This window comes from Musca autumnalis, unplaced genomic scaffold (assembly GCF_047663935.1).
Source record: "Musca autumnalis isolate F117 unplaced genomic scaffold, ASM4766393v1 scaffold_2, whole genome shotgun sequence".
Taxonomy (NCBI): domain Eukaryota; kingdom Metazoa; phylum Arthropoda; class Insecta; order Diptera; family Muscidae; genus Musca; species Musca autumnalis.
Window position 1 is genome coordinate 41,886,723 of NW_027411755.1, and position 103,741 is coordinate 41,990,463.

At 35.9% G+C, this 103,741-nt stretch overlaps 1 protein-coding gene across 1 annotated transcript; it reads left to right on the plus strand.

The window, feature by feature from the left end:
* The first annotated feature begins 32,420 nt into the window (after positions 1-32,420).
* Positions 32,421-95,200, plus strand: DIP-iota (Dpr-interacting protein iota). The gene is made up of 6 exons (XM_073965180.1): positions 32,421-32,499; positions 93,861-93,958; positions 94,021-94,516; positions 94,576-94,857; positions 94,938-95,009; positions 95,071-95,200. The coding sequence occupies exons 1-6, from the start codon at positions 32,421-32,423 to the stop codon at positions 95,166-95,168; spliced, it is 1,125 nt and encodes a 374-aa protein (XP_073821281.1). The 3' UTR covers positions 95,169-95,200.
* Positions 95,201-103,741: the final 8,541 nt, after the last annotated feature.

The following is a 103,741-nucleotide window of genomic DNA, read 5'->3' on the forward strand; positions in this document are numbered from 1 at the left end:
GTATTCTACTTCAGAGACACGATTTCTCTGCAAATTTCCTCTGGGTGACGTTAAGAAAATGATTATATAGATTGCTTTATCGATTAACCTTTCATTGAGTAGTGCGAGTTTTAATATTGAGTATTTTTATAGATTTATAGATAATTTTTACATATTTATTCCAATTTTTTGCATACTAGGGATTTATTATATTATTGTATTATGCCAGTAAGTCACAGTAGAGAAAATTTGTCGAGCATCGACTCTGAGTCAAATGCTCCGCAAGGCGCTACAACTGTCAAGCTGAGCCGACGGCAATAGTTTTGGAATGAACCCAGAGTAGACGGAACTCGTACTATTCACCATGAAATAAAAACTTCCCAATATCCAGCCACCAGTTTTGGATCGAGTTGCATAAGAACTTTTCCGGCACCTCGGCACAATCCCAGACCACCGCATGACCTGCCAAAGGAATACCGCTAAGTGGACGGAAAAAAATTGCTCACCTACACGGTTGAATGTTGAATTTTTGTGAGGGAATTACCCTAATGGACCGCTATGGTCCATTTTTGAATGGTAATTTGGACCAACGCTATATCCGGTTCCACTATAATGGTGGTCGTATGGGGTTTTTAAAGCGATCGTAAAATTTTTTCAGGAAGTATAGTCTTCTCCCTGAAAAAAAATGTGGGAGCTAACCGAAGGATTGGAGTCCATATTCGAACATGATCTATGTCTAGAAGAAATAGTGTGATCTGAAAAGTTTGGACCAAACTGATTACTCCCTCCGAGAATTATCGCGAGCACAATTTTAGCGAAAATTTTTGAAATTTTATGGGGAAGATACTCGAAAAATTGGACCGTTATGATCCATCTTCGAATTTAAACTTAATTTGGACAAATATTACGAGGTCTAAAATTTGGACCTAATCGGTTGATCCGTTCGAGAGTTATCGTGCGCTCCAACCAGCCAGACGGCTAAATCGACTCCAAATTGCTTGAAACGGATTTCGACCAAACATACTTTTATTACGATGAGGCACATTTTAGTCGTATCAATCGTATATACCTTAGTTAACCTAAATACTGAGGGTATAAAAATATTAATGAACCATAAAATCGATAGCTATCCTTAATTGCTCTGTATGATACACGACACATCGGTAAACTTTGCTTGGTTCCAGCCTATAGTAATATAATGAGAGACAAATTAGGACATAAACGAGCTGGGGTGGCTCTAAGTCGATCGATTTACCAATTGATGACTCCCATGTGCTACAAACTTGGAGTTGGGGATGAGAATCACTGTGGGACATTTTAGTAGCGTCGACTACTGTATAATCAATTCAACAACCGATAACCATGGAGTATTCTCATCATCATCTTCAAACCTATCCAGTATGAAAACATGGGCCATAGGTCTTCTGGTGAAACGATCACTATATTATTAGAAGTCTGAGCATTATTGAACCTAACCTAGTCTCTCGGAAGATCTCTTTAATATTCTGAATCTTCGAATAGTTTACAGTAGTCAACGACTAACTAAATTTTAAAGGGAGATAAGGGAATGGATTTGAAATTGTGTTCGTCCGTCTGTTGAAATCAAGATACAGCTCGCAATTTTAAAGATAGAGCTTTGTAATTTGGTATAGAAGTTTCTACTACTCCTAGGATATTTGGTATTGCAAATGGGCTGTATTGGTCCACGTTTTGATATAGGTCCCATAGAACTTTACCGTCCGATTTTCGGTATTTCGAAGGTTTTAGCCTCATTATCACACCGAAATACCTGAAATTTGGTATTTAGTGTTTGTTGGCGGTATACAACTTTCCCCCAGAAATTTCAGGTCCATGCCTTAATATAGCCACCATAGAACGGTACTTCCCGATTTTCGGTATTTTTAAGGCCTTGGACTCAATATTTCACCGAAATGGCTGAATTTTGGTATATAGGCATCGGTTTGGGTATAAAAGTTTCCACCAGAAATTTGTCCGTACAGGTCCACGCCTTAATATAGCCTCAATAGAAAGGTACCTCCCGATTTTCAGTATTTTGAAGGTTGTGGCCACAATACCCCATGGAAATGACTGAAATTTGGTATTTAGTCTTATGTTGGGGTTATTCAACTTTCCCTTCTAAATTTTTCGGTATATGTCCACGCTTTCATATAGTCCCCATAGAACGGCACCTCCAGATTTAATAACTCACCGAAATGACTGAAAGTTGGTATTTAGTCTTCGTTGGTGGTTTTCAACTTTCACCCCTAAATTTGTCGGTATAGGTTAATTCCTTTATTTAGCCTCCATAGAACGTAATTCTGAAGTTTGTGACGTCAATATCCCACCGCAATGACTGAACTTTTTTATTTAGTCTTCCATAGTCTTCTTTGTATATCCCCCATAAAAGCGTATCAGTTAATTCTCGGTATTTTGAAGGTTTTAGGCACATTATCTTACCGAAATATGGGAAATTTGGTATTTAGTCTTCTTTACGCCAGAAATTTGTTGGCATATATGGACGTTCTGATAGAAGAACGGTACCTCCCGAATGGTACCTCCAGAATTTCACTATTTTGACGGTTAGCCACACTGTTTTACCGAAATTGCTAAAATTTGGTATGTAGTCTTCTTCATAGACGAACAGAAACTAATTGTTCCATTTTACTGCAATACAACTCGTGGTGGAGGGTATAATAAGTTCGGTCCGGCCGAAAAACAAAATATCGGCGTAATGTGTCTAAATGTGACGTCTTGGAAAACAATGTTCAAAAAGCGCATGAAAAGTATTAGTTTTGGGGAGGGCCTTCCTTAGCCGCCCTGGGTCCTTCCCTGTTTTAGGTTTTGAATTGTTGCTTAGTTTTGTTTAAATAGCCCTTAAGAAAGAAGCCCAACGGTGTGAGACTGATTGTGACTTCTGGTTGCCGTCAGCATACATATAACGCTGAAATTAATTCCCGATAGGACAATATGTGAAACTAAAACAATTAAGGTTGATAAGAATTCTGTGCCGAATTTAAAAGATATTCCCTAAACCCCTGTATTCAATTCAACAGACATACTGACATGGCAAAGTCGACATAGAAATTAATTATGGCGAGGGTCAAATGATGGTAAATATCCTCTGTTTCATCCTCTAACTGAATATAATATATTTTCTGCCTACATAGCTTGCTTATAATATAAATAAACGGGCCAACACAAATTTTTGTTCATATATTTTTCATATAAGAATAAAATAAATCAATATAGGAAAAAAATACCCGGAGTCGTCGAGTTATTTTTTTCGACTCAGACTCCGATTCCAGCAAAATTGCTCAACTCCGACTCGTAGACTTCGACTCTGAAACCCTGGTAAAAACTATTCGGTTTTTGTGCAAATCTATTGCTATTGGTCCTCAAAACAATATTCCGTCAAAATAGGCACAGTTTATTTGCGATTTATAATAAATATGCTCAAAAATAAGAATTATGGGGGTGGCAATAAATAAACTGCAAACATTATCAAATTCCTGGTTTCTTGGAGAATTACAAAAGTTGTGTTCCTTAATGAGTTGCATATCCACATTTGACATTCATTGGAGCTTTAATGAGCTTAGTTAACCTAAAAGAAAGGCACTCTAAGGGTACTGGTCACCATTTAGTATACCTGGATCTTTCGTTGTAGGGTTTTTTTCGAGTTTTTTTCTTAAAATGGACCCAAAAATTTTATAAGGGCTGGTATCGGGATTTTGGACCGAGGTGTTTATCAGTTTAGTGTTGTTATATAACATCAGTAATTTACACAAATAAGATTAATATGTCATGATCGGCCTTTAGAATGGTGGTAGTTGAACTTGATTAAGCTTTCTAGATCCCATTTTCTGACTTTAAGAATAATAACTTTTAAAAATTGCCTAATAATGTCAGGGGGATGTCTTCCCAATCATTATTATGTCCGTGAACCCAATTTCGCATAATATTTTAATATACTCGTAAATACGGTCAAAAATAAGAATTATGGGGGTGACAATAAATGAATTGCAAATATTACCAAATTCCTGTTTTCTTGGAGAATTACAAAAGTTGTGTTCCTTGATGAGTTGCATATTCACTTTGGACATTCATTGGAGGTTATTACACTCCAAGGGTACTGGTCACCAATTTTTAGCCCCATAAAATACATATATAACACCGTCCGACAGCCAAAATTACACATGAACCGGACTATATAAGTCTGAAACTATAAGAAAAATGGAGTAAAAAGGCTCTTAAGATTTTTCGTTTTTTCATCCTGTTGACCTTTTAAATGACATACAAATTTCAAAGACAACATTTCTCAAAAATAAAAATTGTAAATGCTTGTACTCATCGCACAATGCTGATGTTGGTGTTATATTAAAGAGGAGAATATTGGCTTTATATAATAATTTTCACTTATTGCATTGAAGGATAATAGGGACATGAAAAATGTCCTTGAAAAATAAAATACTAAAAAATTCTTTAAAAACATCCTGCAATTTTTTGTATTTGTTAATATCTTTTATGTATCACAACACTTCCCGAAATTTCAATATTGTAGCTTTGTAAGGGTGACGTAGGGGATGGAAGATACCAAGGAGCGGTGCTGACCAGCTTTAACATGGCAAAGCCCAGGATTTATCTTGGTCCCTCTTTCATCTCAAGTGGACACTGACCTCCCCGTTAAAGGTAGTGAGCTAACATGTGCCGCGCGTTCACCCATAAGAACGTTAAAAACTTAGGTTTGGGCGTCGGGTTTGGTAATCCTTCCCTAGAAAAAACAGCCTACTATGAAAAAACGAAAGAAAAGAAAAACAAACCCCTCTAAAGGTGCAGTTTACGCATTGGCAGATGTACTTGAAAAGTACAAGGCCGACATTAGTGCGGTACAGGAAATACGATGGAACGGGAAATGCGTCAAAACAACACCTAAAGGTGACGCACTGTATTATAGCTGCCATGACATAAAGCATGAGTTTGGTTGCGGATTTGTAGTTGGTCGGAGGTTAAAACATCTGGTCTTCAGCTTCACACCAGTGAATGAAAGACTCGCTGCAATTCGATTAAAAGCAAAATTCTTTAACATCAGCTTTATTTGTGCTCAAGGACGAACAGACCAAAGATATTTTTTACAAGCGCTTAGAAGAAACTTATGACCGTTGCCCTGCCCATGACATTAAAATTATACTAGGCGATTTTAATGCCAAAATTGGAAAGGAGAATATCTTTTTTTTCGGGGTGAGCCAGGCTGGTATTCGAACTTGGGACTCCGACAACCAAGTGACACGGTTGCCGGAGTCTTAGCCTTCTAAGCCACCATCAACTTTGGCCCAACAGTCGGGAAATTCAGTCTCCACAGTGAAACATCTGACTATAGTATGAGGCTGATAGACTTTGCAGCTGAAAGAAACATGGTAGTTAGCAGTACCAGATTTAAGCATATCGATATTCATAAGGGCACCTGGCTCTCGCCAGATCAAAGAACAAGAAATCAAATTGATCACGTTGTGATAGATGGAAGACATGCATCAAGCGTGTTGGATGTACGATGGTTCCGAGGTCCAAACATAGACTCGGACCAATAACTTGTTGCAGCAAAGGTACGTACCAGATTAAACATAGCAAACAAAGTGCGAACAGACACAACACGGAAGTTGGACATCGGTAAGCTGCAATCACAACAGATAGCCACAGCATATTTCACTCAACAGGCCCAACTGCTTAATCAAAGCACTCCTCGTCCCGATAACATATCAGGAAAATGGCAAAACATTGCCCGCTCCATGCAAACAGCCAAATCAGTACTTGGATACCAGAGGCTTCCACCAAGGAATCCATGGTATGACCAGGAGTGTCGTGCTGCTACCGAAGAGAAAAATGCGGCATATAGGGATACTCTACAATCAGTAGCAACGCGTAGCGCACGAGAGATATCGGCAGAAAAGGAGAGAGGAGAAACGTCTTTTCCGCAGGGAAAAGAGAGAGATGGAATAGCGGGAGTGTGAACAAATCGAGATGTTCTTCTACCAAAGAGTGAAACATCAAACTGATGGCATTGGTACAGGCACATCCTCCTGTAGAGACCAGCAAGGTAATCTGGTAACTGATACAGATAGTGTGCTAAGAATATAGAAAGAGTATTTTTCCAAATTGTTGGTATCCAATACTAGCGAAGTCGACGAAGATACCACCGATCCAATCCCAGAAGATGGTATTGAATGTATACCACCCGGCCAAGATAACGTAAAGACAGCAATAAGCCGGCTGAAGAATAACAAGGCAGCAGGAGCTGATGGCCTACCAGCCGAGCTGTTTAAAACCGGAGGCGACACGCTGATAAGGTGTATGCATCAGCTAGTTAGCTCCATCTGGCAGGAAGAACGCGTACCCAACGATTGGAACCTGAGCATCCTGTGTCCCGTCCATAAGAAAGGAGATAAGATTTTATGCTCCAACTATAGGGGCATAAGTCTACAAGATAGTGTCAGGGATATTGTGCGAACGACTAAAGCCCATGGTCAACGAAATAATTGGACCATACCAATGCGGCTTTAGACCTGGCAAGTCCACCATTGACCAGGTATTTACCCTGCGCCAAATCCTGGAGAAGACCCAAGAGATGTAGATCGACACCCTCCGCCTTTTTGTCGATTATAAAGCAGCCTTCGACAGCCCGCTACGTTCAAAGGTATTCCAAGCCATGTCTGAATTTGGTATCCCCGCAAAGCTCATTCGGCTTTGTAAAGTGACTCTAACTGACACAAGATCTTCAGTTAAAATAGGAAAGAACCTCTCCGAAGAGTTTTGTACCAAAAGAGGTTTCAGGCAAGGAGACACTCTTTCGTGTGATCTTTTCAACATCCTGCTGAAAAAGGTTGTACGAGAGGCAAACGTCAAAAGAAGTGGCACAATCTACACCAAGAGTCACATGATACTTGCTTATGCTGATGATATAGACATCATGGTCCGATCAGTAAAATAAGTAACTGATACCTTTATGAAGGTCGAAGGAGAATCTGCTAAAGTGGGTCTGGCGGTAAACGGCGAGAAGACCAAGATCGGACCAACTGTTGAAGTTGGTTCCTATAATTTTGAGGTAGTAAAAGACTTGGTATACCTCGGCACCGCCGCAAACACAACAAACGACATCAGTTGTGAAATAAAAAGAAGAATTGTATTGGCCAACAGATGCTACTTTGGCTTAAGTAAGCACTTTAAAAAGAAAGCCACAACTCGTCAAACAAAAATAACGCTTTACAAAACACTGATACTACCCGTGCTGATGTATGGCTCCGAAGCCTGGGTACTTGCGCAAGCAGACATGGCAGTGCTTGGCGTGTTTGAGAGAAACATTCTTCGAAAGATCTACGTACCGATCTGCGTTGACGGTGAATATTGACGTCGTATGAACCACGAGCTGTATCTTCTATACAACGACATCAATATTGTTAAACGTATCGAGATGCAGCGATTGCGTTGGCTAGGCCATGTTTTAGAATGAGCGATTATGAACCCGCAAAAAAGGCGTATAAACACGTCCCACATGGTGGTGCAAGCAGCACTGGCAGGCCAAGGCTTTGATGGAGCAAACAAGTGGAAGAAGAGATGACAAAACGCGGTATTCCAAAAAGCGAAGCACGAAATAGAGAGAATTGGAGACCCTTTCTTAGTTCGGTCTATGGAACAAATGTTCTGTAATGGGCCAGCTAAGTAAGTACTCTAAGAATATTTTTGGAATATATCTTCCATTTTTTTCTTCCAGTGTAACATATATTCATCTCGAAAATTTGGCAAGGTTTTATATGAACTACAAAATGCTTTAATTTTATTTAATTTTTAGTTGGCATTCTGTCTCATTATTGTTGTGTTGTGTCTTTGGTCTTTTGTTTTCCTTTGTCTATTCGTGTAAACAATAAACTCAAACGATGAAATGACATACAAGTCTCTATCTTTCTGTCTCTAATGAACTCCCTCTTTGCGAATGCGAATGTGTAGTGTGTGTGTTTTGGAAATTAGTTTGCTTTTGTTTGAACAGAAAATTAAGACATAAACTGTTTTAAATCAATAGAATTGTGAATTGTCCATACGAATGAAAATATAAAACGCAGCACTTTTGGAAGATCTATTATTCCAAGAATTAAATAAGGACAATTAAAACAAAATAATTACTGTCAAAAAATGTATCAATTTTATAAGATTTGTGGCATGTTTATATTTGAGCATTTTCTCGAATTAACTCCCTTCATGAACATTTATTTGACGTAAATGCAATGGAGTTGATAATTTAAATCTCCCAGATTTACTATATCCTGTATAATATAAACGTACTATAATACCCAACTATATTACCCATATAGCAACGCTAATTGCAAAATATGGACAAAAATATCTGAAATTATTGAGAGGCTCCTGCCAATTTGTCATTTTATTCATTTCAATATTCTTGGTGTGATTCTAATTGAAAACGAACTTGAAAGAAAAACTTTTCCAAAAGAAAGTCATTAAATTCATTTTCATTGAATAATTATCAAAACTTTATTTCCTCACCTCATCTAAAATGTCCACTTTCTTTCGTCAAAACTTGTGGACAACCATCAACTGTCCTCCATGTCATCATCATCATCACCACTAGCATTATTACCCTTGAGATTCAGTAGTCTGATATTTATTTTAATGTGGCAATGACACCAACCATTCAACGGCGTAACACTCAACACAACGCTTCAAAGTTAAAGTGCGGACTCTTCAAAAAAACAATCATTCCGACATTAACATTCTGGAATATTAATGATACTTGGAAATAGTTTCAATGGGACCACCATTACTGATTGTCTGAAAGAGTGGTAGTTTAAATTAATGAGAACCAAATGGGAAAATGATGACGTGTATCGCGGGCATTTTTTAAAGAAATTAATGGTTTAAGTTTTGTTTTTAGGGAAAAGGGAAATGCATTTTTGTTGTTGGTTGAAAAAATGTTCTTTAAAAAATCCACGTTTATTGGTCTGTTGTTGGTTGAAAAAATATTCTTTAAAAAATCCACGTTTATTGGTCTGTTGTTGGTTGAAAAAATATTCTTTAAAAAATCCACGTTTATTGGTCTGTTGTTGGTTGAAAAAATATTGTTTAAAAAATCCACGTTTATTGGTCTGTTGTTGGTTGAAAAAATATTGTTTAAAAAATCCACGTTTATTGGTCTGTTGTTGGTTGAAAAAATATTGTTTAAAAAATCCACGTTTATTGGTCTGTTGTTGGTTGAAAAAATATTGTTTAAAAAATCCACGTTTATTGGTCTGTTGTTGGTTGAAAAAATATTGTTTAAAAAATCCACGTTTATTGGTCTGTTGTTGGTTGAAAAAATATTGTTTAAAAAATCCACGTTTATTGGTCTGTTGTTGGTTGAAAAAATATTGTTTAAAAAATCCACGTTTATTGGTCTGTTGTTGGTTGAAAAAATATTCTTTAAAAAATCCACGTTTATTGGTCTGTTGTTGGTTGAAAAAATATTCTTTAAAAAATCCACGTTTATTGGTCTGTTGTTGGTTGAAAAAATATTGTTTAAAAAATCCACGTTTATTGGTCTGTTGTTGGTTGAAAAAATATTGTTTAAAAAATCCACGTTTATTGGTCTGTTGTTGGTTGAAAAAATATTGTTTAAAAAATCCACGTTTATTGGTCTGTTGTTGGTTGAAAAAATATTGTTTAAAAAATCCACGTTTATTGGTCTGTTGTTGGTTGAAAAAATATTGTTTAAAAAATCCACGTTTATTGGTCTGTTGTTGGTTGAAAAAATATTGTTTAAAAAATCCACGTTTATTGGTCTGTTGTTGGTTGAAAAAATATTGTTTAAAAAATCCACGTTTATTGGTCTGTTGTTGGTTGAAAAAATATTCTTTAAAAAATCCACGTTTATTGGTCTGTTGTTGGTTGAAAAAATATTGTTTAAAAAATCCACGTTTATTGGTCTGTTGTTGGTTGAAAAAATATTGTTTAAAAAATCCACGTTTATTGGTCTGTTGTTGGTTGAAAAAATATTGTTTAAAAAATCCACGTTTATTGGTCTGTTGTTGGTTGAAAAAATATTGTTTAAAAAATCCACGTTTATTGGTCTGTTGTTGGTTGAAAAAATATTGTTTAAAAAATCCACGTTTATTGGTCTGTTGTTGGTTGAAAAAATATTGTTTAAAAAATCCACGTTTATTGGTCTGTTGTTGGTTGAAAAAATATTGTTTAAAAAATCCACGTTTATTGGTCTGTTGTTGGTTGAAAAAATATTGTTTAAAAAATCCACGTTTATTGGTCTGTTGTTGGTTGAAAAAATATTGTTTAAAAAATCCACGTTTATTGGTATGTTGTTGGTTGAAAAAATATTGTTTAAAAAATCCACGTTTATTGGTCTGTTGTTGGTTGAAAAAATATTGTTTAAAAAATCCACGTTTATTGGTCTGTTGTTGGTTGAAAAAATATTGTTTAAAAAATCCACGTTTATTGGTCTGTTGTTGGTTGAAAAAATATTGTTTAAAAAATCCACGTTTATTGGTCTGTTGTTGGTTGAAAAAATATTGTTTAAAAAATCCACGTTTATTGGTCTGTTGTTGGTTGAAAAAATATTGTTTAAAAAATCCACGTTTATTGGTCTGTTGTTGGTTGAAAAAATATTGTTTAAAAAATCCACGTTTATTGGTCTGTTGTTGGTTGAAAAAATATTGTTTAAAAAATCCACGTTTATTGGTCTGTTGTTGGTTGAAAAAATATTGTTTAAAAAATCCACGTTTATTGGTCTGTTGTTGGTTGAAAAAATATTGTTTAAAAAATCCACGTTTATTGGTCTGTTGTTGGTTGAAAAAATATTGTTTAAAAAATCCACGTTTATTGGTCTGTTGTTGGTTGAAAAAATATTGTTTAAAAAATCCACGTTTATTGGTCTGTTGTTGGTTGAAAAAATATTGTTTAAAAAATCCACGTTTATTGGTCTGTTGTTGGTTGAAAAAATATTGTTTAAAAAATCCACGTTTATTGGTCTGTTGTTGGTTGAAAAAATATTGTTTAAAAAATCCACGTTTATTGGTCTGTTGTTGGTTGAAAAAATATTGTTTAAAAAATCCACGTTTATTGGTCTGTTGTTGGTTGAAAAAATATTGTTTAAAAAATCCACGTTTATTGGTCTGTTGTTGGTTGAAAAAATATTGTTTAAAAAATCCACGTTTATTGGTCTGTTGTTGGTTGAAAAAATATTGTTTAAAAAATCCACGTTTATTGGTCTGTTGTTGGTTGAAAAAATATTGTTTAAAAAATCCACGTTTATTGGTCTGTTGTTGGTTGAAAAAATATTGTTTAAAAAATCCACGTTTATTGGTCTGTTGTTGGTTGAAAAAATATTGTTTAAAAAATCCACGTTTATTGGTCTGTTGTTGGTTGAAAAAATATTGTTTAAAAAATCCACGTTTATTGGTCTGTTGTTGGTTGAAAAAATATTGTTTAAAAAATCCACGTTTATTGGTCTGTTGTTGGTTGAAAAAATATTGTTTAAAAAATCCACGTTTATTGGTCTGTTGTTGGTTGAAAAAATATTGTTTAAAAAATCCACGTTTATTGGTCTGTTGTTGGTTGAAAAAATATTGTTTAAAAAATCCACGTTTATTGGTCTGTTGTTGGTTGAAAAAATATTGTTTAAAAAATCCACGTTTATTGGTCTGTTGTTGGTTGAAAAAATATTGTTTAAAAAATCCACGTTTATTGGTCTGTTGTTGGTTGAAAAAATATTGTTTAAAAAATCCACGTTTATTGGTCTGTTGTTGGTTGAAAAAATATTGTTTAAAAAATCCACGTTTATTGGTCTGTTGTTGGTTGAAAAAATATTGTTTAAAAAATCCACGTTTATTGGTCTGTTGTTGGTTGAAAAAATATTGTTTAAAAAATCCACGTTTATTGGTCTGTTGTTGGTTGAAAAAATATTGTTTAAAAAATCCACGTTTATTGGTCTGTTGTTGGTTGAAAAAATATTGTTTAAAAAATCCACGTTTATTGGTCTGTTGTTGGTTGAAAAAATATTGTTTAAAAAATCCACGTTTATTGGTCTGTTGTTGGTTGAAAAAATATTGTTTAAAAAATCCACGTTTATTGGTCTGTTGTTGGTTGAAAAAATATTGTTTAAAAAATCCACGTTTATTGGTCTGTTGTTGGTTGAAAAAATATTCTTTAAAAAATCCACGTTTATTGGTCTGCTGTTGGCTGAAAAAATATTCTTTAAAAAATCCACGTTTATTGGTCTGCTGTTGGCTGAAAAAATATTCTTTAAAAAATCCACGTTTATTGGTCTGCTGTTGGCTGAAAAAATATTCTTTAAAAAATCCACGTTTATTGGTCTACTGTTGGCTGAAAAAATATTCTTTAAAAAATCCACGTTTATTGGTCTGCTGTTGGCTGAAAAAATATTCTTTAAAAAATCCACGTTTATTGGTCTGCTGTTGGCTGAAAAAATATTCTTTAAAAAATCCACGTTTATTGGTCTGCTGTTGGCTGAAAAAATATTCTTTAAAAAATCCACGTTTATTGGTCTGCTGTTGGCTGAAAAAATATTCTTTAAAAAATCCACGTTTATTGGTCTGCTGTTGGCTGAAAAAATATTCTTTAAAAAATCCACGTTTATTGGTCTACTGTTGGCTGAAAAAATATTCTTTAAAAAATCCACGTTTATTGGTCTGCTGTTGGCTGAAAAAATATTCTTTAAAAAATCCACGTTTATTGGTCTGCTGTTGGCTGAAAAAATATTCTTTAAAAAATCCACGTTTATTGGTCTGCTGTTGGCTGAAAAAATATTCTTTAAAAAATCCACGTTTATTGGTCTGCTGTTGGCTGAAAAAATATTCTTTAAAAAATCCACGTTTATTGGTCTGCTGTTGGCTGAAAAAATATTCTTTAAAAAATCCACGTTTATTGGTCTGCTGTTGGCTGAAAAAATATTCTTTAAAAAATCCACGTTTATTGGTCTGCTGTTGGCTGAAAAAATATTCTTTAAAAAATCCACGTTTATTGGTCTGCTGTTGGCTGAAAAAATATTCTTTAAAAAATCCACGTTTATTGGTCTGCTGTTGGCTGAAAAAATATTCTTTAAAAAATCCACGTTTATTGGTCTGCTGTTGGCTGAAAAAATATTCTTTAAAAAATCCACGTTTATTGGTCTGCTGTTGGCTGAAAAAATATTCTTTAAAAAATCCACGTTTATTGGTCTGCTGTTGGCTGAAAAAATATTCTTTAAAAAATCCACGTTTATTGGTCTGTTGTTGGTTGAAAAAATATTGTTTAAAAAATCCACGTTTATTGGTCTGTTGTTGGTTGAAAAAATATTGTTTAAAAAATCCACGTTTATTGGTCTGCTGTTGGTTGAAAAAATATTCTTTAAAAAATCCACGTTTATTGGTCTGCTGTTGGCTGAAAAAATATTCTTTAAAAAATCCACGTTTATTGGTCTGCTGTTGGCTGAAAAAATATTCTTTAAAAAATCCACGTTTATTGGTCTGCTGTTGGCTGAAAAAATATTCTTTAAAAAATCCACGTTTATTGGTCTACTGTTGGCTGAAAAAATATTCTTTAAAAAATCCACGTTTATTGGTCTGCTGTTGGCTGAAAAAATATTCTTTAAAAAATCCACGTTTATTGGTCTGCTGTTGGCTGAAAAAATATTCTTTAAAAAATCCACGTTTATTGGTCTGCTGTTGGCTGAAAAAATATTCTTTAAAAAATCCACGTTTATTGGTCTACTGTTGGCTGAAAAAATATTCTTTAAAAAATCCACGTTTATTGGTCTGCTGTTGGCTGAAAAAATATTCTTTAAAAAATCCACGTTTATTGGTCTGCTGTTGGCTGAAAAAATATTCTTTAAAAAATCCACGTTTATTGGTCTGCTGTTGGCTGAAAAAATATTCTTTAAAAAATCCACGTTTATTGGTCTGCTGTTGGCTGAAAAAATATTCTTTAAAAAATCCACGTTTATTGGTCTGCTGTTGGCTGAAAAAATATTCTTTAAAAAATCCACGTTTATTGGTCTGCTGTTGGCTGAAAAAATATTCTTTAAAAAATCCACGTTTATTGGTCTACTGTTGGCTGAAAAAATATTCTTTAAAAAATCCACGTTTATTGGTCTGCTGTTGGCTGAAAAAATATTCTTTAAAAAATCCACGTTTATTGGTCTGCTGTTGGCTGAAAAAATATTCTTTAAAAAATCCACGTTTATTGGTCTGCTGTTGGCTGAAAAAATATTCTTTAAAAAATCCACGTTTATTGGTCTGCTGTTGGCTGAAAAAATATTCTTTAAAAAATCCACGTTTATTGGTCTGTTGTTGGTTGAAAAAATATTGTTTAAAAAATCCACGTTTATTGGTCTGTTGTTGGTTGAAAAAATATTGTTTAAAAAATCCACGTTTATTGGTCTGTTGTTGGTTGAAAAAATATTGTTTAAAAAATCCACGTTTATTGGTATGTTGTTGGTTGAAAAAATATTGTTTAAAAAATCCACGTTTATTGGTCTGTTGTTGGTTGAAAAAATATTGTTTAAAAAATCCACGTTTATTGGTCTGTTGTTGGTTGAAAAAATATTGTTTAAAAAATCCACGTTTATTGGTCTGTTGTTGGTTGAAAAAATATTGTTTAAAAAATCCACGTTTATTGGTCTGTTGTTGGTTGAAAAAATATTGTTTAAAAAATACACGTTTATTGGTCTGTTGTTGGTTGAAAAAATATTGTTTAAAAAATCCACGTTTATTGGTCTGTTGTTGGTTGAAAAAATATTGTTTAAAAAATCCACGTTTATTGGTCTGTTGTTGGTTGAAAAAATATTGTTTAAAAAATCCACGTTTATTGGTCTGTTGTTGGTTGAAAAAATATTGTTTAAAAAATCCACGTTTATTGGTCTGTTGTTGGTTGAAAAAATATTGTTTAAAAAATCCACGTTTATTGGTCTGTTGTTGGTTGAAAAAATATTGTTTAAAAAATCCACGTTTATTGGTCTGTTGTTGGTTGAAAAAATATTGTTTAAAAAATCCACGTTTATTGGTCTGTTGTTGGTTGAAAAAATATTCTTTAAAAAATCCACGTTTATTGGTCTGTTGTTGGTTGAAAAAATATTCTTTAAAAAATCCACGTTTATTGGTCTGCTGTTGGCTGAAAAAATATTCTTTAAAAAATCCACGTTTATTGGTCTGCTGTTGGCTGAAAAAATATTCTTTAAAAAATCCACGTTTATTGGTCTGCTGTTGGCTGAAAAAATATTCTTTAAAAAATCCACGTTTATTGGTCTGCTGTTGGCTGAAAAAATATTCTTTAAAAAATCCACGTTTATTGGTCTGCTGTTGGCTGAAAAAATATTCTTTAAAAAATCCACGTTTATTGGTCTGCTGTTGGCTGAAAAAATATTCTTTAAAAAATCCACGTTTATTGGTCTGCTGTTGGCTGAAAAAAATATTCTTTAAAAAATCCACGTTTATTGGTCTGCTGTTGGCTGAAAAAATATTCTTTAAAAAATCCACGTTTATTGGTCTGCTGTTGGCTGAAAAAATATTCTTTAAAAAATCCACGTTTATTGGTCTGCTGTTGGCTGAAAAAATATTCTTTAAAAAATCCACGTTTATTGGTCTGTTGTTGGTTGAAAAAATATTCTTTAAAAAATCCAAGTTTATTGTTCTGTTGTTGGTTGAAAACATATTCTTTAAGAAGTCCACGTTTATTGGCCTGTTTTTGTTTGAAAAATTTTTCTTTAAAAAATCCACACCTGTTAATATTTAAATTAAAAAAATATTTAACTCTTTTCAAAGTGTGAACTTTAATTGAAAACTTCTTCACTTATTTTAACCTTTAATTGTTGTTGTGTGTTTATCTTTATTAAACCACATCAGACATAGCTTAACCCTTGACCTTTCAATGATATCGTTGTGATGTGAAGTGTACACAGATAAAATATCTATATTATATAACATACATACCTATACTAATCCGCACACCTACACATATATATGTATTTATAGAAATTATCTACATTCCACAGTTTATTATTGTTTCCATATAAAATGATGTTTTTAAATTAATAACTACGTATGCACATGGACACAAATATATATACACACATTCCTATATTTATTTATTATTAAATGCATTTTTATAGTTCACCGCCAATATTTGCTTTACAATGACAGCGTGAATTAAAACCACTTAAAAAATTATTGGCATTTAACACAAATACCAAACAACAAATCATCACAGCAAAAGTTCAAAGGTTAAATCTTGTGTAAACAGCAATTCTGTTGGGATAATAACCGATAAATTGTTAATTTTTTGGTTAATTATCTACGTACATATATTATTACATTACAGACCCCCTACTAAACCATTATTTTAACAAGGGTATGTCACATAAAATAGGTAGGTATTTTTTGCCACTGAAATAATTAGTTAAATAAATAGTCGCGATTTTCAGTAATTACCTTTTAAAGTACTTATTTAAGTGGCCAAAAAATAACTACTTATTTCGTGCGACATTCCCTTGTAAAAATAATGGGTTAGTTGAGGGTTTTGTAATAAGTATTTTTGCTGGGTTAATTATATGTAAGAAATTTGGGATAATCAAAGGAAATCTAATCTGAAAGGTCATAATATATTTATTGTGTTCAACAAGAAACGAAAATAAATTTATTATAAAATTTGCCAATTTTTTTAGGAAATTGCTTATTCTACAGAGCCACCCAAAACTAAACAAACATTTTTACAAAATTAAGCAAAATTTCAAAATAATATCTGAAAGTTTTATTATGATTTTAAATCAAATTAATAATGGTCAAACTTGCAGACAATGTGGCTGGAACCTCACCAATAGCTGTGTCAGTTTGGGTTTATGTTTTGAAAAAAAAAAAAAAAATTTAAAAATTTAATAAAACCCTGTAATAAAAACATACCAGGTAAACAGACCCAGTTTATGAGAACTCACGTACTTTATTTTGGTTAATCTAATAAATCAAAATTAAATGTCGTTCGATGGTAATGTCATCAGTTGAGAACGGCTTGACCGATTTGGATAATTGTTTTATTGAAGTCTTCGTCATAACCCAACATAGGTTTTTGTGCAAAGAAGACCACGCCCACTTTTACCCCACAAAATTGAAAAATTTCAATTTTAATATTTTTACAAAAACTAATGAACTGATTGATTTTTCTTACATCTACTTCTTCGTTACATCTACAAAACTACTGAACCGATTTTCCTGAAATTTTCAGGGAATGTACAGGGATGGCGTCCGGTGGAATAAGAATTCATATTTTCTTGAATTTCGAAGGATGCCGTCCTAACCCAACTTAGGTTTTTATGCAAAGAAAATTTTACCGCCACTTTTTATACCCTACACCACTATGTGGTAAGGGGTATTATGTGTTAGTGCATTTGTATGTAACATACAAAAGGAAGCGAGATAGACCCATAGTTCCTTCTAGGGATATACATAGAATCACTTTCTGAGTCGATTTATGCATGTCCGTCCGTCCGTCCGTTCGCAACATACAGGTCGCATTTGTTGACCGATTTCGCTGAAAATTGGGGAATACCATTTTTTTAGCCGTCGGAAGATCAAGTTCGAAGATGGGCTATATCGGTCCAAGTTTTGGTATAGCCCCCATATAACATTACCTCCCGATTTAAGGTATTTTAAGGATCTTAGCCGCATTTGTTGCCCAAACCAGCTGAAATTTGACATTTGAGGTTCCCAGTGGCCGCGAAATTGCTCCACTAAAAATTGTCAAGATAGGTCCACGGTTCGGTATAGTCCCCATATAACGATACCTCCCGATTTAAGGTATTTTATGGATCTTAGCCACATTTTTTGCCCAAACTAGCTGAATTTTTACATTTGAGGTTCTCAATGGCCGCGAAATTGCTCCACTAAAAATTGTCAAGATAGATCCACGGTTCGGTATAGTCCCCATATAACGATACCTCCCGATTTAAGGTATTTTAGGGATCTTAACCACATTTTTTGCTTGAACTAGCTGAAATTGTACATATGTGGTTCCCAGTGGCCACGAAATTTCGCCACTTAAAATTTTTAAGATAGGTCCATGTTTTTTGTAGCCCCCATATAACGATACCTCCCGATTTTAGGTATTTTAACGATTTTCCCCAAATATGGCTCCAATTTGCGTATTGGGATGTGTACTAATTATTCCATTTTTACATATTTCGACTGGGGTAGGGTATTACATATTTTTTTCAGGGGCAAGTCCATACTTCCTGAGAAAATGGCGTGAAAGCTGTAAAAATCCGCTTTGGCACCATGTGTTGTGTATCGAGCACGCAATAACTTCCGTACGGATAAACTGATTCGATCCAAAATTTGGCTTTCTTAATATTTTGCCCATAGATGATTCAAGTTCTACGATGGGCCTTATCGGTCCACTCATTTGGGTACCTCCCCCACATAAGTTCGAAAATTTTCGGAAAATTTGTGCGACGATAACTTTTAGAGATAGTAACCGATTTGCTCCATACTTTGCACATCGTAATATTTCTACCAGACAATGATCATATTCCAATATAAACTCTATTGGTCCACTCCTTCGGGTACCTCCCACACAAAATTTCGGAAAAGTACTTGCAACATGTTGCACGCAAGGCCCCTATTACGATGGTACAAGTTTTTTAAGTGGCAAGTCCATACTTCTTGAGAAAATGAGCAGAAAACTGTAAAAAACCCATACGGCCAGCATGTGTGTGGCTAGTGCGCACGACAACTCCCGAACCGAATACTTCGTTTGTCCACACTTGGCATATCGTACTATTTCTTCGAACATGGTGCTTATAGGTCCACTCCTTCTGGTACCTCCATTTTTGTTTAAGTGCGGATAAGGGTCTGGGCGAGAATCCTATGGAAATTCTAGTAGCCCTGTTTACAGCGATATCATGTTTTTTGTGGGCAAGCCCTGATATAATGGTACTATCGGGAGGAATGTCACCCAAAATAAGACACACTTCAAAATAGACTATGTCGGTCCATTCCTTTAGGTACCTCTCCCGCAAAACTTTTGAGATCTGACCCAAATCCATATATTTGTCGGCTTCATACGCCCAAAATTTTAAAGACCCCCCCAAATACATACTATGTTTTTTGGGAAAAAGGTGATTTAAGGGCATACCTCTGTCGGCAAAGCCGACTGATTCTTTTTTACTTGTTTTATATGTTATATCTCCAATACTACTGAACCGATTTCCATCAAATTTGCAGCAAAAGCTAAATGTTTGCCGTTGTTATGTATATTTTATGAATTTCGGAGGAGGTGGGCTACCTTCCACACGACTTTCTTTTAAACGCTATATGTATAAGCCAAACTTATGATTATGTCGGTTTCAGCATAAATTTTGGTAGGCAATGGAGTTGTGTGTACCCTAGGTACATATTTGGAGCCAAAATACCGGACCACGCCCTCTTTTTTAACATGTTATATCTTGAAAGCTGACGACAACGCCCAATCTTTTCAATACATTATTTTACCAAACCTACTGAACCTAATTTCAGAAAATGTTCAGGAATATCCTTTGGTCCAAAATGAGATATAACTGTAGACGAATTTCGGGAGCCTATTGTTTTATAAACGCTATATTTGCTAAACTTATGAGTACATCGGTACAAATGCAAATTTCCTTAAATGGTGAGGTTCAACGGTCCATCAGCCATGAAAAACTAAAACATATAAGTCTTAATAAGCGGAAGAATCCAACTTAACCATTTTTTAAATTTTATAATTAGATCGCTTTAGGAAAAAGACAGGATACATAGACGATAATAAATCCTAAACAGCATCAATGGGCGAAAAAATCCGACAGTCCGTAAGAGAAAAGAAAGGTTACAGACAAAATCTGTTTTTCAATTTACAATCCTCCTCGGTTTGACAATGGACCGAAGAAGTGAGGTAGAAAATACGTGTTCTTGTATTGTCAAGCATAAAGTCCATAAAAAGTTGTCATTGAAACTCATTACGACGGGTCAGCAACGCGGGCCTGGGTCTGCTAGTTATAATAATTATTATGTCCTGTAGTAAACCTGTGGTTACTATTGCTTTGTTGAACAGTTTTTTTAGATAGATAGTTTTACTACTACAGCGAACTCTATTAAAAATTGAAGGAAAAAAATTAATTCAATTAATTTTGATTTTTAATTTAGCGGTTGTTTTCTATAAATGATGTATTTACGTATTTCGATTCAAAAAGTTTAGTTGCTACCACCACCAACATTGTTTGCGGCTAAATTGTCATTAAAGGCTTTTTTCTGCTGTCTTTGTAAGCGAAAGTTTAAACCACCACCACAAATTTGGCCACACTCTTATGTCACAACAAACGACAGCTTTTAAAAGCTTCTTCATGTCCTTGATTTATATTTCTTAAGCGTTTTGTCAGAAACAGTGAAAAGCTCTGCAGTTGCATAGTGTTTGGTGCTTAGCTAAACAATTCACCATAAACACAAACCGACATTGGTTGGCAATACCAAATAAGGACATGTATGAAATTAACCCAGATAAAGCCACTGGTCGTTTAAACGCCACAAAAAATGGTTGCAAAAATTGACGTAAAACTCTGGTTTTTTCGAATAGTTTTGTGAAGTTTTTTGCATTTTGTTCTAGTATTGTATGTTATCTGTCATTTCACGCTTATAACGCTTCATTTTACCTACGCATTTCCACGCAATTGACCCAATACCCAAACTATTCAAAAAAATCTACTTTTTTGTAATTATCGACTTTTTTAATCATAAATGTTAGAATCATATAGGGTCAGGGATTTGTTAGAAATATAGTAAGAGTATTTTCTCAATCAAAAACCAAGGGATTGGCATGTAAGGATACACCAATATTACCCTCCAAAGTTTTTGGCACTTTTAAACAATGAACGGAAACAAACAAAACGATTCCCGTACCAATCACACAAAGCCACAAACTTTTCAGCTTCTCTGAATCGTTTCATTCTCACAACCAAAACAAAAACACAAACTTTTCAATGTAAAAAGATGGAAACCGTACGATTGCGGAAATGTAACTTCGGCTATGCTTTGCCGAGTTGTTTCATTCACCACCGAAACAAGAAGTATTTTTGGGAAACGTTTGCCGTGCGTATTGTCAATGACACACTCAGACACATACACATGTGATTGCTTAACAACCCTATAATATAGCATCAGCATACCACAGTGAATTTTATCAACCACCAAACGTTTTTGATTTATTCACATGTGTTTAGTACTATTCCGTTTTCTATCTGCTCTTGTGGAGTTGAGTACTTTTCGCTTTTCGTTTTGTTCGCACTCACGAATATAAACAAAACAAAACTAAACAGCGAGCTCGGCCAACGAGGGTTATGTTTCGTTTTGTATTGTTCCTATGGAAAATACGAAACGAAACGATTGGAAATGTCATATAAAGTATTTTTACGTACTCTGCTTTTAAAAGAAGGCCCGATTGCAGTAAAACTATACGTTTTAGAGAAAAAAGTTATTTTTTTAAAAATACTTAAAAAGTCTCAAAAATAAAATTTTCATAAAAAATTTTAAGTTTTCTCGCAAAAAAAAAATTTCGGCGCTAAGTGGGTTAAATTGCCAATGCATTTCGTACTCCTTTGGAAATAAACCACCACGAAAATTATGTTGATTAATTATAAAATTGGGCACAATAAATTTAATGCTCATTTAAATAAAAAAAAAACGTTGCTGTAGGTTGTTTTTTGCTATTATAAATGAAGGAGTTTTCTTCTTATCCCGCTGACAAATCTGATACCATAAAATGATATAAGACCAAAAAAGAGAAGACAGACAGATTTTGCTGTTAGGATCCCCCAAAAGTTTGGGGCCTTGATGTCAAAAGGAATCATTTTGTGAGGCTCATATCTTGCAGACATTTTGAATTTTTATTTTGAATTTTGATTTTAAGGACTTCTCCACAAAAATGGTTTACATAGGCCCATATTTTAGAACAACCCCCATACAACGACGCTACTGCCCGATTTCAGTTATTTTGATGTTTTAATCTGATCTACAAATTGTAGACATTGCACAATGGTCCCACTTGTATGGAAAGGGGTGCCAGAAATAGTTCTAATCGAGCTACCGCCTCGCACAGGCTTATAACGAAGCAAAAAGGTAGAAAACAATATTTAGTGGATGTAGGTCCACATTTACGTATAGCCCCCATATAAAGGTACCACCCAATTTTCCAACCGATTTGGTTGACATGTTGCATTTTGAGTTTTGAGTGAACAAAATACATGCTCGCAAAAAATTTTCAATATAGTTCCTTGTTTAGGTATAGCCCCCATATAAAGGTACCGCCCGATTTTCGGTATTTTGACAATTTTAGTGAAATTTTCCAACAGATTTAGTTGTAATTTTGCATTTTGAGTTCGGAGCAAAATACCTCATTGCAAAAAACGTTCAATATAGGTCCATGTTGTGAACTGGAGACTTTCCCCTGTGTTTTAAAAAATATGGATTCTCCCAAATACTCCCAACATTAGTAAAACTCTCGAATGGATCAACCGATTCGGTCCAAAATTTGGCTTTCGTATTATTTTGCCCAAACTTAGTTTAAGTTCGAAGATGGGCTATATCGGTTCACTACTTCCGGGACCTCCCCCACAAAAGTTCGAAAATTTGTACGCACGATAACTCTTGAACGGAGTGACTGATTTAATCCATACTTTGCACATTCTAATATACGAGGGCGGTTCGGAAACCTCTTAGCCTATCAATGAAAGAGAATAGTTAGTTTTTCAAAAATATGCTTATTTTTCAATATAATCTCCTGAAACTTCAAAAAAAAACCGTTGCCATTACCTTACCAGCCGATTGAATTGTTTTTGCCTTCTTTGGGGCACTTCCTCCAGCTTCAGTCCATTGTTTGGATTGTTCTTTTGTCTCTGGAGTATAGTGGTGGATCCATGTCTCATAAACAGTTATGAAACGACGCTTAAAATCCATTTTATTTCGCATAAAACGATCCAAACAAGCTTGAGAAATGTTCGTTCTTATGCGTTTTTGATCGACTGTTAACAAATGCGGCACCCATCTTGCAGAAAGCTTTTTCATTTGTAGTTCTTCATGCAAAATGAAATGGACTCGATCGTTTGAGATGCCCATGATATTAGCAATTTCACGCACTTTTATTCGTCGATCATTTAATACCATATCATGCACTTTGAGTACAATTTCTGTTGTTGTTGCTGTTTTTGGACGTCCACTACGTGGTTCATCTTCAATGCTTGTACGACCACGTTTAAATTCAGCAACCCAATTTTTTACTGTTGCATATGAAGGAGCACATTCACCTAACACATTCACCATATCATTATGAATTTCTTGTCCCGATAAACCTTTTTTATGTAAATACTAGCGGACCCGGCGAACTTCGTCTCGCTATTAAGGAATAAAATTTCATACAAAAACTCAATTTTCGATTTTTCCAATTTTCCGACTTTTCCAGAGAGATTTTCCAAAATTTTCTTCCGTAAAGACCTTCTCCTCGAAAATACAAATAACTGACAAAAAATTTTACAGAAATCGGCCTAGCCGTTCTCATTTTATGAGTTACTATACATTTTTTACACCATTTTTATATATATAGATTTAATGACAGCACGCATTTCTAATTTTTCCATTGTAAAAAAATTGGAGTATAATGGAGTATATTTGTCTACTCCTTCTTTTACCTCTCACACAATATTTCGGATAAGTTCACTTTACGAACTGCTTTCGAATAACTTTGATTTTTGTTGAAGCGATTTGCATTCGCATCCTCCATTACGACGATTAAAGTTTTTTCAGGGGCAAGTCCATATTTCTTGGGAAAACAGCCCGAAAGGTGTAAAAACCTTATGTCACCATATGTGGCGGTCGGAGAGCACGATAACTCTCGAACTGTTCAACCGATTTGGTCCAACATTTCTCTTCTCTCATTTGTTAATTTATTAATTTATTTCGATAAATTCTCTCATCGTCGTTCTGAGAGTAATTTAAATTGAACAAAGTACACAAATCGTTGTTCGTTCTAAAAATTTTGTATGGGAAATGAAGTAATTATATCGTAATTTGAAGTCGAACAACGAATAGAGAACGAATTACCGTCAGTCTGAACAAGGCATTAGTGCAGGTAATTCCTAATCCACATTTTGTCGGCAATTTCAAATGTCCAAAAGGGACACAAAATTCTGAGGATACCTTAAATATATTCGATCTGTCCGTAGGTGAAAGTTTCACTTCACATTGGCTGAGGGTATATATCTGTCGGTAAAGCCGACTGACACTTGTTTACTTGTTTTTTTTTTTTTTTTTTTTTTTTTGTAAAAACATTGTCATTGCCATTGACTATAAGCTTCAATCTGGAAATTGTACATTTTCATAATATTTATTTCAATTACAATCAAATTTGTTGCCATATTTTTTCGATTTTTGCCCACGGGCGGAACTACAGTGCATTGGTCCTTTCATAACAGAAAGAAAAATAATTATTTAATTTTATTTCCAAATATATAAAACATTTCACATTTTGAAAAAATTAGATTAATTTTTATCAATGTTGTCATTTTTAAATCCTGGAGACCGTATAACAGACCATAGTTTATTGTTAAGCTTAGTACGAGGGTCACTCGAAAACCTTTTGACCTAAGTAACACGCAGTGTCGCCAGGTGTCATTTGACATTTTTTTGGAAAGTTTGACAGTTTCAGCCTAAGCGTACTCAAGACAGTTTGACATACGACCATCTGTTGGGTTGTTTTCAGTGCAAAAATGTGTCAGTATTAAACTATAAATGGGTAATTTAGAGTTGGTTATGGTAACACAAAACAAACTATTGGATCCCTGTATATATGTATACTAGGCTGTGGCTCAGTTATCTGACCACGTACATCAACATAATTGGCATCAATTAAGAAAGGTCGAGAGCTCGCCTACCAGGAATAAAGATATAAGATAAATATTAACAAGTAAGAAAGGCGTTAAGTTCGGCCAGGCCGAACATTTTATACCCTACACCACCACTGTATTGAACTAAATATGAATTATCCTATTAAGCTATTTCTGTACTTTAGGTATATTTCCTTGGAGAAGAAAAATATTATATTACTATAATCTTCAAAAAAATAAATACCTAATTTCAGTCACGTCGGTGGGTTATTGAGGCCACAAACATCAAAATAACGAAAATCGGGATGTACTGTATACGTCTTCAGGTGGAATTTTTTATATCTCCAAACAAGACGAATTATCAAATTTCAGCAATTTCGGTGGAATATTGAGGCCAGAACATTCAAAATACCGAAAATAGAGAACTACCGTTATATTGGGTCTATATGATGATCCAATAGATAGGAATAGGTAGGTACCGCTCTGTGGAGGCTATATGAAGACGTGGACCAATACCAATAAATTGCAAGTGGAAAGTTGTATACCCCCAACAAAGATTAAATATCAAATTTCAGCCATTTCGGTGAGATATTGATTTTAAAAACCTTCAAAATAACGAAAATCGGGAGGTACAGTTCTATGGGGGCTATATAAAGGCATGGTCCTATACCAACAAATTTCAGGTGAAAAATCATGTACCCCCAACGAAGATTAAATACCAAATTTCAGCCATTTCGGTTTGATATTGAGGGTACAAACTTCAAAATACCGAAAACCGGGAGCTACCGTTCTATGGGGTCTATATGAAGACAAATTTCAGGTGGAAAGTTGTACACCCCCAACGAAGACTAAATATCAAATTTTAGCTATTTCGGTGAGATATTGATTTTAAAACCTTCAAAATAACGAAAATCGGGGGGTACAGTTCTATGGGGGCTATATAAAGGCATGGACTTATAGCAACAAATTTCAGGTGAACATTTTTGTACCCACAACGAAGATTAAATACCAAATGTCAGCCATTTCGGTTTGATATTGAGGGCAGAAATTTCAAAATATCGAAAACCGGGAGGTACCGTTCTATGGGGGCTATATGAAAACGTGGACCGATATAGCCCATTTTCAATACCAAACATCGTAGGAGTAATATAATCTTCTATACTAAATTACACAACTCTATCTTTAATATTGTATCTTGATTTCAACAGACGGATGGACGGACATGGTTATATTGACTTAGAATTTTATGCTGATCAAGAATATATATACTTTATAGGGTCTCCGACGAATATTTGGTTATAAACGGAATGACAAATTGAATTATACCCTCCATACTATGATGGAGGGTATAAAAAACAGGAAGATCCATGAACGTGGATTTTTACAGAGTATCTTTTCAAAGAGTAGTAGACCCTGATTCTGATACCCAAAAAATTCAGTTAATAACTTTTTTTCTGGATTTCGCTGTTTTTTGTTTGTTCTGTTTTAGTTGAAGATTCAATCATATGATTGTTGAACAAACAAAAAACAGACGTGCCTTCGCAAAAAGGAATTTTGTAAATAAAATTCCAACAACATACTCACAGGTAACTGTGCTGATGTTATTTCAAATTAACAGAAATCGATGCTATCAGCTTGCAAATATTTTGTTCTGGTGTTTTTTTTTTTTTTTTTTTTTGGGAAAGCCGAAAAGTGAGCATCATTCTCATTAACATGAGAATACTCGATGCTTAAAGAGTTCCGGTTTTCACTAAAAAATTATCATTTCAAAAACTGAAAAGCCAATTAATAATTCCCTTCGCCGGGATGAAATCATGATATTGGTAGCGATCAGTAAATTTTGCAAACTGTCAGTGCGTTTTGTAAACATTTTTCTCTGCAAAGAGGAAAGTGATGAAGTTAAGCCAATGGGGGAATACTCCAGACTTAAACAATCGGATTTCGAAAATTTAAAAGTTCTATTTTTAACCATTATACAGTTTGAAATGTCCCCTCTTCATCATTTAAAATCTTGTCTAATTTGCACTTAATATAAAAATTGAATTTATTTTGTTCTTAACTAACTTCCCTCAAAATTCGTATGCAAATATTAACATCTTCCTTTCCATAACCTCATTTTACTTCAAATACAAACACTTAAAAAGTTTACACGTTTGAACTTTTTATTATATATTTGCTTGAAAATACACCACGTAAAGATCTGACCTTTCAAAACGTCGCTTTAGTATTTCCTACATCATAATAATTTACACCCCATCAACGCCCTTTCATACCTGCTGCTAGGGTATATACTACAATTACAAGCAAACCAAATAATACATTTGTTATTTACTTAAACATATTTCGCTTACCAACGTTTGAGTGTTCATTTCATTTGATGTTGTTGGCACAATAGCTTCTTCAATTTCTACTTCTTGGCAGTTTTTTCTTTGCCAACTAATTCGTATAATTACCCGTGAAATGTTTTTCATACACAATCGAAATCATCATCAGAAATATTTTCTTGATTTGAGTTTTATTAGAAGTTCACCGTTTTGCTTTGCTTGAGTTGTTTTTCGAAGCATTCACATGGGACTTTTCTGCTGTTGAACGAACTCGTTGACTTTTTATGCTAGATATGCAATTTTTATGCACACGGATTTGGTAATATATTACCACCCCTCATATGATTTTATGCGTACCACTCACTTTATTTTGTAATTATGTATTTTATTCAAAGTAAATTAATTAGGGTTTAAGGTCGAGGAGAGTGTTGGGGGTGATACATTAGTGAAGTAAATAAAGTAAATAATAAAATAAAATTTTTTGTGTAATTTAAGGACAGAGGCTAAGGAAGAAATTATTATGAAACGTGGATTTTTTATGGAATATATTTTTTCAAGGACCAATAGACCACGTGGAGTTTTTAAGAATATTTTTTCAAGGACCCAAAGACCATGTGGATTATTTAAAGAATATTTTTCAAGGACCCAAAAACCACGTGGATTTTTTAAAGAATATTTTTTCAAGGACCAACAGACAACGTGGATTTTTTAAAGAATATTTTTTCAAGGACCAACAGACAACGTGGATTTTTTAAAGAATATTTTTTCAAGGACCAACAGACAACGTGGATTTTTTAAAGAATATTTTTTCAAGGACCCAGACAACGTGGATTTTTTAAAGAATATTTTTTCAAAGACCAACAGACAACGTGGATTTTTTAAAGAATATTTTTCAAGGACCAACAGACAACGTGGATTTTTTAAAGAATATTTTTTCAAGAACCAACAGACAACGTGGATTTTTTAAAAAATATTTTTTCAAGGACCAACAGACAACGTGGATTTTTTAAAGAATATTTTTTCAAGGACCGACAGACAACGTGGATTTTTTAAAGAATATTTTTTCAAGGACCAACAAACAACGTGGATTTTTTAAAGAATATTTTTTCAAGGACCAACAGACAACGTGGATTTCTTAAAGAATATTTTTCAAGGACCAACAGACAACGTGGATTTTTTAAAGAATATTTTTTCAAGGACCAATAGACCACGTGGGTTTTTTAAGGAATATTTTTTCAAGGACCAATAGACCACGTGGATTTTTTAAAGAATATTTTTTCAAGGACCAATAGACCACGTGGATTTTTTAAAGAATATTTTTTCAAGGACCAATAGACCACGTGGATTTTTTAAAGAATATTTTTTCAAGGACCAATAGACCACGTGCATTTTTTAAAGAATATTTTTTCAAGGACCAATAGACCACGTGGATTTTTTAAAGAATATTTTTTCAAGGACCAATAGACCACGTGCATTTTTTAAAGAATATTTTTTCAAGGACCAATAGACCACGTGGATTTTTTAAAGAATATTTTTTCAAGGACCAATAGACCACGTGGATTTTTTAAAGAATATTTTTCAAGGACCAATAGACCACGTGGTTTTTTTAAAGAATATGTTTCAAGGACCAATAGACCACGTGGATTTTTTAAAGAATATTTTTTCAAGGACCAATAGACCACGTGGATTTTTTAAAGAATATTTTTTCAAGGACCAATAGACCACGTGGATTTTTTAAAGAATATTCCTTCATGGTCCAATAGACCACGTGGATTTTTTAAAGAATATTTTTTCAAGGACCAATAGACCACGTGGATTTTTTAAAGAATATTTTTTCAAAGACCAATAGACCACGTGGATTTTTTAAAGAATATTTTTTCAAAGACCAATAGACCACGTGGATTTTTTAAAGAATATTTTTTCAAAGACCAATAGACCACGTGGATTGTTTAAAGAATATTTTTTCAAGGACCAATAGACCACGTGGATTTTTTAAAGAATATTTTTTCAAAGACCAATAGACCACGTGGATTGTTTAAAGAATATTTTTTCAAGGACCAATAGACCACGTGGATTTTTTAAAGAATATTTTTTCAAGGACCAATAGACCACGTGGATTTTTTAAAGAATATTTTTCAAGGACCAATAGACCACGTGGATTTTTTAAAGAATATTTTTTCAAGGACCAATAGACCACGTGGATTTTTTAAAGAATATTTTTTCAAGGACCAACAGACCACGTGGATTTTTTAAAGAATATTTTTTCAAGGACCAATAGACCACGTGGATTTTTTAAAGAATATTTTTTCAAGGACCAATAGACCACGTGGATTTTTTAAAGAATATTTTTTCTAGGACCAATAGACCACGTGGATTTTTTAAAGAATATTTTTTCAAGGACCAATAGACCACGTGGGTTTTTTAAAGAATATTTTTTCAAGGACCAATAGACCACGTGGGTTTTTTAAAGAATATTTTTTCAAGGACCAATAGACCACGTGGGTTTTTTAAGGAATATTTTTTCAAGGACCAATAGACCACGTGGATTTTTTAAAGAATATTTTTTCAAGGACCAATAGACCACGTGGATTTTTTAAAGAATATTTTTTCAAGGACCAATAGACCACGTGGATTTTTTAAAGAATATTTTTTCAAGGACCAATAGACCACGTGCATTTTTTAAAGAATATTTTTTCAAGGACCAATAGACCACGTGGATTTTTTAAAGAATATTTTTTCAAGGACCAATAGACCACGTGCATTTTTTAAAGAATATTTTTTCAAGGACCAATAGACCACGTGCATTTTTTAAAGAATATTTTTTCAAGGACCCATAGACCACGTGGATTTTTTAAAGAATATTTTTTCAAGGACCAATAGACCACGTGGATTTTTTAAAGAATATTTTTTCAAGGACCAATAGACCACGTGGATTTTTTAAAGAATATTTTTTCAAGGACCAATAGACCACGTGCATTTTTTAAAGAATATTTTTTCAAGGACCAATAGACCACGTGGATTTTTTAAAGAATATTTTTTCAAGGACCAATAGACCACGTGCATTTTTTAAAGAATATTTTTTTCAAGGACCAATAGACCACGTGCATTTTTTAAAGAATATTTTTTTCAAGGACCAATAGACCACGTGGATTTTTTAAAGAATATTTTTTCAAGGACCAATAGACCACGTGGATTTTTTAAAGAATATTTTTTCAAGGACCAATAGACCACGTGGATTTTTTAAAGAATATTTTTTCAAGGACCAATAGACCACGTGGATTTTTTAAAGAATATTTTTTCAAGGACCAATAGACCACGTGGATTTTTTAAAGAATATTTTTTCAAGGTCCAATAGACCACGTGGTTTTTTAAAGAATATTTTTTCAAGGACCAATAGACCACGTGGATTTTTTAAAGAATATTTTTTCAAGGACCCATAGACCACGTGGATTTTTTAAAGAATATTTTTTCAAGGACCCATAGATCACGTGGATTTTTTAAAGAATATTTTTTCAAGGACCCATAGACCACGTGGATTTTTTAAAGAATATTTTTTCAAGGACCAATAGACCACGTGGATTTTTTAAAGAATATTTTTTCAAGGACCCATAGACCACGTGGATTTTTTAAAGAATATTTTTTCAAGGACCCATAGACCACGTGGATTTTTTAAAGAATATTTTTTCAAGGACCCATAGACCACGTGGATTTTTTAAAGAATATTTTTTCAAGGACCCATAGACCACGTGGATTTTTTAAAGAATATTTTTTCAAGGACCAATAGACCACGTGGATTTTTTAAAGAATATTTTTTCAAGGACCCATAGACCACGTGGATTTTTTAAAGAATATTTTTTCAAGGACCCATAGACCACGTGGATTTTTTAAAGAATATTTTTTCAAGGACCCATAGACCACGTGGATTTTTTAAAGAATATTTTTTCAAGGACCATAGACCACGTGGATTTTTTAAAGAATATTTTTTCAAGGACCCATAGACCACGTGGATTTTTTAAAGAATATTTTTTCAAGGACCCATAGACCACGTGGATTTTTTAAAGAATATTTTTTCAAGGACCCATAGACCACGTGGATTTTTTAAAGAATATTTTTTCAAGGACCCGAAGACCACGTGGATTATTTAAAGAATATTTTTTCAAGGACCCGAAGACCACGTGGATTTTCTAAAGAATATTTTTTCAAGGACCCGAAGACCACGTGGATTTTCTAAAGAATATTTTTTCAAGGACCAATGGACCACGTGGATTTTTTAAAGAATAGTTTTTAAAGAACCAATAGATCACGTGGATTTTTTAAAGAATTTTTTTTCAAGGACCAATAGACCACGTGGATTTTTTAAAGAATATTTTTCAAGGACCAATAGACCACGTGGATTTTTTAAAAATATTTTTTCAAGGACCAATAGACCATGTGGATTTTTTAAAAATATTTTTTCAAGGACCCATAGACCACGTTAATTTTTTAAAGAATATTTTTTCAAGGACCCATAGACCATGTGGATTTTTCAAAGAATATTTTTTCTACCAACAACAGACCAATAGCCTTAACACGCAAATATACGAATACTAACTGGACTATTGTAATCAAACCATGCTATGCAATTATGAATGAAGTAGTCAGCTGCTTACCCATACATTAAAGCGGCAATAGCTGTAGTACTGCATTTTTACACAACTTACTATACACGCTCCCGCATCATGTGCCAAATATTACAATAAACATGCGCCGTTTTTGGGAAAGCCTGCAATTTGGCGCGCTTTTTAAAAAACACCCACCCAACAAACGCCACCCACCAACAGATGTAATTTCTTGTGGGTGGCATACCGAATTTTCTGTGAGGTCGTTGGTGAATATCTGCTACATAGTAGCATAACACCATGCCATAGAGAAGAATCATTATTTGAATTTTCATTGCAAGTGTTTCATGTTTGTTGATACCTCTATTTGGCAAATTCAAATAATATTGGTGGTTATGTTTTGGCCACAAGACAAAACCACTTAACAGTCATCGTTGTCTGCTTGACAGGTTTGGTTGTGGCGTTTTAAAAAATCGAAAACAATAATATTCTTTTTGGTATAATTTTTAACGGAAATTTGTGCGTTTGAATAAAGAGATTTATTAATGTTTCAGTGAATTAAAAATAAATAACTTAAAAAATTGTTTATTTTTTGTTAAAAAAATAATGAATCCTCTGCTGGCCGTTTTAATAATTTTACAATTCTTCAATTTGATATTGGCAACATTATCGGAATTAAATAATTGTAAGTTTATACTAACAGAAAAAAATATTTAAAATATATGTATAAGAAGTGAAGTTTCAACGAAATAAATCTTATATACATAATATTTCTCTATTGAGAAAATAAATCAACATGAAACAATTGTGTCATAATAAATTTAAATAAGAAATCCATATACTTAAATTAGTATTCTAAGATAATGAACTGATGATGAGTAAAAACCTGGCCCCCAAAATAAATTAAAAAAAAACCAACTTGAATTTGAAAGAGGAAAAGTTAGATGACAGCGAAGCCGCTCCACAGCCGATATATCTGATGAGCCTCTACCAAAGGCGAAACATGTCACATAGTGGAGGTTGTGTGTGGGTTCGAATATTCGCCTTTCCTTTTACACTTGCGATTGATACGATACCTATGTTTGACCTGTGTGAGGTTTCTAAATTAATTTTAGCTTGGAATAAGTATAATTTAGTGCAAGTGCAATTACCAATGTCCTTCGGTTAGAATATGAGATTTTATCTATAGGCTTATCAAGTACCGTAGTATTCAAGTATTTTTCGGGCTTTTAGGTAAGTTTGAGACCTTTATCTTGACAATTGTAGACGCTCCGAATAAATGTGGACCTTTGCAAATAAATATTAATGAAAATAAGAATATTTTCATAATTTATTAGGGGCTACACCAAAATAGTGTCTCTGTATGTCTGCACAGAATTTCGGGATGTACCGTTTTATGGAGGCTATATTACTGCGTGGACCTGTACCGACAAATTTCTGAGGGAAAGTTTCATGCCCCCAACGAAGACCAAATACCAAATGTCAGCCCTTTCGGAAGAATTTTGAGGACAGCCTTCAAAATACCGAAAATTGGGAGGTACAGTTCTATAAGGGCTATATGAAGACGTGGACATATACCGACAAATTTAATACAGAAATTTGTATACCCTAAATGAAGACTAAATACCAAATTTGAAAAAATGACAAAAACACCCTGAAATGTACCCTTAGTATTTTGGGAACCAGTTCCAAACATGCGGAAAGTTGCAGCTGAAAGTTTGAAAAATATAACCCTTAGACTACTACTGATCTTTAAAAAAAAAATTTGGTTAGGGGGAACGAGGGGGGACATAATTAAAACTTTACATGAAATTGAATTATATTGAAGAAATGACATTACAAAAGTCCTTTAGTCAACACACGTATTCAATAATGAATCCCAAAAATTAACAAACACAAAACTGCATAAAAATTAAGTTAATACATTGTTTTTCAATATTCGAATTAAGTTTGGTCAATATAGAGTTCATTTAGTTTGATATTGATATTTTACTTTCACCTAACTTTTGCAATGAATTCACCTAGAAATCCAACCTCTTAAATGTTCTCTTTTTTGGTGCCATTCTCAAAGAGTACAGTAAGAAGTAATCCATAACAAATTTATTTTAGAGAAATTTAACATGTTAGTAGTAGATATGAACACATTTAGTACCAAATATTAGACTTTCATTTTATAATTTTGGCCAATGGCAGCGACCACTGTGCGTTCTATGGGGGCTATATGACGGCGTGGACCTATACCGACAATTTTAATATAGAAATTTTCAGCCATTTCGGAGGAATATTGAGGCCACAACCTTCAAAATACCGAAAATCGGGAGGTACCGTTTTATAAGGGCTATATGAAGGCGTGGACCTAACCCGACAAATTTAATATATAAAGTGTTATACCCCAAGTGAAGACTAAATACCAAATTTTAGCCATTTCGGTGGATTATTGTGGCCACAACCTTCAAAATACCGGAAATGCGGAGGTACCGTTCTATGAGGGCTATATGAAGGCGTGGACCTATACCGACAAATTTCATATAGAAAGTTTTGTACATCATGTTAAGACTAAATACCAAAGTTCAGCCATTTTGGTGGCATATTGAGGCCACAACCTTCAAAATACCGAAAATCCGGAGGTACCGTTCTATGGGGGCTATATAAAGGCGTGGAGCTATCCCGACAAATTTAATATGGAAAGTTTAATACCTCAAATGAAGACTAAATACCAAATTGCAGCCATTTCGGTGGATTATTGTGGCGACAACCTTCAAAACACCGAAAATCGGGAGGTACCGTTTTATGGGGGCTATATGAAGGCGTGGACTTATCCCGACAAATTTATTTTTGGAAAGTTCTATACCATAAAAGAAGACTAAATACCAAATTTCAGCCATTTCGGTGGTTTATTGTGACCACAACCTTCAAAATACCGAAAATCGGTAGGTACCGTTCTATGGGGGCTATATGAAGGCGCAGACCTATACCGACAAATTATATACGGAAAGTTTTATACCCCAAATGAAGACTAAATACCAAATTTCAGCAATGTCGGTGGATTACTGTGGCCATAACCTTCAACATTCCGGAAATCGGGAGGTACCGTTCTATGGGAGCTGTATGAAGGCGTGGATCTATACCGACAAAATTATGGGGAAAAATTGTATACCCCCAACGAAGATTAAATATCAATTTTCGGTCATTTCGGTGTGATAATGAGGCTAAAACCCTCAAAATATCGAAAATCGGGTGGTACTGTTCTATGGGGGCTATATCAACACGTTGACCGATATAGCCCATTTACAATACCAAACATCCTAGGAGTAATAGAAACTTCTATACCAAATTACAAAGCTCTATCTTAAAAATTGAGTGCTGTATCTTGATTTTAGACAACGGTCTGACGGACGGGCATGGTTACATCGACTTAGAATTTTACCCTAATCAAGAATATATATACTTTATGGGGTCTCCGATGAATATTTTGATGCGTTACAAACTGAATTACAAATTTAATTATACCCTCCATATTATGGTGGAGGGTATAAAAAGCAGGAGGTTAGACCCCAAAAAAATTGTGATAGTCGTAACGGTAGAACTATTACAGTGTACAAATCGGTTGAACCGTTCTCGTGACGCACCAGACAAACAAACAGACGGACGGACAGTTCTAAATCAGCATCCGGAAAAAAGAGGCACACGTGCCCTTGATGAGAGTAACAACAAAACAACCACCTTTTAGTCTTCACTCAGAAGTCAATGAAGAAGGTTGTGACGTCGACTTTTTTAGTGATTTTTAATTTTAACCCACATTAACATTAACCCTCATGATGTTTGTGGAGAGAGCGAAATTTACGCTCTCGATGGCGTATGCATGTGACCGCACACACTTCATTTGTATTGGTGCCGATACCTGTTTTAAATCAGGGGTGCTCAGAATAGTTCGTGTATTAATAGTGGTAAGACACTCTCCCCATAACTAAGCAATGGTAAATGAGAAATAAAGAGAGAATACGTGTGATTTGTTTTTACGCTACCGTAAGGAAGTGATCACCAATGTTCTAAATCACTGCCGACCAAGAAGAGAGCACACAAAATTCTGAATATTTGCAACTTTTGACAGTGTGTTAGTAAGGTTGTACGCCCGCATGCTGCAAAACAAAAACAAATCAAAACATTTGCTCTCTTTTGTGTGCTATTTCGTTGCGTTCGGGTCGTGTGTGTGTGAATTGCCGAAAAACTTCGTAACTTCAACAATACCAAAGAACTGCATTGTTCTAAATCGGCTCCAAATTGTTTGAAACCGATTTCGTCCAAACCCATTATTTCGATGAGGCACATTTTCTGGTTCCTCTCTATTCAGACATGTGTTAATGTACCGGTAAAATCTTCGTCTCCTCATGAAAATGGTCCTGGCAGTCCTGGTTGACATTGCTGCAAGTTTAAACAATCTTCCACTGCGTAGCGCTAACATTTGCATAGCACACTGGCTCCGCATAGCTAACCACAGACCTTCCTTTTGCTTGATTAGATTTTAACAAGGTTTCTTTATCAGCGTCCCAAGTGCGGTCCGCTAGGGACTTGAGAACCTTGTTACTACTCTTGATCTTGTCGGAAATAGCTATGTCTTGCACGACTTAAACATGCTGTCAAACGTTTAACCCAATACTTTGGGGACGATAGCGGTCGGAATCCGGGCACCGTTGACCAATATGCTCAGCGGTGGGCTCATTTCAGCAGTCCAGGTGGTATGCACACCATATGATTTTTTGAGATTTTTGATCGTCATATCGGGAAGTATGAACTATATGACGGAGTGACCTTAATATTGCTAAATTTCGCGACCCGTATTTAAGGAAATATTAGTTTCCCTTAGAAAAAAAATTATACTATTCTAGTCATGATGGCAGGTACTACCCGTTACAAAAAATGCAACACGATCCCAGAAATGAACTTAAACTCATTTTAAGTGCAAACATATTTTGTGTGTTTAGGTGCCCAAAGAGTGGACCGATGTAGTCCATATTCCAACCTGATCTGTGTCTCGAAGAAATATTACGACGTGCAAAGTTAGGACAAATCGGTTACTCCGTTTGTGCTGTAGGTACTCGAAAGAGTGAGCCGATAAAGCCCATCTCCGAACTTGATATAAGTTAGAAAGAAATGATGTACCAAGTTTGGACCAAATCGGCTACTCGATAACTTTTATGTCGAAAGGAATCGGCTAGATCGCCAACAAATTGTCTGATACAAATACAAACCTATATACACTCACAAACCTATCAAGCTTTAGCCAGCCTGGGTCAAATGTCCCGTACATGAAATGTTGGGGGTAGCAGTCAGGTGTGTAACTACCGAGGTAGAGTAGCTTAACGTATACATCCCGCCGATAAATAGCTGTGGCCGAACATTAGCGCACTTTTGGAATGTCATAACCGGCTTGTCTTACAAAAAACATTGTTTCACAACATCCCATACGGGATAAGGGAGACTTCTCTCATATCAATGAGTGCACCCAGATTCATGTTTAGCTCAATGATATGGGACCTAGTGTTTGTCGTCGAGTCCGAACGGCGTGTCTTAAGACAGCACTTGTGGAGAAGTTTTTCAAGGCTGAATACTCAGGAAATGTCGACTTGTCTTAGGGGCCTTTAATACTAATCATAAGTTGTGGACTCAGCAATGACCAGAGGGGTATAGTGTTGGCTGAACCTTTTTGCACGGTCAGAGAGGACGCCTCTGCCAGGATTAGCGGAGAGTGTCACAGTTCACCAGATATAACCACCTGGTCTGACGACACCTTGCAACCCGTCGTACTCTTGCGTCAGACCATCTCCCCATAATTGTCTTCATCAACATATCGCCCGATTTCATCAACTCTGAACGCCGCACTTCAATCATGGAAAAGCTAATTTGCCTAGTTTCAGAGAGTTCACCAATCATCGCTTCAGAGATCTGTCCAACCCTTCTAATGTTCGAGTTGCAAAGAGGACCTTACGAGACATCATAACTGTTGCAGCCGATCAGTATATTCCTGGTGATCGAATACCCGAAGTGAGACCGAATTTTCCAACAGAGCCGACAAGATTAGCAAATGAACGTGATAAGCTACGTCGAGCCAACCCCATTGACACCAGAGTCAGGTAGTTGTTACTAGAAGTTAACAGATTCGTCGGTGAGCATAAGCGCAACAAATGGCTAAATCATCTGAAGAGTTGCAACATTGGAGCCGGAATAAGTGAATTTTGGGCAACGGTTATGTCACTCGAAAGCTGGAAATAAGGAAGATAAGACGTCAGTCACTTTTGGCAATGTTACGCTGACTGATCCGAAGAGGTTCGGTAGTTATTTTAATCCACAATTTGTCAAGCACCCCGAGATTGACAGAGCGAAGAGAGGAGTACTACGTAGGATTATATCTCTTTTCGTCGTGAGGGGAACCACCACAATTTACAATGGATGATATTGCATCAGAAACGCTAAATCATTCAAAGCGTTGGGTCATGATGGAACCTCCATGGTAATGCCTAAACAGCAGGACGAGCCCAGTATCTCACTTAAGTTATCAACCTGTCGCTAGTCACCCACATCAGGACAGGGCAGTAGGCAGGGTGGTCTCGCTACCGAAGCTAGGCAAGAATACCACCAAAAGTGAATCATACAGACTGATTTAGCTTTTTTTGCCTGTAGCAAAGACACTATCCAGCTGTCGATAATCAGCATGGGTTCCGCAAGCAGCACAGCACGACAACAGCGCTGCACCAGAGCAAGCCGTGCGATAGGACAGTGATGATGACGCTCGATTTATCAAAAACCTCTGGTACTGTCAAACACTCCATGCTGTTTGAGCAGATTGACGCGAATCGTATGTTGAACTCTGGAACGAGAATTCTAAGCCCCGTAGACTGAAACAGGGAGTTTCCAAAGGTGGGTTTATATCTCCGGAACTGTTTAACTTCTATCCCTCCTGTATTCTCTCTGGTTGAGTCCTCAACTAATAAGTGTGGAGATGGCGTGCAGCGCTGTTGTCGTGCTGTGCTTACGGAACTGATGCTGATGATTGGCAACTGGATAGCTATTTCTGCCTCTGGGGAGGACTTAAGCCTCAAAAGTCTTTTCTGCAGGCGACAAAAGCGAAACCTTCAGTAGTGCGATCCAGACTTCGGGAACGATATAGGTGGTAAGCGACATTCTCTACCTGTCTTTAGTGAGATACTCGATTCCCGGCTCGTTCAGCTGTTTCAGCATTAACATGGAGATTGCATTTGGACAAAACGCTTTGGATGATTTAGCTTTCCTGATGACATTCGCATAATCATCCATTGTAAATTATGATGGTTCCTCTTCGACAGGAAGGTATCAAATGCTATTCTCTTTTCCCTGTTATCCTCGGGGTGCTCGACAAATTTTCGATTAAAATAACTGGCGCACCTCTTCGGAGCAGTCAGCGTAACGCCGACAAACGAGACTGCGGTTCTATCTACCTGATTTCCAGGGTCCGAAACTGACTAAACCGTTGCCTACAATTCATTTATTTCGACTCCAATGTTGCAACTTTTCTGATAATTTAACAACGTCTTCCGGTTATGCTCACCGATCAACCTCTTAACTTAGAGTGCCACCTCACCGACTCTGTGTCAATGGGGTTGGCACGACGAAGCTGAACACACTCATTTGCTTATCCCGTCGCCTTTGCTGGGAAGTTTGATCCCACTTCGGGTATTCGATCAGCAGGTATATGGCGAGCGGTTGCAGCCGTGATGATGCCTCGGCGTTCAAAGGTGATGAAATCGGGCGGTCTGCTGACGGAGAAAATTATGGGGAGATTGTATGATCCACGATAAGCTACGGTTAGCCAGGTGACGTCGTTTGTTCGACCAGGTGACACGATGGTTATGCCTGTGACACCATCCGCTAATTCTGGTAGGGGCATGAGTAGATCATTGAGGAGACCGTGCAAAACAAAGAGCAATAAATCTGCTCCGCCAGCACTATAACACTCTAGACCGAATGCCACAATTCATGATGAGTATTAATGTCCCCAAAAACCAGACGGTAGGTCACCCAAAGGTAAGGTAATGTTGGGCCTATAATTTGGAGTACAGCTATTTATCGGCAGGATGTATACATTCAGCAACTCTACCTCGGCAGTACGGGTCATTAAAGCCAGGCTTAAGCGAGATAGGTCTGTATTAAACAGACTGGTGCAATAGGAAAGTTAATCATCCACATCCACTTCTGATGCGATCCTCCCTCAGTACGTTGTAACCATCACAACGCTGTAAGCTGCAGTTTTTGTTGAGCTTGGTTTGTGTACACATGTTGTATCTTTCTCACCAGCTGCTGAAGTACCCACGAACTCTGGAGAAAAGAGAAAGCATAGGTTTTTGTGACATATGTATAATACAGGTTCTCGGCCGAGTTCCCGTAGTACCGTATAACGGTTGATAATTGATGTGATTTAAATCAGAGGCCTAATTTTTTACCTTTGTTAATTTTCTTCATCAGGACTTAAGTCGGCGTTTGACTCCGATGGAGGTTCATTTGGACAACCTCTATCATGGGTCCTCCAACAAGCGGACTTCTTGGGAGTCGCTGATTGACTCGGCTCCCTCTTGTGCCTTGCTCGAAGGTTTGGCATACTGGCTGTTCTTTTTGGCATCCTCTTCCTCAGTGATCATTGTTCTTCAATTTTGAAGTAGACTGCATTAGAGACGCAGTACGCTATGCCCTTTGCCTTTCTCAGACTAGCCAACGAGTGATCGTCAAGTCAACCACAAGGAGAGTGTCATTCTCTTTCTCCTTCCCTTCTCTTCACTTTCAAAGGCCCATTTTGTATTTTCCAAAGACCTTAAGCATTCGTTCCGACTCGAGTTTGCAGCCCTACATCTTGACGTAAACATACGCTTTGGTCAAGTAAGGGATTTCGTCCTTCCTCACCGGGTTCAATTTTCCACCTTTCCATGGAGTTGCTATGCTGTTGAATCCCTTTGAGCTCCTTGCTGATTATTTTTATTGGGCCACGTCCTTGAACAATGTGTCCCAACTATGTGTCGTTTACCATATTCTCGATGACTTCCTGGTGATGTTTGTGTAGCCTACTAAACCCTCTTAGTGTCGATGGCCGCATAACACAGCTCGCCCTTGCAATGCTTTTTGACTTTATTGGGCCACGCCCTTGAAGAATGTGTTCCAACTATGTGTCGTTTACCATATTCTCGATGCCTTCCTGGTGATCTTTGTGTAGCCTACTAAACCCTCTATTAGTGTCGATGGCTGCATAACACAGCTCGCCCTTGCAATGCTGATGATTGGCAACTGGATAGCTACTTCTACCGCTGGAAAGAATTAAAGACAACGAGAGATCGTCAAGTCCCACCACAAGGAGAGTGCATCCTCTTTCTCCCTCCCTTCTCTTCACTTTCAAAGGCCGATGTTATATTTTCCAACGACTTTGAGCATGCGTTTCGACTCGAGTTTGCAGCCCTACACCTTGACGTAAACCGACGCTTTGTTCAGGTGAGGGATTTCGTCCTTCCTCACGGGGTTCAATGTTCCACCTTTCCATGGAGTTGCTATGCTGCTGAATCCCTTTGAGCTCACTGCTGATTATTTTATTGGGCCACGCCCTTGAAGAATGTGTTCCAACTATGTGTCGTTTACCATATTCTCGATGACTTCCTGGTGATCTTTGTGAAGCCTACTAAACCCTCTATTAGTGTCGATGGCCGCATAACACAGCCCTTGCAATGCTTTTTGACTTTACCTTGACGTAAGTAGATGACAGCTGCGGTACTGTCCCCACGGAACACTTTTTTCTAGAACACCCGGGATTTATTTTCGGAATTTCCAACCGTTCCAGAAGATTTTGCGGTCTTCATGTCTAAGCTCACTTTGTAGCCCTATACCAAAACATAATCTGGGCAGTTTCTTCTGCTTGGGTCTTGACGAGGTTTGCTCAGGACATTTGAAATTGGGAAGCTCTTTTTCTACATGAAAGATTTAGCGTTGTTCTGTTCTTTAGAAGATATTATCCTCTTCGCGGCTTCTAAAGAAGTGATGGCAGTATTACAAATCTCCTTTGGAGCATCCGGCTTCGTTCTTCTTAAACTTCCATCGTTGAGCACCTGACCATTACACCTACTCTCGCTTAATTCGTCTACCATTTTATGGACTTCCTCTATATGAGGGTTTTCCACAACGGTGGTGCTATTGCGTTAGGGTCGCTTCCAGTCTCTAATGGTTGAGTCAAGTTAAATCTATCCCTAAGCTTCACTGTCTCATCCTCCATTTTTCCTTTAGGTTGTGTACGTCACAAGTGATTTCGCCCATTCACCCATCTACCTCCCGCTATTCACTAGTGGGAACGCGCCCATTAGGAGAACTGACAAACACCCTCGGGACAAACACTCAGCTACATTTTAAGGTCAATTCCAGAATCGTTCTGATTACAATGGAAGTATTTTCCCAAAATCCCAATTAAAACAAGTAAAAAAGTGTCAGTCGGCATTGCCGACAGATATATACCCTCAGCCAATGTGAAGCGAAACTTTCACCTCCGGACAGATCGAATGTATTTAAGGTCTCTTCAGAATTTTGTGGCCCTTTTTGGACATTTGAACTTGCCGACAAAAATATGGATTAGGAATTAACTTCACTAAGACACAAATGTTGAACTTTTGTAGGGCACGTACCCTTGGGGAGGACCGATATGGGCCATTTTAGAAGTTAAACTAAATGTTGATAAAATATTAGGAGATCCAAAGTTTGGACCAAATTGGTGATTGTGATGTCGTCCTAGCATTTTAGTGATATTTTTTAAATATTGGGGAGAAGTACCGAAAGTTGTGGACCGGTATTGCCCATGATATAATATGACGAAGACAAAATGTAGGACCAAATCGGTTGAACAGTTCGAGAGTTATCGGGCTGTTTTCCCAAGAAATATGGACTTGCCCCTAAAACTTTTACCGTCGTAATGGAGGTAGCGAATGCAAATAGCTTCAACAAAAACCAAAGTGATTCGAGAGCAGGTCCTAAAGTGAACTTATTCAAAATTTTGTGTGAGAGGTACCAGAAGGAGTAGACAAATATAGTTCATATTCGAACTTGATCTATATCTGGTAGATATATTAGGATGTGCAAAGTATAGATTACATCGGTCACTCCCTTCAAGAGTTATCATGCGCAAAATTTTTCCGAACATTTTGGAAGTTTTGTGGGGGAGGTACCTGAAGGAGTGGACCAATATAGCCCATCTTCGAATTTAAACTATGTTTTGATAAAATATTTCGAAGGCCAAATTTTGGACCGAATCGCCAGATCCTTTCGAGAGTTATCTTGCGCTCCAACCACAACACAAGGTGTCATAGGGGCTTTTGGCACCTTTCCGGCCATTTTCTCAGGATGTATGGACTTGCCCCTGATGAAACTTGTACCGTCGTATGGGGGGAAGTGAATACAAGTTTCTGCAACAAAAAACAAAACGATTCGAGAGCAGGTCCAAAACTGAACTTATCCGAAATTTTGTGTGGGAGGTACCCGAAAGAGTGGACCGATTGAGTCCATATTGGAACCTCATCTAAGTCTGGTAGAAATTTCACGATGTGCAAAGTATGAACCAAATCGGTTACTTCCTTCAAAAGTTATCATGCCCACAAATTTTCCGAACATTTTGGAACTTTTGTGGGGGAGGTACCGGACGGAGTGGACCGATTTCGCTCATCTTCGAACTTAAACTAAGTTTGGACAAAATATTACGAAAGCCAAATTTTGGACCGAATCGACAGATCCGTTCGAGAGTTATCTTACGCTCCAACCACTACACACGGTGTCATAGGGCTTTTTGTAACTTTCAGGCTATTTTCTCAGGAAGTATGGACTTGCCCCTAATTAAACTTACAGCGTCGTATAGAGGACAGCGAATACAACTTGCGTAAACAAAAATCAAAGCGATTCTAGACCAGGTCCTAAACTGAACTTTTCCGAAATTTTGTGTGGAAGGTACCCGAAGGAGTGGACCGATTGAGTCCATATTAGAATCTCATCTATGTTTGGTAGAAATTACACGATGTGCAAAGTATTGACCAAATCGGTTATTCCCTTCAAGAGTTATCGTGCGCACAAGTTTTGCAACAATTTTTGAACATTTGTGGGGGAGGTACCTGAAGGAGTGGACCTATATGGGCCATCTTCGAACTTAAATCAAACCTGGACAAAATATTTCGATACCCAAAATTTGAACCGAATCGATTGATCCGTTCGAGAGTTATCGTGCGCACCAGCCAGCCAGACAGACAGACGGACGGACATTGCTAAATCTACTCAAAATTGTCTGAAACGGATATCGTACAAACATACTTGGGGTCTAAAACCATTATTTCGATGAGGCACATTTTTGGTCGTATCAAAGTGTAAATACCCTCTTTAGCCTAAAGGCTGAGGGTATAATGACAGTAAACACGATAACCCTCGAGGGTAGTACAAAGTTTTGTCCAAACTTTGCGCATTGTAATATACAATGTTCAAACATATACAATGTTCAAATATGACTATATCGGTCTACTTATTCTGGCACTTTACCACAATTGTGAGAGAAATACGTACTTCCTGAGATATTAGCCCAAAAGCTCCAAAGATTCGTTCCGACATAAAATAAAATTACTGATGTTCACGATAACTTACGAATTGTGTGTCCGATTTAGCCGAAACTACGCAAATATTTTTTCCATACGCACATCAAGTTCTAAGAAGGTCTCTATCGATCAATTCCATCTAGTACCCCCTCAGAAAAATTCAAAGTTCACTTATGAGCAGTTTAAAGCCTGTTCGAGAATCGTTTTGAAATTTTTACCGAAGATAGTCCTTGTGGACCTATTTAAAACGATAATTTTTTCGAGGCCAAGTCCTAACTTCCTGGCATTGTGACCCGAAAGATTTAAAATATCATACGGTGACCAAATAATATAGAAAGAGTTGACTGAGATTGGCCCACCCTTTACACATCACATTACATTATACTGGACAACTTACTAGAGTATATTTCCTACATAAGTTCAAAATTTTCGTTTAGCTGCAATTCCGTATATATTGCAAATTTCTATTTCAAATTTCTTCACATAAATCATAAACGCATCTCCATACTTAACTTCTTTGTGAGACCACCAAATCACGTGCAATACAACACAAAGAAAACGTCAAACATTTGCAGCGAAACTGCAAAAACAACAATTTATTATTGTAAGAAAAATTGGTTTATAAACGGAAGTTGTTAAACGGTCTGCGGGAATGAAGCAAACAAAAAACCGAGCAGTCTCTTAGTCTGCCACCAATAAACCAAAAAAAGAACAACACAAACAAGTGTTTTGAACTTCCGTTTTAGTTACTTATTTTGAAACCATTTTATGGTGGGATTTTTTTCTTTCCTTGGTGCTAAGAAATCAAATTGACGAAACAGTAGAGACAGAATTAAAGTTTTCTAAGTTTGATGGCTCGTAGACATGAATCTTTTACATTGTACATTAGGGCTTTAGATTTTTTGCAAGTTTTACCCAATTTTCAAAAATAATGTTTGTTATGGTTTTATTTCTTTGAAATCGTCGATATCAATCAAATCATTATTTATGCATAAGTTAAATTTACATTTTTCACAGATTATGTGACCACCATATTTAAAAATATAATTTCGCAAAATAAAATAAACGAAGAATATGAAAATTTCTTCGAATATATTCGAATAGATTCCCAGCAAAAATTCGGATCCGTTAGTCATTATGTAACCCATTACAAAGTAATGTAAACAAAAATAACTACTTAAATTACTCCTTATTAAGTGATGAGTACGGTGGCACATAGCCAGTGTGTCCGACTACAAATCAGAGTGTTGTGTGTTCAACTCCACTAAGGGGCGAAATAAAAAAAAAAAATAAGAAGTGTGTTGAAATTGAAAACAAATTCCACCTAAACTGTTCTAAAAATAAAAAATATTTTTTTTATCATATAGCTTATTTTTCAACTTCCAGTGGCCGTAGAATAACTAGTTATTCTAGTGGTCATGGAATAACTAATTCAGTGCGACATGCCCTTGTTAAAATAATGGGTTAGTAGGGGGATTTGAAAGTAGTTACGGCTGCCAGAAGGAAGGACTTTTTTTGTTGGGTTGGGATTCCCAGGCCAGGCAATATCAAATTTCCAACGGTGCCAAAAATACCTCTCCAGGGTAATGTAGGCGACATTTCCTGAGTTTTTAGCCATATAAAACATCTCTTGGTATCGTAAGACACGCCCTTCGGACTCGGCGGTTAAATCTAGGTCCCACATTATTTAGCTAATATAAATCGGGGTGCATTCATTGATACAAGAGAAATCTCCCGTGTCCATACGCATTTATATTCGAATCGCATTCATTATGGAAAGTTTTACCTAAAAACGGTTATTTATTAACAGAAAAATATTCCCAAATAATACTGGATATGTTTCTTGTTATAGCCCTATTGTGCATACAGGTGAAGGAACACATAGAGAGTATATTTAGCCTGTTGGCTGTTTATGTGTGCCACAAAAGATATTACAAGGAAGTCTTTGAAAAAGGAGAAGAAATAAAATAATATTGTTTTAAAATGAATTTCATGGTTGCCTCTTTGCAGCTCTTATTCAAATGTGAAATATTTTTTGATACCCTACAGGTAAACCTTACCAAAACATTATTGAAGCATTCAGGGAGTTCTATGTATGTATGCTACATTGTCTAAAGTTAATTAAGCTACATTTGTATGTATGTATGTATATAAGTCTTTGTGCAGTAACCTTCTTAACTTTTAAGAAATAGTTTATTAACGATACTGCATGAACTTTATTGACTAGTTAGATATCAGAAGTTCGAATGTTCAATCCCAGCAGCTGAAAAAATTAAAAATGTCAAGTGTGGTAAAATTGAACACTTCAATAGTTCTAAAAATATATCATACATTTTTCAGTTTATTTGGGACTTTCAGTGGCCATAGATTACTATTTATTTGATGCCACACGCCCTTGTTAAAATAATGGGTTATTAGGCTGATTTGTAAGTGGTTACGGTTTGTTAGTGGTTTGTCGAGAGAGGTTTTTAGTCAGATACGCACCCTGTACTACTGTTACCTATTACATAGTAATGAGTAAAATAAGTGGTTTTGCCTTGTAAAATGTTAAAGAAATAACCCATAATTTTTCAGCCTACTAATAATGCAGAAGGTAGCTTCTTTATATTACTTTTAATGGGTTGTTCGGCTCATGTTTCTCCCCATTAGCACTAGAGCTGGTAAACTATCGATAGTCCGACTATCGTTTTGATTGCTGTCGTAAAACAAAGGTTACGGCGGCCACTAAAACAAGTTATTTGGGTTATCTATCGCGAATTATTTAAAAAATAGTTGCATCCGTGTCCGTTATAAACAATGCTTTACGACAGTGATCAAAATGATAGTCTGACTATCGATAGTTTGCCAGCTGACGTACCAAATACGGCATAAACAGATATAGCACATTAATAGGACATCGGTAAACTGCAATAACAAAAGACAGCGGTATCATATTCCAATTACCCAATGAAAATATATCCGTAAAGTGACAAAGTCGCAAAATCCCTAGTTGCCTACCAGAGGCTTTCAACATGGAATACATGGTATTACAAGGTATGCAGTGATGCTACGAAAACGAGAAAATAATATATTGGCAACGAAAGTTGGAAAAAAATTACCTTTACTCATAAAAAATTTAATAGAGTTACATAACCTTCCATTGTTTTGCCAAGGCATTTGAAGTTAGGCATATTTTGTAAAAGAACTTGAGGATTAGTTTGCTAAATACGGTAACATGGGGCGGCTACGCCAGCGCCGATTTTCACGCAAAATACAAGTGCTAGAAAAATATCTGTTAACTTTAATTCTAATATTATGGCTGATCCTTTCCTAAAAGACAGTATGCTTGCAATGGGTCTATACCCAACTAACACAACCAACCCAACTCACTTTTCACCATCCGTCAACACACTGCTTGACATATTTTTTGTTACCAATTCGAATAACGTCCTTCTGTACGATGAACTTTCTGCCCCATGCTTTTCAAAGCATGACCTTATTTTTCTGGCCTATAATATTAACATGTACAAACAGGAAGAAACATAGGGACTTTAAGAACCTGAACTGCAGTGATTTATTACATAAATGTTCCCAAATCAACTGGAGTGAAATGTATACTATTAATAGCGTTGATCACCAACTTGACTTTCTACTAAGCAACATACTTCACTTGTATAATGCAACGGTTCCTATTAAGGAAAAGCGTCCCACCTCCAATGTTAAGCCATGGTTTAATTCGTATATAAAGTCTTGTATTCAAGAAAGGAAACGCTTTAAAACCGTTGAATTTAGAAGAGCGAGAAAAAGGGTAAATGTTAATATAAATGCTGCCAAGACTGAATACTACTTAAATAGATTTAGCTCAGCAGTTAATTCCAAAAGTAAAGGGAGAATAATAAATTATATTGGAATTGGGAAATGCAATGGCTTTGGCAACTGTCATGATGATCCCGATGAGCTTAATAAAACGTTTACTAATATTCCGACATCGCAGGCTGACCTCACATACTATGGCTCACCAGTTAACGTACCTAATGATGGAAATTTTGAATTTCGGTGTGTTACCATTGCTGAGGTAATAGATTGCAGCGCTGAAGTCAAATCTAACGCCATTGGACCAGACGGCATTGATCCCAAGTTCCTTCGCATACTTCTTACCCTGCATCGCTGTATACATTACATTTAATCAAATACTAACTACTAGCATCTTTCCATCTATATGAAAGCATGCTAAGATTGTGCCAATTCCCAAAGCCAATAACGAATTTCGTCATATTGCTATTTTATGTTATCTTTTAAAGCTACTTGAGCAAATTATATACAAGGTGGCGCAAAAGTAATCTTCCGAAGTTTTTTGGCTGTAATTAAAAAAAAACTGAAAAACTTTAATTTTTCTTGTGGATTATTTTTATTTGGTCTTTTAATTTTTTTACATCAAGTCGAGAATATGATATCAGATAAATGGCCGCCGCCACAGTTTATTGTCTTTTGAGCCCTTTTTATGCCATTTTCCATCACTTTGGCCAAAACTTCCGGCGATAGGTCCTCACATTCTTGTCGGATATTGTCTTTAAGAGCTGAAAGAGTCTGAGGCTTGTTGACATAAACCGGCGACTTCAAAAAGCCCCACAAAAAGAAGTCTGGAGCGTCTCATCCCTCAGACGCGATTGGCGGTCAGCATCTGACAGCTGATGCACCGTCTGGACTTTGTACGGAAACATCTTCAAATCTTGTACCAAAATTCGCTGTAAAGACCGTCAACTGATACCCATTTGCGCGGCACGTCGTCTGGCCTATGTCGACGGCGCTTCCATGACATCCTCGGCTACAGCACAATATTCTCTGCAGAACGGAAACTCCGGGGTCTGCCATGCATGCAGCATCACGTGTTGTGCCAGTTTCTTCGAGGCGAGCGGCTAAACGTCTGCGACGAAATTCACGTTGTGCTAAAGTCACCGACCGATTATTGGCCAAATAAATAGTCACCAATATTCCGCGTTCTGGAGCAGTGTAGCGTAACATTGTTTATTAACGTGTATTTTACATGTGTTTACTACACAAATGTCAAAACAGAACTGACATTAGGGGCCAATCGCAAAAATTATAGCATTTTCTGATAGGAAGATAACTTTTGCGCCACCTTGTATAAACAAATAACCGAGTATCTACAACGCGAGTCGTTATTAACTAATGTGCAATCAGGTTTTCGTGCTGGTCGCGGTTGCATCACAGCATTAGCAGAAGTTACGGTGTCGATCAGAAGTGATATTGATGACAACATGGTATCATTCCTGATTCTTCTGGACCATTCAAAAGCTTTCGATACCGTCGATCACCAAATTCTGCTCCTGAAACTTCGTACATTTTTTAATTTTTCTCCGACTTCGACAAATCTTATAAAATTTTATTTAATGAATCGCTCACAATCGGTGTACGTACTCGTAGGAAATAAAAAATATGAGCCACTGTCAGTATTTAAAGGAGTTCCACAAAGGTCTATGTATTCTAATGATCTTCCTCTAAACATAACGAACTGTCGTACACATATGTATGCTGACGACGTATAACTTTTCTTGAGCTGCCACATAACTAACATCGATCAGTGCATTTTAAAAATTAATCATGACCTACGTAAGGTAGACGACTGGGCCAAGGCTAATGGTCTATTCTTGAATCCTAAAAAATCAAAATGTTTAACGATACATAAGAATAGGAAGATGTCTTTCCAAAACATAGATATCTTCGTAAATAGTGATAAGATTGAAGTCGTTACAAGTGCAAAAAACTTGGGAGTAATATTCAACAGGTTGGCCAAACATTTGCGAAACTTCGTACCTACGTTGGCATCCGTTGTCTCTTGGCCAAAACTTATTTAGTAGCAGGGCTGTTGTATGGATGCGAACTATTTGCCTACTGTGACTCGTTAAGTCGACACAAATTAAATGTGGCTTTTAATGGTATCATACGATAAGTCTATGGCTTGTGTATGACACAACATACTTCGCATCTTACAAACTCCCTTTATGGATTCAGCCTCAATACCGTAATGAAAATTAGGACCTTGCAGTTCTTACATAAAATAACTACAAGGCATATTCCAAACTATCTCTTCCAAAGAATTTGTTTCACTAGATCCAACAGAGGAAGAAAGATCGTACCTAAAAGGAGAAAAAGTCTCTTCTCCGAATGGAATTTCTTTATTGGCACTACACGTCTTTGGAATACTCTTCCACATAATTTACAGGGCATCAACAACGTATCCACCTTTAAAAATAAACTCGAACATTATTTTCAAAACATGCAATAACTGGAACACTTTTTCAATACAAACAGTTTTCAAAACAAGCAATAACAGTTATTATAAAAAAATCTTTTTTACACTTTTTAAACTATTTTTTTAATTTAATATACTTTTAAATTACATTTTTTACTCATCGCTTCGATTGTATTCGATTTAGATTAAGATGGATGTGATTCTTATATTAAAAACCTGAACTGTAACTTATAAGACCTTGTCTTGTTGTTCCGGTAAAAATAAACAAATAAATAAATCATGAAAAAGCTAAAGGCAAAATTGTGAGTTTAATGAAGATCTATCATCTCCCAAAAGTTGGCAGTTGTGTCATATGTATGATAGCGGACGCACGCGGATTTGTGTTTTCAGGGTATTGGGAAAAATAATTATGGCAATTCTTGCTATTTAAGGAAGAAGTATGGTAAATTATAGTTTTAGAGTCCGTTGGAGAATGTTCAATATCGATGGCGAAGCTGCCCCATTAGACATTTTATAAATTCTCAAAAATAATATTTTAAAATCATTTGATGCGCATCCGATTTTGGATACAGCGAATCAATCTCTTTCAATATCTATGCATATTTCGATGTTTCACTCAGCGGCCAAAGTGTGCCGTCAGTTGCATCATAACATGCAAGTAACCTTAAAGTGGTTAAAAGTCGCGCAATATACATACGATTTTGATGCGCATCCGGTTTCATTAGCGCCCATCAAAAATACGTCAATATACACCTATTTCAAATATTCTTCATAAACAGCAGATGTGCCTCCACATTCTATTTTGCATAAAAGACCCATATTATTCGCGCATCTTTGCAATTTATGACACGCGTTTTCGCAAATATTATAATCGCGTATAAAGGATTCAATTACTTATATCCGCGGTGTTAGTGGATGGATTCGATCGGGGAAGGGCTCATTAGATCCGCTGCGTAAAAAAACTAAATTCAAGCGGGGTTCAAAGGAAATTGAATGACACTTGTAAATTTTAAACACAAAAAAATAGGTTTTTTTTAAATTCACGCATCAAATTTTGGCCTTTAGACTCCAACTACTAGGTAGAGTTGTACAATCTAGTTCATTTGAAAGATCTAGTTCAACAGCTCGGTTCTTTTAACTGAACTAGTTCAGTAATCTATTTCATAGTTCACTATCCAGTTCAATCATTCGGATCAGAATCGTTCACGGGCTCTTAAGGCCAGAACAGAAACACATACATATATACACCAAGTAGGAAAAAAACAATGGAATAGTATAATTAAACTACAAAAATATTATATTTAGATAAAGAAATATTAAGTTTGCATTAGGATTACAAAAAACTTCCTCCAGAAAAAAATTGTAATTAGAATTTAATTAAGTGGCTGGCAAAAAACTCGTAAAACTGCGTATGTTGTGTGTGTGCCGAAATTATCACTGCGAAAAAAAGCTTTGTTTATTTTTCCCTTTTTCTGTCCAAAACAAGGTATATTGAATCAGTAATAGATTCGAAATATTGGGATATGTTATGTAAAAATGTTCTTTATGTAGAAATTACTTTTATTACAATTGGGATTGACACTTCACATTGATTCAAGAAATAAACAAAACTCATTACATTACGAAGGCATCACTTAGCACAGAAGACGGCGCACAATGGTTCAAGAAACGATTTTCCTGGCCAAAAATCAAAATTTTGTTTTGTAACAGATATTTAATTTCTACGTGGAATTCGATAGTAAACATATTGAAACTAAGGTAACCAAAAAATTAGGTCAAAATATTGGAAGGTGCGGGCGTGGGGTGCCCCTAAAGTCGAACATTTTTCCCATGTTTGAGAAATACGTAATTTTTGAAAACTTCTGTAGAAAGAAATAGCTATTTCTCGAAAACTATAACATATATTGCTTTCGCTGTTTTTTTGTTAGGTAGGCAGGATTGTGGCCTTTAAAAATAAATTAAACAAATTACCGTGGCGTTTACACAACATGAGCTATTTTATTTTTCCTCAGGTACTAAATTTTTTGAAATTCCAAATTTAGTGGACTAGAACTTTTATGGAACAACATGGAACAATGTTCTGTTTCCACAGAAATATGCCCGAGAGTCTCCTCTTTCAGCCCATACAGTTTGTCAAGTAATTGTTTTCGAACAAAGAAAACTAACATTTTTCTGTATTAATTAATGAAAAAATTACTGATAATTGTCATAAAAATGTCGGGTTTTTTGCAAAAATTAGTTGGACGACTTATTTAAGAAAAGATAGGATGTATAAATAAAAAATTAACCCACGTAGTCCAACAAAAAATAATGAAAAGCAATAACTACATGTAATGCAAGTTGTCAAATAAATGTTTTCGAAATGTAATGGAGGTTCCAATATACCCCATATTTTCGGTAAATACTTGAAAATCAGGAAAATTTATGAATTTTGTTTTTAACAGGGAGTAACTACTAACAAGTATCAACAATATTAGTCATCGAATATCCGTACTAGGAGGGTTACCATATGGACCAAGGGAGTACCAGGTCATATTACATGTAAACAGGGTCCTGTAGGTTTTAAACCGGGAATATTTGAAAACTAAGACGTTTTATGAGTTTCTTTAGTTCACTAGGACGAATTGTCATAAACTAAAATAAATATTACCTTCAGAATAATAAAATCAGGAGGGTTGCCAGATGTACGAAAAAGGTACCAGGTTATATAAACAGTAAACGAGACCACCTGTGTCTCAAAACAGGGCACCGAAGTTCGTTGTTTCACTTAATATTAATTAAGAGGTAATAACATTTCACGAAACTATCGGAAATATCACAGTAAGAGACTAATATTGCTTAGAAATGTATGGGGTACAGATTTCGATAATTTTCAGAAATGCCTACTACGACCTATTGGACTCATTTCGTGTACTCTGCAATACTACTCAGCATATTTTTTAAGGGAAAAATAATGCAGGCGGCAAAATAATGCTTCAATTTTACCATGGAAGCCAAAAAACTTAGAGAATTCCTCTGAACTGGCTCTAAACAGTGGACATCGGATGTCCATTATAAAATCAGTATAGACTGACAATATCTTGCATATGTATTTCTAAGCGATATTTGTACTTTTATGTCATATTTTGATTTGTTTTAGAGAATTGTTTCTTCCATTAATTCAATTTGAGTTAAATAAACAAATCTTAAGCCCTGGTTATGGATTCAGGTGGTCTCATTTACTGTTTATATAACCTGGTACCTTTTTCGTACATCTGGCAACCCTCCTGATTTTATTATTCTGAAGGTAATATTTATTTTAGTTTATGACAATCCGTCCTAGTGAACTAAAGAAACTCATAAAACGTCTTAGTTTTCAAATATTCCCGGTTTAAAACCTACAGGACCCTGTTTACATGTAATATGACCTGGTACTCCCTTGGTCCATATGGTAACCCTCCTAGTACGGATATTCGATGACTAATATTGTTGATACTTGTTAGTAGTTACTCCCTGTTAAAAACAAAATTCATAAATTTTCCTGATTTTCAAGTATTTACCGAAAATATGGGGTATATTGGAACCTCCATTACATTTCGAAAACATTTATTTGACAACTTGCACTACATGTAGTTATTGCTTTTCGTTATTTTTTGTTGGACTACGTGGGTTAATTTTTTATTTATACATCCTATCTTGTCTTAAATAAGTCGTCCAACTAATTTTTGCAAAAAACCCTACATTTTTATCACAATTATCAGTAATTTTTTCATTAATTAATACAGAAAAATTTTAGTTTTCTTGGTTCGAAAACAATTACTTGACAAACTGTATATACTTTTGTTCCCGTCCCGTTCCGTCCGTTTAACACTTTTTTAAATTTATTGAAATTACATGGGTAAAAATGTGTGTTTTTTAAACGGTTTTATTTAACTCAGCCTGTTTGTTTTATTCTTGGGTCAAATTTAGTACATCAAATTTCACCCTCTTCCTGTCAACCGATTAACCTGAAATTTTGTATACACTTTGGACTTTGGGGGCAATACAATTATGTTTATTCATTATCACTATAAATTCAAGATGGCGGCCGCTACAAAATGGCGGATAACGTAGGTTTTATCAATTCCATCAATATGGGTATCAAATGAAAGTGCTCAACCAGTAGAATACAATGTACTATATAAAATTAAAATCCAAGATGGCGGCCCCTACAAAATGGCGAATAACTTACAGCGAATCACATTAAAAGTATCCACATCAATTTCTTTTATTAAAACTGCTATTGCGAAAGATAATTAATAATGCCGACTTCATTCTTTTTTCTTTGCATTATTTTTATATGTCTTGACCTAAATATTATAAAATAAAATTAACGAAATTCTGATGAATTTAGATAATAAATTAAAAATTGTTAATATCATCGATATTTATCTCACAGTGAAAATATCCACTCCAAAAGTAAAAATTGTAAACATCACCGATTTTTATCTCACAGTGAAAAGTATCCACTCTAAAAGAATGCGAAATAAAAACTAAAAACTAGAAAATAAAAATAGGTAAAAAAACTTTTTATGTTAAACGGTTTTATGTTAAACATACATACATTGCAATGTTTAAGATAAATTTACTAAAAACCAAAAAATAATAAAATAGATACAGTCGTGGGAATTATAAACATATGCATAGACTAGACTAAAATAAAACCGTGGGGCACGTCAATTGTCTACAATCGTTGATTAAAATGTTTGTTTTGTAATGATACACTATAATTAGGCAGTTGTTCAACCGACAACGATGGACGTGTGATAAGTAGGGCTAGAATGTGCCCCACGGTTTTATTTTAGTCTAGTCTATGCATATGTTTATAATTCCCACGACTGTATCTATTTTATTATTTTTTGGTTTTTAGTAAATTTATCTTAAACATTGCAATGTATGTATGTTTAACATAAAACCGTTTAACATAAAAAGTTTTTTTACCTATTTTTTTCATACCAATTCCCACATGAATTACAGCTTTTTTACACAAATTAAAATTTTTTGGAGTAAATGAGTTTTCATATGAGTTATATAAGTTTTATGAACACCCAAGGAGCATTTTATTTTAATTTTTGAAAAAATTTAATTTTTTTGTATTTTTTATGTGAAAATTTTGTGAAAAAATTTGTTTAATTTTTTTTTTTTTAAATTTTTTTTAATTTTTTTGGCATTTTTATAGTTTATTTATTGGCATTTGACCATCTTTAATATATAAGAACAAATTTAAAACCCAAAAGCACTGATATTTTGGTGAAAAATAGTAAAAAATTCAAAAGTTTAACTTTGACATTGAATTCCTCTGCAACTACCAGATATATAATTCACCGGAAAGCTGATTGTGTTATCTATCTAACAGAAAAAGAATTGTGAAAATATCTCTACCCGTTCAAAAGTTACAGAATTTTGACCAGGAAAAAACGATTCTGAACCACTGTGCGGCGTCACTTTATTCATATGCGAATGACATGTGAACTAGATTGTGAATCGTTCGTTGATCGTTCTTCGTTGATCTTTCGGTCGGCGCTCAGTGAGCTATTGAACTATAATGAACTATATCGACTGATCTAGTTCATATGCTCTTTTCAATGAATTCGTTCAATTGAACTAGTTCGTTCATGAACTATACAACTCTACTACTAGGATACTGTAAGGAGCACACTTATGGGATATTCATTAAATAACATAAAATCACGAGTTCTATAATCCTATTTGAAATATTATCTTGTTGGGCGTCCGGATTATTAAAAATTCAAAAAATCCCGAAATTCCGGCTTCAAATTGTCAGCATCAATTTTAGGTGGTTGCAGTGGATATATCGAAAAATCATACACTAGTATCATGTTGTCCATGAAGTATTCTGTCATTCTTTCTTTGAACATAGGTCTATAAAATGTATGGTTAAGCCAGAAATCGGAAGGGAACATAAAAAAAACTTGATGGCTTCCACACATTTTTACCCATTTTTCTGCATTGCTGCCAACACAGCTTCCATGAAAATTAATTTTAATGTTCGGCATTATGCGATCCCTCCTAAAACAATTCATTATACCCTCAGCCTTTAGGCTAAAGAGGGTATTTACACTTTGATACGGCCAAAAATGTGCCTCATCGAAATAATGGTTTTAGACCCCAAGTATGTTTGTACGATATCCGTTTCAGACAATTTTGAGTCGATCTAGCAATGTCCGTCCGTCTGTCTGTCTGTCCGTCTGTCTGGCTGGCTGGTGCGCACGATAACTCTCGAACGGATCAATCGATTCAGTTCAAATTTTGGGTCTCGAGATATTTTGTCCAGATTTGATTTAAGTTCGAAGATGCGCCATATCGGTCCACTCCACCCCCCACAAAAGTTCAAAAATGTTCGGAAAAATTGTCCGCACGACAACTCTTGAAGGGAGTAAGCGAATTAGTCCATACTTTGCACATCGTGACATTTCTACCAGACATAGATGAGGTTCCAATATGGGCCGTATTGGTTCACTCTTTCGGGTACCTCCCACACAAAATTTTGATTAAGTGCAGTTTAAGGCCTGCTCTCGAATCGCTTTGATTTTTGTTGCAGCCACTTGTATTCACTACCCTTATTACGACGATATAATTTTTTTCAGGAGCAAGTCCATATATCCTCAGAAATCAGCACGAAAACTGCCAACAACCCATATAATACCATGTGTTGGCGTGATACCAGTGTGAGAAACCCAAAAAGAAAAGAAATAAAAACAATTTGTGTATGTAATTTTGTTTATGTAAATATTTTCAATTCTTTATTGTAAAGTAGGTGGGTTTCAAAGAAACAAGACTTTACCTTTGGTGTGTTATTGACAAGAGCGAAAGAACAAGTGAAGTTGCCGGCGGGCAGAATAACGTTAACAAGGCCGTGACAATCAACTACGACCGCAGCATTGGAAAGCGCCCCTCTGCATCCGAACTAAGCGAATACGGCTTCCAGGAGAGTGAGTAGAACAGAGCGAGGCTCTCTCCTACAATCCGAACTAGGCGAATACGGCTCCTGGAAGAAGTGCAGAGAAGATATCCCCATAGGGCTCGGGAGAGCGGCCAATTAACGTGGGTAATTGGAATGCTCGGAAGGGGAAACAATGTATCGAACATATACATTGGCGTAACCAATGTATCGAACTTATACATTTGCCGCCCACCTTGACGCGCTATCTGCAAGGCAACAGGGTTAGACTAATTCGCGAGCAAACTTAAACTAGAGTTAGTAGTGGAGTATGTTGCAAGTGAGAGGTGTCGTAGTTCAGTTTCTATTGAGCATTTTAGGTGTAATTAAATTTTTACTTAATTCGACTAGCATGATTTTTTCCATTTAGGGGTGTACTGTGACTGAAATAACCCAGGAAAACGAAGTATATTGTGAGGTGGGCAAACAAGGTTGAGCCATGACGCGCGATTTTGCATTTTACACGGCATCGGAAGGATATTGATTGTTCGTTGTGCGAAGATAGTCGTAAATCTGAAATGAATTTTCAATAACACGAGAAGTTTCGACGAAATGGTCCCTTTATTAGAAAACAATGTCCTAGGGCAACCACGATGAAACAAAAACCGAAAGATGCCAGAAATGAAGCAGCAGACAGGTCAGAAGTGGCTTCTAAGTGAACTGCTTTAGTTAAAAAGCAGGTGAAGACAAGTACGTAACCTTTGGTAATTCGACACGCTTTACCCGTAAATGTCTTCATATCAAAGGTAGAGGAACCCAATATGCGATACGAAGTATACGAAACATCAACTGATTTCCACCATGAGTGGAAATAGCGTGAACGAATTCTGCAAGAAGACGAACAAATCGACAACAATACGGCAATATAATCGGGTGGCGCTCGGTGTAGGACAGTGTTAGAAACTTAGCAAAACTGTCATGAAGACGTAAACGACGGTTTTTGTACAAACGAATGATTAATGAAAGGAGTGAGATTTTAGAAGACAATGTAGACTGTTCTAATAACACTTATGTTCCTCTGTGAGATAAATCCTTGAGTAAGAATTGCTAAATTAAGCTTAACTGCTTTTATTTCGCATGTATCGAAAGAAAGGATCCAAATGAGCATTCCATGGAAGTCCTAATAGTTCAACGAAGAAACGAGCCTAAGCATTAACTAGTTTATGCTGAGAAAAACGAGACAAGTTTGTCCTATAATTTGATGTGAAATTCCTCAGTTCAAACATTCGGGTAGTTGAGACTTCAATAAGTGGATCGCGAGATGCTAACGCATGAGCGCCAGCGAGAACGTTACCTATATACATACATCGACAACGAATATGAACCATAACTGAGTGTTATCTGCTAATTGACAAGGTGTATGAACGGCGAGGAAAGGCGCTCAGTGTGTCCCACATGTGACCGTTTGCAACTTAAATTTTGAATAGGGTCAGAAGGAGAAGTTCTACACAAAATGATTTGGAAAGGAAAATGCTTGGGAAGAAGATGATTCAAATTAACACAATTGGAAGTTCAAAAAAATAAAATACTACGCGTTTTGTGGTCGGTTTGTCAAGGCTAATGAATGTGGAATGTAGCAAACGAGTGAACTGAAATTAGATTTGGGGGGGTGAGCATAAACGATTTTCTACCGAAGTTCTTCGAAGAAGAGTATTTTTCGACCGACAAAACTGTTTCAAAACGTTTCTACGAGAATCCCCCAGTTGCAATGTTTGCGGAAATCCGGATTTAAAGGGAAGCGTTACTGCGTAACGACCCTCCGAATCTCGCACGGTCGTGGCACGATAATTCCTCTCACGAAACATGTCCGATGGTGACCGGAGTAGTGTTTCGTTGAGAGATTCCTCCTCAGCTATATCCAACACAGTCGTGAAGACCTGGACTGAGGAAGAAGGCATGGGACCAGTCAGAATCCAGCCAAATATCGTGTTTTGGGCTAACAGGGAGTCCAGAATATTTCGCCGCGTCCCTTCCCGCAAAATTTGTGGATACAAATCCGCCCCCAATAACAAATCAACAGGTCTAGAATCAAAGAGGTGGGAATCAGCGAAACGAAGATTAGGCAAGCGAGAACTGATGTTCGAACTGAGGGAAAATGATGGAAGACTTCCAGAAATTTTTGGAAGAACAAATGCAAATGTCTCTACTACTAACGAAGAATCGATTGGTGAACCAATGCGAAGAGGGCAATTTTTCTTTGAAGTGGCATAGGTAGAACCATTGACACCAGAAACAGTTGCATTAATGGACCGAGTTGGCAATTTAAGAACCTTTTGCAAATTTTCTGTAATAAACGAAGCCTCTGAACCGGGATCGATAAGAGCCCTAGCAGGATACGAAACTCCTAAATGAACAATGTCAACCATCGCAGTACCTAACAAAACGTTCCGATTTTGGGATGTATGGAACACTTGACTATTCATGGTTCTAGGATTAGCACCAGTGGATGTTGATGCGACATTATCAAGTCCTTGAGGAGGATTGGTATTGGTAAACGAGGGGAGTGAGGTAGGTGATCTAGAAGGAGCTGAAGTAGGCCTATGCAACATTGTATGATGGCGACCTTTGCAAATATTACAATTGTGGGTACTAGAGCAGTCTTTGACTGAATGTCCCACTGAAAGACAATTAAGACAACAACCCTGCTTTTTAGCGGCTTCAAATCTTTTTTCAAATGAAAGCGCCCTAAATTTAGGGCAAGATCGCAATGAATGAGATTCTTTGCGACAAAGTACACATACCGATTTCGACTTATCTTTGACCGAAGAAGTAGCAAGATTAGTTTTGACTCTACTTTTCGGAATTGAAATTGAAGAAGAACCTCTCATGTCCCTAAGGCAAGCTAATGTTTGGATTCGTTCTGTTAGGAACTTATCTAATTCATCCCACGAGGATAAAGAAGATTTATCTCTAATACTCTGTTCCCACAAAGTTGCAGTTAATTTAGGCAAACGCTGTTGACAAATAAATACCAAAATTGGATCCCAATGATCCGTGGCTACATCATAGACTGACATAGCAGAAATACAACTATTGATTCCACGCTGCAAAGTTTTCAAGTTAGAACTAGTCTCAGCTTCAAACACCGGAAGGTCGAATAGGAGCTTAAGATGGTTATGGACCAGAATGCGTTTATTATCATACGTATCTTTTAACGATTTCCAAGCTAAAGCGAAACTTCTATGGGTGAGCGGAAACTTTGCCACGATTTCCCTAGCCTCCCCCTTTGTTTTTTGTACCAAGTGACAAAGCCTCTCAATGTCACTTAGTCCAGCGTTATTAATGAACATGGCTGAGAAAAGATCCCGGAAAGTGGGCCACGACAAAAAGTCACCATGGAAATCCTCAATGTCACATGGTGGTAAATGAAGATGATGCATGTTATTCGAAACGTATGGTGGTAAGCTCCAATTAGCAATAGAAATGTCCGAAGGGTTTTGGACATCTGGAAAAGCAGTATTCGATAAATGTGGAGAAATAGAACTATGAATAGAGATATTGCCACCATTAGATGCTGGTGGTTGACCAATATTTAGTCTATTAGACCCACGAACCGCAGAATCGAATTGTTGAATATTTTGGGATGGACGGTTTTGCGGAGTACTAATAAGCAATGATGATGGGGAAGCAGGGGGAGACTTTACTGATTTAAGCTCCTCCAGTTTTTCATTTATAGTCGACAAACAAAGGACATAGCTTTCGCAAGTGGCTTGATACTTTGCGTCGGCTGAGGAAATGTCTTCAGAATTCGTACCTTCAACAGACATAAGATGATCCAAATACCTATCATAAGTATCCTTCACTTTCTTCCACAAATCTTGGAGTTCCGTGTTACGAATCTCAAGATTGAAAACGGTGTGATTTTCCGGCCTAATCAGATTAAAGCCAGCAATGAATTTGACAACATTGTCAGAAGCCCGAATGAATTGGGTGACAGGAGTGACCGACATGATTAAAAGGATGAAAAACCCAAAAAATATCAACAAAAATTCGAAAAATCCTCAAAAAATCACTTTTTTACTATTTTAGAAAGTCAATTAGAACCGAATGTAGGGTGCACACGGTCTAATTTTCAGAAAAAGATCGAAAGAATTAAGCACGATGGCTAATAGCAACGAAAAACTAAAAAAAGTACGAAAAAAATCGAAAAATCACAAATTTTTGACAAATTAATGAGAAAATCGTCTATTACCAACAGTAGGGTGCACGTCACACTATGTGGTAAAAACGAATTTATCCAAAAATGTTTCGAAAAAAAATTAAAATTGAATTTATAAATAAATATTTATAAATAATTGAAAAAAAAATCAATAAAATGTGAATTTAATATATAAATATTATCAATAATGCCGATTGTAGGGTGCTTTATTCGAATAATATCACGAACAATCAATATTTAATCGCGACACGAAATTATATTCGAAAAAAATAACAAACAAAATTTTATTAAAAATTTATCAAAAAAATATTATTTTTTACACTGGTGCCCAAGGTGCGACAGCCAGCAACGAAAACGAATAAAAGAAAGGAAAACACAAGCAGCGTCGCGTCGGCAGAGCGATCAACGTATGTTAGTCAAACCACACACAAACCAACCAACGACAAGAGAGTTGGAAAAAAAAGAAATAAATTGTTGCTAGCTTGTATGGATGCTGGAATTTTTGGGTATTTTTGTTGTTGCGATTAAACGACAAAAACCCAAACGACAAATGAGATTGGAAAATTGTTGGTAGTTTTTAGAATTGCAAATAAAAGGGCACGATGGAGAATAGTAGTGTTGTTATTGTTTTTTCTCACTAGTGGCTGACAATTTCAACGATTAAGGGAATGTGTGTATGTAAGCCCTTAGGTAGAAATAATAAACAAGCACTACAGAATCGATCACCGGCAAACAAATTAAAGCAATAGAATGCGAACAAATGCAAATTAGGCAGAAATTAAATTAGAATAATTTAGATTTTTTTGTAAATAATCAGCGAATGTATTAAAATAAAGCACAATATTGGGATTATTGGTTATTTTAATACGATTATTTAGCAAATTGTACGACGATAAGTGGACTGTATGATGATTTTTGTTTATAACACACGCGTTAAGGCAATTGTAGGGCGACCAGTACGCGACGTAGCGAACAAATTATCAAAAATCAATATTTTTTAAACCGAAACAAATGCAAAAACAAAAACACTCGCGGTATGCTCAATATAAAAGAAACTGAACTACGTACCTTTGAATGTATGATGTTGTTTGTGGATGATGTTTAGTTTATTTGGTGATTTTTGATGTGGATGATGAAAAGACGATGCGCACTGATGAGGGGGGATGATGGTGTTGATGATTTTTCTCCTTTTAAAAATAGGGAAAGAAACCAAGATTAGCAACAACTTCAATATGCAGGTTATTGATCCGGCTCGATTGGATCAAAATGTTGGCGTGATACCAGTGTGAGAAACCCAAAAAGAAAAGAAATAAAAACAATTTGTGTATGTAATTTTGTTTATGTAAATATTTTCAATTCTTTATTGTAAAGTAGGTGGGTTTCAAAGAAACAAGACTTTACCTTTGGTGTGTTATTGACAAGAGCGAAAGAACAAGTGAAGTTGCCGGCGGGCAGAATAACGTTAACAAGGCCGTGACAATCAACTACGACCGCAGCGCCCCTCTGCATCCGAACTAAGCGAATACGGCTTCCAGGAGAGTGAGTAGAACAGAGCGAGGCTCTCTCCTACAATCCGAACTAGGCGAATACGGCTCCTGGAAGAAGTGCAGAGAAGATATCCCCATAGGGCTCGGGAGAGCGGCCAATTAACGTGGGTAATTGGAATGCTCGGAAGGGGAAACAATGTATCGAACATATACATTGGCGTAACCAATGTATCGAACTTATACACCATGTGTCGTAGTTGGAGTGCACGATAACTCTCGAACGGATCAACATATTTGGTTAAAATTTTGGGTCTTTCAATATTTTGTCCAAACTTAGTTTAAGTTCGAAGATAGACCATATCGGTCCACTCCTTCCGGTACCTCCCCCACAAAGGTTCAAAATTTTTCGCCAAGATTGTGGGCATGATAACTCTAGGAGGGAATAACCTAATTGAGCCAAATTTTGCTATTGGTAATATTACTTTCAGGCATAGATCGAGTTCTAATATGGACTATATCGGTGCACTCATTTGAGTACCTCCCACACAAAATTTGGAAAAAGTATAGTTTAACAACTCCTCTCTGATCTTATTAATTTGTGACGCAGCAGGTTGCACTTGCGGCCCCTGTTACGACGTTGTAATTTTTTTTCGTGGGAAAGTCCATAAAGATACTGACCCAAAAAAGTCCAGAAAATCCTACCGGCACCACCTAAACTGGCTAATGTGTAAAATAACCCTTTAAGAGAGAAATCGATTTAGCTCAAACTTTGTAAATTGAAAAGTAAAATTGTAATATATTTAAATTCAGAAAATTAAGTACAACATATTTAATTATATAGTCTGTAAGGAAAATATCCATAGACTAATAAAGAAAAAAAATATTTCCTACAGATTTGTATTAGGTCCGAATATGTACTACATCGGATCACTCCTATGGGTACACCCTACCCAAAGTTTGGAAAAAATTCACTCGTCTTGGATCATTCTTTTGTTGCAACATGTAGTTTTTGCGGCCCTTTCCATCCTGGAAAATTTTCCCAACAGCTAAAAAACCTACAGAAGTATTGTGTTAACTTTTTTCTTCGGGTACGTGGCTGAGGGTATATTTCTGCCGGCTCAGCTGACTAATGCTTTCTTACTTGTTTTAAAGAATTTCAGTCATACTATATAGCATATGTTAACAGTTCACGAATTCTGAATTGGTGAAACTGTGATTCATCGATTGTAAAACATTTTTGGTTTTTACCATATGCACTTAGTCAAAAATTACTATATTCAGTTTCAGTTTATATTCAGTTTTCGATATAATTTGGCACACTTATTTCGAGACTGAATTTAGTGACACATTCCAAATTTCACCAAAATCGGGGTATATAGCTTGTTTGGTGCAGCAAATACATGAAATCGGCCGAAAATATATATGGGGGCTATATCCAAACCTGAACCAATTTCGATCAAATTGTTAGATTTATTTCTGTACCGAATTTATTCAAACATTCAAAATTTCATCGAAATATGACACATATAGTGTATATTGCAGCAAATACGTGAAATCGGCCGAAAATATATGTATATGGTAGCTATATGTAAATTTGAACCGATTTTCACTAAAAGCAATAGCGTCTTAGACTAAAAAATTATATTCCCCAATTTTTAGCTGAACGGACATGCATAACTCGACTCAGAAAGTGATTATATGTACATACATATGTATATTCTTAGAAGGAACTATGGGTATATCTCGTTTCCTTGTGCATGTTACATACAAATGGGTATATCGACTCAGAATTTTATCCTGATCAAGAATATATATTTTATAGGGTCGCAAATTATTACTTCAATGCATTACAAACGTGTTTTCCGCAGGAGCCAAAATGATCATCCTGCTTGAATCGAACTGTGTGAACGACTAAAAGAAATGGCCAATGAAATAATTGGGCTTTAGACCTAGAGAACGCATCACTGACCAGATGTTCACTTTATGAAAAATCCTAGAGAAGACGAAAGATGCAGATCCACACTATTTTTTCGCATATATGGCTGCCTTCGACAGTTCTGTACGTCTAAAAGTTTTATTGACCTATCACCAGTTCTGGAAATGTAGATGCTTCGATGGTGTGTAAAGCTACAGGAGTTAGTTGAGAAGGTTTGACAGGGCAGTTGAAAAGGTGCAGTGCGTCGTGCCGATCTATGCCAAATGCTGAGCAGATGTTTTGCACGGTGTTATCGATCCTTGCCCCATACGATTTTAGACGGCTGCACCATCTCGAGCGTAGTTGAGACAAAACTAATCTGGTTTGTCGTGGCAGCTGACGGTCCTCAGCTGCATTAGAGGGGGGATGTTCTTCGAAGACTCCTCTCTCTTTCCTAGATCTTAAAGATCCCTCCTGATATTCCTGGATGGGGGAGTCCTATCCACCATATGGTGATTAGGATGGTCCTCACGGTAACACCCAAGCAGGTACTGCAACTAAGGCATGCTATTATGTGACCGACATATTGTGTTACATGTGATCAACAAGGTTCCTTTATCTGCACCCAAAGTGTTGCCGGGTAGGGACCTGACGGCCTTGTTCCTACATCTCAGCGTGTCACAGATAGTTTTGGCATGCGCGGACGACATAAACATGCTGTCGAATATGACCCCTAAAATCTTTGGGTAGTTGGTGGTCGGAATCCTGTTGTCATCGACCATGACATTCAACTATATTCTCACCTCTGCCACCCATGTTAATTTAGTGGCGGATATTTGCATATTCCTCGCGTGGCAAAAGGTGGTAAGACCAATCAAATAAAAGTTCAGTCTTTCGCAAATGACATCAGGAAAGGTACACGATGCCAAGATCGCACAATCATCCACATACGTTACGATCTCAATGCAGTCTGGAGTGGGTGGAATACAGAAGTGATAGAGGTTAAACAGTTCCTAAGATATTAACCCACCTTGGGGGGAACTCCCTGTTACACTCTACGGGGCTTGGGCTACATGTTCCTGAATTTCGCATACGACTGGCGTCCATACATATAATTGATTATCCAACGTTTAAAACTTGGCCCGTGGGTAGTCTTCTCGATGTCCTCAAACAGCGTGGAATGCTTATTAGTATTAAATGTCTTTTAAAAGTTGAGCGGCATCATCACTGTTTTATCATACGGCTTGCTCTGGCTGAGTCCTCGATATGTGTGGAGATGGCGTGCAGTGCGATTGTCGTGTTGTGCTGCTTACGGAACCCATGCTGATGATGGGCACTGGATATCTATTTCTAAGGCTGAGGGTTTGTGGAACAAGCCAGTCCATAGCCTTTGCTTACTTGCTCTTTTAGACTTCATCCACAAACGCGTAAAATGTAACTTCTCTAAAAAGAGTCCGAACATTTCAAATGCAGATTCGTAGATCATGGTTCGTAAATCGGAAATTTAGATTCGCTGAACAGTGGCCGTGTGCAGTAGCACCCAGTTTTACATGTGCAGTCTTTATACCCTCAGCACGATAACTCTCGAAGGGAGTAACCGAATTGGTCATAACTTTGGACATCGTAATATTTCTACGAGGCATAGATCAAGTTCGAATATGGACTATTTCGGCCCACAATTCCATGTTTCCAGATATAATGGTCCTATCGAGAGAAATGGCTCCCAAAATAAGACACACTTCCAAAATGGGCTATTTCGGTACATTCCTTTAGGTAAATGCCAGGCAAAACTTGCGTGATTTTATCCTAATACATTTCTTTGTCGGCAAGTTCATACGTCAGTCTGGAAAAAAGGTGTTGCAATTCACACAGGCTGAATGTGTATCTCTGTCGGCAAAGCCGACTCATACTTTTTTACTTGTTAAAATATTATTTAATGATATTTTTCCGGGGATACGCAGGGTATTAATTTATAGACACAGCCGACTACTTTTTCGTACGTTATAAATATTTGAACATTTTCGTTTTTGATTGGCTTTGTTGTCTTTCTGGGTGCATTCAAATGTCTTTTTGTGGTAGTTTTCTTGTCACAATTTAGTGTTCATGTCACTTTCAAGCATTGACGCCCTCCATGGAAAAAACAAATTGCACTTGGACAAGCTACGCCCATGTTGCAAAGGTAGCCAGACAATATAGACTTCCGGTATGACTTTTTTCATTTTTTTTTTCTTTTTATAAATAAGGAAGCAATTGCAGACAGTTACAGACACTGTCATTGCAGACTAAAGAAACACCAACAAAAAACTGAATTTATTTTATTAGTTGCAGCGTGGAATATTATTGGGGAAATACTTTCAGTTTCGTGAGGGAGGATTTGTATTAAAGGAAACTGCTATGCGCCTTTATTAAAGGATAAAGGGGCTATTTGAAACTTTATTGAATAACTAGCAACAGTGTGACAGCTTATTATATAAATAGGACTGTAGACACTCAAAAGTCTAGTAAAAAAACAAATAAAACAAGCCTTCCAATTGAAAAAGGAACTCATTTGCATTCTATAAAACATCTTGGCAACGAAATCTCTTGAAAAAAATAATTGTTTAAAAATGAATTTCAATGTTAATAAAAACATTATTTGGAAAACAAATATAAATTTACTCCCCTTACCACCACCTTGTTTAAATATTCCCAAACAAGGAAATGTCCTTTCGCTGTGGCCATTTTCCTTCCAACGGGGGGATGATTGCAGTGCATTATTGTTGTTGTAATTATCATTTCCAAATATTAAAATTAAAAAATTCAATTAACACAATAACACTGGCAATGACCGAATTTCTTTCTACAATTTACGAGTTCTTTCGAAAACCAGATGCCCAATTCCCCAAACTAAAAAAAAATAAACAGTAGCATCCCCTTCTTACCCGCACACAATAATTTTTCGTCAACACCAAAAAGGCCAGCATATTAAAACGAATTAAATCATAAATTAATTGGGACGATTATCTCTTTCACAGCCCAAAATATTAAACAATTTCAACTACATTGGCCAACAAATTATCCAACACAAGACAAAATTAATAAATTAACAGATTAAATTAGGCAAAGTTAAGCGAAAGTGACTGAGAGAGTGAGAGAGAGAGAAGAAAAAAGGAGAGTATATTTTAAAATGGTCCATGGATAATAAATGTGTACTTTATTAAATAATAATCATAAATTTATTGAGGAGAGTCTTCATAATTATGGTTATAAATTCAAAATGTGATGAGTTTTCACATTTAAATTAAATTCTAAAATTCTGGAACAAATGTCAAAATCAACGTATCAAACATGATAGCAAATATGAGAAGAGAACAACGTCATGCATAGCCATATTTTTATTTTTCTCCAAATGGACATTCAAATTTTGCCAGTTTTACGAGAGACCGGGAACGATTTTAGCAAAAAAATGAAAAAACCAGCACAAAATAGAAGCTTCTAGCAAGTTCTGGAACACAACTAAGATTTGTATTAAAATCCATACCCAGCTAAAATATGGGAGAGACAAACCCTGAATAACCCATTACAAAGTAATGTAAAGCAGCTATCTTAGTTTAGGATGGCAAAACTACGAAGAGTTGTTGAAACCCAGCAAAAACATGGGCATGTCGCTTGAAATAAGTAGTTACCCAGCAACATTTTAAGGAAGGGGTTCCATGCGATGACGCGATTTCATGGCATCTTTTGCATTGGTTCAAACGAATCGTGAAAGATCCGAACTTTTCATTAGCATTTAAACCATTGCAAAGGAAGTCGTGAAAGATCCGATCTTTTCATTAGGATTTGAACCCATGCAAAGGAAGTAGTGAACGATCCAATCTTTTCATCAACTTTTGAACCCATTCCGTCGATCCAATAGAGATGAATTTTGTGTTTTTATTTATACACATTTTTCTTTAAGATTAAATATTTGCAATAGGCTTAATGTTGTCGGAGACTCGAAATCACAACCAACGTTGTTAAAACTCTCGTCGTAATGATAATGTCATTGCAAAGGGTTGGTGAAAATGACATGCCAAAGCATTGGTGGAAATGACATGCCAAAGCATTGGTGAAAATGACATGTCAAAGCATTGGTGTAAATGGCATGCTTTGGATCCAAAAATACCAAATAGCATCTTTTGGGGTTCACGCTCATATAAAATTCATCGATGAAGATACTAAAACGATGACTTGCCACAGATCACTTGCACCCATGATTGAATGGCATCTTTGGCATCGAACATTTTGAACTGATAGTGCAAAATCGTAATGTGACATACCTTGAGGAAAGGGCATCCTTGGGCATTTCTTCCACCAGCATACATTCAACATTGCACTAACACCTGTCCATAAAAAGGTATGTTCCCGTTGGATCCAGCAAAAGTTGACAATCGCTCCAAAAAAGGCTCGTGTCGATTGGTGCAAAAGAAATTTTGAAAAAAAAAAAACAAGTAAGAAAAGTCTATAGTCGGACGGAGCCGACCATGGGATACCCTATACCACTATCCCTGGACAATCGCTCTCCACGGAACTTCTTTTCAATGATTGTGAAAATAATATATAATTGCGACTTCTAGCGAGTTTATTATTACACTACAAACAAATAACGGAATATATTAGGCTCTAACTCTGTTATCTGATCACGCACACCAACATAATTGGCATCAATTGAAAGGTCAAGCGTTCCACTTTCAAGTATATCTCACTTGTCCGGAATGTCACTTCCAGGAATTAAGATATATGCTGTATATTAAAAATTTTCACAATTTTCACACAAATGTTTTGGTCCATTTAACCCTCTAAATATTATCCGATCGCCATCTCAAATTGCAAGCTTCTCTTTTGTGATATACTCTTACCTTATTTAAAATTACGCGTGGATCGGACTATTATTGAGACCCACAGAGCCGCTAGAAAATTGGATAAATATTATGTTTTTGGTCCATTTCACCCGCTAAATATTTCACGATCATCACCAATAAGAATAGGGATCTATTCTGATCTGAACCCGACCTCCATACAAAATTTCGTGACGATCGGTCCATAATTACGGCCTGGAGCGTGTTTACAATTTATAATGGACAGACGGACGGACACACATCTCAAAATCCCTTTATCTCGTCGAGATATGAAGATTGGTATACCACATTGGGGGTCTCCGACGAATATTTCGCGGTGTTACATGAATTTTTACCAAAACAAACTTATAATACCCTTTTCCACATTGTGGTATAGGGTATAAAAAGAACAAAGATAAATTAAAAAACAAATATAACAGGAACTCATACCAACAATACTCACCAAAATTGTTTTTTTTTCACCACGGCATCGAATACCGAGAGAAGAGAATAACATATTCTACGAAAAGGGAATAATATTGTCCAGGAGATAAAAACTATTGATGGATATGACAACAACTATTGTTGGGTATGACAAAACAATTGTTGTAATTAACAAAAACGATTGTTGGACTCACAATACTACATGCGGAATCTAACAATATCTTTACAATACATATTTTGATCTTCGAATATTGTTGGATCAATCATATTTTTTCTTCTTCTTATTAATATGTCGCCACAGGTCTTAAACAGTTCGGCAGGCAGTCCATCAGCCCTTACTCAGTTATTTTTCTTCAGTCGATTAATTGGTGTCATGACCTCACTTTGGCTGGGTGGTAAACACTCAATGCCATCGTTTGGAATTAGTGCTGGAGTATCTTCATTCCCATCCATATTCGATACCAAATGCTTGAAAATAGGCTTCTTCCAGATTATCAGTACACTATCTGTATCATTTACCAGGTTCTCTTCATCATCTTTGCAGGACAATGTCACTGCGCCATACCCTTCAATCTGGTGTTTTCTTTTTTTAACTCTGGTAAAATTTTCGAACTTCATTCCGACTTCTGAACATCTCGATTTTCTCACGTTCACGTTTTTTTGCTGCTCTTTCTACTGACAGCAGGGTTGACTTGTATGCCGCGTTATTTTCTTAAGTAGCCTTACAGCACTCCTGATCGTACCATGGATTTTTATATGGCAATTTTTATGCCCTCCACCATAATATGGAGAGTATAATTAAATTTGTCATTCCGTTTGCAACACATCAAAATAATCATCGGAGGCGCTATAAAGTATATATATTCTTGATCAGGGTAAAATTCTAAGTCGATATAACCATGTCCGTCTGTTGAAATCAAGATACAGCTCGCAATTTTTAAGATAGAACTATGAAACTTGGTGTAGAAGTTTCTATTACTCCTAGGATTTTTGGTATTGCAAAGGGGCTATATCTGTCTACGTTTTGATATAGCGCCCATAGAACGGTACCACCCGATTTCGGTGTGATAATGAAGCTAAAACTTCAAAATACCGAAAATCGGGTGGTACCGTTCTATAGAAGCTGAGAAATTTCTGGGGGAAAGTTTTATACGCCCAACGAAGACTAAATACCAAATTTCAGCCACTTCGGATGAATATTGAGGCCACAACTTTCAAAATACCTAAAATCGGGAGGTTCCGTTCTATGGGGGCTATATGAAGGCATGGACCTATACCGACAATTTTAGAGGGAAAAGTTGAATACACCCAACGAAGACTGAATACCAAGTTTCAGCCATTTCAATGGATTATTGTGGCCATAACCTTCAAAATACCGAAAATCGGGTGGTACCGTTCTATGGAAGCTGTATTAAGGCGTGGACCTGTACTAAGAAATTTCTGGGGGAAAGTTTCGTACCCCCAACGAAGGCTAAATACCGAATTTCAGCCATTTGGAAGGAATATTGAGGCCACAACCTTTAAAATACCGAAAATCGGTAGGTACCGTTCTATGGGGGCTATATGAAGGCGTGTACCTATAGCCTTCGTTGGGGATATAAAATTCCCCATGGGTGGACGCCTTCATATAGCCCCCCGATTTCCGATATTTTGAAGGTTCTGGCCTCAATATTCCTCCGAAATTGCTGAAATTTGGCATTTAGTCCTCATATAGCCCCCATAGAACAGTACCTCCCGATTTTCGATATGTTGAAGGTTGCTCCGACATAGCCCCCATAGAGCGGTACCTCCCGATTTTCGTAATTGTGAAAGATGTAACGTCAATATCCCACCGAAATGACTTGAAATTTCTTATTTAGTCTTTCATGGGGTTATGAAATGTTCCAGAAAACAATTGTCAATAAAGGCCCACGTCTTCCTATATCCCCCATAGAAGCGTAGCTCTTGATTTACAGTATTTTTTAGGTTTTAACAACATTATCTTAGTGAAATATCAGAAATTTGGTATTTAGTCTTCTTTGAGTCTAAATCTTTAGGCTGTAAATTTGTCGATATAGATCGGCAAACTATATCAAAATAACCCCCATAAAATTTTACCTCCCGAATTTCGGTATTTTGAAGGTTAGTGACATTGTTTGTAACGATCCACCCTTATGGTTCCATCTCCTCCAGAGTTTGCTACCTTCTGGCCCCGGCCGTGCTCAGTCTGGGGCAGTTCTTTTCCTTCGGAGACGGATTCGGAGTCGTTCACATAAAAGTAAAGTTTAAGGTAGCTGTTTGTTTATGTGTTTGTATGACCATATGATGGTGTGTGTGTATTTGTATGCGAGTCTGTTGGTATGTGTGTGGGAAATGGTGTTAATCGAATGTGAGCAACATAAGATGTATGTGTGTTGCTCGTCGTTCGTTACCCACCCTTCCTGCTGACAAGTCGTTTTATGTCAGCCCTAATATACCTTTTAACAGATCACCCTCCCCCTTCGTGACATAACCAAACCGTTTAGTGATTCATATTTGTAATTGCAATGCATATATTTAACATCTTGGATAGATTATGAATAACAATAGTTTAATTAGAATAATTCGTGACTACCAAAAAGTATCTTAATTGTATGTATTGTAAAGAGTAAATATCATAGACAGTTTTAATATCGTTATAAGATTAAACAACACTAAATTGATATATTTAATGAGATAGGTGATTAGAAATTTTAAAGATAAGAATCTTAAAAAAAATGATTATGAATTTATTGGATCGCAAACTTCTATGAAATGAATTATATGAATTATATTACTATTGGACTTACCCAATTACTCCAACGCAGTCTCCAGGCATGTTGACGGTGGAATATGATGCCTCTTCTTCTAAAATCTTAATTTCATTTCATAAGAATGTTGCGATTACTTAAGATGTTTGAGTAATGTGTGTGCTTCTAGCAAATGAAAATAGTAACAAATGTTGATGATGCTGGAGATCCTTTTAAATATATATATATTGTGATGGAAACGTTGTAAATAGAATATTGAGGAAATTGCAGCTTATTCCAACTATTCAGACATTGCAAAAGATAACTTAAATTTCTTGTAATTTTCACCAGAAAAAGAAACAATTTGGATTTTGTGACGTCTTGAAACCATTCACTAATATTTAAAATTTGGTCATCCTTCGAGGATATTTCGGACTATGAATTAGTTTCCTTTTCTAATTTTCAGCTTTCCGTTTTGAAGATAAAATCGGTTTAATAATGTGTCTTCAGTTTGGCCATAAATAATTTGATTCACAGACCACTAGGGTCTAAATTCCAAAATAGTTTTTTTTTTCCTCCAGTTTCTCCTTCCTTAAAAGGATATTGTTCCACAGGATATATATATATTTCCTCAGACTTTTCAAATAATGAATTTTCTTTTTAAAATATCAAGTTCTTTCCTCTTCGAAGTTTATTTATTAATTGAAAATTTTCTTAGTTTATTTATTTTCAAGTTGACAAGTTTTTCGTTTTGCCTACTGCTCCATCAAAACTTGCTATGCCCCCAATAAATATATTTTCTAGGGTACAAATAAATAACTAATTATATGCTGGACTTTGTGAGTTGACCAAAGTCACAAACCATACCCTGCTTAAAAAAAAAAACAAAAAAAAAAAATAATAATAATAATTATTATTATTATTTTCAAAATATGTTATGTCCATATATCTTTAGCATGGTAAACCCCCACCTTTCCGCTTTGCATATCTTTCAGCTCATAATTTACCTTTCCTACCTTCCGAACAACCTTCGCTTTTATTCCCGTAGGGGCTAGCTTTGCATTATAGTACATCAGGTTCGAACTTTGTGTAAAGTTCCTTCTAATAACTTCTTGACCTATCTCGAATTGTCTCACTTTTGATCTAAGATTGTATATCCTTTCATTCTTCTCGTATGCGGACTTCACTTTAGATTGTATCGAATCCCTTAATAGAGTAAATTTGTCCTGTCTTTGAATTTCTGAATCACAATCTTCTAGTAACTGCAACTTTCTCAAAATTTCGAAATCTTTCCCATGAGTGATCATATGTTGACCGAAAATTATTTGGTAGGGCGTTTGATTTGTCGAAGCATGAATTGTGTTCCTTAAAGCGCAGTTGACACTTGGTAAATATGCATCCCACTGTCGATGGTCATCTTTTACATATGCCCTTAGAGCTGCATTTATTGACCTGTTCACGCGCTCACTAGCGTTCGACTGTGGACTATAAACTGCAGTGAATTGATGCTTGATGCCATAAGTTTTCATTAAATTCTCAAAGTCCCTACTCTTAAACTGCGAGCCATTATCCGAAATTATAACTTCTGGAACACCGAAGCACATAAATACGTCATCTCTTAAATAGGAAATAATCGGCTGTGAGACCAATTTTTTTAAGGGCTTAACAAAAGTAAATTTTGAAAAGTGGTCTAAAACAATTAGTATTCCTACGTAACCGTTTCTAGTCCTAGGAAATGGTCCAATGAGGTCCACGTACAACCTCTGAAACGGCCTATCGGTTATAACCATTTGACCCATTGGCGGACGTAATATAGATGTTGGCACCTTTGTAGTTTTACAAACATCGCAATTTCCGAGATATTCCTTGACGTCCGTTACCAGTCTTGGCCAATAAAAATATCGTCGAATAATCTCAGTGGTCTTCGCAATACCACAATGTGACGCAGATGGTTGATTATGTGCAGCATAGATAACATTTGCCCTTAACTCTTTTGGAAGAACTAACTTCCAGGAATATTCATCAGTTATACTTCCGTTAGCGAACGAAATTCTCTTGTAAATATGTTTACCATCTATTTTAAAGTCTGGATATTCCGACATAATAAGGGTGTCCCGCCATCTACTATATTCTTCTCCGAAAAAGGCTTCCGAATTCATATCTACACTCGGCAACACTTCTAATTCTATTTCCGAAACAGTATCGTCCGTTACAAACGCCCGTGATAGCGCATCCGGAACAACATTCTCCCTGCCCTTTCGGTGCTCAATCGCGAAGTCGAAACCCTGTAATTTTAGTGCCCATCTGGCCAGTCGTCCTGATAAGTCGCTCTGACGCATCAACCACTTTAAGCTGGCATGATCTGTCACGACCTTAAACTCGTGTCCCTCTATATAAGCACGAAATTTCTTTATTGCCAAAACGACGGCTAAACATTCCAATTCGGTTATTGTATAATTCCTTTGTGCTTTTGTAAGTTTCTGAGACATATACGCTATGGGTCGTTCCATTCCATTACTGTCCTCCTGAGCCAATACTGCTCCTACCCCGACTGTACTAGCATCACATTGTAAAACGAATGGCTTCGTAAAATCAGCATGCACCAAAACAGGTGCACTACAAAGTTTCTCCTTTAACAAATTAAACGCTTTTTGAGCTTCTTCTGTCCATTTAAATTTCTTTTTCTTAGACAATAATTCCGTCAATGGGAAGGTGTATTTCGAGAATTCCCCAATGAAACGTCGGTACCAACCGATCATTCCCAAAAATTGACGGAGGGCACGCACTGAAGTTGGCGTAGGAAATTCTGATATAGCCTTCACCTTATCTGGGTCAACTTTAAGTGATCCTTCACCTACCACATATCCTAAATACTTCACTCTTTTTATTGCAAATGAGCTTTTATTAACATTTATAGTCAGATTTGCATTTCTGAACCGCATAGCCACTTCCTGGAGATGTTGCAGATGCTCCTCAAATCCCTCAGATACAATCAACAAATCATCCAAATATACGAAGACGCGAGACTTCAAATTGTATGGGATGACAATATCCATTAATCTGCACATTGTTTGGGGTGCATTGCAGAGCCCGAATGGCATTCTAGTAAATTGATAAAGGGGTCTGTTTGGAATTGTGAAGGCGGTTTTTGGTTTTGAGGAGTCATCTAACTTAATTTGCCAAAAGGCATCTTTTAAGTCCACTTTTGAAATAAACTGAACAGGTGGTAGCCTAGACAGTATTCCTTCGATATTAGGTATTGGGTATGAATCTTTAACTGTCACTGCATTTAGCTTTCTGCTATCAACGCAGAACCTAACCTTCTCTGGCTTCACTATTAATACTCCAGGGGAGGACCATGGAGATTGTGGGCATTCCTCAATTACACCTAATGAGAGCATCCTGTCAATTTCGGTACAAAGTAATTTCTCCTTAGCTGGCGATATTGGATAATATCTCTGTTTAATGGGTTTCGCACCCCCCGTATCGATATTATGCTCAACTAAACTTGTGCAACCTAAACCTTCTTTTTCAGAATTTGGGAACAAATCGACAATAGCATTTAACTTCCGGCGTTGTTCGTCCGTCAGTTCAATAAAATCAGAGTCATCACTGTGACTACTGATTTCGGCAATTTCCTTCATTATATTTATAGATATTTTAAATGTATTCCAAAAATCCATTCCACAAATTATGTCTTGTTTTATAGATTTGATTACCAAAAATTCAAATTTATACTCTTGATTTTGAAAGGAAAACTCCAAATTTACTATGCCTGAAATGTTCTGTCTCTGTCCATCCGCAGTTCTCACATTCCCGTGACACTTCTTGAAATTACGTAAGCTTTCTACCTTCTCGGCTAAATTACCCCCTATAACGCTTCTATTTGCTCCACTATCTAACAGTGCAAAATATAATTTGCCTCCGATCGATAATGGCAAAAAGGGTCTAGAATCATTATCTTTCATCACTATTGATGCAACCACACATTTCTTTAATGATTTTAAATTCCTCCAGAAATTCCTTATTCGAATAGCGCTACGTGTTAATTTAGGTCTTTTCTCTAAACTATAATTTTTACCTCCTTTTTGGTTTTCTAATAAGTCCTGTGGTATCAGTTCAAACTGATGGTCTAATATTATTTTACTCCCTACACTATCTTCCAAATTCCTTGTATTGTCTATTTTCGTATTGGCGCATGAGGATGTCCTTTCTTCAGTCGAAGGACATCCCTCCTGGCGTTTCCCGACTTGTTACAGTTTACACAGCTGGGCTTATATGCATTCTTCTGTCCGCAGCCGTAACAAAATATAGTTCTGTCCTTAACACACTCCTTGTAAGTGTGGCCATTTTCCCCGCAATTCCAGCATAGTATTGGTCTGTGGATCTCCAGCAAATTGCTATCGACTATTATGTCCTCCATTTCTTCGACATCGTCCCCAATTTGATATACTCTTCCTTTTTCACGAAATTGTTTATACCGATTATAAGCCTGAGTGTCCCCTACGAACTTCTCATGTTTTCTAACAGCCTTCCTCAAATCTGCTACAGTACTAATTTCGACGTGCAATAATTCGTGACGAATTTCCGATCGCAAATTCCTTAGTAGTGTTTCACACAACTCTTCATCACTCATCGGCGATCGAAGTTTATCGCATAATCCCATTATAGAGTCACAATAGTCGTCAAATGTCTCATTTGGTTTTTGTTTTCTACGACGTATGTCATCTCTAATGTCGTAATCATTATAGAATTCTTTATATTGTCTTTTTAAGGCAGTCGATAGATCAGACCACACTATATTATCGTTTTGGCGATGATATCTCCAAAACCATCCTAAAGCCTTACCGTCTAACAGTAAGTGAGCATACTTACATAATAATTGAAAGTCTCCACCAAGAGTATTTGAGGTCATAATATTGACCCTATATATAAACTCGTCTATCGGTATATCATTAAATTTTCCCGTATACGTTAATCTCCAGTTCCTTATTACTGCCATAGTCTTCTCTGAAGAATCGGGAGGTGCACTAGGCCTACTAGTAACTTCTCTTGGGTGAGTATCTACGGTTAAATTCCCTATACTATCCCTCATATTCCGACCTAAATCCAATCCTGATAGCAAAGTACCAATTTCGTTTGTTATTGATGTTGTGATTTCTCTTCTCATATCAGAAAGAGATTCAGAAATCATACTACGTACCCTATTCTCATCTACTGCATTTGACGTGCAAGTTGGAACATCCGTTGCTCCACTACGAAATCTTCCGGAATGATCTCTAATATTCCTTGATCTAGATCTAGTCAAAGGACCAGTTTCGCTTTCGTCGTTGACAACTAATGACACATTATTATTCCTCTCCAAATCTGCTGCTGTTAAATCCTCAAGACTTCGGGCAACAGGCATTTTTAAATATTTAAAATTTTATCTTCACTCAATATATGTATGTAAAAAAAAAAAAAAAATCCAACAATAATCTCTTATTAACCGCAAATATCGATAAATGTCACTACTCGGGAAAAGGCTATTCCATTAAGAGGCACATATTACATTACGATTAACACCATTAGTGTGGAATGTCATCCCTGAGGTATGTTTCCAAATGAACATCTAGATACAAAAATCTTCCCAGGAATGATCATTTTAAGAAATTGTATTTATGTATGAGGGTAATAGACCGACAAATTATCAACCTCCAAATCCGACTCTTTCTTCAAATACAATTTCCATGAATGAAGGGTGCATATCTTAGACGCAATGTCACTGGTTTGGTTCAATCAATACGTTCAAATCAAAATTCCAGTGAAATTCCCATCTAAGATGTTTGTATGTATATGCATGTGTGGAAATGTCGACACATCTCACAGGGTATCAAAATCCGAAAACCGAAATATGAAAATTCCGCTATGAGATATATCTACAATTAATATGTGTTTCTATGTAGGACCTCAACAGAAGAAGCAGATGTCATTTAATCTTCGATAATTGTGTAGCTGTTGAGGGCCCCACGTTGGGCGCCATTTAATTTATGTAACGATCCACCCTTATGGTTCCATCTCCTCCAGAGTTTGCTACCTTCTGGCCCCGGCCGTGCTCAGTCTGGGGCAGTTCTTTTCCTTCGGAGACGGATTCGGAGTCGTTCACATAAAAGTAAAGTTTAAGGTAGCTGTTTGTTTATGTGTTTGTATGACCATATGATGGTGTGTGTGTATTTGTATGCGAGTCTGTTGGTATGTGTGTGGGAAATGGTGTTAATCGAATGTGAGCAACATAAGATGTATGTGTGTTGCTCGTCGTTCGTTACCCACCCTTCCTGCTGACAAGTCGTTTTATGTCAGCCCTAATATACCTTTTAACAGATCACCCTCCCCCTTCGTGACATAACCAAACCGTTTAGTGATTCATATTTGTAATTGCAATGCATATATTTAACATCTTGGATAGATTATGAATAACAATAGTTTAATTAGAATAATTCGTGACTACCAAAAAGTATCTTAATTGTATGTATTGTAAAGAGTAAATATCATAGACAGTTTTAATATCGTTATAAGATTAAACAACACTAAATTGATATATTTAATGAGATAGGTGATTAGAAATTTTAAAGATAAGAATCTTAAAAAAAAATGATTATGAATTTATTGGATCGCAAACTTCTATGAAATGAATTATATGAATTATATTACTATTGGACTTACCCAATTACTCCAACGCAGTCTCCAGGCCTGTTGACGGTGGAATATGATGCCTCTTCTTCTAAAATCTTAATTTCATTTCATAAGAATGTTGCGATTACTTAAGATGTTTGAGTAATGTGTGTGCTTCTAGCAAATGAAAATAGTAACAAATGTTGATGATGCTGGAGATCCTTTTAAATATATATATTGTGATGGAAACGTTGTAAATAGAATATTGAGGAAATTGCAGCTTATTCCAACTATTCAGACATTGCAAAAGATAACTTAAATTTCTTGTAATTTTCACCAGAAAAAGAAACAATTTGGATTTTGTGACGTCTTGAAACCATTCACTAATATTTAAAATTTGGTCATCCTTCGAGGATATTTCGGACTATGAATTAGTTTCCTTTTCTAATTTTCAGCTTTCCGTTTTGAAGATAAAATCGGTTTAATAATGTGTCTTCAGTTTGGCCATAAATAATTTGATTCACAGACCACTAGGGTCTAAATTCCAAAATAGTTTTTTTTTTCCTCCAGTTTCTCCTTCCTTAAAAGGATATTGTTCCACAGGATATATATATATTTCCTCAGACTTTTCAAATAATGAATTTTCTTTTTAAAATATCAAGTTCTTTCCTCTTCGAAGTTTATTTATTAATTGAAAATTTTCTTAGTTTATTTATTTTCAAGTTGACAAGTTTTTCGTTTTGCCTACTGCTCCATCAAAACTTGCTATGCCCCCAATAAATATATTTTCTAGGGTACAAATAAATAACTAATTATATGCTGGACTTTGTGAGTTGACCAAAGTCACATGTTTTACAGAAGTTGCTGAAATTTGGTATTAAGTCTTCTTCATAAACGAATTGTTTAATTTTGCTTAAATACGTACCACTCGTGGTGGAGGGTATAACAAGTTCGTCCCGACGGAACTTAAAGCCGTTCTTACTTGTTGTACCCTAGTATAGCTTTTACGACAGTTTGAAGTTTGCCCTACGTTTCCACATTATCTGGACAGATAGAATCAGACAGTCAGAATGTGGATACGTTGAGAAGTATAGGGTTGTGCTATCTGTTGTGTTTGCAGCTGTTCGACATCCAGCTTCCGTCTTGTCTTAGCTCGCACTTTTTAACGCAACATTAAGACTAGTGTATTCCTTGGCTGCTACAAGGGAATGGTTATATTCAATGTTTGATTCTCAAATCGATCTGACATCTAAAACACTGGAACAGTATCTGTCCATTATTCTCTTTGATCGGGGCATTGGCGCAGAAGAGACTGATGTTAAAGGACTCTTTAGAGAGTAGGTGCAGTTAGCGCACTGGCTGATGTACTTGATAAGTAGAAAGATGTTTTTTATCACCTTACGCATTATAATATAGCTGTCATAAGCGAAACGTAAGCTACTTTTTGTATTTATGGTAAATCGGAGGCTGAAAACCTGGTCTCCAGATTCCTTCCGGTTGATGAAAGAATTGCCAAAATCAGTATAAAAGATTTTGTTAAAAGAATAATAACCAATTCCTTCTTTTTTGCTTAATCTGGTTCTCGGCATACCTCCAGATCTGGGAATATGCCAGTTTCGAGTAGGTTTGGCAGCGCAATTGAGAAGGTGAAGTGTGTCGTGTGGGTGTGTACCACATGCTGGACTTATGTTTTGCACTGTGTCATCGGTCCTTGCCCTAAAGGAATTTAGACGGTTGCACCATTTCGAACATAGTTGAGCCAAAACTACTCTGCTTTGTAGTGACAGCTGACGCTCATCAGCTGCGATAGATGGAGGATGTTCTCCGAGGACCGCATCCATTCAACATCCATGCATCCATGTGAATGCTATTTAAACCTGCTTGATAGGCTAGTTGATCAAGGGTTTATCTTCTAGCGTTTGACATCTCTTTCTGAAGATCCCTCCTGGCATGCCTAAGTGTGGGGGTCCTATCCACCATATGGTGATTAGAATGGCTCTCACGGTAAAACCCGAACAAGTACTGCAATAAAAGCATGCCATTCTATTGATGTACTGGAAGAATCGTTGTCTTCTCATGCGTTTGACTTATATTCGCGGACCAAACTGGCGACGCATAGCTCACCACAGACCGACCTATCGCGTTTTTTGTGGTCAACAAAGTTTCTTTATCCGCTAACCAAGTGCTGCATGCTAGGTTTCTACATCTTAGTTTGTCGCAGATAGCTGTGGTATGTGCGGACGACGTGAACATGCTGTCGAATGTGACCCCTAGAATTTTAGGGTAGTTTGTGGTCGGAACTCTGCTACCATCGACCATGACATTCAACTCTGTTCTCACCTCTGCCGTCGATGTAGTGAATAGAGCGGTCGTAGATTTAGTGGCGGATATTTCTATATTACTCATGTGGAAAGATAAGTTAAATAGGAGTTCACCGTTTCACAATTGACATCAGGGACCTGACGCCAAAATCGTACAATCATCTGCATACTTTACGATCTCAATGCAGTCTGGAGGGGGTGGTACAGGAGTGGTTAAGGTTAAACAGTTTCAGAGATATCACACCACATTGAGGAACTCCCTGTTTCACTCTACTGGGCTTGGTCTACACATATAATTGATTATCTAACGTTTCGAACTTTCCCGGAGGGTAGTCTGCTCAACGTCCTCAAACAGTGGATATTGCTTGACAGTATCAACGGCTTTTGATAAGTCCAGCACCAGCATCATTGTTCTATAGTTATAATTGAGTCCTCGACTGTTATGTGTGGAGATGACGTAAAGCGCTCGTGCTGTGCTGCTTACGGAACCCATGCTGAATAGCTACTGGATAGCTATTCTTGACTCTCGGTCTATACGATTCACCTTCGCTGGCATCCTTGCCTAGCTTTAATAGCGGAACAACCGCGACATGTTAGAACTTTAGTGAGATACTCAACTCCCGGCTCATCCAGCTGCTTCAGCATTACGCTGGAGATTCCATCAGAGCCCAACACTTTGGGTGATTTAGCGTTCCTGATGGCCTTTGCAACATCATCCATTTTAAATTGTGTTGGTTTATCTTCATCTCTTCGCCCTGTCACTCCCGGATGCTCAACAAACTGTAGATTAAAATAACTTTCGTCGCTCTGCGGATCAGTCAGCCAGGGTGAAGGTGACTTAACTGTTGCCCACAATTCACTTATTTCGGCTTCAATGTAGCAACTCTTCAGATGATTTAAGCTGAAAACACATCCAACGTTTGGATGAAGTTTTGTGTCGTTTTGGCCGTTTTTACACTGTTCGGGATGATGCCGAAAAATTCAAATTTATTTGAAATATATGCCGGCAAACATATCAACGCTGGACTTTGGTGTCGGCGTCGCCCTGTTGTTGTTGTTGTTTTCTCAACACCCACCACAAAACTTTACTCAAACGTTGGATGTGTTTTCAGCTTTAGCCACTTGTTCCGCTTATGCTCACTGACAAACTTGTCAACTTCCAGTGTCAGCTCCCTGGCCCGGAGTCACTGGGGTTGGCACGACTATGCTCAGCAGGTATATGGCTAGCGACTACAACAGTGATGATGTTTCGGCACGTTCTTTCTGATAACCGAACCTTAGAAGATTTGAGCTGATCTCTGATGCGGTGATTTGTAAGTAGTTATGGCTACCGAAAAGGTAAACCCCTTATTTGGTTAACTAAGTATCCCAGAAAACAAGTAAAAAAGAATCAGTCGGTTTAATACCCTCAGCCTATAACTGAGCTATGAACAGATCCCTAAATTTTAAAAGTAAAAACATTTCTGTAGCTAACGAAATGAGTTGTGAATTTTTCCAGAGTATTTTTAGGCGTTTATGGTAGGTATCATAAACAGTGAGCCTAACTATTCTACTATCAGACCCAAAAATTATAACCCGGTCTTATAAATGGCATATCCTGGCAACCCTTGGCTCAGACAATATATTCCCATCGTCGTCTCCGTTAACACACCAACGGACTTTATAACCTCTGAACCATAGAAAGGCTGATTGGCAAGAATTCAGAGATTTTACCAAAAACCGCTTCAGAGAGCTGCTCGCTCCCTCACATCCTCGGATAGATTAGAGAATTTTCTTCAAGATTTGAACCAGAACTGGCCGTGCGACCGAACAGTTATGGTGGCTCTTGACTTATTGAAAGCCTTCAATACCGTCAACGATGGCAAGGTGTTCGAGGACACAGAAAAGATTTCCATTCAACCGTGTTCGAAACGTTGGAAAATCATCCACATGTGCGAACACTAATCATTTGTGAAATTCAGAAATAAGTAGTCGAAGACCCGTTAAGTAAAACAGGGAGTTTCCCAAGGTGGGATTATATCTTCGGATCTGCTGATTGTACTATCTTGTCGCCGGGTCCTATTATCGATGTCATATGTGATAGATTAAATGTCTACATAGCTGACCTAGTGCAGATCTTCCATATGAGGAATATGAAAATATCCCTCGCAAAATCCACTGTCACACTGTTCACCAGCTGGACAGCTGAAATGTGTCTCCCCCTGAACATATCCTGATTCCGACGATGATATCCTGATTCCGACCACTAACTGCCCCACGATCGACAGCTATTTGCGATAACATCAAAAGTAGTAACACGGTTCTTAAGTCGCCGGGCGACAGGCCTTGGGGTGCTGACAAAGAAACCTTGTTGACCTCTTATAAAGCAATAGGCCAGTCTGTGGTAAGCTATGCGGCGTTAGTGTGGTATGTTAGCGATACGCAGTGGAAGAATATCTAAACTTGCCAGAATGCCGCCCTGAAGACTGCGAGTTTCACTCTTTCCTCGAATTCGAGCGACCATGTCGGAGCTCTGGTTCGTGTCATTGTCATTTATCTTCTGCATCTCCTCATATACTACAGTAGTCGACACCTCTGCACCTCAAATTAAAGTTCGAAATCTGTCCATGCAATGACCCGTAATGAGTCCTACAGTGATTTTCATCTCTAGAATATCGAGCGAGAAAGGGAATTGGTTCTACGTAGGGAAATCGCAGGCCAAATAGCCTTTGATATTCTGCATCCAGCTATCATATTCACTGATGTAATAACACATCAGTGACCAGACAGACGGCAACACTGATGAGCGTTGAATCATAAAATAAAAACCATTGTTAGTCAATCTCTAACATGACATTCTATAGAAAATTTTTTACAGAAATTCCAAAAACTCCAGACACTCAACAAAAAGTAAACTCCACAAACGTGTCTTCGCCCCATTCCATATATGGTCTCAGAGTCCATATATCATGCAATAAACAAATTATAAAATATTTTGTTGCTAATACACCGTAAAAGAGCAACATGTTCCAGCAAATTACCTCCTAACTATTCATTGTTTGAAATTCTAAGGACTCCCTTCTCATAGGCAGGAAACAAACATCGAATGTGGTGGCATTTAGGTTATGCCATATATTTTGATGCAGTTTCGTTTTGTTTATATTATTCCTTAATATGTGTAGAATTATGCAGTGGTAGGTGGGACATTATGTTCCTGTGTGCAATTCCTTAAACGGGAAAAATGCTTTTGTTTCCCAAAATGCCTTGGCCAACAAATATGCCATGAATTATTTTGCAACAAATTCTTTTTCCATATTTTTGTGTATATCCGTGGTATACAGGGGAGTCGATTACGGTCTAGACACTTGGGAATTAGTTGGGTTTGTTGCTATGGGGAAGTAAGGAAGTTGTTGTTTTATGGCGCCAAAACATCAATTATCTCAACATAGACACGACCATCTGAGGAGGGACATGCGTGGATTTTTTATAGAATATTTTCTCGGCGGCCACCTGAGGAGCTAAAGGCGTGGATCTTTTAAAGAAAACTTTTTCAAAGAAATATTTTTTTAAAGAATATTTTTTTCAAAGACCACCTGAGGTACTGCTGGCGTCGATTTTTTAAAGAATATTTTTGCAAAGACCACCTGAGGTACTACAGGCGTGGATTTTTTAAAGAATATTTTTGCAAAGACCACCTGAGGTACTTCAGGCGTGGATTTTTTAAAGAATATTTTTTCAAAGACCACTTGAGGTACTGCAGGCGTGGATTTTTTAAAGAATATTTTTGCAAAGACCACCTGAGGTACTACAGGCGTAGATTTTTTAAAGAATATTTTTGCAAAGACCACCTGAGGTACTACAGGCGTAGATTTTTGAAAGAATATTATTTCAAAGACCGCCTGAGGTATTACCGGCGTGGATTTTTGAATGAATATTATTTCAAAGACCACCTGAGGTATTACAGGCGTGGATTTTTTAAAGAATATTTTTTTCAACCAACACCTGAGCTGCTACAGGCTTGGATTTTTTAAAGAATATTTTTTTCAACCAACACCTGAGCTGCTACAGGCGTGGATTTTTAAAGAATATTTTTTTCAACCAACACCTGAGCTGCTACATGCTGGATTTTTTAAAGAATATTTTTTTCAACCACCACCTGAGCTGCTACAGGCGTGGATTTTTTAAAGAATATTTTTTTCAACCACCACCTGAGGTACTGCTGGCGTCGATTTTTTAAAGAATATTTTTGCAAAGACCACCTGAGGTACTACAGGTGTGGATTTTTTAAAGAATATTTTTGCAAAGACCACCTGAGGTACTTCAGGCGTGGATTTTTTAAAGAATATTTTTTCAAAGACCACTTGAGGTACTGCAGGCGTGGATTTTTTAAAGAATATTTTTTTCAACCAACACCTGAGCTGCTACAGGCGTGGATTTTTAAAGAATATTTTTTTCAACCAACACCTGAGCTGCTACAGGCGTGGATTTTTTAAAGAATATTTTTTTCAACCAACACCTGAGCTGCTACAGGCGTGGATTTTTTAAAGAATATTTTTTTCAACCAACACCTGAGCTGCTACAGGCGTGGATTTTTTAAAGAATATTTTTTTCAACCAACACCTGAGCTGCTACAGGCGTGGATTTTTTAAAGAATATTTTTTTCAACCAACACCTGAGCTGCTACAGGCGTGGATTTTTTAAAGAATATTTTTTTCAACCAACACCTGAGCTGCTACAGGCGTGGATTTTTTAAAGAATATTTTTTTCAACCAACACCTGAGCTGCTACAGGCGTGGATTTTTTAAAGAATATTTTTTTCAACCAACACCTGAGCTGCTACAGGCGTGGATTTTTTAAAGAATATTTTTTTCAACCAACACCTGAGCTGCTACAGGCGTGGATTTTTTAAAGAATATTTTTTTCAACCAACACCTGAGCTGCTACAGGCGTGGATTTTTTAAAGAATATTTTTTTCAACCAACACCTGAGCTGCTACAGGCGTGGATTTTTTAAAGAATATTTTTTTCAACCAACACCTGAGCTGCTACAGGCGTGGATTTTTTAAAGAATATTTTTTTCAACCAACACCTGAGCTGCTACAGGCGTGGATTTTTTAAAGAATATTTTCTTCAACCAACACCTGAGCTCCTACAGGCGTGGATTTTTTAAAGAATATTTTTTTCAACCAACACCTGAGCTGCTACAGCGTGGATTTTTTAAAGAATATTTTTTTCAACCAACACCTGAGCTGTTACAGGCGTGGATTTTTTTAAGAATATTTTTTTCAACCAACACCTGAGCTGTTACAGGCGTGGATTTTTTAAAGAATATTTTTTTCAACCAACACCTGAGCTGCTACAGGCGTGGATTTTTTAAAGAATATTTTTTTCAACCAACACCTCAGGTGCTACAGGCGTGGATTTTTTAAAGAATATTTTTTTCAACCAACACCTCAGGTGCTACAGGCGTGGATTTTTTAAAGAATATTTTTTTCAACCAACACCTCAGTTGCTACAGGCGTGGATTTTTTAAAGAATATTTTTTTCAACCAACACCTGAGCTGCTACAGGCGTGGATTTTTTAAAGAATATTTTTTTCAACCAACACCTGAGCTGCTACAGGCGTGGATTTTTTAAAGATTATTTTCTTCAACCAACACCTGAGCTCCTACAGGCGTGGATTTTTTAAAGAATATTTTTTTCAACCAACACCTGAGCTGCTACAGGCGTGGATTTTTTAAAGATTATTTTCTTCAACCAACACCTGAGCTCCTACAGGCGTGGATTTTTTAAAGAATATTTTTTTCAACCAACACCTGAGCTGCTACAGCGTGGATTTTTTAAAGAATATTTTTTTCAACCAACACCTGAGCTGCTACAGGCGTGGATTTTTTAAAGAATATTTTTTTCAACCAACACCTGAGCTGCTACAGGCGTGGATTTTTTAAAGAATATTTTTTTCAACCAATACCTGAGCTGCTATAGGCGTGGATTTTTTAAAGAATATTTTTTCAACCAATACCTGAGCTGCTATAGGCGTGGATTTTTTAAAGAATATTTTTTCAACCAATACCTGAGCTGCTATAGGCGTGGATTTTTTAAAGAATATTTTTTCAACCAATACCTGAGCTGCTATAGGCGTGGATTTTTTAAAGAATATTTTTTCAACCAATACCTGAGCTGCTACAGGCGTGGATTTTTTAAAGAATATTCTTTAAAAAATCCACGCCTGTAGCAGCTCAGGTATTGGTTGAAAAAATATTCTTTAAAAAATCCACGCCTATAGCAGCTCAGGTATTGGTTGAAAAAATATTCTTTAAAAAATCCACGCCTATAGCAGCTCAGGTATTGGTTGAAAAAATATTCTTTAAAAAATCCACGCCTATAGCAGCTCAGGTATTGGTTGAAAAAATATTCTTTAAATAATCCACGCCTATAGCAGCTCAGGTATTGGTTGAAAAAAATATTCTTTAAAAAATCCACGCCTGTAGCAGCTCAGGTGTTGGTTGAAAAAAATATTCTTTAAAAAATCCACGCCTGTAGCAGCTCAGGTGTTGGTTGAAAAAAATATTCTTTAAAAAATCCACGCTGTAGCAGCTCAGGTGTTGGTTGAAAAAAATATTCTTTAAAAAATCCACGCCTGTAGGAGCTCAGGTGTTGGTTGAAGAAAATATTCTTTAAAAAATCCACGCCTGTAGCAGCTCAGGTGTTGGTTGAAAAAAATATTCTTTAAAAAATCCACGCCTGTAGCAGCTCAGGTGTTGGTTGAAAAAAATATTCTTTAAAAAATCCACGCCTGTAGCAGCTCAGGTATTGGTTGAAAAAATATTCTTTAAAAAATCCACGCCTATAGCAGCTCAGGTATTGGTTGAAAAAATATTCTTTAAAAAATCCACGCCTATAGCAGCTCAGGTATTGGTTGAAAAAATATTCTTTAAAAAATCCACGCCTATAGCAGCTCAGGTATTGGTTGAAAAAATATTCTTTAAAAAATCCACGCCTATAGCAGCTCAGGTATTGGTTGAAAAAAATATTCTTTAAAAAATCCACGCCTGTAGCAGCTCAGGTGTTGGTTGAAAAAAATATTCTTTAAAAAATCCACGCCTGTAGCAGCTCAGGTGTTGGTTGAAAAAAATATTCTTTAAAAAATCCACGCTGTAGCAGCTCAGGTGTTGGTTGAAAAAAATATTCTTTAAAAAATCCACGCCTGTAGGAGCTCAGGTGTTGGTTGAAGAAAATATTCTTTAAAAAATCCACGCCTGTAGCAGCTCAGGTGTTGGTTGAAAAAAATATTCTTTAAAAAATCCACGCCTGTAGCAGCTCAGGTGTTGGTTGAAAAAAATATTCTTTAAAAAATCCACGCCTGTAGCAGCTCAGGTGTTGGTTGAAAAAAATATTCTTTAAAAAATCCACGCCTGTAGCAGCTCAGGTGTTGGTTGAAAAAAATATTCTTTAAAAAATCCACGCTGTAGCAGCTCAGGTGTTGGTTGAAAAAAATATTCTTTAAAAAATCCACGCCTGTAGCAGCTCAGGTGTTGGTTGAAAAAAATATTCTTTAAAAAATCCACGCCTGTAGCAGCTCAGGTGTTGGTTGAAAAAAATATTCTTTAAAAAATCCACGCCTGTAGCAGCTCAGGTGTTGGTTGAAAAAAATATTCTTTAAAAAATCCACGCCTGTAGCAGCTCAGGTGTTGGTTGAAAAAAATATTCTTTAAAAAATCCACGCCTGTAGCAGCTCAGGTGTTGGTTGAAAAAAATATTCTTTAAAAAATCCACGCCTGTAGCAGCGCAGGTGTTGGTTGAAAAAAATATTCTTTAAAAAATCCACGCCTGTAGCAGCTCAGGTGTTGGTTGAAAAAAATATTCTTTAAAAAATCCACGCCTGTAGCAGCTCAGGTGTTGGTTGAAAAAAATATTCTTTAAAAAATCCACGCCTGTAGCAGCTCAGGTGTTGGTTGAAAAAAATATTCTTTAAAAAATCCACGCCTGTAGCAGCTCAGGTGTTGGTTGAAAAAAATATTCTTTAAAAAATCCACGCCTGTAGCAGCTCAGGTGTTGGTTGAAAAAAATATTCTTTAAAAAATCCACGCCTGTAGCAGCTCAGGTGTTGGTTGAAAAAAATATTCTTTAAAAAATCCACGCCTGTAGCAGCTCAGGTGTTGGTTGAAAAAAATATTCTTTAAAAAATCCACGCCTGTAGCAGCTCAGGTGTTGGTTGAAAAAAATATTCTTTAAAAAATCCACGCCTGTAGCAGCTCAGGTGTTGGTTGAAAAAAATATTCTTTAAAAAATCCACGCCTGTAGCAGCTCAGGTGTTGGTTGAAAAAAATATTCTTTAAAAAATCCACGCCTGTAGCAGCTCAGGTGTTGGTTGAAAAAAATATTCTTTAAAAAATCCACGCCTGTAGCAGCTCAGGTGTTGGTTGAAAAAAATATTCTTTAAAAAATCCACGCCTGTAGCAGCTCAGGTGTTGGTTGAAAAAAATATTCTTTAAAAAATCCACGCCTGTAGCAGCTCAGGTGTTGGTTGAAAAAAATATTCTTTAAAAAATCCACGCCTGTAGCAGCTCAGGTGTTGGTTGAAAAAAATATTCTTTAAAAAATCCACGCCTGTAGCAGCTCAGGTGTTGGTTGAAAAAAATATTCTTTAAAAAATCCACGCCTGTAGCAGCTCAGGTGTTGGTTGAAAAAAATATTCTTTAAAAAATCCACGCCTGTAGCAGCTCAGGTGTTGGTTGAAAAAAATATTCTTTAAAAAATCCACGCCTGTAGCAGCTCAGGTGTTGGTTGAAAAAAATATTCTTTAAAAAATCCACGCCTGTAGCAGCTCAGGTGTTGGTTGAAAAAAATATTCTTTAAAAAATCCACGCCTGTAGCAGCTCAGGTGTTGGTTGAAAAAAATATTCTTTAAAAAATCCACGCCTGTAGCAGCTCAGGTGTTGGTTGAAAAAAATATTCTTTAAAAAATCCACGCCTGTAGCAGCTCAGGTGTTGGTTGAAAAAAATATTCTTTAAAAAATCCACGCCTGTAGCAGCTCAGGTGTTGGTTGAAAAAAATATTCTTTAAAAAATCCACGCCTGTAGCAGCTCAGGTGTTGGTTGAAAAAAATATTCTTTAAAAAATCCACGCCTGTAGCAGCTCAGGTGTTGGTTGAAAAAAATATTCTTTAAAAAATCCAACCAACACCTGAGCTGCTACAGGCGTGGATTTTTTAAAGAATATTTTTTTCAACCAACACCTGAGCTGCTACAGGCGTGGATTTTTTAAAGAATATTTTTTTCAACCAACACCTGAGCTGCTACAGGCGTGGATTTTTTAAAGAATATTTTTTTCAACCAACACCTGAGCTGCTACATGCGTGGATTTTTTTAAAAAATATTTTTTTTCAACCAACACCTGAGCTGCTACAGGCGTGGATTTTTTAAAGAATATTTTTTTCAACCAACACCTGAGCTGCTACAGGCGTGGATTTTTTAAAGAATATTTTTTTCAACCAACACCTGAGCTGCTACAGGCGTGGATTTTTTAAAGAATATTTTTTTCAACCAACACCTGAGCTGCTACAGGCGTGGATTTTTTAAAGAATATTTTTTTCAACCAACACCTCAGGTGCTACAGGCGTGGATTTTTTAAAGAATATTTTTTTCAACCAACACCTCAGGTGCTACAGGCGTGGATTTTTTAAAGAATATTTTTTTCAACCAACACCTCAGTTGCTACAGGCGTGGATTTTTTAAAGAATATTTTTTTCAACCAACACCTCAGGTGCTACAAGCGTGGATTTTTTAAAGAATATTTTTTTCAACCAACACCTCAGTTGCTACAGGCGTGGATTTTTTAAAGAATATTTTTTTCAACCAACACCTCAGGTGCTACAGGCGTGGATTCTTTAAAGAATATTTTTTTCAACCAACACCTGAGCTGCTACAGGCGTGAATTTTTCAAAGAATATTTTTTTCAACCAACACCTGAGCTGCTACAGGCGTGGATTTTTTAAAGAATATTTTTTTCAACCAACACCTGAGCTGCTACAGGCGTGGATTTTTTAAAGAATATTTTTTTCAACCAACACCTGAGCTGCTACAGGCGTGGATTTTTTAAAGAATATTTTTTTCAACCAACACCTGAGCTGCTACAGGCGTGGATTTTTTAAAGAATATTTTCTTCAACCAACACCTGAGCTCCTACAGGCGTGGATTTTTTAAAGAATATTTTTTTCAACCAACACCTGAGCTGCTACAGCGTGGATTTTTTAAAGAATATTTTTTTCAACCAACACCTGAGCTGTTACAGGCGTGGATTTTTTAAAGAATATTTTTTTCAACCAACACCTGAGCTGTTACAGGCGTGGATTTTTTAAAGAATATTTTTTTCAACCAACACCTGAGCTGCTACAGGCGTGGATTTTTTAAAGAATATTTTTTTCAACCAACACCTGAGCTGCTACAGGCGTGGATTTTTTAAAGAATATTTTTTTCAACCAACACCTGAGCTGCTACAGGCGTGGATTTTTTAAAGAATATTTTTTTCAACCAACACCTGAGCTGCTACAGGCGTGGATTTTTTAAAGAATATTTTCTTCAACCAACACCTGAGCTCCTACAGGCGTGGATTTTTTAAAGAATATTTTTTTCAACCAACACCTGAGCTGCTACAGCGTGGATTTTTTAAAGAATATTTTTTTCAACCCACACCTGAGCTGTTACAGGCGTGGATTTTTTTAAGAATATTTTTTTCAACCAACACCTGAGCTGTTACAGGCGTGGATTTTTTAAAGAATATTTTTTTCAACCAACACCTGAGCTGCTACAGGCGTGGATTTTTTAAAGAATATTTTTTTCAACCAACACCTGAGCTGCTACAGCGTGGATTTTTTAAAGAATATTTTTTTCAACCAACACCTGAGCTGTTACAGGCGTGGATTTTTTAAAGAATATTTTTTTCAACCAACACCTGAGCTGTTACAGGCGTGGATTTTTTAAAGAATATTTTTTTCAACTAACACCTGAGCTGCTACAGGCGTAGATTTTTTAAAGAATATTTTTTTCAACCAACACCTGAGCTGCTACAGGCGTAGATTTTTTAAAGAATATTTTTTTCAACCAACACCTGAGCTGCTACAGGCGTGGATTTTATAAAAAATATTTTTTTCAACCAACACCTGAGCTGCTATAGGCGTGGATTTTTTAAAGAATACTTTTTTTCAACCAACACCTGAGCTGCTATAGGCGTGGATTTTGACCACAGGAGGAGCTACAGGCTTTTTTGAGAATATTTGTTCAAAGACCACTAGACGGGCTACAATCGTGGCTTTTTTAAAGAATATTTTTTCAATGACCTCCTGAGGAGCTACAGGCTTTTTTAAGAATATGTTTCACAGACCACCTAAGGAGCTACAAGCGGTTTTAAGATTTTTTTCGTCGAAGACTTTTCACTGGTCTTTTAGGGTTAAAAGTCCTCTCCCAGGTCTTCTATAGTTGGAAGACTTTTTATAGGTTGTCTATAGTTAATGAGACCTTTTAGAGGTCTTCTATAGTTTAGAAGACCTTCTACAGGTCTTCAATAATTAGAATATTTTTCATTGTTAAAAAAAAACTTTTATTAACCTACAGAAATTTGTTATTCCTTTCAGCTGATCCTAAGTTCAGTGGTCCCATAAATAACGTAACAGTTCCTGTTGGTCGAGATGCCATACTTACCTGCGTAGTTCATGACTTGGTATCCTTTAAGGTGAAAAATTTAGATTCCAAAATTACTTCTGTGAATTTACAGTCATATCCTTACCTTTCCAGATGGCCTGGCTGCGTGTTGACACCCAAACCATCCTCAGCATACAAAATCATGTAATCACGAAAAATCATCGCATTAGTATAAGTCACACCGAACATCGTATATGGCAGCTGCGTATACGGGATGTTCAAGAATCGGATCGTGGTTGGTATATGTGTCAAATTAATACGGATCCAATGAAAAGTCAGGTGGGCTACTTGGATGTGGTGGTACCACCGGATATAATTGATGTTCAAACCAGCAATGATATGGTTGTAGAAGTGGGCACGAATATAAGTCTAACATGTACGGCGACGGGTCTGCCAATGCCAACAATAACATGGCGTAGAGAAAAAGATCTGCCGCTCTTTGTGGAGAATGGACGTTACATTTACAGTATGGAAGGACAAAATCTTACACTGCCTCATGTAACGAGAGATACAATGGGGGCCTATTTGTGTATAGCCTCGAATGGGGTACCGCCCACCGTGAGCAAAAGGATATCGGTGATAGTTAATTGTAAGTCAGGAACTTCTAAATACATTCGATTTTTCTAAATTTTGTTTTCTTTGTTTTAGTCCTTCCCAAAATCTACACCCGTTACGACACCATTTATGTTGGTTTTGGACAAAAGGTAACACTGGAATGTGTATCAGAATCCCATCCTGCCTCGGTAAATTATTGGCTTAAGGACAAAGAATTTATACAGGGTGGTTCGTATGAAACAATCTCTGTAAACGGTATCTATAAGATGGTAATGCGTTTGGTTGTACGCCCCCTCAAGGCCAAAGATTTTGGAGAATATCGCTGCGTTGCCAAAAATATGTTGGGTGAAATGGAACAAATCATAACCCTACACCGTAAGTTCTTGGTTGATTGAGGTTGCTTGAAGAAATTATTATTATTATTATTATTATTTTTTTTTTTTTTTTGATTTCAGATAAAGCCAAAAAGAACCTCCAACATGCATTCCAAACAAACAGCAAGGACAATCAATATATAATTATAGAAGGTAGGTCGTTTCATTTTTAATCGGAATTGATTAATATATTTGGAATTCTTTTGGATTTCAGAATACATATCCGGCCATAATTTGTCCTCCAAACCAAATTTATGTTTTCTAGTTCTAATCTGTATTTATTGTTTAGTGTTAAATAATTTTAAATTGTGAATAAATTTAAGATTGTAATATTTTCAAAAAAACTGTTCCCCAATTTGTTGATCACTTTTCGGCTTATTCTTTCTTGGCGGAATTACATTTGAATTAAAAATGGAATTCTCGTATTACAATTGAAATATTACGAATTGAATTCGAATTACTTCTTAAAATGGTGTAGATCTGCTTATCTAGCCTGACTATGTAGGGACATCTATTGCTTGCCGGGTGGTGGTTGCTGTTTGGACTCAAATCACGGGTAGAGCTTCGACTCGGTGAGAAGTTTAATTTTCAACCGGGTGCTGTAACCCACAGAGCAGCGATGGTATAAGGTGGTCCTCAATCTCCCACCAAGAGAGAATTGAAGCCCATAATTGTGGATCTTCGAATTGGTACCTGCGGAATAGATTTGTGAGACTCTGCTTTGTCATCATCACGTCGAAGAATATGTTCAATACACTGTCATTTATGCTTCCGGATGTCAGAACCCATATGCATCCGATTGGATCTGAATAAGAACTCAACACGTGGTTACAAAACGTAAATTTTCTACGGAGGCATCGTTAAATGAAAACATGTAATCGTTTCATAACGCTGTTGGAACTTCCTGCGTCGTATACAGATAGAGCATGACATATTTGACTTTGGACTCGAAAAATCCGCTGAATGAGTGAATTTATGAGTGCCCCTTAGGCTATCTAGGAAGTTTGAGACATGAAGCCGAAGGGTTTTACATGATTCTCGCAGGGGGTCGCGAAAAATGCATCGACCAGCGCCTCTTTGGAATTAAACAGAATACCCTTAAAGAGTGGTAGCTCCCCCAGAGTCTCACAAATCTATTCCGCAGGTACCAATTCGAAGATCCACAATTATGGGCTTCAATTCTCTCTTGGTGGGAGATTGAGGACCACCTTATACCATCGCTGCTCTGTGGGTTACAGCACCCGGTTGAAAATTAAACTTCTCACCGAGTCGAAGCTCTACCCGTGATTTGAGTCCAAACAGCAACCACCACCCGGCAAGCAATAGATGTCCCTACATAGTCAGGCTAGATAAGCAGATCTACACCATTTTAAGAAGTAATTCGAATTCAATTCGTAATATTTCAATTGTAATACGAGAATTCCATTTTTAATTCAAATGTAATTCGAGAAATTAATTTTTAATTGAAAAGTAATTCGCAAATTCAAATTATAATTCTATTTATTTTATTTGTAATTCGAAAATGCCATTTGTAAATCGAAGCATTTCCATTGTAATTCGAAAATTCCATTTGTAATTAAATTTATTACATTTGTAATTCGAATTTTTCGAATTTTGCTTTTGTATTTCGATTTTTTTCTACTTGTAATTCGAATTATTCCATTTGTAATTCGAAATACTTTATTTGTAAATTCGAAAAACCAAATATAATGGCCTGTTTCACTAAGACAATTCGAATACAAATTCGTTCGAACTACTACCAAACTTCTGTTTTTGAAAAATATTTGAATTGTTTTTATTTTCAATCAAACAAACATTTCCTACAACAACAGGAGGTTGATAGTAATTCGAATCGTCTTAGATAAACAGACCATAAAACAAATGTAACCAAACATTTTATATTTTTTTTTTTTTTTGTTTCGAGTTTCAATTGGAATGATTCGAATATCAAGTAGAAAAATTCGAAATACTAAAGCAACATTCGAATTACAAATATGTACACCTTTTTAAGATGTAATTCGAATTGTTTTAATTGTAATACGAGAATTACATTTGTAATTCGTAACATTTTATTTGGAATTCGAGTATTTCATTTGTAATTCGAATTATTCCATTTTTAATTCGAATTATTCCAATTATTTTATTTATTTTTATTTTTTTATTCCATTGTAATTGAAGCCATATTATAGCACATAGACCAATTTAAATTTAATTACAAAGATACCACATTATATTAGAGCTACTCAAAAATCTGTATAATTATATATGTATGTATGAATTCGAATCATTCCATTTGTAATTCGAATGTAAAATCAATACAAAAACTTTCGAATTTCAAATAAAATAATTCGAATTACAAATGGAATAATTCGAATTACAAATGTAATAATTCGAATTAAAAATGGAATTTTCGAATTACAATTGAAATGTTTCGATTTACAAATAGAATTTTCGAATTACAAATGTAATAATTAAAATTACAAATGGAATGATTAGAATTTCAAATGGAATTATTCGAATTACAAATGGAATGATTAGAATTTCAAGTGGATTAATTCGAATTACAAGTGGAATAATTCGAATTTAAAGTTACGAATGAAATGTTTGGAATTACAAATGGAATAATCGAATTACAACTGGAATGTATCGAATTACATGTGAAAAAGGTGTAGAAAAATTCGAATTACAAATGTAATAATTCGAATTAAAAATGGAATTTTCGAATTACAATTGAAATGTTTCGATTTACAAATAGAATTTTCGAATTACAAATGTAATAATTAAAATTACAAATGGAATGATTAGAATTTCAAATGGAATTATTCGAATTACAAATGGAATGATTAGAATTTCAATTGGAATTACTAAAGCAAAATTCGAATTACAAATATTAAAAATGTAATTCGAATTACAAATAGAATAATTCGTATTACAAATGGAATTTTCAAATTACAGTTGAAATGCTTCGATTTACAAATGGAATTTTCGAACTACAAATAGAATAATTCGAATTACAAGTGGAGTTTTCGAATTACAATTGAAATGCTTCGATTTACAAATGGAATTTTCGAATTACAAATGGAATAATTAGAAATTCAAATGGAATTATTCGAATTACAATTGAAATATTACGTATTACAAATGGTATTATTTGAATCAAAATTGAAATGTTACGGATTACAAATGGAATTTTCGAATTATAATTGAAATGCTTCGAATTACAATTGATATGTTTCGAATTTGAAATGGAATTCCCAAATTACAAAATGATTCGTTCCATACAACATGGACGTAGCTGTCTCACTGCGAGGAACGAGGCTCAGTCTACTATGTTCTGAGACACACTTTACCACCTCTCACTTCACGCCTCAAGCAATTTGTTCACTCCTTTTACGTTTATTGTTCGAGTATTTTATGGATGGACTATGGTGTACTCTTCTTTTTAAATACCCTAATATATCCTAGCTCGAAGAAAATCGTAAAAAATAGGAGTAAATGGGGTGAACAAAATGCTTGATGCGTGAACTGAAAGGTGAAGTGTGTCTCAAAAAATACCCGTAATTTTAAGGGGTCGATTTTGCATTACCACTAAACTTGAGTTGCGTTGTCAATTGTCGGCACAACTGAGATGAAATGTTGTGTCATTGGTGTCAACCCAACTGGGTTGTCGATAAACGTGTTATCGATCAGTGTGAACTCTAAAATCCAAAAGGTACAATTCGCCAAAAAACTATTTTAAAACAAGTGAGCCAAGGCTATAGTCGGGTCGGGGCCGACTATGTGATACCCTACACCACTTGCCCTGTGTATAAGCTTTTGACTGGTAAAATTCAAAATATTAAAATTGGGATAGCTTAGCTCTGAATGTCTTCATTAATGCAGGTCAATTTTATTGAAACGCGTTTAAGTGCACCGTCAGAATAACTCAAAAAAAAATGGAAAAGTGGGATGTATACCAACCATCAACCATCACATTCCGACCGCTGAATAATATCCGACCATTACCAAAATCAATAGGTTTATTCCTCTGTGGGACCCCCATTAACAGCGACGTGTAGCGTGATCACAAAAAATTAAAAAATAGGACGTATTAACGATTATTGCTATATCTCCGTTATTTGGCCACATACGCCAACATGCTTTATATCATTGTAAAGATGCGATTTTCTACTTTCATAGTCGGACTTTGCTGTTGTGAAGGTTGGTCCCCAACCAATGCTGTGCTATTCCTCATTATTATTAAAATCGCAAAAATGAGAAGTTGTGTTTTAATAGCGGCTATTGCGATATCTTCGTTGTTTGACCACCTTTAACAACCATACTATGCAAAGGCGATATTTTCTACTTTCATTAGCAGGTTTTGCTTTTGGCATACCCCCTATAGAAGCTGAGATATTCGGTTTGGAAAAAAACATTGTCTTTTTCTTCAAAAAAGTTTTTGCCCATTCCGACCCCTAAATATTATCCAACCATCACCAAAATAAATAGGCTTTTTCCCCTGCGGGACCCCCATCAACACCCAAAATTTGGTGACGATCCGATCCAAATTACGACCTGTAGCGTGATTTCTTTAAAAGTGGAAAAATGGGATGTATTACCGACTATTGCGATATCTCCGTTATTTGGCCACCTACGCTAACCTACTTTGCATCATTGTAAAGACAGGATTTTCTACTTTCATAGCCAGGTTTTGTTTTTGGAAAGTATCCAACAAAAGCTGTGTTATTGTTCATTAGAATTAAAAGCGAATAAATGAAAAGTGGGGTTCTATAAGCGACTATTGCGATATCTTCGTTTTTTGACCACCTACGACAACCTACCATACATCGCTGTAAAGGTGATATTTTCTGCTTTCATTAGCAGGCTTTGCCTTTAATATACCCCTTATAGATACGGAGATATTCGCTTTGAAATAAAACGTTGACTTTTTCCGCAAATAAGTTTTTTGCCCATTCCGACCCCTGAATATTATCCGACCATCACCAAAATCAATAGGCTTCTTCCCCTCCGGGACCCTCATAAATATCCAAATCCGATCCGATCAAAATTGCGACCTGTAGCGTGATTACAAGGTTTAGATGGACAGACGGACAGACGGACGGACGGACGGACTGACGGACGGACACACATAGCCAGATCGACTCAGCTCGTCGAGACATTCATTTTGGTATATATAAGTATGGGTCTACGACCATTATTTCGATGCGTTACAAACTTTTTGGCCAAAACCAACTTATAATACCCTCCCCACATAGTGGTGTAGGGTATAATGATAAGTTCAGTAGAATTATTTTTTGATGATGAAGAAAATGTACAGGACATGGCATCTATTGCCATCTGCACTGTAAGTTGAAGCTCATGTAGGAATGATCTGTATAATCAATAAATTATGTTACGTTTTTCGGTTTTTCGATTGCCAAAGGATGCCGTAGTTTACATTGTGGAAACGTTACAACAATTGCATAGATCATCCTACATTGTCGAACGTATTGAAGGAAGTTGCCAAAATTGGATCGTTTCGAAATTGTCGGAGGAGGAAAAAAAGACAAAACAAAAATCATTTTTATTCAAAAACGAAATTCTAATGAAGTGCGATATATATACTAGTTTCCAAGCTTTGCCTTCGTCTGCCACAAAAACAACATTCAATACGCCTGAAGATCGGCTTTACCACCCGTGAAACGTAGCGTAATGGTTGAATGTGTGGGACTTCGCTAGACTCCTAATTTTTCAATGTATATAATAGGTCTAATAAGCTCAACTCGAAAGAGAATTAATTAGAAATTCGCTGATATTGTCGGCTGTATAGATGGAACCCATGTGCACATTGGATTTTCACTCAATTTATCAATTAATATTTCAAACTTTTGTTTTATTGTTATTTTCACCATATTTTTGATGCACAAAATAAATTAATCATGCAAACAATCATCAATTGTTAAGAAAATGTTTTTTTTTTCTTTCAATTTTACTTCTTGTTTCTTCGAAAATATTCACTGAGATTCGTAACTTCAGTTGAGGGTTGCCATACATAAAGTAATTTTGACAACTCCACTCAACGATAATTGCTATCGAAAATCGACCCCTAAAAGTGCCCCGAAAAAATCTAAAAAAGCTGATGTCGCGATAAGATCGAGGATTATTCCTGACCTTATCTGGTGACTTCAGCAGGACGATATCTTTTGCAGATTTCCACACTCGCGGGAAAACAGGCATACGAACATATTTACACAACAAAACCTCTAAGTAATCCGGAAATATTTTTAAAAAATGCACGTCCCTAAATAAGGTTAAGAAAATGCACGTTCCTTAAAAAAAATTTAAAAATCTAGATCCGTAAAAAAATTTTTTTATAAATCCACGTCCCTTAAAAAATACTTTTAAAAAATCAACGACACTTGAAAAATATTTCTAAAAAAATGCACGTCCCTTAAAAAATGTTAAAAAATGCACGTCCCTTAAAAAATGTTAAAACATTCACGTCCCTTAAAAAATATTTCTAAAAAATTTCACGTCCCTTGAAAAATAATTTTAAAAAATCCACGTCCCTTGAAAAATAATTTTAAAAAATCCACGTCCCTTGAAAAATAATTTTAAAAAATCCACGTCCCTTGAAAAATAATTTTAAAAAATCCACGTCCCTTGAAAAATAATTTTAAAAAATCCACGTCCCTTGAAAAATAATTTTAAAAAATCCACGTCCCTTGAAAAATAATTTTAAAAAATCCACGTCCCTTAAAAAATATTTTTAAAAAATCCACGTCCCTTAAAAAATATTTTTAAAAAATCCACGTCCCTTAAAAAATATTTTTAAAAAATCTACGTCCCTTAAAAAATATTTTTAAAAAATCCACGTCCCTTAAAAAATATTTTTAAAAAATCCACGTCCTTTAAGAAATATATTTAAAAAATCCACGTCCTTTAAAAAATATTTTTAAAAAATCAACGTCCCTTAAAAAATATTTTTAAAAAATCCACGTCCCTTAAAAAATATTTTTAAAAAATCCACGTCCCTTAAAAAATATTTTTAAAAAATCCACGTCCCTTAAAAAATATTTTTAAAAAATCTACGTCCCTTAAAAAATATTTTTAAAAAATCCACGTCCCTTAAAAAATATTTTTAAAAAATCCACGTCCTTTAAGAAATATATTTAAAAAATCCACGTCCTTTAAAAAAATAGTTTTAAAAAATCAACGTCCCTTAAAAAATATTTTTAAAAAATCCACGTCCCTTAAAAAATATTTTTAAAAAATCCACGTCCCATAAAAATATTTTTAAAAAATCCACGTCCCTTAAAAAATATTTTTAAAAAATCCACGTCCCTTAAAAAATATTTTTAAAAAATCCACGTCCTTTAAAAAATATTTTTAAAAAATCCACGTCCTTTAAAAAATATTTTTAAAAATTCCACGTCCCTTAAAAAATTTTTTTAAAAAATCGACGTCCCTTAAAAAATATTTTTAAAAAATCCACGTCCCTTAAAAAATATTTTTAAAAAATCCACGTCCTTTAAGAAATATATTTAAAAAATCCACGTCCTTTAAAAAAATAGTTTTAAAAAATCCACGTCCTTTAAAAAATATTTTTAAAAAATCAACGTCCCTTAAAAAATATTTTTAAAAAATCCACGTCCCTTAAAAAATATTTTTAAAAAATCCACGTCCCTTAAAAAATATTTTTAAAAAATCTACGTCCCTTAAAAAATATTTTTAAAAAATCCACGTCCCTTAAAAAATATTTTTAAAAAATCCACGTCCTTTAAGAAATATATTTAAAAAATCCACGTCCTTTAAAAAAATAGTTTTAAAAAATCCACGTCCTTTAAAAAATATTTTTAAAAAATCAACGTCCCTTAAAAAATATTTTTAAAAAATCCACGTCCCTTAAAAAATATTTTTAAAAAATCCACGTCCCATAAAAATATTTTTAAAAAATCCACGTCCCTTAAAAAATATTTTTAAAAAATCCACGTCCCTTAAAAAATATTTTTAAAAAATCCACGTCCTTTAAAAAATATTTTTAAAAAATCCACGTCCCTTAAAAAATATTTTTAAAAATTCCACGTCCCTTAAAAAATTTTTTTAAAAAATCCACGTCCCTTAAAAAATATTTTTAAAAAATCCACGTCCCTTAAAAAATATTTTTAAAAAATCCACGTCCTTTAAGAAATATATTTAAAAAATCCACGTCCTTTAAAAAAATAGTTTTAAAAAATCCACGTCCTTTAAAAAATATTTTTAAAAAATCAACGTCCCTTAAAAAATATTTTTAAAAAATCCACGTCCCTTAAAAAATATTTTTAAAAAATCCACGTCCCTTAAAAAATATTTTTAAAAAATCTACGTCCCTTAAAAAATATTTTTAAAAAATCCACGTCCCTTAAAAAATATTTTTAAAAAATCCACGTCCTTTAAGAAATATATTTAAAAAATCCACGTCCTTTAAAAAAATAGTTTTAAAAAATCCACGTCCTTTAAAAAATATTTTTAAAAAATCAACGTCCCTTAAAAAATATTTTTAAAAAATCCACGTCCCTTAAAAAATATTTTTAAAAAATCCACGTCCCATAAAAATATTTTTAAAAAATCCACGTCCCTTAAAAAATATTTTTAAAAAATCCACGTCCCTTAAAAAATATTTTTAAAAAATCCACGTCCCTTAAAAAATATTTTTAAAAAATCCACGTCCCTTAAAAAATATTTTTAAAAATTCCACGTCCCTTAAAAAATTTTTTTAAAAAATCCACGTCCCTTAAAAAATATTTTTAAAAAATCCACGTCCCTTAAAAAATATTTTTAAAAAATCCACGTCCCTTAAAAATTATTTTTAAAAAATCCACGTCCCTTAAAAAATATTTTTAAAGAATCCACGTCCCTTAAAAAAT

Excerpts from the sequence above, each read along its gene's own strand:
- DIP-iota (XM_073965180.1), top strand. The coding sequence starts at position 32,421 with ATGAATCCTCTGCTGGCCGTTTTAATAATTTTACAATTCTTCAATTTG. Across the intron at positions 32,500-93,860 it reads ATTATCGGAATTAAATAATT|CTGATCCTAAGTTCAGTGGT; the intron begins GTAAGTTTATAC and ends TATTCCTTTCAG. Across the intron at positions 93,959-94,020 it reads ATGACTTGGTATCCTTTAAG|ATGGCCTGGCTGCGTGTTGA; the intron begins GTGAAAAATTTA and ends TTACCTTTCCAG.